The sequence below is a fragment of the Delphinapterus leucas genome, chromosome 9, assembly GCF_059928025.1.
Source record: "Delphinapterus leucas isolate spDelLeu-1000000601 "Yukka" chromosome 9, BTC_Dleu_Yukka2, whole genome shotgun sequence".
Lineage (NCBI taxonomy): Eukaryota > Metazoa > Chordata > Mammalia > Artiodactyla > Monodontidae > Delphinapterus > Delphinapterus leucas.
Genome location: NC_143137.1, coordinates 90,303,673 through 90,447,851, shown reverse-complemented (window position 1 = coordinate 90,447,851; position 144,179 = coordinate 90,303,673). Strand labels below are relative to the sequence as shown.

The 144,179-nt window shown below is 42.2% G+C and overlaps 2 protein-coding genes across 7 annotated transcripts; one reads left to right on the top strand and one right to left on the bottom strand.

The window, feature by feature from the left end:
- Positions 1–25,266: 25,266 nt before the first annotated feature.
- Positions 25,267–108,647, top strand: LAMB1 (laminin subunit beta 1). Its single transcript, XM_022593003.3, has 34 exons — positions 25,267–25,324; positions 25,454–25,576; positions 26,621–26,796; positions 29,511–29,646; positions 32,738–32,811; positions 40,361–40,549; positions 40,640–40,703; positions 44,785–44,987; positions 49,340–49,460; positions 50,965–51,153; positions 51,410–51,589; positions 51,727–51,839; positions 52,993–53,072; positions 62,796–62,931; positions 64,191–64,349; positions 65,665–65,792; positions 66,008–66,131; positions 66,568–66,772; positions 67,927–68,070; positions 68,281–68,512; positions 71,205–71,368; positions 72,788–73,012; positions 74,025–74,239; positions 74,957–75,053; positions 84,785–85,154; positions 87,847–88,031; positions 88,970–89,211; positions 91,865–92,068; positions 92,646–92,790; positions 94,208–94,415; positions 94,603–94,744; positions 96,817–96,993; positions 98,316–98,475; positions 98,613–108,647. The coding sequence occupies exons 2-34, from the start codon at positions 25,540–25,542 to the stop codon at positions 98,747–98,749; spliced, it is 5,361 nt and encodes a 1,786-aa protein (XP_022448711.1). The 5' UTR covers positions 25,267–25,324; positions 25,454–25,539; the 3' UTR covers positions 98,750–108,647.
- Positions 81,795–137,723, bottom strand: DLD (dihydrolipoamide dehydrogenase). 6 transcript variants are annotated; one of them, XR_016394386.1, is made up of 16 exons: positions 137,599–137,723; positions 136,026–136,104; positions 128,677–128,756; positions 128,121–128,189; positions 127,477–127,546; positions 125,876–125,976; positions 125,429–125,572; positions 124,869–124,970; positions 109,310–109,500; positions 108,477–108,647; positions 107,975–108,164; positions 107,417–107,554; positions 106,428–106,517; positions 91,830–106,339; positions 87,236–87,644; positions 81,795–85,539 (listed from the first exon to the last, which is right to left on the bottom strand). XR_016394386.1 is itself a non-coding variant. In XM_022593005.3 (15 exons), the coding sequence occupies exons 1-14, from the start codon at positions 137,635–137,637 to the stop codon at positions 106,274–106,276; spliced, it is 1,530 nt and encodes a 509-aa protein (XP_022448713.2). In that variant the 5' UTR covers positions 137,638–137,723; the 3' UTR covers positions 86,168–87,644; positions 106,227–106,273. The 6 variants fall into 6 exon arrangements, 2 of the variants coding, with proteins under 2 accessions (XP_022448713.2, XP_022448712.2); XR_004023185.2 differs by lacking the exon at positions 81,795–85,539 and having other exon boundaries at positions 86,168–87,644; positions 91,830–92,124; positions 106,227–106,339; XR_016394384.1 differs by lacking the exon at positions 81,795–85,539 and having other exon boundaries at positions 86,168–87,644.
- Between the last annotated feature and the right edge of the window lie 6,456 nt (positions 137,724–144,179).

The following is a 144,179-nucleotide window of genomic DNA, read 5'->3' as shown; positions in this document are numbered from 1 at the left end:
GAAAGGGTTAAAGAGGGAAGAGTTTCTGTCCTCTATCTGGGGAGGCTGTTGAGTTCCAGAGGGACCGAAAATTCCCCAGTCATGAGGAAAGCACAGTGATCTGGGGAATCAAGTGCAAGGGCAAAGGTAAACCCATCATCTCTGTGGGCCTCCAGGGATTGCAGTTTGATGAGGTTGGAAATATGTGATGTACTTTGGAAAGACTGTAACTAAAAAGGGATTATGGTTTCTAAAATTTGGTGTTGAAAATAGTAAGCTTTGGTTATCTTTTTTAAAATGTACATAGGTGGAAAATCTCATTCCTCGGTTATGTCAGATAAATCATCTTAACATCTATTACTTACTGTATCAGTTTGATGTGACCAAGACAAAGATTCAGTGAAAACAGTATCTCCTATTCACTGTGAAGTAATTTGACAATGTATAGCATGATCTATCCTGAGACCAGTTAAACCTGTACATGAAGAAAAAAAGCTTAAACACGGGGGGCTGGGGGGAGGAGCTTTGGGGATAATTCATTGCCACACTACTTATGGTAAAATGAAAAGAATCCAAATAACTAAACATAAAAAACCAACTAAATATTATGGTTTTCCCAGTCTGAGTTCTTGATGGCAAACACTGAAAACCGAGGAGAGTTTATCAAGCAGGAAGGGAATTTACAAGAAGGATATCTGAAAGCACATAAAATTGAAGAAATGGCTGGCGAAAATGTAACCAAGGACAATTAGGCATCTGGGCGTATATTCAAGATCACACCTCAGGGACACTCAGGTAAGGATGCTCATGCGGGCCCTGATAGACACTCTCCACCATCCTGTTAATTTCCAGCCGTCCCTGCTGCTAGTGTCACTTTTTTTTGATTAATTTATTTATTGGCTGTGTTGGATCTTTGTTGCTATGCGGGCTTTCTCTAGCTGCTGCGAGCGGGAGCTACTCTTCGTTGCGGTGTGTGGGCTTATTGCAGTGGCTTCTCATTGCAGAGCATGGGTCCTAGGGCGCACGGGTTTCAGTAGTTGTGGTGCGGGGGCTCAGTAGTTGTGGCTCGCGAGCTCCAGAGCGCATGCTCAGTAGTTGTGGCACATGGGCTTACTTGCTCTGTGGCATGTGGGGTCTTCCCGGGCCAGGGATCGAACCCGTGTCCCCTGCATTGGCAGGCAGATTCTTAACCATTGAGCCACCAAGAAAGTCCCCCTTGTGTCGCTTTCTCATGACTCAACATCCCTAGTAGAAATGCCCAGTGGGCTGAGCCTTCTCATGTGCCCTGGCTGCCAGGGAGTGAGAAGAGAGAATGTCTGCCCGCTTGGGCTCTGGTAGTGGGAGGGGAATTTTGCCTCCACCTAATTTGGACTCTTCCAAGGTAGGGAGGATTTTGCTTCCAGGCATCAATGAATTACAAATTTCCATTCTAGCCCACCTCTTTGACTTCCTAATATCATAATACATTCTTCATTCCATCTTTTCTTCTAAAACAAAAACAAATGTTTCCACCAAACACAGTGTTGCATTCACTCAGCCATCTGAAAGCATATCCCCGGTCTTCAGGGGAGCCAACCTAAGATCCCATCACTCACTCAGTTGCATCCAGCTCTCAGGCGGCGTCTCCAGCTGAACTCTGTTCCTTTTCTACCTGTGTTACAAGTCTGTCTTGATGTACTGAATTCATAAATCAAAATGGTAAAGTTCACTACCAACATATGCTAAGTACAGAATAGCAGTGGGGAAAGGGATTAAAAAGTTAAGTATATTTTCTATTTCATAATAAAACTATAAGTACCTATAAAATATCACATATTGAGAAACACAGATTGAGGTCGCAGACGTCTGTAACTACTCAAGAAGCTGTAGTCTGGATTTCTGATCTTTATATTCTGTCTTCAGCAAGCATCTCTTTGCCAGGTAGAGAGACCCAAACCTTCTTTCCTGAGGATTCTGAGCCTTGGAAGGTCCTGCACAAATGGAGGAGATTGCTCTTATATTTTTCCCTGGGACATGGCAAGAGCAGACTGTCCAGATTCTAGCCACTGTGCACCAGCAGCTCTATTTCCCTTTAAAAATCGAGATCAATTACCCCAGTCAAAATTATAATTCCCCCCCCCATTATTTTGTCTTGTTTATCCTTTAGCATGAGAAGCCTGAAAAACTGGGAAATGGTATGTATTCCAGTCAGTGGAACAACTGTTGTGTTGTCAGGTGACAAGAGACTTCCTTAAAGACAAGAGCCCAAAGTCATAGGTGCAGGAAGTAACATTTTGCCTGTGAGTCATTTGGATGTAAGTGTGAGCAGCCTCACACATATTTCCACCCTTCATTTTAGATCCATGTATTCTGCCTATACGATGCTTCATCAACTTTCCTGGTAGAAGGCATGGCTCTGCCTCCCATCTAAGGAAGATAATTTGATGTAAGTAGCTAAAAACGAAGAAGAATGAAATGAATTAGAGTATGTAAAGCACCTATATATGATAGTCAACAAATAATGTGATTAGAAGATAATTTTAATTCTTCCTATAAATATTACACGCATCAACATGCATCCATTTCCTTTGCCTCTATTATAATTATTCTAATAGTTTCCTAAATTTTAGTTGAGTGCAAACTACGTCAACTACCCAGCACTGGGAGGTCTGCTGAGACATGAGAGACCAACACAGAGAAGGTTAGACTGAATTCTGACATCCCAGAGCAGGGGTTGAGGGAAGGGTAGGGGCCAGGAGCCAAGGTCCCTGGGAGTAGTGACCAGGCTGGTAGAGACTGAGACTGGAAGATTCGATAGTGGGGGTGGGCAGATAGGACCTAAGACGCTGCATGTGGAAGGCAGAGCAAGATGGTGGACCTCGGGCTGGGGAGGCCACACAGCAGGTGTGCGGGCCAGTAAGTGCGAGGAAACCCTGTTACCAGAGACCAGCTAGAAACATTTGCAACTCACCCCTGAGTTCACTGTGAAGGTCGGGGTGATCATTAGAGAAATTATGAATATCGGGGGACAACTGATGATGAGGTAGCGGGTGTGGTCCATTTAGGAAACAATTCTATGTCTTCTCCTAAATTAGAAAGCAGTCCCAGGTGAAGGGCGGCTCAGGGGCAGGAGGTGAGTGCAATTAGCCAAAGCCCCAAGGGGGCAAAATGAAGTGAAGGGAAACAGAAAGTAGATCCCAGCAAGAGCAAAGGAGCCTGATGGGGCACAGGCTAGAAAGTGCTGTTCGATATCCCTCTTCTTTCTTTTGGTAATAGAACTCCTCCGTGGTTTAACCAGGCACACGGCTGCCTACTTAGACTATATTTCTCAACCTCCCTTGCGGTTCAGTATGACCACGGGACTAAATTCTGACCAACAGGATGGTCGTGGGAGTGTTGAGTGTAACTACAAGGGCACAACCTTAAAAGGAACCTGTTTAGAAATAGACTCAGACACAGAAAACAAACTTACGGTTACCACGGGGAAAAGGGAGGAGGAGGAGGGATAAGTCAGGAGTTTAGGATTAACACATGCAAACTACTATATAGAAAATAGGTAAACAACAAGGACCTACTGTATAGCACAGGGAACTGTACCCAGTGTCTTGTAATAACCTATAATGGAAAAGAATCTGAAAAAGAGTATATGTATACATATATGTATAACTGAATCACTGTGCTGTACACCTGAAATCAACACAACAGTGTAAACCAACTGTACGTCAATTAAAAAAAAAGAAAAGGGAAACTGTTTGCCCTCTGTTGTAGGCAGAATAATGGCCTCCAAAAGATGTCTTTGTCATCTCTGTAACCTGTAAGAAGAGGTTCTGTTACATGGTAAAGAGCAATTAGGATTACAGGTGGAATTATGGTGCTGATCTAATCAGCTGACCTTGCCCAGGGCGAGCAGCCTGGACTACCCAGGTGGGCCCAATGTAATTATAACGGTTTATAAACGAGGAAGGAGGCGGCAGAGAGAGACGCCAGGCTGGGAAGGGCTTGGCGGCCGCTGGTGATTTTGAAGCTGGAAGAAGCAAGGAAAAGGATTCTCCTCCGCTGGTTCCAAACAGAGAGGACAGCCATGGGACACCTTGACTTCAGCCCCGGGAGACCCGTGTCAGACGTTGAACCCACAGAACTGTAAGGTAAAGTCATGTTGTTTTAAGGCCTGTGTTTGCGGTGATTAGTTACAGCAGCTATAGGAGACGAATACACCTTCCATTTGTTTTTTCGCCCTTCAGCTGGGCCACAATATGGTGAGTCCGATGTAACCATGTACAGGGGGATAACACTGGTGAAACAAGGTAAAAGCAGTACGGGTCCCTGGAGGACTGTACCGGTGAGGGTTCCGGCAGGAGACGAGGGCATGAGCTGGACAGTTTAATAAGGAACTGTTGACAAAGATGTGGACAGGGAGAAGGAAAGCCATAAAGGACAGCACCCCAGATCCAGCACCAGGCGGGGGGCTCTTGCCACCGTTGGACAGGGGTGTGGAGAGAGGGTGAAAACAGCAGACTAAAGATGGAGTGCGTAGAAGGGGCATTCAACAGGACCTGTAGGGACTTCCCTGGTGGTGCAGTGCTTAGGACTTGGTGCTTTCACTACGGTGGTCCGGGTTCAATCCTTGGTCGGGGAACTAAGATACTGCAAACCGAGGGGACGGCCAAAAAAAACAGCAACCTGTAATCTCTGGTTGAGGGATGCAGCCAACTCTGACCACCCTGCAGAGAGTCTTGGGGCGTAAACACCCTGCGGTCTTGCTCCCCCTCCCCAAGTCTAATGTCTTGCTAGTACTTCCCATTAGCTGAACCAAGGAACTGGGTTGCTGTGTCCAAGTAGCTCCGCCTCCGGGTGCAGGGGGCGCGGGGGCACATCGATCTGCAGAGGTGCAGTGACCTTGTGGAGTAAAGCTGTCTGCACCTGACTCCCCTGGACTACCTGCCAGTCTGAACTTGTATACGGTAGAAAAGCAAACCCCTCCTATTTATGTCACTATGATTTTGGGCTGTGTCAAAGCAGCTGAACCAACGTTCTCATCAGTATCTTTGCGGTGCTAAGGGGACTCTAAACCCTCTCCAGACTGCTACAGCAGTCCCCTCTCTGCCCCGTATTAGGGGGACAGGGCACCAAGGGTCAGGTGATAAGCGCAAATCCTGGTTTGTTCCCTCCACGATCTCAGGTGATTCACAGTCTCTCTGAATCTGAAGTCCTCATTTCCTTCAGCTGTAACATGCCAGTAAATAGACCTGGCCTCCCCACCAGGATCACAGAGCCAATTCGAGTGAAAGGGCTTGAGCAGAGTGACGTGTTACTGAAATTCTTTAAGACATAATTACTATCCCGTTGTATGTGGTACATCTGTATTTCCCTTCCGCGGTCGCTCCTGTAGTGCTGTCCTCCTTGAAACCCCAATTGTTATCGCTCCTCCAAACCTGCCCTTTCCTTAAGGGAAAGCTCACTTTACCCTGCAGTCCCCTCTCTCTGGCCTGCTTCAAAGCCCTTTCTCTGAAGCTCTCTCTCCTGTTGCCAACTGGCTGATAAACCTTACCCGTCTAACCAGAGGGTAAGTTCCCTGAAGACACAATGTCTTCGGCCATATCAGTGTCCCTGTTAGAACTCGGCACAATGCAGAACACGCTCAGTATTTGTTCACTTACGCATTAGTTCTGTAAATGGACTCCAACGTGTTGGAGGTCGGGCATACTCTGGACCACTGCTGAATTAGACGTTCTTCGCTGTAATATGAACCCAGCTTACCCTATGGGTCAACTCTCTCAACCCGTATTCGAGAATCATTCAAGTCTCTACTTCCATATTTGGAGGAAACAATGCCACTTGGGGAGAATACGTAAGACAAAAGAAATCCTCTTCCGCATCTCTGTCCCCCTCGGTGACTAACCCGCTCCGGAGCAGCTATTGCAAATCCTGTCCCCTCTCTCTCTGCCTCTCTGGAAACTCCGCCCCCGCTAAGAACTCCCCCCAGGCCAAGCTCTTCACTCTCTTGTGTGGCCGCCTCTGCTTCTGAGATCTAGCGTCTTCGCTTTGCCCTTGCTCGCGCTTGCTTTTCCCCCACCACGTATGTGTGTTTACAGGACCGTTGACGTTTTCCAAGTCACACAGCATAAACGAGGGTGAGTCACTCCCTAGCCAAGGTCGTGGCCTCACCGACAGGTGACAGCGCACTTCCCAGGCAGAGCCCACTGAGCCAGGGGGAAGCGCAGCCTTTCCTCTTCACTCAGTCAGCCTTTGTCTAGAAAAAGTGACTGCGCTTAAGTGACTAAGCATACGACGCTAAACGACACGTTGGAAAACCTACTTTTATAAATATTAGATATATAAAGGTTTATATAGTTATGTATACACGTCAAGATATATGCAAAATTTATATAAATGCAACTAGAATCGGTAGGCTTCTCAGTAACCCTTAGTCATTAAACAAATCAGTTTAATCAAACCCTCCTGTGCAGGAACCCTCGCGCTGCCCTCACTACCCCTTTCCCTCAACCTCGCCCACCCCTCACAAACATGCCACACCCCTCCCCAAGCAAGCTTGAGTAGAACTTTCTTGGTTTTTTTTTTTTTGACTCACTTTATGCTTGTAACTAAAAGTTCTTTCCCAGCCCTGATTCTCGTGCTTCAGAAAAGGGAACAGTTTTGAAACGTGGATCGAAGTTCTCACTGCCTTTTTCCATTATAAGCTTTTAGTAACGAGCTGCCTGCTTACAATTTCTCAGAAGGAGTCCCCTGTTTCTTCTTTCATGTTCCGTGTCCTCAGCCCTCTGCTTCTTCTCTTGTGAGAGTGGCAGAAGGAGGATATGTTTTTCCCTCTCCAACATAAAGCAGCCAAAGCAGACCTTCTCTTAACACCTCATCCGTCAGCACCTAGCTTTGTCTCTTCTGGGGAATAACTTGAACGTACATATAATCTTTTTTTTAGTTGAAGTATAGTTGATTTTACAAAGTTTCAGGTATACAGCCAAGTGATTCAGTTATATGTATATATGTATTCTTTTTCAGATTCTTTTCCCTTACAGATTATTACAGCATATTGAATACAGTTCCCTGTGCTATATAGTAGGTCCTTGTTGTTGGCCTATTTTATATGTAGTAGCATGTATGTGTTAATCCCAAATTGCTGATCTGTCCCTGCCCGCCTTTGCCCTTTGGTAACCAGAAGTTTGTCTTCAGTGTCTGCGGGTCTATTTCTGTTTTGTAAGTTCATTCGAACCTACATATCATCTTTAACTTTACTCATCAAATTCTGGGTGCCATGGCAGAAGGCTTCTCCTGCTCTACCTACATGTCTCTGATTCAGCCTGCCACCTGAACGAACTTTGTTACACCAAGCAAGCTTACTACAATCTATATTAAACATTAATCAGAACATACAGGGTTTTTGAACAGAGACACAAAGCGTCTTCTTTACTGTCATGGAATTTGTGTTTTTTGTTTTTTTTTAAACACTCAAGTGTTTGATTTACAGTGATATATGACATAGTTCCACATGCAACCATAGCTCTGTTGATGACAAGCACCAGAGGCTAGGGTTAGAGGGTTGGTTGCATTTTATCTTACATTCACTAGGTAGTAATAGTTAAAGGATACTGCATTTCAGAGCTCTCTCTAGTCATCCCAACGTGGCACCAAGAATTAAAATCTAATCTTAATAGTACTGCTACTTTCCTGCAGTGAAGACTGAAATATTTAGCCCACAAAACGTTGCCAGTAGTGTAAAAAACCAAACAAAAAACCCAAATAATAAAATCCACCAGTGGCAGAGGTTACCTCTCAAGGGAGAAGATAGAAAATGACTATCAGAAGTACTAGATGCAGCTGGGCAAACCCTTAGACACTAGATGCAGGCATCTCCGGAGCTCTCACACGTAACATGCTCCCTGACCCTGCCTCTTGCTCAGGAAAGAGGTTTAAGAAATCCCAAATGCAAGAGATCTAAACAGTTGCCTAGTCCCATCCCCTCATTGTGTGTAGAGCACCGACGTTAATTCAGCCAGGGTCACACAGCTAGTCGGCAGAAAGGCCAAGGCAGGTGTGATAGGAAATACACCCCTTTCTCTCGCCCTCTCTTTCAAGACCACTTGCTCTTTTAACCGGTCTTAGGCTCTACTTAATGGGCCATCAAGTCCAGCAAATCCATTTTCTTAAAAGTTGAGTAACCCATTTCTTTACATAAGTGGTTTGTCTTAAAAGTTAAATATTTTTAACGTTAATATTTCACAGAAAGTCTTTCTTTCTGCTTGGGAAAAAAAGGTCAAAGTAGCTAACCAAATAGAAATACTTTATCCTTAATGTATGAACAAAAAAGTATACTCTTTTCAAACTAGTATGTCTTTTGAGAGAATATCCAACTCCATGAGCATACATTGTAGTTATTAAACACATTCAACTGAATTATTTTCAGTCCTCAAAACTCTTCATGTAGTTTAAAAAAAAAAAAGACTACAATGTAACATAAGTACAAGATAGGCCAAATTTTAGGTATGAAGCTTTATCTAAAATTTATTACAATATATATTTAACAAATTCATTTGATCATGTAGGAAAAGAAAATAAACCTAACTACTAAAAGAACTACTTGTTTGGGAGCAGTAGTTCTATACGGTATAAAAATTTCTAGGACTCTGTAATAACTAAACAGCCATCCAGATTATTACTTCCGTGAAAGTGCATATCCAGACTAGTGCACGTTTTTTTTCCTTAAAGTATAGTTGATATATAATTGTTAATTACTGCTGTATAGCAAAGTGATTGAGTTATACATATATATACTTTTATTTTTTCCATTATGGTTTATCATAGGATATTGAATGTAGTTCCCTGTGCTATACAGTAGGACCTTGTTGTTTATCCATTTTGTATATAAAAACTTATATCTGCTCACCCCAACCTCCCAATCTATCCCTCCCCCAACCCCCTCTCTGTTGGCAACTACCAGTCTGTTCCCTATGTCCGTGTTTCTGTTTCATAGATAGGTTCATTTGTGTCATATGTTAGATTGCACATGTAAGTGATATCATACAGTATTTGGCTTTCTCTTTCTGATTTACTTCACTTAGTATGATCATGTCTATCTATGTTGCTGTAAATGGCATTATTTTATTCTTTTTTATGGCTGAGTGGTATTCCATTGTGTATATGTACCATATCTTATTTATCTTTTCCTCTGTCAATGGACATTTAGGTTGTTTGCATGTCTTGGCTATTGTGAATAGTGTTGTATGAGCATAGGGGTGCATGTATCTTTTCAAATTATGGTTTTGTCTGGATATATGCCCAGGGGTGGGATTGCTGGATCATATGGCAACTCTATTTTTAGTTTTCTGAGGAATCTCTGTACTGTTTTCCATAATGACTGTACCAACTTACATTCCCACCAACAGTGTAGGAGGGTTCCCCTTTCTCCACACCCTCTCCAGCATTTGTTATTTGTAGAGTTTTTAATGGTGGCCGTTCTGACTGGTGTGAGGTGGTACCTCATTGTAATTTTGATTTGCATTTCTCTAATGAGTGATGTTGAGCATCTTGTCTTTTTTTAAATACATTGATTGATTGATTGATTGATGGCTGCGTTGGGTCTTCGTTGCTGCATGCAGGCTTTCTCTAGTTGCGGCGAGCGGGGCTACTCTTTGTTGCGGTGCGTGGGCTTCTTATTGTGGTGGCTTCTCTTGTTGCGGAGCACAGGCTCTAGGCACATGGGCTTCAGTAGTTGTGGCACATGGGCTCAGTAGTTATGGCTCACAGGCTGTAGAGCGCAGACTCAGTAGTTGTGGCACATGGGCTTAGTTGCTCTGCGGTATGTGGGATCTTCCCGGACCAGGGATCAAACCCATGTCCCCTGCGTTGGCAGGTGGATTCTTAACCACTGCGCCACCAGGGAAGTTCCTTGAGCATCTTTTCACGTGCCTACTGGCCCTGTGTATGTCTTCTTCGGAGAAATGTCTATTTAGGCCTTGTGCCCATTTTTCAGTTGGGTTGTTTTGTTGTTAAGTTGTATGAGCTTGTTGTGTATTTTGGAAATTAAAGCCTTGTCGGTCACATTGTTTCCATATAGTTTCTCTCAATCTGTAGGCTGTCTTCTCGTTTTGTTTATGGTTTCCTTTGCTGTGCAAAAGCTTGTAAGTTTGATTAGGTCCCATTTGTTTATTTTTGTTTTTATTTCTATAGCCTCGGGAGACTGACCTAAGAAAACATTGGTATGATTTATGTCAGAGAATGTTTTGTCTATGTTTTCTTCTAAGAGTTTTATGGTGTCATGTCTTAAGTCTTTAAGCCATCGTGATTTCATTTGTTTTGTACGGTGAGAGGGTGTGTTCTAACTTCATTGATTTACATGAAGCTGTCCAACTGTCCCAACACCGCTTGCTGAAGAGACTGTTATTTTCCCATTGTATATTCTTGCCTCCTTTGTCGAAGATTAATTGACTGTAGGGGTGTGGGTTTATTCATAGGCTCTCTTTTCTGTCCTGTTGATCCATATGTCTGTTTTTGTGCCAGTACCACACTGTTTTGGTTACTGTGGCTTTGTAGTGTTGTCTGAAGTCTAGGAGGGTTATGCCTCCTGCTTTGTTCTTTTTCTTCAGGATTGCTTTGGCAATTCTGGTTCTTTTATGCTTCCATGTAAATTTTAGGATTATTTGTTCTAGTTCTGTGAAAAATATCATGGGTGATTTGGTAGGGATTACATTAAATCTGTAGATTGCTTTGGGTAGTATGGCCATTGTAACAATATTAATTCTTCCAATCCAAGAGCATGGGATAGCTTTCCATTTCTTTGAATCATCTTCAGTTTCCTTTATTAATGTTTTGTAGTTCTCAGTGTATAAGTCTTTCGCCTCCTTGGTCAGGTTTATTCCTTAGTATTTTATTTTGGGAGGTGTGATTTTGAAAGATATTGTATTTTTAACATTACCTTTCTGATACTTCATTGTTGGTGTAAAGAAATGCAAATGATTTCTGTATGCTAATCCTGTATTCTGCTACCTTGCTGAATTCGGTGATCAGTTCTAGTAGTTTTTGTGTGGAGTTTTAGGATTGCTATATACAGAATCATGTCATCTGCATATAATGACAATTTTACCTCTTCACTTCCAGTTTGGATAGCTTTTATTTCTTTTTCTTGTCTGATTGCTGTGACTAGGACTTCCAATACTATGTTGAATAGGAGAGGTGAGAGTGGGCATCCTTGTCTTGTTCCAGATTTTAGCAGGAGGGCTATCAGCTTCTCCCCATTGAGTATTATATTGGCTGTGGGTTTGTGATAAATAGCATTTATTATGTTGAGATATGTTCCCTCTATACCCACTTTGGTAAGAGTTGTTTTTTTTTTTTTTTTTTATCATGAATCAATGTTGCATTTTGTCAAATACTTTTTCTGCATCTATTGAGATGATCATGTGGTTTTTGTCTTTTCTTTTGCTTATGTGATGTATCACATTGATTTTGCCTATGTTGAAGCATCCTTGTGAACTCGGGATTAATCCCACTTGGTCGTGGTCTAGGATCTTTTTTATGGGTCGTCAGATTCGGTGTGCTAAAATTTTGCTGAATTTTTGCATCTTTATTCATCAGGAATATTTGCCTTTGTCTCTTTTGGTGGTGCCTTTCTCTGGTTTTGGTATCAGGATGATGATGGCTTTCATAGAATGTCTTTGAGAGTGTTCCCTCTTTAATTTTTTGGAAAAGTTTGAGAAGAATCGGTGTAAGTTCTTCTTTGTATGTTTGGTAGTATTCACCTGTGAAGCCATCTGGTACTGGACTTTTTTGTAGTGAGTTTTTAAGTTACAGATTCTATTTCACCTCTAGTGATCAGTCTGTTCAAATTATTTCTTTTTGATTCAGTTTTGGTGAGCTGTATGTTTCTGGAAAGTTGTCTATTTCTTCTAGGTGGTCAAATTTGTTGGCATATGATTGTTCATAGTATTCCCTTATGGTTTTTTGTATTTCTGTAGTATCAGTTGTTATGTCTCCTTTTTCATTTCTTATTTTATTTGGGTTCTCTGTTTTCTTGGTGAGCCTGGCCAGAGGTTTGCTAATTGTGCTTACCCTTTCAAAGAACCAGCTCTTGGTTTTGATTTTTTCCTATTGTTTTCTTAATCTCTATTTTACTTATTTCCTCTCTGATCTTTATTTCCTTCCTTTGGCTGACTTTAAGTTTTGTTTGTTCTTTTTCTAATTCTTTTAGGTGGAAGGTTATATTTATTTGAGATTTTTCTTATTTTTGAGGAAGGTCTGTATTGCTGTGAACTTCCCTCTAAGGACTGCTTTTACTGCATCCCATAGATTTTGTATGGTTGTGTTTTCATTGTCATTTGTCTCAAGGTATTTTGTAATTTCCTCTTGGATTTCATTGCTGACCCATTGGTTTTTTAGTAGCATTTTGTTTAGTCTCCATGTAATCGTTTTATTCTCATTTCTTTTTTTTTTTTGTGGTTGATTTCTAGTTTCATGCCGTTGTGGTCAGAAAAGATGCTTGAGATAATTTCTATACTGTTAAATCTGTTGAGCCTTGTTTTGTGCCCTAGTACACGGTCAATCCTAGAGAATGGTCCATGTGCACTTGAAAAGAATGTGTATTCTGTATGTAATGCTCTGAAAATACCAATTAAGTCTAACTGTTCTATTGTATTATTTATGATCTCTGTTGCCTTATTGATTCTCTGTCTGGAAGATCTGTCCATTGATGTGAGTGGGATTTTAAAGTCTCCTACTATTATTGTATTCCCATCAATTTCTCCCTTTACATCTGTTAGTATTTATGTATTTGGGTTCTCCTATATTAGGTGCATATATGTTGACGAGTGTGAAATCCGTTTCTTGTATTGATCCTTTTATTATATAGTGTCCTTCTTTTTCTTTATGGCCTTTGTTTTAAAGTCTGTTTTGCCTGATATGAGTATTGTGACCCCTGCTTTCTTGTCATTTCCATTAGCATGAAATATCCTTTTCCATCCCCTCATTTTCAATCTATGTGTGTCCTTTGCCCTAAGGTGGGTCTCTTGTAGGCAGCATATTGTAGGCTCTTTTTTTCTAAAATCCAATCCGCCACTCTGCCTTTTTTTTTTTTTTTTGCTGTACACGGGCCTCTCACTGTTGCGGCCTCTCCCGTTGTGGAGCGCAGGCTCCGGACGCGCAGGCTCAGCGGCCATGGCTCACGGGCCCAGCCGCTCCGCGGCATGTGGGATGTTCCCGGACCGGGGCACGAACCCGCGTCTCCTGCATCGGCAGGCGGACTCTCAACCACGGCGCCACCAGGGAAGCCCCCGCCACTCTGCCTTTTGATTGGAGCATTCAGTCCATTGACACTTAAGGTAATTATTGATAGATATATATTTATTGCCATTTTAAACCTTGTCTTCCCATTGATTTTATTATATTTCTTCTTTGTCCCTTCTTCTTCTTGTTTTTCTTTTTTTGGTTTGATTTTCTTTTGTGTTATATTTGTCATCTTTTTCAATTTTGTGAATCTATTGTATGTTTCTGATTTGTGATTACCCTGTTTTTCAAGTATATTAACCCCTTCCTATCTTTACTTGCCTTCAACTGGTAGTCATATAGGATCAAACACATTCTAGAGGAAAAAAAAAAAAATCTGCATTTTCTTGCTCTCCTGATGTCCTCTTTTACATGTTCATATCCTTTTACTATTCAATGTCTTTTTTTCTTGATTCTCAGTTAATTGAGCCTATTAAAGTTATCACCATACTGTGAACATTCGTAAAAGGAGTAGAAATGGAAGTTAAATGGAGCCCAAAAAATCTAGCAACCGAACTAGTGTTTGAGGATTCCAGGGATTCATACCATGGGAAGAAGCTCAAATCTTGGAGAAGTTGTATAAACATTCCATAGCTAAAGATAAACACTTAGGATCTTATGACCTTCAGGTTTAGCTTTTTGTTGGCCGTAACTGCATTATGACTCATCTAGGAAAGGCAAGATATGAATGGGAAAAACCAAATATTCAGGATTAAGGGAACAATCGCTTTCATTTGGAAAGAGGAAGTATAATATGTCTTATGAATAAATGTAAAAACGTCAGTCTATTTAGAGATGACTGCTATGTTAAATTACAACTTTTTATTTTTAAAATCCCAGTTCCCTGGCAGTCCAGTGGTTAAGACTCCACACTGGCACTGAAGGGGGCACAGGTTTTATCCTTGGTCAGGGAGCTAAGATTCCACATGCCACATGGCCAAAAAAAAATCCCAGTTCTGTTCCTCAACTGTCTAGACCACCATCATACATGTTAAACAGCAGATACAGAAAAATATGTATACGGAATTTTCTACTTAAACTCAATTTTCTTTCAACCTACTATGGGAGGCACATTTAATAGATAATCTTCAAGATTTAAATTTTGACATAAACACACTCTCTAAGAAAAATCTACTTTTAACTGTGAACACAGCTTACCATATTTTGATTAGAACATAGGAGCAAAGGAAGTGGTTAAAAAAGTAATCATCACTGTTGTAACACTGCATTCAAACCCAGATAGACCATGACACTTCCTACAGAACTCAAACTCAAGTTTTTATGGAGTACCTGCATATTTTAAGGGATATCTGCAAGATTGATTTGTTTTTCCTCAGTCTCGGCTGATCCTTTTCTTAGAGATATGAACATTGTCCAGTATCTCTATCTAGGTTGTAAAGTCTATTAACATGACCTTCACTTCTAAACAAGGAGAATCAGTCTTTTACGCAGCCACAGGAATGCAAATACTGGAAGCTATCTTAATTTTGATTTTTTAGAACAAGGGCTATACATGTTCATTATGGAGAAGAAAGAGGAGAACTATCATCTAATATTTGGAGTTGTACACACAGATAATTCCTGGGTGACACCTCTTTTTAATCTCAAGAAATATGATACGTATACTTTTTTCATAATTGGAGCCTACTTTTTCCTTCAGTTGTATCATAGAAATAGGTCCAATCTTTTTAGGCAACAGAATATCCCATTACAGGGATCTAGCATGATTATTTAACTTATCCCCTAATGGGGACCTTTTAGGTTATTTCCAGTTTTTCTCATTACAATAGTGTAAACATCTTTATATGCCTAATTTGACATATTTTTCCAGAGTCAATTTGATGTATGTATTAAATTTTAATACATTGTTCAGATTGCCCTCCAGAAAGGCACAATTTTACCTTCCCCATAATCACTTATACTAGTGCCCTCGTGAGTTTGATTACAGGTAAGGCTTGGGGACATTGACTTAACCATGTCATCACCACCTTGCAGCTTCTCACGTGTTTGTGAAAGTGTAGTCACTTCTTGGTCATCCTTGTGTAGGTTTACATTCTCCACATAATAGTACAGAGCAAGTGTATGTTAATACTGTATATTGATTAATCCTTCATGTATCTAAATCAGAAACTGTTCCCTTTTGTTTATTTCCCATGGTATAAAATGAAATGTACTATATGCTCTTTTAAAGTACTAATATGTATTGAGTACAACTCATTTTGACTAAAGCACTACCTGGGAATGATTTCTCCCCAAAAAGCACAGTGGACATAGTGCCAGGTGTTTCCTGAACAAATGCATGCAACAGATACCTGATGAGGTTTGTGCTCAGTGCTGGGGAAATTAGGATGCTCTGAAGGCACTTGGAATTCAACCCACACAGAATCTATTCGTGCACTAACCATTTATTTCCTTAATATTCATCATACACCTACAATGTGCTCTGTGCCGTGCTGGTGTTGGGGGTACAGCAGCGAGTGGGAGAGAGGGTGTGCATGACCTCATGAGTGGCACATCTGTTCTAGAACAATCTAGCAAGGCCTTCTCCAATAGGGGTATGTGCAAGTATTGTACCTGGGCAGTGGCATTGAGAAGCTTCCACAGGCGAGGTATCATCAGAGGTAGACTTTGAACATAAGTAAAAGATGGCTTGGCAGAGAAGAGAGAGCCATTCCAGGCAGAAGGAACAGTCTGAGCCATAAAACAGGGTCTGGGTTTGGGGACTGGTGAGTATACGGAGGCTTGGTGGGGGTGGGAGACTGATATCCTGAGAATGCAGACATGAGAGAGATTGTATTGGAGCCAGATTAGAAAGAGCCTGTATGGTGTGCTAAGGCACCTGAACTTTTAAAAAATATTTTATTGAAGTATTTTTGATTTACAGTGTGTTAATTTCTGCTGTACAGCAAAATGATTCAGTTATATATATTCTTTTTCATATTCTTTTCCATTATGGTTTATTATAAGATATTGAATATAGTATACAGTAGGACCTTGTTGTTTATCCATCCTATATATACTAATTTGCATCTGCTAATCCCAAACTCCCAGTTAAGGAACCTGAACTTTGTACTCCTTTTACAGATAAGGAAACTGAGGCACACAGAAATGTGACTAACATGGTCCCAATTTAAGAGCCTTGTAATGTAATTCAGTAAACTCATTAGTGACTAGAAACAATGAATTTTAATTCTGTAGGTCTTTGAATTTATATTTCAAGTTAAGAACCCTGATTTCATCAACATTTAGAGCACACTTCATTCAAATTATAACATTTTATACTTCAAAAAAGACTTTTGGTTCAGTTTTTTGTTTTTAATTATACCAGTTGTACACAGATAGTCTCCTTACTTAAAAAAAAGTTGAAACATTACAGATAAGGCATAAGTTCCCTTTAACTCCCATCCCAAATACAATCCCTATACTTTCCTTCAAGTTACCCACTATTGTCTGTTTGCTCTGCCTCCATCTAGAACTTTATCACTGTCTACTCATGTATGTATGTTTACAAAAATAGAGAACTGTAATGTTCTTCCTTCATCTTAGACTTTATCCCTTGCTGATCTTTACTAATAGCGTGTAAAACTAAGACAATCCTGGCCTCCTCAAAATGTAGAATATACACTATTAGTACATAGCAGAGCTTGGCACACAGTAAATGCTCAAGAAATCTTAAAGAATAAGAGATATATGTCACTGCTAAGGCTTAAGGTACTAATTAGGCAGATGGGGGAGTTGCCAGAGTCAAAGGTCAACAAAGTAGTGGGGATTATCACCACCTGGATTAAAACGTCCTCAGAGTAGATGACTCGATTGTCAGCTCCATGTTCCATGATTTCCAAATAGAATCCCTGAGAAATCATGCAGTCCTCGAGGTTGATGGCAGCATTTTACTAGCCATCTTGAACAGGGCAGACACATGCTACAACTTCTTTGTCTGGCAAACAGCCCAATATATCCTGGAGTGGGACCTAGTGCTGACTTGTCTCTGATGTGATAAAAACACAGCCACTGTGCTCTGGGTGGGCTGGCCTTCCCTAATCTGATTAGCAGCCTTGGCGGCAGCAGTACAACAGCCATAATGAAATAAATGCTCTCTTTCCAGAAGAGCAGGCTTATTCTTTTAGAGGAACTGCAGTGGTGGCGTTAATGCGTCTAGAAAGCCAAGGGCGTAGTGGTTGGGGGAGATGAGGCAACACTGCATCTCTGAGAGTGGAGATGGCTTTTACTAGCATTTCCATCACTTCTGAGATGTGCTCAGAGCAAAGATCCCATTTTCCCAAGGTAACATTACTGGATTGAGAACTAGAAACTGTTCCTAGTACAAGCCATGAATATTACTGGAACATTTAACTTGCTAATCAAATCCAGTTTCCTGGGTCACTCTATGTAATAATTAACAACCCAGAACTATGAGAGAGGTTTGCAGCCAGCGAGTAGATTAGACTATCGCTTCAAGCCTCTGGTACAAAGATATTGCCTGAACCTTGCTAGGTTCAAAATATAGACTAAACAAGAAGCGCTTTTTCATTCAATAAGGACCCACTAAGTGCCAAGTATGGGAACTCACAGGGAGATGCAGCAAGGAAGGACTTCAGAGGCTCCCTAGGAGCGGAACTTGACCTTTCAAATGGAGAAAGACAGACGCTGGATTTTTTTAAAAGAGTAAAGGAGGATTTAAAAAATTAAAATATTGATATACAGAAAGTCCTTTTTTTCCTCCTGGCTAGCGCTGAATTTCAGCATCCTTAAAAAGCTGAGGACGTAACACTACCAGCTAAGATAAAATTTTCAAGATAATCTTGAAAATACAATTTTAGATGGATTGCTGTAAGAGATGAACTTCCTTTTAATTAAGGAAAGTTTTTCTAAAACTTAGTAACCATCAACTACTGAGTGTTAGTTGCCTACTCAATTTGACATTGGTGACTTTCAATAAACATTAAAAAAAAAAGTCTTAATACACTTCATTAAAAAAAATTTTTTTTTAATTTATTTATTTTTGGCTGCATTGGGTCTTCATTGCTGCATGCGGGCTTTTCTCTAGTTGTAGCAAGCGGGGACTACTCTTGGTTGCGGTGCGCGGGCTTCTCGTTGTGGTGGCTTCTCTTGTTGTGGAGCATAGGCTCTACTGTGTGGGGTTCAGTAGTTGTGGCACGTGGGCTCAGTAGTTGTGGCTTGTGGGCTCTAGAGCACAGGCTCAGTAGTTCTGGCTCATGGGCTTAGTTCCTCCACAGCATGTGGGATCTTCCCTGGCCAGGACTCGAACCTGTGTCCCCTGCATTGGCAGGTGGATTCTTAACCACTGTGCCACCAGGGAAGTCCTACACTTTAAGTTTTACATGCCAGTGTGTTTTTCTCTAAGTATCTTGTATAAAATATCTTAAGTATTTCTATAGTAAAAAGTTGTAGTCATTTCTTAAACTTCCACTTATACAAATAAAAATGTTTGAATGTAACTATTATAGGTGAGAAAAGCTAACCAGAGAAACAAAAGCCTTTACTTTTGAAGGCCTTAAACCTTACCTGTGAATTGGCAAGTATTTGTATTTTTTAAAATTCTTACTGCCCTTTAGTTAGGGCACTCATGAATGAAGGTAAAGATAGGATACACCAGAGAAATAAAACTTGGGCTCATGACTAGTATTCAAGTCTTAAGGTGTTTAACTGACTACATTTAAGTTAATCCTGCTATAAATCTGATTTTTTTTTTTAATTGTCAGAGCTTTCCTGAGGCTCCCTAGCCCAACCTCAGACATTAATCTCTCCTACTCATTTTTAAATGAGGTTAGCAACCAGAAGTTGAAACTCCACGAACAATGAACTGAGAGGGCTTGCCCCAATTAGGGTGTTTCTATGGCCTTTATGTTAAATATAGGTTAGAAATTTAAAAAAAAAAAAAAACCTTGGAATTCATGGGCATAGGTAGGGAGGCACTTTGTTTCTACCCATCTCCTGTTGGATCTAAACTATCATCTTGCTACTTACGGGGAGGTGAAATGCAATGTGTGTGCAGCCTTGCAGAAAACCTGTAAAGAGCATGGATGGGGCCTGCCTACACCTATTTTAGGACTATCTTAAAACACTCAAATATTGACTTGGGTACTCTCTCACTTGTGACATTTCTTTTGAGATATCTAAGAATAGACAGGTGACTATTTTTTAAGACCATGTTGATAAAAAAGTGCCGGAACCAGTCAGGATAAATTATGTTGCAGTTAAAACAGAAGACAAAAACCTCCCAGTCTCAGGCTAAAAACAGCAAATGTTTATAACTCTCTTATACTACATATACAGAAAAATTTATTGGCTAAGGTAATATCTGCTGGCTTCAGGCATCGCTGGATCAAGATAATCCAAGGTGATCCTTAAGGATTTGTCCTATTGCATCCCGTAGTTCTGCTTTCCTCTCTGTTGGCCCCAATCTCAAGCAGTCTCTACTAGTTCCAGGCAGACATCCATATAACTCCAAGTCTAGGGGGAGAGGTATTCTTCTCTCCCATGAAAATTCCAGTAATTCCCACAAAAATCCCACAGGTCGGGCTTCCCTGGTCGCGCAGTGGTTAAGAATCTGCCTGCCAGTGCAAGGGAAACAGGTTCGAGCCCTGGCCTGGGAAGATCCCACATGCTGTGGAGGAACCAAGCCCGTGCGCCACAACTATTGAGCCTGAGCTCTAGAGCCCGCAAGCCACAACTACTGAGCCCACGTGCCACAACTAGTGAAGACTGCACACCTAGAGCCCGTGCTCCACAACAAGAGAAGCCACGACAATGAGAAGCCCGTGCACCTCAATGAAGAGTAGCCCCGGCTCACTGCAACTAGAGAAAGCCCGCGCACAGCAAGAAAGACCCAACACAGCCAAAATGAATAAATAAATAATAATAATAATTTTATTTTTAAAAAAATCCCACAAGTCACCCTAACTGGAAATCTTAAGTTGCATAACCGTCCCTGAACCCATTACTGGGAAGAGGGAAATGGAAATGCACTGATTAGCCTGGAGCCCATGGAGGGATAAGCCTCATCCAGTGATGTGGGTTGAAAATGTGGAAGGACTAGTCACCTCAAATCTAGGAGCTGGGGCTTCCCTGGTGGCGCAGTGGTTGAGAGTCCGCCTGCCGATGCAGGGGACACGGGTTCGTGCCCCGGTCCGGGAAGATCCCACATGCCGCGGGGCGGCTGGGCCCGTGAGCCATGGCCGCTGAGCCTGCGCGTCCGGAGCCTGTGCCCCGCAATGGGAGAGGCCACAGCAGTGGGAGGGCCGCGTACCGCAAAAAAAAAAAAAAAAAAAAAAAAATGTAGGAGCTGTTTCCTGATAAAGGGATGTTAATGCAAGCCCAAGCAACAGTTTCTATTGTATGGGTCCCAGACTGAAACTGTCTGACTCAGCCCCTGATGTTTTCCATATTATATTACTGGTGACAGTAATAATCCTGTATGCTCTCTAAATGGCTGTAAGTAAGGGTTATTGAATTTTAGTTATTCATCCAACAAGTAGATATTGAGTGTACAGTATACCAGAAACTGTGCCACCTTATGGGAATACAAATTCCACTAAAATACAGTCCTCGCCCTCAAAGAGCTCCCGGGGATTGGGGCAGGGGGAGGACACTCAAAACTACAAATGAGTATCCTGCATATTATAGGTATGTAGATGGTACTGTGACCTTTGTCCTGAAATTTACTAGTCATCGAACCTACTTTTCTAGATGAATTCTGAAGCTTGCAAAGTACACTTAAATCTAATTTTCAAAACAGCAAAAACCTAGTAATTTTCATGAGAACAGTGTTAAGTAAATAGCCAGGTTTTAGGACCTAATGATCAAAGTCTAGAATGTGATGTCTTTGTTTCACTGTCAACCCAAGAATTTAAAGTGAGACACATAGGTGGCATTCCAAGATGATAAAGGTGATCTTTTTTTAAAAAATTATTTATTTTTGGCTGCATTGGGTCTTTGTTGCTGTATGGGGGCTTCCTCTAGTTGTAGAGAGCGGGGGCTGCTCTTCATTGTGGTGCGTGGGCTTCTCATTGCAGTGGCTTCTCTTTGTTGTGGAGCACCAGCTCTAGGCTCACGGGCTTAGTTGCTCTGTGGCATCTTCCCAGACCAGGGGTCAAACCCATGTCCCCTGCATTGGCAGGCAGATTCTTAACCACTGCACCACTAGGGAAGTCCTGAGAAAGGTGATCTTGAAAGCACGTCTTGGATTTTTTTTTTTTTGAACAGAAACAATGCCTCAGGGCAACAACTGTCATACATTCTTTTTAGATGGAACGGCCAACAGCTGGCAGTCCCATCTGCCATTCAGAACTGCTGTAGAACTCTCCAGTGAAGATTGCCTTAAGCTGAAGCATGTAGTGCCAAGTAAGTAAGTTCAGGGACAAGAGGCCCCTGTCAGCAGGAGTGAAGCATTGTTAGGCTTCACTAGCAAAAGGGATTCATTCCTCCTAAACTGTAACATCTTCAGAAATCAGAGGAAGTTGAATGAAATATAACAGAGAGAAAGAATTTGTTCAGGAGTGAAATTGGGAAGCACTCCTAAAGTCAACTCAAGTCTGGTGGTGATAGTCTTTTGTCTTGGACTGGAAATTTGTTAGGCGAAAGTAGATATTTAAGATTTAAGAAGGTTTTTAAAACATGGAGACAAGTCTTGATTTACGTTGTTTCCAGAAGCATTTATTGAGCACCTAAGATGTGCCCCATGCCACATGAGACAATGTTTATGCACAAAGGAATGTTACACGATGATGGTATTTGTCTCACTGTCTATTGGGGGAGATAAGGGCATAAACAAATAGTTATAAGATTATGTCATGTATGCCGTAACAGGCTTTTACAAGGTGTTGGTAGACAGAGCTGGGAGTGGAGAAGAGGGAGGAGAGAAAGTCATGTTTAAGTAGAAGCGTTGAAGATGTGCGGTAGCTCACTAAGTTGATAAGGTCAAGGAGGGTCCATGTAGCAGTGAAATGAAGGTATAATATGAGGAGTATGTCTAGGGAACTTCAGGAGGCTAACATAGGCAGGGGGAAACCATTGAAAGCTTTTGAACGAAGGAGTGATGTGATCAAAGTTGTGCCTCTGAAAAATCCTTCCGGCAATGTTATAGAGGGTTAGGCTGGACAAGGGAAGAGTTTGGCAGTAGAAACACGAGCCAGGAGGCTCCTGCTGGCTTTCAGACCAGATGTGAGCAGAGACTGAACTAAGGCAGCGTGATGAGGTTGGAGTGATGGGGGCAGGATGGCTAGTTGCCACTAGAGTAGAAGTGACGGGACCTGATGAAGGGAGGAGGTGAAGGAGACAGAAATGTCCAGCTGGCTTCAAGAGTATGTGATCCGTGCAGCCTCACAGGGCCTCCCACTCAGAAGAGTCCCTACTGGCACCATCTTGAAATCACTGATAATTTTTGAATGAGGGGCCCCACGTGCTCATTTTCCTTTTGTACTTGGTCCTGTGAATCGTATGGTCTGTCCTGTTCCCAGGTTTCTGCGTTCAGCTAAGGGTGGGGGGATCATGGTACTAGCAACTGCAACTGGAAGCAGAAGAGATGGGTGGAGGGATGAGTTCAGTTTTGCAGCCCATGTGCCTATGGGTCATCAAAGTAGTGATGGTCAATAGGCTGTTAGAAATTAGATGTAAATCGCAAGCCAGGTACATGCTAGAGTCATCCATGTGGGGCGTACCAAGGCCAAGGTGGTAGAGCCCTGGGATGTGGATGAAAGGGTGTAGAGGAGAAAGAAGCTGGAAACGGAACCTTCGGGAGCATTAATGTGTAAGGGATCAGAGAGGGAGAGAGAAAATGGGGGTGGGGGGCGGAGTCAGTCCTTTGGGAAATTTTTAGAGGGAACTGTGTCCTGGAAGCCAAGGAAAAGTCTTAAGAAGGGAAGAATTGTGAGGAACACATGCCACAGAATTATCCAATAGGGACACTGTCCATTGCATTTGGCAATTAGAGGGTTGGTGGTCATTACGGAGACCAGTGGTGGAGATGGAAGCCACATTCCAGTGGGATGGAGGAGAAACCAGGAGGAAACAAAAGTGAGTGCAGACTGTCCTTTTAAGAACCTGGGCTGTGAAGGCAAAGGGAGGAAAGGAGTAGAGGGGTGTGGAGAATAAAGCTTTTTGAATTTTTTTTTTTCCTCTTAACACGGGGGAATCGAGCAGGTTTGTGTGTGTGAGAGCATTGCTCTCAGGAGATGAGATGAGGGCACACTTTCCAGGGCAGAAGTACAAAAGATAAAGGTGGGAACGGAGACGGACACATTCATAGATGGAGTGGTCAGAATAGATGCATGCGAAAACAAACAAAAACCAACAAATCTAATTTTTTCAGTAATGGTAAGTTTACCACTGTAGGTGAAGTGTTAAGGCACACAGGGGACTTTCAGAGCGTGTTGAAGGTGCTTGCCCTCTGGGAAAGGACACTGACCTGCGACAGACAGAACTGCCGAGTAGCAGGGAGGGTTCAGCTGCTGTGAGAGCAGAGGCCGGTTTCCCCCAAAGAGGCAGAACCGAAGGCTGCCTGCAATTGGTATGGATGAAAAACTGTAATCAACTTTGGCCAAAGGGAGAATACATTTGCTTGTGAATCTTTTTTAAGTTCTGAAGAGCCTCCATCACAATATTAAGACCGTCGCAAGGGCACCCGCTCTCTCGGTGTTCAGGGCTGCGCAGATAGCACCAAGGATCCTGAGCATCGGGTAGAGGCAAAAATCTCCAGAGGCTGCAGCAGGGCAAGTCTCGATTTGGTGAATAATTAATGTATCACCAAGACGAGACCTAAGGCCTCCCTCCGTGGAAAGGATGTAGATAAACTCACAAAGCAGCTTACTCTGTGGTCTAATGATTAAACTTCCCTGGGCCCCTATTTCATTGCAACTAAGTTAAAAGCTGACCAACTGGCCACGTAAACGCTTCTCCCTGGCGTGATTAATTGGGAAACCAAATCTCCTGACTGGACTGACAACTAACTCTACTCCCCTCATTCCAGGGAGCACTTCTGCCCAGAGGACTAAAGAAAGCTCAAGCTCTGATTCCAGCCATTGCTAAGGCAGCAGAATTGGGTTAATTCACAGAAGGGGTGGCAGAATCACACCACCAGCCTCTCTTCCCTCTCCAACCCCTAGAAGGGTAAGCGTGTATTTACCCCTTATTTAACCAGACAGGTCACACGCAATGCTGCTGGAGACCCGACGTTAGAGGCTTGCTCGCACGTCTCACCATTTGTACACCATGGAATTCCTGTCTAGAATTTGCGAGGTTGTGCTTTGTGGAGGTTGTGGACAAGTGGTCTCATGAGAGACTTCCCAGCTTCGTGGCTGAGTCGACCCTTTCACGGTAAGATGGGAAAAAAGCGTCACTACCAAGAGCGGCGGTTCGAGAAGTTACCTGAATTCGAGCCATACGTCTGGATTTAGGTAAAAAGTAGATTGAAAAAAAAAAAAAAGATGGGTAATTCAATGCTGTGGCCACCTGGGTAGCAGGGACTCCAGGCAGGTCCTGAGCTGGTGCGCAAAGGCAGCGGAGCGAAGAGCACTTTCCTTCGTTCGAATGAAGACATCAGAGGTGGCGCCCAGCCCGGGCTCAGCAATACAAGGGGGCTTCCCTGCTTTCTCAGGAGCAAACCTGCCAGGTCGACCCTCTTTCTAAAGGGTTTAACCAGCCCTCCCGGAGCGCTGGGTGCCAGAGTTTATAGCCTTGGGCACCTCTTCATGACTCACTCCTTACAAATGTAAATGCACGAGCCCGTGCACCCGTAGGTCCCAACCCGCCTCCTCCGAGCACCTCCCGCCCCTGCCCTGCGCACCGCTCGGGACGCGCACCCTGCGGCCGCCCCGCAGCTCTGCGCAGGGAACGTTTAGAGCCACAGCCCCGCCGCGTCCACAGATGCGGCCTTAAAACAAAAGAGGCGCCGGGGGAGGGTTGGACCTGGCCCTCACCCCCTCCCCGCCAAGTCGGGGCCGCCCGCCCCCTCCGCCCCGGCTCCCCGTGTGCGCATGAGCAGAGGCGCCACCCTCGGTTCCTCCCAGGGCGAAACTTTCTAATTCCCTTCTTTGGGCTCCGGGGCTGCCAGGAGCCGGGAGAGCGCTCGCCCCGCTGGGTGAGGAGAACAAAGTGGCGGCGCGATTTTTCCCTCCCCATCCCCCCGCTTCCGTGGGAGCGGCAGGAAATGCGAGGGCCCCTCTCTTCTCCCTGAATATTTGCCTTTTTTTTCTCTCCCCCTCTCCAGAAAGGAAGACGGCGGAAAAGAGCCGGCGGCTCGGCGGCCGTGTCCTCCACTCCTCTGCTGTGTCCCCTCGGCTGCAGGGACTGGCCATGGGGCGGCTCCAGATGTTCGCATTCAGTTTCTTAGGTAATTCCGAGGAAACGGTGGGGGAAGGGCGTGGGCTTGGACGCGGGGAAAGAATAAACCAAGCTGTTGGTCCCAGCTTCGGGGGAGCCTGGGGGATCGAGAGAGGGGCCTGGTGGAAATTCTGCGCTGGGATTAAACGCCAGCGCCCTGGGTGGTAGCCGGGGACGGCGTGCGAGGATCGCAGGCGACTGCATCGCGGGGGGCTGTGCCAGAGCTCCGGGTGCTCCCGTGGCTGCCTCTCTGGGCTTGGCATCTCCGGCCCTTTCTCGGTGGGTGTCTCCGTCGCTGGGGTCAGGCTTCATGGGATGGAGGGCTCGCCAGAAGCCCATTTTCCGGGAAAGTGCCCCGGGCTGAGCGCAGGCTTCGTTCTGGGAACAGATTGGGGCCATGTGGCTTTAATTAAGCATCGCTGTTTGCCCCCGGATGGCGCCAGAAACAGCTGGACCGGTAGCGTCCCCGGAATGACGAATTGTTGAAGCCAATCCAAAGCCGCAGGGACTGTCCACCGGCCCCTCGCTCGGGAGAGTGGCGTCCCCCGCGAGCCCCACCATCCCCCGTCGCCCGGCGAAGCGCCCGCGTTCTCCGAGCGTGCATGCACACACACGCGCCTGCACGCTCACAGATTTCCGCGCACACACACGCGCTGTCACGCCGAGGATACACAGGCTGCCGCCTGCACGCGGGTTCACAGACACACACGTGCGCGAGTACGGGTGTGCGGCGTTTGGCCACCTGCCTCCCTGCGCCCAGGTCCAGGCGTGTCGAAGTGCCCGGAGCTGCTTCCCGGGCAGATTAGGGTGGGCGCGAGTGTAGGTGGGTTTCCTGGGAGTGATGCTCTCGGCTGCTGGACAAACTTGACGTCTCTGTTTCTGTCTGAATCCTCTCCACGTCCTGCCTTCCCGGCCTCGATCATCTCCCCATTGTGTCTCTTTTCTGTGTATCCTGCTTTTTTTCTGAATCTACTCTCTCCCCGCCCCTGCTTATTCCCTTTGCTGGGGCCCGCTCCCTGCTTGTGCCCTACCCTGTCGCCTGACCCTTCCACAGCCCTGTGCGGAGCCCAAGTGAGTGCTCAAGAACCCGAGTTCAGCTACGGCTGCGCGGAGGGCAGCTGCTACCCGGCCACCGGCGACCTTCTCATCGGCCGAGCCCAGAAGCTCTCCGTGACCTCGACCTGTGGGCTGTACAAACCCGAGCCTTACTGTATCGTCAGCCACCTCCAGGTGAGGGGAGAGATGGCTCCAGGCTCTGCGCGCGCGAGCCTCCTCCAGTCCAGACCGAAGGGGAAGGCTCAGGGGACTCCGCATCCTGCCAGCGATCCAGATAGGAAGCGCCGCAGCCAGGGAGTCCCGGGATTAGGCTGGTAGCTCTCACCCTTTTGCACTGTGGTGGCTCACAGTTTGCACAGTTGCATCCGCCAAACATTTCCTGCCGAGGCCACAGTCAGTGTGGAAAGGCAGGGCTGCAGACAGATCTGGTGGCCCCTGCCCCCAAGCCCTGACCTCTAAAAGACCCGTGTCTTTTTTTTTGTTGGTTGGTTTGGTTTGTTTTTTAATCCTCTTCTCTTTGGAAATGTATATAAAAGGTGGTTTAACCTCTTCTTTTTTATATACTGAGTGGTGATCTTGGGCTTTTCCCAAATCTTTCACTTGGATAAAGAGTATTCCAGCACTGACAGACACCTTGCAAGGTCACTCCCGTCATGGAGAAAAACACTCCAATGTTTTTGTCTCCTCATTTGGTGCTGTTCCCATCTACTTCCATTAGATAGCAGAATTAGATGCTTGCTTTTTCAGAATGCCCTGGTTGCCATGGTACCCAATAGAGGAGGACCAAAACGAAATTTCCGAGTGTTATCTGTTTCTAAAAGTAGACCCAGATCCTAGCTTTCAAAGGTCACGTTTTTAATAAAACTAATTTTAAAAGAAGGCACAGGGCTTCCCTGGTGGCGCAGTGGTTGAGAGTCCGCCTGCCGATGCGGAGGACACGGGTTTGCGCCCCGGTCCGGGAAGATCCCACATGCCGCGGAGCGGCTGGGCCCGTGAGCCATGGCCGCTGAGCCTGCACTCCGCAATGGGAGAGGCCACAACAGTGAGAGGCCGGTGTACCGCCAAAAAAACAAAAAAAAGAAGGCACAAAGCATAAACCACCCAGAATCAAAATCCCTTTCCTTGATTTTGAAAAGGGAGGCAGGTATCTCTGGCCTCTAAAGCCAGCATAAGGGTTAATCTCCTGCGCAGGGCAAGTGCCAAGCCACTTGCTCGAAACTTGGTCACTGCACCCACCTGCAGATCTGCCCTTCAGGAGTGGGACAGAATACCGTGTGGTTTGCAGGCAGATGCCTTCAAATGGAGTCACGTTTACAAAGCAGGAGGAGAGCCCATTCTGGAGACCTGATAAATTAAACCAAAGGAATGTGGTAAAGTGGATTCCACTTACTTGCTTCCAGGTTTATACGGAGATGTCTAGACTGCTTCCTCCTGATTAGAAGGGAGGCTGTAATTAAACTTTTTTTAAGTTCTGGTAATTGTTCTCCAGTATTAGTTTCCTTGGCTACAAGTTACTGAAGGCAGTTGATGTTACCTTTTCTAACATTAGCATGTAAATTTTACCTAAAATATTATGCTAACATTTACCTCCGAGGCCAGGACATCCTATAAATGAATCACCAGATCCTGAAGCCAGCTTTGACCAGAATGAGAATTGGATTATTTGCCTTAAAAGCAAGTAGAGCCAGACTCTCTGGTTTATGTGATTAGCCATGAAATTGTGGAGGACTCTTCAGAGATATTAGAGCCTAAAGAAAGGCACTGGGTGTGTACTTCTCTCAGACGTTGAACAGGTGAAAAATTGAGGCAGGAAGTGTAAGTATTTTGTCCAGGGTCCCATTGTATTCCTGACTTCTAGTTGGTACATCTTGCCAGTCTCTAAATCCTTTTGGGAGGAGGGTGATAAGTAATAGCTAGCTAAATAAATACAAACATAAAAAGTGCAGTCAGTTGATACTGTCCTTATAAGAATATCACCCTTGTTTGTAAGATGTGTGTGGGTCTCTGTAGATTTCCATCTCAGTGTCACTTTCAGACCTGAGAGTAATATGCATTTCAGAAAATCTTAGAGAGCAAAGCGTTATGTGGAAAAGGGAACTTTAAGTGATGCTGTTTATAATTCACAGTGATGCAGTGCAATGAGGGCTGTTTTGGCTGTGACCCCCATTTTAGGGAAAAGGAAAGTGAGAAGAGAGAAGTTCAAAGCTACTCTAAAACCTAAAGTATATTTTTAGTTCGGGTCCAATTTGGCGTTCTTTGAATTGGTCCCAGTTTTCAGTGCTCCCAACATGAGAGTCTGGTGTCCTCTTCCTGGATATTCTGAGCAGTTTGTAGGCTAGCCTGCTCGCTGCCACTGTGAATTCACTGCTGGGGCAGAGGAGAAGCTAAGAAATCTTTATCTGTAGTTCCCAAAGCTGCTTAAATATGTCTGCCTAATAACTGGTTTCTGCTTTATATAGGTTTTTGAAAATCAGGCCACTTGAACTGTTCTCTTTTTATTTTCAGTTTCCTTTATGTCAGCAAAAATTCTCTAAAAGCTCCTCTGCAGTTTGCTTCAAGAGTAAACTTCTCCAGCTATTGACTGAGATTAAGACTTAAGCCTAGAACTTTCATTTTGATTAAATTAATAGCTTGTGGAAACAATGCCGCCTTCTGCTTTTAACCTTGAAGTTGCAAGAGAAGAGGAAAATTTCAGGAGTATTTCATATTCAGTTAAGTTAAAAAGTGAAAGACGTATGACAGGTCATTTAAGTAATTTTGGCCCATGCATTTTTCTTGAAGCAAGTAGGTTGGGTTTTTGTATTGTGGGCTTGATTTTGGTGTGTGTGTGCGTGCGCGTGCGCGTGCGCGATTGCTTCCTAGACTCATAGAACTGACTTTGCTTTCAGGAGGACAAAAAATGCTTCATATGCAATTCACAAGATCCTTATCATGAAACCCTGAACCCTGACAGTCATCTCATTGAAAATGTGGTCACGACATTTGCTCCAAACCGTCTTAAGATCTGGTGGCAATCCGAAAATGGTATGTGGTTGGTATGGGGATAAGTTCCAAGGAGTGTGACTGGTCACCTGGAAGGGGTTTACGGACTACTGGGTGTTTGTAATTACGATTGGTTTCTCTATCCTGGAATTATGGCCTTTGACAGATTTACTGCCTGAAACACTAACTTCTCTTGGTAAAATCCGATCCTTCTTCCTGAAGTATGCACTTCCTATAAGAAAGAAGTCTTTCATGCGAGACCAAAGGAGTATTTCATAGTCTTCATACTGAGGGGGCCTTGGGGAGCGTGGGCATGGGCCGGGGGCAGTCTGGGGAGGGCGTGGGAAGGCCCTGCATCATCTCAGGCCCTTATTCCTCCACAAAACAGCATTTTTGATTTTCATCAACCCCAAAGGAAAGGGCAGAATCAACGCCCACCATCTTCTTTCCATCTAGAGAACATTTAATCATAGTACTCTGAGTATACATTAGATGTAGTTTTTCAGACTCAACGTGGATAATGACCCCAAGTCAGCTTTTCCAGTGAGTGTGTGAATCCCACCGTTTTTCCTTTCTTTGCCTCTTGGGTTTTGGTTTAATAAATTCATCAAATATGATGTTACTGTTGCGGTACAACTAAGCCCAAATCAGTTTTGCATTTGTTTCAAACTTGAATTCTGAAATTTGACGGTTAAAGGTAGAGTTAATGTGTTTGGCATTAACAATGTTACCATTAGATCTTTTGTTTTTAATTAATTTATTTTTGGCTGCGTTGGGTCTGTGTCGCTGCGCGTGACCTTTCTCTAGTTGGAACAAGCAGGGGCTACTCTTCATTGCGGTGTGCAGGCTTCTCATTGCGGTGGCTTCTCTTTTTGTGGAGCATGGGCTCTAGGTGTGCGGGCCTCAGTACTTGCGGCATGTGGGCTCAGTAGTTGTGGCTCGAGGGCTCTAGAGCGCAGGCTCAGTAGTTGTGGCACACGGGCTTAGCTGCTCTGTGGCATGTGGGATCTTCCCAGGCCAGGAATCGAACCCATGTCCCCTGCATTTGCAGGCGGATTCTTAACCACTGCGCCACCAGGGAAGTCCCGACCATTAGATCGTTTTTTACAAAACATTTATGAGAAAGGACTCTCGAAGAAGTGAATCTAAGCCTGGGCAGAGAAAGCCTGGGACTTCTTCAACCACATAGGGCTTATGACAAATGTGGGACGTTTCTGACTGTCCGCGTTTTTCCAGTGAGACCGAAAGACAATTAGAAGAAGGATGCCTCAACATCAGTATCAAGTTGATAGACAGTAAAATAGTTCATCACGTGCTATTGTTCTAGAGGAGGGTTTTTCTTGGTTACATCAGGACTTAATCAGTCTCTACAACTTTGAGTTTGTGGGACAAAAGAGGCCAAATGCCAGAAAGAAGGGATTTGCAAATAGAGGGGTTTGAGGGCGCTGTCACTCTGTCACAAGAGATCACACAGATGAGATTAGATGGATGGAACTTAGTTTTAGAAAGTCAGACTGAATGTTACTGTCCCCTCTCATCTCTCTGCTGTCTGATAGGTCACAAGTGCAGAGTTTGTTTAGGAATGTGATTTTATCTATTTATGTTTTGTCCAAGATGAGCTTTACGTGACGTGACGTGTTAAATTATCAGTGCTCAGGCCCAGAAACAGTCTTGGAATGTGCAGCTACGTTTAACTTACCCCTCATGATGCTTTACTCCTAGGTCCGACAGAAATCAAGTATACCATAGAAGAATGATCTCATTTCTTTTCTCCGTGGATTTTTCTTCCCATATTTAAAAAAAAAAAAACCTGCAGTGCTTTATCAGGTTAGGAATCTAAAATGGAATGCGCTTTTCAAGCCCACATTGCCGGATACGTTCTTATGTTACAGAACTGGTCCTAGTCTTGCTTGTACTTTACGCTATTTCGTTATCTCTTCATTTTAAACAAATAGTGCAGGTTTTTAAAAGCCTGGGAAAGGAGAGACAGATAGTTGCTTAGCTAACCTTGTCGTGGAGAGTAGGTTTGTAGTACAGTTTCTTTCTAATAAGTTAGATAAGGTTAGTTAGCACGGCTATGTTTTTCTTTAACATTCCAACTAACTCATATCCGTTCCAGTGACCACTTCCCCCCCACCCCCATCCCCAATTGACTTGGCAGTTGTCCAGTGGGAGAGTTTATTTCAAAAGTCCTACTGATTTCCCGAAAATACACCAGCCTGTGACATCATTCATCCCGACACATTCCTGTCTTCCTGCATTTAAGACTTCTTTTGCTTCAGAAGATGGACCCCCAAAAGCTCTCTCGAGCACAGGAAATGTGGAAAGGTCTCCTTCGCTAAACAGGCAGGCTTGAGGGCCCAAGGGATTGGGGAGGAGGTGCTTTCCGTCCCTGGAATTCCAGTGGATTGACCCCCAGGGCATAGTGCAGAGGCTCATTTGTTTGTTCAGGCTTTCCCCTGAAAGGGAAGATGTTAGTATTTGTTCTGGGCCAGTTTATTTATTTGACCCATTCTTTGTCTCTTTGGCATTGTTTCTCAGTTGTGGAAATGCACCCAAAGGCTTCTCCATCAGGGATAGGTTTTTCTAAATTGGAGTGTAACTCAGAAAACGTGGTGGACTCTTATTTGTTTTCTTTGCTGCTGCACAGAACAAAAGGAATATGTTTGTGTGGACTGGAAGAGGATTGTGTTCCTGGGCTTCAGACAGCAAAGCTGAACCCCTACTGTGCACAGGAAGTGCCCCCTCTTGTTTCGCCTTTGAGAGAGTCCCTTGGCTTAGTGGGTTGGGAAGACTTTTCATTTTTTTCCTAAGCAAAAGATGTCTTTCTTGACAGCAACTAAAGGCTGTCATTCTGACATTCTGCCAGATGTCTTGTTCCAGGGAACACATTCAATACGTTGAACTCCAGAATGGTTGATGAACAACTGAAGAATCATTCTGAGACGTGCTCCATCACCTGAATCAAGCCAGGGTTTTATCATTATTTATCTTATCTTCAGCTTAAGATGGACCGCAGAGAGAACTCCTATGCGGAGCCTAAGGATACTTGAAGAGAATTGTCTCAGTTGTTCACAGATGTTCCCGTTTACCTTGCTGTTTCCTTTTGTCTTTTCAAAAAAATCTCCTATAGGCGTGGAAAATGTAACCATCCAACTGGATTTGGAAGCAGAATTCCATTTCACTCATCTCATCATGACCTTCAAGGTAAGGTCTAACTTTCTCACAAATTCCCCTTTCAAAATGGATGGCTGTTGCGGGTTGGCCTCAGTGGGAACCTAAACATTATTGTTGCTATAAATTGGGATAATTGAACAGCTTTTCAACATGGGCATGAAGAACTACGCTTAACAGATACTCTCTCTTCATGGCAGTAAGTAGAGAGAGCCACTGTTCTAAGATGATTTGACTGTAAACTGTTAATTAGATATCCGTTTATTTCCCCATGGAGACAGGCAGCTTTGACCTGCTCCCAAATCATAGTAAGACATCTGGAGAGTCAGTCCCTGCTCCCTTGGGTTGATGTTTTAATGCTGACTTTGGTAACTGAAAAGGAAGTGTATTATCTTTGGTTTTCAAGGTTTTGCAAAATATGTGGGAACGGTTTTTGAGTTCCTTAAGAAATGTGCTTGCCTTCTTCAACGTGGATTTTTCCCATCCTTTTTCTTTGAGAGATGTAAAATGACTCCAGGACTAGGGAATGTCTGTGTACAAAGTCCCTTTGTTTCTTCTTAAGCAGCTGCCTGGAAATGACAGGCTTCACATGGCTTAAAGTACACGTTGGTGCACACGAAACCTATAATTTACTTATTGCTTCTCAGATTAAAATCACTTTTGAATCGTTTTCAGTTGGGGGCCTTATCTACACCTTCTCAGGTTTGGAAAAGGTGCCAGGGGTAGGTTTACAGTGTGGGCGGGTAGCCATGAAAGTCTTGCTTGTGTCCTCTGCCTAAGCCTGGGCGGCCAAGGGCCAGGGGTGGGCGTGGAAGGCACAGCGTGACTAGGAGGGATGCTGGGCTGCTGGTCCCCAGGCCTGAGCTCTTCATCCCCTTGCTCCTCCACGGGAACCTGCTGTTGCTGGTTGGGGTGGGCGGGGGGAAGGTTTACACGGTGGCACCTGGTCCCGCGAGGGATTAGGGAGGACTTTTCCTAAACCACGCCCTGTCCCTTCATTGGCCATATGCTCAACCTGGCAGTTAGAAGTGAGACTCAGCTTCGGATGTTGCCTTCACGTTATGGGACACCTAAAAATACTCAAAATCGTCTTTATGAATGTTTATGGTCCTATCTTTTACTTTGTTCATTTTCTCCTTGTAAAAGGTAAAACTACCTTTTATGGGTAGTTCGTTTATATCCAAAAGTCGGGTGGGCACATATCCTGTAGTTGAATACTCGTTCAAGTGAGTACAATGGGCCAAAGATGAAATTCTGTGCAGAAGTGCTGAAAGTCAAACAGAGGAGGTGGTGATTAAACTGAGACCTAAAGAATGGGTACAAGTTGGCACAACTCATCCTTTGGGCCCCTAGTTCACGTGTGAAAAGCAACATCTACAGGATTGCACAGATTTGGGTGTGACTCCCCATTCTGTCCCTTACTGGCACGTGTGGCCAGAGCTTCTCCTTCCTTTTTGGTAAAATGGGAAGAAAAATAACGCCTGCATTATAGGGATGATCTTACCACCGTGGCGTATAGTGGGAGCCTGATTGCTTTTATATATGCTGATGCTTGGCATGTAGTAATTGCTTTACAAATATGGCCTAAATAAGTGGATAAATGAATTCAGTCATCTTCTGTTTGTAAGAAACTGCCTTAGATTTTAAAGATAGCATGTTCCTGCTCTGCGCTGTCTGGAAGCTCCAGTCTCCTAGGGGAGAAATACGTACTTGCAAATAACTTACAGTACAAGGTAGGATGTGCTCACTGCTATAGCAGAAGTTCGGATAAAGTACGTGGGCAGGAAGGAGAGTGAGATTCATTTTTGCCTGGGATAAAGGAGAAAGCTTTACGAGGAGGGGACTGAGATTGCACTTGACCTGGGCCAGGAAGAGTGAGCGTGACTTTAGGGAGAGCAGGTAGAAGAAAAACCCTTCTTGGCAGTGTGAGAGCAAAGCTCTAGTGGTGGGACAGTTCGGGCAGAGTTTGTTCAACACTTACTATGTAGACGTGCCTTGAACTTGGGCTAGTGAAGGGAGGAGCGGGAAGTAAGGTTACAGCCAGAAGGACTTTGCTTCCTTGCTGAGGGGTGTGAACTTTATAGAAAATGGGGAGCCATCGACAGGAAATGAGACCTGTGTTTCAGGAAGGGAGCCAAGAGGAAATACAGAGGAGGGCCTGGGGCATGGAGACGAGAGGGCACAGAGGCAGGGGGCTCTAAGGTCAGCGGTAAGGGGGAGCTGGAACTGACTTAGGCAGGGGTGGTGTTAACGCAAAGGCTGCCTGTGGCTCTCAAGTAGGAGGAAGCCTCCTGCTGCAACCCGGAGTCCTGGCAGTGTGACTTGGAGAGCTTTTCCCAGTCCCACGTCGCCCCTTGCTGCCCTCTCTGCTACCCTCTGCTACTGTTGCCTTGGGGAGTCATTGCCGAGAGGAGAGCCCTTGTTTTCTAAGGGAGTCAGTCGGACCCTTTAGAATCAAAGACTCAGCCATGAATTGGAGAAGGAGCAGAAGCAGAACAGCAGAAGGCAGGGATGAATCAAAATTTACTGAGATGTCCAAGCTGGGGAACTAGGAGGGCGGTGATACCATTGAGTGGTGAGGGCAGGAAGGGGTCGAGGATGAAGAGTGTGTTTATTCCTTTTTTTTAAAAATTTATTTTATTGAAGTATAGTTGGTTTACAATGTTCTGTTAAGTTCTGCTGTACAGCAAAGTGATTCCATTCTGGAAACGAATGTATATATATATTCTTTTCCATTATGGTTTATCACAGGACATTGAATATACTTCCCTGTGCTATACAGTAGGACCTTGTTGTTTATCCGTTCTGTATATAATAGTTTGCATCTACTAATCCCAAACTCCCAGTCCATCCCAACCCCCTCCCCCTTGGCAGTCATAAGTCTGTCCTCTACGTCTGTGAGTCTGTTTCTGTTTCATAGATGTAAGCTCATTTGCGTCATATTTTAGATTCCACATAATAGGTGATAGTATATGGTATTTGTCTTTCTGTTTCTGACTTAGTGTGATAACCTCTAGGTCCATCTGTGCTGTTGCAAATGGCATTATTTCATTCACTTTTATGGCTGAGTAATATTCCATTGTATATATGTACCACATCTTCTTTATCCGTTCATCTGTCGATGGACATTGAGGTTGCTTCCACGTCTTGGCTTTTGTGAATAGTGCTGTTTTGAACACAGGGGTGCATGTATCTTTGAATTATAGTTTTGTCTGGGTGTATGCCCAGGAGTGGGATTGCTGGATCATATGAGAGTGTGTTTGTTCTAACTCGTGTTTGCGTGGACACGGCTGTTTACTAAGTGGATTAGATTTTCTTAGGGTAGCAAAACCCAGTTAGCATATCCACAGTCTGTTTTTGTTCATAGCCAAAGGTTTCCAAACTTACAGCTCTTTTGTTTAGTATAAATTCAGAGGCAGCTATGCAGCAGTGTGAGGCCTGAGAAGGTCAGTGACTCAGCAGTGAACATGGAAAGGCTTCCCTTCTGTAGGTAAAATGTGTTGTCCCAGTTTCCAGCAGCTTCCTAACTTCACAGAAAATTGGATAACTCGTCAATGGCCTTTTGGGACTTAGAAGGTTCCAGAAGGGAGAGAGAAGGAAGCATAACCAGGACTGGCTATAAGGCTTTTCCTCTCTGCTGTCTTGTGCCACAGAGACATCAGGCTAGTCTCTCTCCAAAGTGTTGCCACCCACGAGGCAGGTCCCCTGGGGAGTTTGCCTTGGTTCAGTTATTGGGTTTTTTCCCCCTTTGTTTAAAATTTTTAGTCTAATACTCTCTTGGGTTTAATAAAGTATCATTTTCTCGTATTTCTGAATAGGTTAAAAAAAAACACCTGAGCAACTAGTAAATGTATAAGTCAAGGAATCTGTCGAAATGTGACTTTTCATTTCCTTACCCTTGTCTCCTTTTATCCGTGAGAAATACCATCAGGATTATGAAGGATGGTGCAAGGAGAGCTGGGCAGGTACTAGTTTTCACCCTTAGTTGTCACCGAGATTTCTGTCAAGCATTTGTTTTATTTTTTTTTTTTATGGTCCTGTTCAAGTTCTGGTATTGGTCGTCTTGGCCCCCAACGTTTACTCTGTTTAAAATTTTTTTTTATTTTTATGTTTTTTTTTTTTTTTTTTTTTTTGCGGTGCGCGGGCCTCTCACTGCTGCGGCCTTTCCCGCCGCGGAGCACAGGCTCCGGACGCGCAGGCTCAGCGGCCACGGCTCACGGGCCCAGCCGCTCTGCGGCATGTGGGATCTTCCCGGACCGGGGCATGAACCCGCGTCCCCTGCATCGGCAGGCGGACTCTCAACCACTGCGCCACCAGGGAAGCCCTATTTTTATGTATTTTTAAAGGTTACTTTCCATTTACAGTTATTAGAAAATATTGGCCGTACTCCCTGTGTTGTACAACACAAAACATCCTGGAGCCTGTCTTCTACCAAGTAGCTTGTGCCTCCCACTTCCCCACCCCTCCATCGCCCCTCCCCCGCCCCCCACTGGTAACCCCTAGTTTGTTCTCTGTATCTGTGAGTCAAGCACTGGTTTGAATTCAGAAGTGAGTGTCTCTGTTGAGCTTCCGTTTGCTGAGTTGCCTTAACTTTCTTGATCTTTCTCCATCGTCATCTGACTGCCACTTCCCGAAAGGCACTTACCCTGTTCATCACTGTTGAAGCTTTTGCCTATTTTTAGTGCTCATTCTGCTTCATCTCTTTTTCCCCGTTGCCGCTGTTCACCACACCCTCCTAAATCTCCATCCTGCCTCAGCTTCCAGAATTCTTGTCTTTTTCTTCCTTCCTCTCTGACATCCATTTTTCAGGCTTCTATTACACCATTAGCCAGTGAGGCAAAAAAGATCTTCATTCAGCCTGGATTTGAAAGGTCTTCATTCAGTCTGGACTGAAATCTCTCTGCCAATACCTGGCGAGTTAACTAATGTCCCTGAGCCTCGATTTCCTCATCTGTCAGACAGATGTGTTGTTAAGGTATATTAGTTTGCCAGGGCTGCCATAACACAGTAGCACAGACTGGGTGGCTTGAACAACAGAAATGTATTTTCTAGGGTTCTCAAGGGACAAAGTTTGAGATCAAGGTGTCGGCAGAGTTGGTTTCTTCTGTGGCCTCTTTCTCTCCTTGACTTTTAGATGACTGTCTTCTCCTTGTGTCTTCACCTGGTCTTCTGTCTGGACCTGTCTGTGTCCTGATGTCTTCTTCTCAGAAGGATACCAGTCATATGTGATTAGGGTCCACTCCAGTGGCCTCACTTTACTTTAATTACCCCTTTAAAGACCCTATCTTCAAATACAGTTATAGTCTGAGGTACTAGGGATTAGGTCTTGAACATCAGAATTTGGGAAGGACACAGTTCAGCCCGTAATGGAAGGTTAAATGAAATAATGTGATTAAAGTTCCCAGCACCCCTCTCTTGTCTTCTACTAGCGCTTTGTTGATGTTGGAGCACTGACTTGGCTCTCTTTTATCTTGTCCTTTTCTTTTTGAGGGGAAATTAAATATTTGGAGGTTTCAAATACTGTATGTATACAGTGCCTCCCAAATCCATGTTTCAAGTTCCATTCTCATAGCTGAGTCCAAGACCACTGTTACCAGTTGTCCAGTGGGCGTCTCGATTCTGAGACCTTGCACGTAACTAGACCCAAACTACATGCCTTTGCTTCTCTTCTGTATCTTTGTTAGTAGTAGCGCACACGCCCACCTACCTAAGCTCAGGGGTTCCTGTTTCTTTCTTCTCCCTCCCTTTCCACTGGAATCAAACTGATCACCAAGTGCAATCCAGCGTATTTTACTTACAGTAAATTTTCAGAGCAGTCAGTCCCATCCCTTTATCGCAGTCCACACTGTAATGCTTGAGTTAAGACCATCTTTTTTCTGTTCACTTGGTTCCCTGGTCTCTTGTTTTGTCCATGTCCAGTAACTGCTGGAGTTGTTTTTCTGAAGTGCAGTCTAAGCATTTCATTCTGTTCACTTAAATGTTTCAGTATTCCCCTTCATTGCATAAAGATAAAGTAAACCCCTTAGCATGGCAACAAATTCCTTCCCAACCAACCCCTCCTGCCACCTGTAACCACCTCTACCCACTGTCCGGAAAACACCCAGTTACCGTTTTAAGATAAGTTTGATGCCATCTTCTCTCTGAAGCATTCCCTAGGGTGTGTGTGTGTGTGTGTGTGTGTGTGTGTGTGTGTGTGTGTGTGTGTGTGTGTGTGTACGCACGCACGCATGCTAAAATATATGTAGCACAGAATTTGCTTTTTTAACCATTTTTAAATGTGCGGTTCTGATGGCCGTAGGTGTATTCACAGAGCTGTGCGACCAACGCCACTGTCTGCAGCACGTTTTCGTCACCCCAGGTAGACACCCTGTACCCATTAAGCAATAGCTCCTCATCACTCCCTCTTCCCAGCCCCTCTTTTTTTTTTTTTTTTTTTTGGCGGTACGCGGGCCTCTCACTGCTGTGGCCTCTCCCGTTGTGGAGCACAGGCTCCGGACGCGCAGGCTCAGCGGCCATGGCTCACGGGCCCAGCCGCTCTGCGGCATGCGGGATCTTCCCGGACCGGGGCACGAACCCGTGTCCCCTGCATCGGCAGGTGTACTCTCAACCGCTGCGCCCCAGGGAAGCCCCTTCCCAGCCTCTCTTAACCTCTAACCTACTTTCTGTCTCTATGTACTTACCTATTCCATATGTTTCATATAAGTGGAATCACACGGTTATTCTTCTGTGTCTGGCTTATTTCACTTAGAGTAATGTTTCCGAGGTTCATCCATGTTGTAGGAAGTATCAGAATTTCATTCTTTTTTATTGCCGAATAGTAGTCCATTGCATGTATATATCACCTTTTGTGTGTCTGTTTATCCACTGATGGACACTTGAGTGGTTTCCACTTGTTGGGGATTGTGAGTGATGCTGCTCTGACTGTTCATGTACAAGTCTCCATTTGAGTCCCTGTTTTCAGTTCTTTGGGGTGTGTAGCTGGAATTGCAGGATTCTCTAGCTTCTTGAGTTAGTAATTCCTTCCTCTTGTTTTCCCAAAGCACACCACATGTGACTCTATTATAGTGTTTGACGAATTGTTTTGTAAATAATTTCTGCCCATTCCTGTACCTCATTGGACAGCATTAGTTACAGCATTTAGACCCCTGTCTGGTACCGAGTAGCTGTCATTACACATCTACTGAATGATTAAACGAATTAATGAAAGAAGGAACACTCAAGCTATAGCAGTCATGTCATGGGCATGGTGGCTAAATAAACCAAAACTTGTATGCTATTAAGGCCTATTTATAATCAGCTTCTAAGGAGGAACAGCTTATAAATAAATAAATAAATAAAGGGGAACAGCTTACTAGTCTCTGGTAGGGTGGGAGAAAGTGCAAAATTTAGAGGCAAGACACTTTCCTGTGAAAAGAGGCTCCATGGAACAGCTTGAAATATTTGAAATCCAGCCACAGTCTGAAATACCAACCACATGCAGTCAGGGTTTGTGGCACACAATTGAATGATATTTTCCTCTGAGATTTTAAAATACAGATTACCAATAAAAGCGTCCAATGAGTCTCTTCCACCCTGCCTTTAGACGTTCCGTCCAGCCGCTATGCTGATAGAACGATCGTCCGACTTTGGAAAAACCTGGGGTGTATACAGATACTTTGCCTATGATTGTGAGAGCTCATTTCCCGGCATTTCCACCGGTCCCATGAAAAAAGTCGATGATGTAATTTGTGATTCCCGATATTCTGACATTGAACCCTCAACGGAAGGAGAGGTTTGTTTGTTCTTTTTGTTTTCCATTCTACTTACAAATCTAGCTTTTGATCATTGCAAAAATACCAATTACTCTTATATCTATTTTTAGGTGATTTTTCGTGCTTTAGATCCTGCTTTCAGAATAGAAGATCCTTACAGTCCAAGGATACAGAGTAAGCTTGTTTTCAAATAAGAGCTTTAATGAAGAACAGCAATCATGGGAGAATGCTTACCCAGAGCACTGCTACCCAGAATCTAAATATCAAGTGCTAATTCCACCCTCTCCATTTCCTTCTTTCTTTGCAATGCTCTTGAAATTGGCAGTTATCAGTCCTCACTGAAGGGGAACACGTTTTGATAAGAGTAACAGGTTTGTGTCATAAGACCCCAAACCATTATGCTGGTCATAATACCTTATTTATTGCTCAGTATCATATATATATGACATGTGTGTATATGTATATATATCGCATATATGATATATATCATATATTATGCATACATATATATAATTATGTATATACAGGTACAGATTAGGCCATTGTAACAAGGTGTCCCCAAAAATGCAGTGTCTCAAAAAAGTTGACTTCTCTCTTACGAAATCACCGAGGGAGATTTACAGATAAAGTACCGTTCGCTTGCTGCAAGCAGGCTTACCAGTTAAAATACAGGATGACACCCGGTTCAGTATGAATTTTCAGATAAGTAACAAATCATTTTTTTAGGATAACTATATCCCATGTGATATTTGTGACTGGTTCGACGAGCCTATTGCGTGCAATATTTGTGGTTAGTATAACCATGTGATATTTGGGACATACTGCTGCTGCAATGATTGTTTATCTGAAATTCAAATTTACTGAGCATCTTGTATTATTATTGCCAAATCTGGCAACTGTAGCCATTAGGTCACCCAGGTTCCCTCTGTCTTGTAGTCTGTATCCACATGGTTAGACCTGGATCAACCCCACCCTGTCCTTGTCCCAACCTGTGGGAGGGGACAAGTAAAGAGCAAGCCACCTGAAGCCTAACATCACATCCGTTCACGCCCCATTGGCCAAAATTAGTCCCCTGGCTATACCGCAGGAGATGTGAGATGCTCTAGCTGGTGGCTGTGTGCACTCGCAAACTCTTGGCTAGAGCTCTTATTGTCAAAAGAAGAAGAGAAAAAAGAATCCTGGGGGAAATTTTGAGGTCTCAGCCACATTCAGTGTGCTCATTAAGATGAGGGTTGCAGTTGCATTTCACAGATGAGTCAACTGAGGCTCAGAGTTGGACTCACACGTATAAAGTGACGTGGCTATTTAATGAGAGATCCTGAACGCACGTGTTATGATTCTTAGAGCAGACTGCTTTCCAGCATCCAGCAACCACGCTCATGTCTTTACAGAAATACATTTTGATCTTCTTGGTAGGCAGAATGGGCTTTGGAATCCGGCACAGCTGGGTTTAAGTCCCAGCTCCAGCATATTAGAGCTCTGTGGCCTTGGGCAAGTCATTTACTTACAACTTTTTTTTAGCTTCTACTTTTTCATCTGTAAATGGAGAGTCATATTGACCTTCTGGTTGCTGTGGACGTAAAATGAGTAATGTATATAAATGACTCACCAAGGTGCCCAACGCATAGAAAATGTTGGGTCTGTGAAGCTGCTGCCGCTGTCGGTGTCGTCACTGCCACCAGCTGTCACTCAGGCCTTCTGTAGACCGGGTCCTGCACCTCAGAGTGAGGATAAGGCCCCCTCTCCAGCTACTGAGGTGCAGTCAGTTGAGCAGAGGTGGGGTGAGGTCTTGCTGGTTTTTCTCAGTGGGGCATGGCCCTCCTTTGAACCAAAGCCCCGTGGCACTTCCCGGCTCACAGCAGGGGAGAGTAGAATGGAAGGAGTCCAGGGAATATTGCCAGAAAAGTGCTGTTTCCTCACTTAATTTTACATATGGCCCAGACCGTGTCTGGTCTGTAATTTATTAAATTCATAGAATGTACATTCTGGACATTCTGTTGTCAAACAAATATTTATTTATTTTAAAGTTTTTATTTTTAAGATTTTATTGGAGTATAGTTGATTTACAATGTTGTGTTTTAGGTGTACAGCAAAGTGATTCAGTTACACATATACATATATTTGTTATTTTTCAGACTGTTTTCTCATATAGGTTATCCCAGAATATTGAGTAGAGTTCCCTGTGCTATCCAGTAGGTCCTTGCTGGTTATCTGTCTTGCATATAGTAATGTGTGTGTGTTCATCCCAAGCTCCTGATTTATCCCTCCCCCACCCGCTGCCATGTTTCCCCTTTGGTGAGCATAAGTTTGTTTTGGTTATCTGTAAGTCTTTCTGTTTTGTAAATAAGTTCATCTGTATCATTTTTTAAAATTAGATTCCACATATAAGCGATATCATGTGACATTTGTCTTTCTCTGTCTGACTTCCTTCACTTAGTGTGATATCAAACAAAAATTTAATGGTACATGCAGCCCTGTGCCATTTCTGAGTGAGCTCTGGGAGGCCTGCCCTCCCCGCTCCCAAAATCCAGTTGCGAGAAATGTCCACACAGGCTCCATGACCAACACCTCCTGGGTCCGTAAAAGGACTCACGGTCTGTTCCTTTAGGGTGAAATTTGTGGGACTTGGAGAATGTGCTGCCATTATAATTCTATTGTCTTCGGCTGTTAAATGGCATCAGAAAACCTATTCCTATATTAAAGAAGCATCCACTGTAACAGATCATGCTTTGGATTTACTTTGTAATCAAGGGAACAATATCTCTTTACTTGTCCCTATTGTTGAGGCCTCCGAAGCTCACTTCAAAAGTGATTGTGCCTCTTAAAACAGCAGTAAACACGAGGCTTAGCTGTTGTTAAATATGGCAGGAGAAAGCGAGGGAGCTTATTTGCTCTGCTGAGGGCTTCCACAGAGATCACTCAAGGGCTTCTAAATACTCCAGCTGCTCTTCACGTTTGTTGTTTGGCCTCTTGTCAGTAGGCGCTTGTGCTCTTATTGTGCAGGAGGAAATGTTGGCATTCAGAAGTTCCGTTTGGTGAAGTAGTACCACAGCTTCTCTGTTTAGTTTTTGATTTTACAAAGAGCCTAAGTTGAATGCATGGACTCATGGGCTTTCTCTTTGAACCCACAGCTATTTCTATAGTCTTCATTGTAAGCTATGCATATATTATAAGTATTTAAAATTGTATCTGGGCTTTGAAAGTATCTGATGCATTGGGCCAATGCCCCGTTGTCCCGTGTTGTAAATTTTAAGAATCTATCAGCAGAAATGAAAGTAAAGCTTAGGAGCAATTTTAGGCTACAGAGCTAAAAGGGGAGGACAGGTGGGCTAATGAATCTTTTGGGGTCCACTTCAGCAAGAGCCCACTTAGTGATTCATGAAAACACTGATAGAGAAGATTGAATGACTCTTGGTTTATCAAGTTATTAGAGAATGTAATCGACAGCCCCGCTCCTGTAATAAGCATAGGCCTATAGACCCAGAAAAAGGAAGAAAAGATCAAATAAGAGACGTTGGTCTAGAAGTAACTTCTATTTAGGAAAGAATAATTTGCCTCAGCATCCCAGTACTAAGCTCCGTTATCTTCACGCCACTGTATTACATTGGTAATTATATTGGTAAACTGTAAAACTAAGACCCAGAAAGTTGTAGATTGTAACGGTGCTTCCAAACTTGGTTGAAAAGTCAGGCCCTGGATTGTGGTTATTCTATCATGTTAAGTCGATTTTAGTAACTTGGATTTCACCTAAATGGTGGGAAATTTCAGATAGCGTTTTGCTCTCCAAAGATAAACACATGTCTCTAATTGTCTTATAATGATAATTGGAGTGCTTTGATAAGCTCTTTCCCACCCGAATGGAATTTTCTGATTTTGAGACTAATTGCTGTGGGAACCAGATGGTATTGCAATAGTTTAGATTACTGTGTGTTCAGTGGCTTCCGGCAATCGTGCAACCGCATTTTTAAATTTCTCCGCCTCCACACTTCTTCCTGAGACATCAGTCTGCCAGCAAATCCATCACAGAACAGATGTTCTTGTTAAACTGATGAGAAGGGAATAACCTTTCTTCGAGAGACTGTCACATTATGTTAACCTTTATTATTACGTGCATCTAGATCATGCGGGGGGGGTAAGCTTAAGCCATTTTTATTTGTCATGCCTTTCTATAAAGAGAAAAAAACCAAGTTCTCTAATTGCAAAGGAAGCCTTGCTTCTTTGATCACACTTTTCATATTCTTGGTGACCTTCGTAGATCTCTTAAAAATCACCAACTTGAGAATCAAGTTTGTGAAACTACATACTTTGGGAGATAACCTTTTGGATTCCAGAATGGAAATCAGAGAAAAGTACTATTACGCGGTTTACGATATGGTGATTCGAGGAAACTGCTTCTGCTATGGCCACGCCAGCGAGTGTGCCCCGGTGGATGGATTCCATGCAGAAGGAGAAGGAATGGTAAGTACATGTTCCAGGCAGCTTCCTCCTTCGTTCGGGTGATTCTGAAAAGCAGATGAAAGCTAGTATTACCTTAAGCCTTTTTATTTGGGGTCTTATTTTTCCAGACCGCTATTTAGTCCTTTGTACCATTCCAGTGGTTGATTTTTTTTTTTTTTCCTTTCCTGTTTGCTGATTTTCGTGGACTATGAGAATGTAAAGAATACTCATTTCATAGACAGCGAATTTTTGGAAATTGTCCCTGTGGGCTGCTGCCACAGTAGATATTTTAGTCAGTAAGGATTAAAAAGTTTTCTACATGACAGTCACATCTTCCTTTACTTGAGGGAATATTAAAAACCACAAGCATTCCAGCCTGCATGCCAGAAGGCATAAATTGACCTCAGAGAACCTGGAAATTTGAACCTAGAACCACGGACACCCTTTAGGAGTCAAATGGACTTTGTTTCTTGATCTTCTAGTTTCATTCTTTTCCTACTTTTATGCTGTGTTTTCAAATTATGTAATTTTAAAAATAGGGGACTTGGGTAACTTGCCAAATGGGTAACGTTAGGTTATTTTACCAGTTTCTAAGTGAATTGTTGATTCTTGTTAGAAGAGACCAGAGTTTAACTAATTTGCCAAAGGGCCCTATGTAAGTACATGGCAGATGCGAGTTGAAATCTTGCTCTCCTGACTGCACCAGGACCTCCACTGGACTGTGGGCCTCGCTTCCTTTTTTTTTAATTAAATAAATTTTTTTTTTGAATTTTATTGTATTTATTTTTTTATACAGCAGGTTCTTATTAGTTATCCATTTTATACATATTAGTGTATACATGTCAATCCCAATCTCCCAATTCATCACACCACCAGCTCACCCCCCTGCCACTTTCTCCCCTTGGTGTCCATACATTTGTTCTCTACATCTGTGTCTCTATTTCTGACCTGCAAACCGGTTCATCTGTACCATTTTTCTAGGTTCCACATATATGCGTTAATATACGATATTTGTTTTTCTCTTTCTGATTTACTTCGCTCTGTATGACAGTCTCTAGATCCATCCATGTCTCTACAAATGACTCAATTTCGTTCCTTTTTATGGCTGAGTAATATTCCATTGTATGTATGTACCACATCTTCTTTATCCATTCGTCTGTCGATGGGCATTTACGTTGCTTCCATGACCTGGCTATTGTAAATAGTGCTGCAGTGAACATTGGGGTGCATGTGTCTTTCTGAATTATGGTTTTCTCTGGGTATATGCCCAGTCATGGGATTGCTGGGTCATATGGTAATTCTGTTTTTAGTTTTTTAAGGAACCTCCATACTGTTCTCCCTAGTGGCTGTATCCACTTACATTCCCACCAACAGTGCAAGAGGGTTCCCTTTCCTCCACACCCTCTCCATCATTTGTTGTTTGTAGATTTTCTGATGATGCCCATTCTAACTGGTGTGAGGTGATACCTCATTGTAGTTTTGATTTGCATTTCTCTAATGATTAGTGATGTTGAGCAGCTTTTCATGTGCTTCTTGGCCATCTGTATGCTTTGGAGAACTGTCTATTTAGGTTTTCTGCCCATTTTTTGATTGGCTTGTCTTTTACTATTGAGCTGCATGAGCTGTTTATATATTTTGGAGATTAATCCTTTGTCCGTTGATTCATTTGCAAATGTTTTCTCCCATTCTGAGGGTTGTCTTTTCATCTTGTTTGTAGTTTCCTTTGCTTTGCAAAAGCTTTTAAGTTTCATTAGGTCCCATTTGTTTATTTGTTTTTATTTCCATTACTCTAAGAGGTGGATCAAAAAAGATCTTGCTGTAATTTATGTCAAAGAGTGTTCTTCCTGTTTTCCTCTAAGAGTTTTAGAGTGTCCAGTGTTACATTTAGGTCTGTAATCCATTTTGAGTTTATTTTTGTGTATGATGTTAGGGAGTATTCTAATTTCATTCTTTTACATGTAGCTGTCCAGTTTTCCCAGCACCACTATTGAAGAGGCTGTCTTTTCTCCATTGTATATCCTTGCCTCCTTTATCATAGATTAGTTGACCATAGGTGCGTGGGTTTATCTCTGGGCTCTCTATCCTGTTGCATTGATCTGTATTTCTGTTTTTGTGCCAGTACCGTATTGTCTTGATTACTGTAGTTTTGTAGTATAGTCTGAAGTCAGAGAGCCTGATTCCTGCAGCTCCGTTTTTTTCCCTCAAGACTGCTTTGGCTATTCGGTGTCTTTTGTGTCTCCATACAAATTTTAAGATTCTTTGTTCTAGTTCCTTAAAAAATGCCATTGGTAATTTGATAGGGATTGCATTGAATCTGTAGATTGCTCTGGGTAGTAGAGTCATTTTCACAATATTGATTCTTCCAATCCAAGAACATGGTGTATCTCCCTATCTGTTGGTATTGTCTTTAATTTCTTTCATCAGTGTCTTACAGTTTTCTGCGTATAGGTCTTTTGTCTCCCTAGGTAGGTTTATTCCTAGGTATTTTATTCTTTTTGTTGCAGTGGTAAATGACAGTGTTTCCTTAATTTCTGTTTCAGATTTTTCATCATTAGTATATAGGAATGCAAGAGATTTCTGTGCGTTAATTTTGTATCCTGCAACTTTACCAAATTCATTGATTAGCTCTAGTAGTTTTCTGGTGGCATCTTTAGGATTCTCTATGTATAGTATCATGTCATCTGCAAACAGTGACAATTTTACTTCTTCTTTTCCAATTTGTATTCCTTTTATTTTTCTTCTCTGATTGCCGTGGCTAGGACTTCCAAAACTATGTTGAATAATAGTGGTGAGCATGGACATCCTTGTCTTGTTCCTGATCTTAGAAGAAATGCTTTCAGTTTTTCACCACTGAGAATGATGTTTGCTGTGGTTTTGTCGTATATGGCCTTTATTATGTTGAGGTAGGTTCCCTCTATGCCCACTTTCTGGAGAGTTTTTATCATAAATGGGTGTTGAATTTTGTCAAAAGCTTTTTCTGCATCTATTTATCATATGGTTTTTATTCTTCAATTTGTTAGTATGGTGTGTCACATTGACTTATTTGCATATATTGAAGAATCCTTGCATCCCTGGGATAAATCCCACTTGACTCTGCACCGGGGCCTCCACTGGGCTGTGGGCCTTGCTTCTTGACGAAAGGTGTGCCTTGCTTAGTTGATGTTGGCCTTTCCAAAAATTGTTAGTCCTCATCTAAGAAAGTGAAGGTGCAGGACTGACTTGTATTCAACAGTCTAAACTTCTGACTTCCCTTTACTCTATTTAGAACCTTTATTGCACAGATAAAGTTGAATTTTTAACAGAGCCTGAAGGGAGAATATGTCCTTCTAATCTTTTTGCTCCATCTTTCAGAGAGTGCCAGGTAGATGATATTTACTTCTCAGAGTAACAGATCCTGTGTGTAGCTAACCTCATGTAGTCATGTCACTACCATGCGTCTCACAGTATGTTGTACTGTTGATTCAGATGCCATAGGGTCCTATGGTATGGGCTTTGGGACTGGTTTTAAGTCTATGTAAAACGACTTTATAATGGGAGGAATTTAGTCTTCTGCTAACTGCACTCTTGTCAAGGTGGGTTCAGGGTGGACCTGTCTGTCCTGTTTCTGAATTCCATCCTGTAGAAACTAGTGTTACGGTGAGGGATCCGTGAACGTGCATATTTGCTCGACGGAAAGAATTGATTTATCATTTATGTGCCTCAGGGGCTCAAGCGTGACTGGTGGTGTGGTGTAAAAGAGCACATCGTGGTCCCTTCCTGAAGCGAAATAATCTGTATCTTTTTCTGGCATTTTATATTTCTTTCCTTAAAAATGTAAATGTGGTAACTGATTAATTCTTAAAATCTCATTTTGGGTTGAAAAAACATTTTTAAGTGCTGAGCCGGAAGTCAAAAACCAAACAAAGCAAGCAGAGAAAACCTGTCTTTTGTATGGCATGGGGTAAAGCTTGTAGTAAATTGAGTTGGTTCCCGGTGGTGTGTACACATTTAGTTCTCCATTATAACTTTTGTTGATTTCTATTATAATAGATTTTTTTAAAGTGTTAAGTAACAGTTTGTTTTTTAAAAAAAATTTTAAGTGACTAATTTTGTTCTTCTGTGTTTTCCTCATCAATACTTCAATAAGAATATTTATCGAGTACCCATTATATAGCAGGAACTGTTCCTAGAGTTGGGAATTACGGCCATCAATAAGACAGGACTCACCGGGGGGGGGGGGAAGGGACAAAATAAAAACAAAGAAACCCTCATTGTGGTGCGCTACAGATGAGGATCAGTATCCGAAGGGGTTGATATTTTCCATTGATTGTGGGAAAGGTCTGGCCGTTAGTGTATCTCTTCCTTTGCTTTTTACTGGTTTTGTAACTTTCAAGGTTCACGGACACTGCATGTGCAGGCATAACACCAAGGGCCTAAACTGTGAACAGTGCATGGATTTCTACCATGATTTACCTTGGAGACCCGCCGAAGGTCGAAACAGCAATGCCTGTAAAAGTAAGTCTCAGGCAAAGGGACGTTCTGAATCAATTCAGAGCCCGGTATCCATTTTTGGAGTAGAGATGCTGTAACAGTACACTGGTCTGCAAAAGGAAGAAAAGTTACTACCCTTTTCCCAGCCCTCACCCTGATAATCCTAGGAAGCCACTATCCAGTCTGTTAAATTAATCAATTAGTATTTGAGCAGCACCTATGTGTTTGGCAGATTTAGTAGAAGACAGAGATGCCATCCCTGACATTGTACCTGTTTTTAAGGCAAGATGACCATGAGCGAACAGTGAATGAAAACAGCCGTGTGGTGGATCAATAGGTCTAAAAGAGATGGAGTATTTGTCAGCCTTGTTTCTGTGCCAGCCCAGCTGCAGCCTGTGGCATCTTTCCATCCACCCATCCCTCCCGGTGCTATTCTCTGGGCAGAGGGGTAGTTTGAAACACCACCACCCTGCCCCCCCCCCCCCCACACACAGTGATTCTGATAGACTATCATCCCTGCGAGGCGTGCTGTCTCTGCCCCCACTGAGGACTGTTCTAGGAGCTCAGAAAACAGCGAGGGCTGGAGTGGTCAAGGTTTTGTTAGTAAGGACGACCAGCTGGCCCTTAACAAATAGCTAGGATTGTTTAGGTAAAGAGAAGAAAGCGCAGGGGGGCGGGGAGGGGGGAGGTGGAAGGGAGTTCAGATAAGGAGAACACAAAACACAAGGCTCTAAGGGCATTCTCACACCAGGGTTTAATTCATGATTCTGGGCTTTAATTAAACCAACGTATCCAGGGCACGACGACACAGTCCCTCCCTACAGGACGGATAAGGCCAGTATGTAGAGCCCCGTGAGGGCCCCAGTGACAGAAGCTTTGCTGTGAGAAGACAAGGGTCGTCGATGGGGGTTGTTGAGCGTGAGAGAGTGATGGTTAAAGGTGGGTTGGACCAAGAGGACTCCGCCGAATGGGCTAGAGGAGGGACAGAATGACCCAAGAAGGCTGGCTGGATGGCTGTTAAGGGTCTGATTAACAGAACCTGGCCCGGTGTGGTGGTGGGAATGACGAACAAGGGAATCCGGCCTTCATACCACGTTCCTCAAAGCCGGCAGCCCAGACAGTCTTCCCCAGGAACATACCGCCTAGAAAACCCTCTGGAGGGACGTATTCCCGTCCCAACCCTGAGCATGGCCCAAGCGCTTTTCCATGCAGTGCAGCCTTCCTGTGAGTGAGCCTCCAAGGGGACTTCCCCCAGCACTTTTCAACTTTTTATAGCCCATTCTCTTCCAAAGAGGGCAAGTGAGGTTATTTCATAAAGGTCACACTCGGAAGGTTTCCAGCATGGCTTAGGATTTAAACTGATGTCGTAAGCAGATGTGTCCTTTTCACCGCCAGCGCCTTCTTGTTAATTGCCATTTCGCCTGAACTTCGTCCCCAGTTTCCAAAATGAGCTTCCTTCCCACCAACCCCATCCTCCCCCGGTAAGTAGATTGAAAAGGCTTTTCCTGCCGTCGGTCTTGTCTCGCAGAATGTAACTGCAACGAACATTCCAGCTCTTGCCACTTCGACATGGCGGTCTACTTGGCCACTGGCAACGTCAGCGGAGGGGTGTGTGATGAGTGTCAGCACAACACGATGGGGCGCAACTGTGAGCAGTGCAAACCGTTTTACTACCAGCACCCGGAGAGAGACATCCGGGATCCTAATCTCTGTGAACGTATGTGGGGAGAGGTCACGAGGGGGGACCTGTTTAGGTCAGCTTTCAGCTTGAATAGTCTGGTGGTCACGGTCCTTCTCTTGGGACTCAGACCCAGCCTTACTTTAGCTGCGGTACAGGATGCCGGGGGTAGAATTTACTTAGTAGTCCAGGCTTTTTGAGTCTATTTTTGTGACATTTGGAGGGATGAAGGGAATACGTGTATTTCTACATAAACACACACATTGTGTTACCTCATGCTTCTGATTCTTCTTAGAATGTACCTGTGACCCAGCTGGTTCTCAGAACAAGGGAGTCTGTGACAGTTACACGGATTTTTCTGCCGGTCTCATTGCTGGTCAGTGTCGGTGTAAATTACACGTGGAAGGAGAACATTGTGATATCTGCAAAGAAGGCTTCTATGGTTTAAGCACTGAAGATCCATTTGGTTGTAAATGTAAGTATATGTGTTCAAAAAGTTTGGGAGTTCTCATGTGCACGTAATTCCCGTTTTACTTTGCAATTCTTAATCCATTCGACTACTACAGACTCACTTGGTTTGTGTTTCTTTACTTCATTTTATCTTTAATGAAGCTTGTACTTGCAGTCCTCTGGGAACGATTCCTGGCAGGAATCCTTGTGATTCTGAGACTGGTTACTGCTACTGTAAGCGTCTGGTGACAGGACAGCATTGTGACCAGTGTCTGGTAGGTAAATCGTAATTACATGGGATGGGTGGTTTGTGAATATGACATTTCAATAGAGAACGATTTTCACAGTTGTAGGTTCTACCATCACGCTTTTATGTAAATATTAATATTAAAAGACACGAGTAGACCATTCACAAAAGAGGAATTACTAATTTTGACAAGATATTCACCATCGCCGTTAGAGTTGCGGAATAAAACCACAGTGAAGTACCATCTTTACAGACAAAATTAACAAAAGTTTTTTAAAAAAATAGGAATGCTGACTGTTAAGTGAGGACATAGTGAGGGCCAGGTACTCGTGTGCTACTGATGGAAATACAGACTGGTTCATACTTTGTGAAAAGTGTTTTGCGGATGTGTATCCATAGGCTGTAGAAATGTGCATCCCCTTTGACCCAGTAATCCCACTTCTGGGAATCTATCCTAATGAAATAATCAGAAAGTTGGACAAAGATGTATTCACCAGAAGACTCATTGCATCTTTTATTAATCATAACAAAAATAACTTGGAAGCAACAGTAGGGAAAATAGTTAAAATAAATTTGGGTGTTTCTATGCAGTGTGATATTTGGTTGCCATTGAAAATGATGATAACGTGAGGAAATGCTTATGCTGGTGTAAAAAATATACATAAAAGAACACAGGATGTGAGTAGTATCTTGACTAGGGAAAAAGTTCAACAAGAAAAACAAAATCTGGAAGGAAATAGACCAAAAAGTTGACTGTAGTGATTATGGGTAGAGTAATTATGAGTGTAATTTTTTTAAATTATATTTTATATCTTTTAAAACATTTTTGTGATTGCTTTCATATTACTGTCTCACTGCCAGAGTAATTCCAATGAAGAAAATTGGCATGTTTGCTGCTAGCTCATGTTAATTCTTGGATGAAGGCTATTTGCAGGGCAAAGAAACTGCTGTGATCTGGGGTTACCATGTGGGTATGTGCAACCCTCTCTGACCCCAGTGACCCACAGCTTGGGTTCTTTATGCTAGAATACTCCTACTCACACCTATTGTAGGCTTTCTCCTTCCACGGTGCAGATAAACGTTTGGTGGAACGTCCAAAACACGCCATAACTTGTGTCTTGCTGAGTCTATTGTGTAATTACAGGAACCCCCCTTCAGATGTTTAATCTTTTGTTCTGCAGCCAGAGCACTGGGGCTTAAGCAACGACTTGGATGGATGTCGACCTTGTGACTGTGACCTTGGGGGAGCCTTAAACAATAGGTGAGAGTGGAGCTGCTCTGACACTCTTGCGCTCAGTCACCCCTAGGGTCCTTGCGACCTCTAGGACGAGGGTGACTTTCGGTGTCTCCTAAGAAGATAGGCAGAGTGCATTCACCTTTGCTTTGAATGCCTGATAATCATTTTTACCTGCGCTCTCAAAGTTTTCAAAGGTTTGTTCATTCCAAGAGTTAGCTTTGAAGCCTTCTCTAGTCTTTATGTTTCTTGGGTTTTTTATTTTGTTTTTTCATGTTTCTTTAGTTTTTGTCTCTTTTTTTTAATTGAAGTATAGTTGAGTTACAATATTGTGTTATTTTCAGGTGTTCAGCACAATGATTCAGTTATATATGTATATATTCAGTTATATATGTGTATATTCAGTTGTATATATATGTTCTTCAGATTCTCTTCCCTTATAGTTTATCATAAAATATTGAGTATAGTTCCATGTGTTATATAGTTGGTCCTTGTTGGTTATTGTCTCTTGGTTTTTAATAGTGTTATTTGTTTTGTATTTTACTTTTCAGTATTTTTTAAATTATGGAAACAGTGTATGCCCGTGGTTTTAAAAAAAAAAAATTCAAACAGTTCAGACAGGTATACTGCCTTTTTTCCCCACCAAGTTCCATTGCCTTGAAGTGCCACCGTTAAGTTTCTTGTGTCTCTCTAGAAATTAATAATAGTGCTCAAAATACCTGTAAAAATGACAGTTTTTTTTTCTTCCTCTCATTTCTTTTGAAATCATCTTAGGTGTTACTTTTTAAACAAGACAAGTACAAAGGAATATAGTCCATGATTTCCTACTTAGCTTAACAGACATTTTTTATAAATCAAAGTAATGTGTGTATGTACATTACTCTGCAACTGGTTTTTTTAATCTAGAGGTTTTTCTTGTATCAGCATCTATTCATCTACCTCTTTTTGTGTGTTCCATCATGTGATAGTGCCATAACTTATTGATTTCCGTTTTTTGGGTTTTTTCTTTTCAAAAAGTTTGCAGTGAATATCCTTATTGGTAATCTCGATGAACGTTTGTAGACATATCTATAGATTGGGCTCCCAGTGATGGAAGTGCCAAGTCAAAGTACATGTGCATTTTCTATTTTACTAGAGGATGTCAGATGGTTCTCCAGACATATGGTGCTAGTCTGTTTTCCTCCCAACCAGTTACAAAGTACCTTCTTCCCCAATCCCCCACCAGCAGCTGGTATCATCAAAACTTTTATTTTTACCAGTTTAAAAGATGGAAAATGCAGTCCCATTTTCATTTGTGTAAAGGCTCTTCACTTTATTCTTCACTATTTCATTTTTTCCAGCTTGCGGGTACATTAATGAAAATTACATACAATAATTTTAGTGACTTAATTAAATATGTTGGTATTCCTTGAATTGGTGAGACATGACCCTCTCCTCAAAATGATCAAAGTACACATTTCGGCAAGATGTTCAGTTTGTGGGAGTTGGATTAATTACCTTTGAGTCGTCTCTGTGTGCTACTGGATGAGATTCAGAACATCTGGTAAAAATAGCATAAGTGACTGTTGGGAGGGTAGACAGATGTTTCCTTGTGGCCCAGGATCTTCCCCGGGAGAACGTGCTGAATTCGAGTAAGCCTCATGGGTTCAAAAACCGACTCTCTTACAGGAAGATTTCCCAACACTGTAGTAGTCTGCTTGGGCAGGAATTAGATTTTAGGCAGCAAGAACATGTTCTTTTTGGCCTCCGTATTTGGGTTTGTTCTGTTCCAGATCGTGCAGTAAACTTGGGACAGCATGTCGCCTCCGGAACTCCAGGGTGAATGCCTGTTCTTAGAAAACCTCCAGAGGGGAGGATGCAAGGATAGCTCCATAAAGGAGGAAAGCAAGACCAACTGCTCTCTCTGCTGATGAAATCATTTCCCTGACTTCCCTTGGTGACCCCCAGAACACAAGCTGATGGTTCCTTTAGTAACTGACTCCTCAATTCAAAGCTCTGGGCACTCCGAAAATGCTTCTCGATTAGAGGAAAGTGGCATACGTAACTCTCCAGATTATGTCCTAAACTCAGGAATGTCCTGTGTTCCTTTACACTAAGCGGTTGTTTTGTTGCTTACGCTCCCTTACTCTCTCTCGCTCGTCCACACGTGCTTCCTGTCTCTAAATGCACCCACGCACAGCCCCTGGCCTGCCCCTAATCTCTCCTGCAGAAAATGTGCAAAAACCAGAATGTGCTAGTCTAGAGAGTTTGTGAAACAAAACATTTTAGTGAAGCTTTTTTTTTTTCAATTTTGATTGGAGTAGAGCTGCTTTACAATGTTTTGTTAGTTTCTGCTGTACAGCAAAGTGAATCAGTTATACATGTATACGTATATCCTTTAGTGAAGATTTTAAAGTGGGTAATTTGTTCTTTCTAGCATGATGGATGAAATAGATGCCTTATCTTTTGGCATCATTGGTGGGGGAAGAAAAACTTTCAAGATGCCTCTAGTCTTGTGACTCTTCAGTATTTTATAGTCATCCTTTTCAAGGTTGTTTTTCCCCACAGGACTTTAAGAGCCCCAAAGAGGTGACAGAGGCTGTGTCTTCTAAAGCACCAGTTCTTCTAGAATGCTTGGTGCATAACAGATGCTCAGGATCATACTTGCCGAATGATTGATTTGTCGCAGACAGTCATAAATATCTTCCACCTGACAGTATTATTGTACTTTGCTTTGCCTCAGACACATGTTGAATAAATGTTGACTGAGTAAAAGAATTTGAGAAACAAAAGATTTTTATGATACAAAAATTAAACATGCCCCCCTCGGGAGAGGCAGTCTCTAAATCAATCCCAAAACATTCCTTATTTACTTTGGCTAGGGCTAGATTAAGTGTAAAGTCATTAAGTGGAAAAAGTTTTTAAATGTTTTGTTTAATGAGCTGAGTGGCTTTTGGTAGAACAATTAAAGTGTGTAATCCATGCCTGTTATATTGACAGCTAGTCTGAACTTCGGAATATTTTAAAGTAAGACCTAATTGATTTAAATAATGTGACTCAAACCAGGTTAATAACGTTTTGCCTAGTAGATAACCTGCCTTTTTTTTTTTAATTATTTATTTTGGCACATTGGGTCTTAGTTGCGGCATGCGAGATCTTCGTTGAGGCAAGCGGGATCTTTTGTTGAGGCGCCCGGGGTTCTCTCTAGTTGTGGCGTGCGGGTTTTCTCTTCTCTGGTTGTGGCACGCGGGTTCCAGAATGCTTGGGCTCTGTAGTGTGCGGCACGCAGGCTCTCTAGTTCAGGTGTGCGAGCTCAGTAGTTGTGGTCATGGCATGTGGGATCTTAGTTCTCCGACCAGGGACCAAACCCGCATCCCCTGCGTTGCAAGGCGTTTACCGCTGGACCAGTGGGGAAGTCCCCTAACCTGCTTTAATGAATAAATAAGAGTGGTTGCTAAGTAAATGCTGCTTGCAACTGTTTAAAACGTTGAAAAATAGAAGCAGTCTGATAGCATCCTTCAAAATTATTTCATCAGTTAAATTTAGGACTTTGCTATCTGGCTTGAAGCCCACCACTTTCTTCTGAGACTTTGCTATCTGGCTTGAAGCCCACCACTTTCTTCTGAAGATCTCTCCCTTCTCCTTCTTAGACTGAAGGCCCCAATCCTCCCTTAACGTGAGGACACATTGCTTCTGCATCTTTGTTAGCACTTACTCTGCTTTGTGGTATAGCTGTTTGTCTTTGAAAGGTCTGTTTGGACAGGGATTTTGTCTTAGCTGTTTTTGCATATTCTTTTGTCCCCAGCCCATTGATAGGTGCTCAGTAAATGAGCTGAAATTTATTGTACTTCGAAACCAGAGCAGAAGTTAATAGATATTTTCATCAATGTATGGGATAACTGTGGTGTATCTTAACTCGTTGTTAATTGCTATGGCAGCTGGACATAAAGAGATTATCGAACATAGCTCCTACCCTTTAAGAACCTATTCTAGTTGTAGGGGAATTGGCGGTGGAGGTTGGGTAGAGGGGTGGTGGAAAAGCTGCTCTGGATAGAAGGGATGGTGCTGACTGCTCATCACTGGGGAACCAGCTCTTATTTGTAATCAGTATTTTGGAGGAGATTTCAGCGTTGAACAGAGTAGTGGTCCTTATGAATGATGATTTTTATCCTTTAATGTTCTTCTTTTGCTTTATTTCTTAGTAGTAAAGTTGAGATTGTACAGTATTCTCCCTGCTCATCACTGTTTAAATGAAAGGGTTTTCCTTCCAAGAGTTGCCAGTTGCTACATTTATGAGAAATCTGTGTTTTTGAGAAACGATCTTTTTATAAAATTTATTTTATTGACGTATAGTTGATTTACAATGTTGTATTTCTGCTGTACAGCAAAGTGATTCAGTTATACATTTCTATACGTTCTTTTTCATGTTCTTTTCCATTATGGTTTATCACAGGAGATTGAATATAATTCCCTGTGCTATACAGTAAAACATTGTTGTTTATCCATCCTGTACATAATAGTTTGCATCTGCTCAACCTAAACTTCTAATCCATCACTCCCCCCCCCCACCCGCCCCCCGGCAACCACAAGTCTGTTCTCTGTCTGTGTGTCTGTTTCTGTTTTGTAGATAAGTTTATTTGCGTAATATTTTAGATTCCACATATAAGTGACATCATATGATTTTTGTCTTTCTCTGTCTGACTTACTTCACTTAGTATGATAATCTCTAGGTCCATCCATGTTGCTGCAGATGGCATTATTTCATTCTTTTTTTATGGCTGAGTAGTATTCCACTGTGTATATAGGTACCACATCTTCTTTATTCATTCATCTGCCAATGGACATTTAGGTTGTTTCCATGTCTTGGCTATTGTAAATAGTGCTGCTGTGAACGTGGGGGTGCATGTATCTTTTCTTTTGTTTTCTTTTTAAGAATCAATTTTATTTTTTGGCTGCGTTGGGTCTGTGTTGCTGCATGCGGGCTTTCTCTAGTTGTGACGAGCAGGGGCTACTCTTTGTTGTGGTGCGCGGGCTTCCCACTGCGGTGGCTTCTCTTGTTGTGGAGCACGGGCTCTAGGCGTGCGGGCTTCAGTAGTTGTGGCTCGCGGGCTCTAGAGCACAGGCTCAGTAGTTGTGGCACACAGGCTTAGCTGCTCCGCGGCATGTGGAATCTTCCCGGACCAGGGATCGAACTCGTGTTTCCTGCATTGGCAGGCGGATTCTTTACCACTGCATCGCCAGGGAAGTCCACATGTATCTTTTCGAATTATGGTTTTCTCTGGATATACGCCCAGGAGTGGGATTGCTTGATCATATGGCAAACTCTACTTTTAGTTTTTTAAGGAACCTCCATACTTTTCTCCATAGTGGCTGCACCAACTTACATTCCCACCAACAGTGTAGGAGGGTTCCCTTTTGAGAAATAATCTTGGCCTTTACCCTTTGAGGAAAAAAATAGGGCCTGTGTTAGGTTTCTGTTGCTGCCATAACAAATTACCACCACTTAGTGGCCTAAAACAACATAAATTTATTATCTTACAGTCCTGTATGTCAGACACGGTCTCGGGGACTAAAATCAAGGTGTCGGTAGGGCCACGTTTCCACCTGAAGGTTCTGAGGAGACTTTTTCCTGCTCATTCTTGCTGTTGGCAGATTTCGGTTCGTTTGGTCGTAGGATGCAGTTCCCATTTTCCTGCTGGCTGTCAGCTGAGGGCTGTTCCCAGCTTCTAGAAGCTGCCCACGTTCCTTGCCTCTTTCTTTCACCTTCACAACCAACAACGGTGGGTCAGATCATCCTCGTGCCACAGCTCTGACCCACTCCTCTGCTTTCCTCTGCTGCTTCTAAAAATTCATGTGATTTGCTTGGGCCCACCTGGGTAACCGAGGATAATCCCCCATCTCAAGGTCCTTAACCTTGATCTCATTAGGAAAGTCCTTTGTGCCACATGAGGTAACATATCCACAGATTCCAGGGCTGAGGATGTGGACATCTTTGGGAGTCATTATTCTGCCTGCCACGGGCCCTGATATATTGTGTTTTATGTCTTTATTCTACCTAACTGATCCAATGAATTGCATCTGTATCTAGTTACAGGGAAATTGGTGGGGGGAACATACAGCGTTGTCAGCTGTACCATTTCTATCTGGTGTCCCCTCATCTCCTCAGTCAGGTGAGCAGTGTCTTCCTCTCACCTGCCGTTCTTTGCTCTTAGCTCTGTGTGGGCACTGCCTGCATTTTGATTGGTTGTACTGGTCAGTTGCTTTATTGTTTATCCCCCTTGGTTAGATTGGAAGTGCTTTAGGGCAGGAACTATATTTTTCTCCCATTTTTCTTTCTCCATATCATTTCACTGGAAATATTGGACTTAACAAGGAAGGTAGGATTGGTTCAGAAGAGAGTTGACAGGGACTTCCCTGGCGGTCCAGTGGTTAAAACTCTGCACTTCCACTGCTGGGGTCACAGGTTCGATCCCTGGTTGGGGAACTAAGATCCCGCATGCCGCGAGGTGCAGCCAAAAAAAGAAATAAAGAGCTGACATGGACTGAAATGGGAGAGTCTGGACACCAGGAAGCACAGCTGCCAAGGCTAATATCTGCTCAGTAAATATTTGTGGAAGAGTATGAGTGTGGCTCAGCTAAAGCCAAGGGTGGACACCCAAAAGAGAAGCAGTTGTTTTCAGAGGAGGGGCTATAGAGGCTGCGGGAAACCAGGCAGAGGCTTCGTGACTTGACAGAAGAAGAAACAATTGTGGGTTTTGGGGAAGGCGGGGCTTTGGGAAGGTTGGTTTGGCCGTGGAGCTGGATGATCTGGGCAGCAGGGAGAGAGAGGAACTGGAGAGATCAGCTCGGGAGGTGTAGAACGATGACACATGGGAGTAGGGTAGCCGCAGTGACAATGAGAGGAAAAAGCCGAGTCGAGAACCGTCTTGAAATAACACGTGTTATATTGAGGATAAAGGGAAGGTTACGTCTCACCTACATCAGAGGAATTTTTTTTTAATTGAAGTATAGTTGATTTACAATGTGTTTTATATATACACACACACACACACACACACACACACATTCTTTATATTCTTTTCTGTCATGGTTTATCACAGGAGATTGCATGGAGTTCCCTGTACTCTACAGCAGGACCTGTTTATCCATTCTCTATATAATAGTTTGCATCTGCTAATGCCAACCTCCCAATCCATCCCTTCCCCCTCTCCCCCTTGGCAAGCACAGGTCTGTTCTACATCAGAGTAATTTTAAATCTGCTGACGGAAATAGCAGAGCTGAAGATAAGTCTGTGTGAGGTGGCGAACAGTTTGGGACAGGATGAATTAGAGGTGATGGCTGGGCAAACCATGGAAATATCCCATTCACGGCTGGAGGGGTACAACCAGAGCACAGTCGTGAGTCAGAAGTAAGAGCTGTAGGTGAGGGCCACCTGCATGGAGGCAGGTAAAGCCCCAAGAACGAGTTCACCAAAGGAGCGGGTGTTGAATGGGGGCCACGCCTATGGGTGACAAGCGTTCAAGTGTGTGGACACAGGCGTGTGGCGGTGGAGCTGACATAAGGGGAATTCCCTGCGCAGGGTCAGGTCCTCGTGAGTTGTTTTTTCTTTCCAACTGTGCTGCGGGTAAAAGCCTCTTGGGAGTCTGCCCGCTGTCTCTATCCTTGCCTTCCTTGGCTTGTTCTCTAGTAATGGATGGCATGGGGAAGAATCTGGGTGTTTTCTTCTTTGGTGGCTCACGTTTGAGACATCTGTTCCCTCAGTAAACATCTGCTGGGGAGGAAAGGGATTTTCTTTTGTCCCTGTGATGTCATGTGTGACGCCTGAATTTTGGGAAATGGCTTTTGGTGGATTAGCCTGAAAGAGGTCTAGGTCCTAATTGGAACAAGCTTGCCTCCTCTGGGAATTGTCTACAGGATGTCGAGTGTGTTCTTACCCCTGTAGGATAAAAACTATTTACATGACATAAAGGAAGATTTCAGCTGGACCATGACAGGGCTGTTTGGGGTGTTTTTAATAAAGCTCTGAGTGTTCAGTCTTCCTGTGAGTTGTAACTTGCCTTAGATATTTGGTTTAAAATGAACTTTGGGATGAGAAAAAAAAAAACCTCTGGGAATAGGTTTAAAGTAACAATTCCAAATCACATCTTGACTTTAATGAAGTAAAAATGGATGCATGTAATTCAGGGCTTTTTCTTTTTTGTTGTTGAAGTATAGTTGATTTACAATGTTTCAGGTGTAGAGCAAAGTTGTCAATAATCGTCCAACAAGAGAGGAAGTCATCAATGTCTTAACAATAAAGATAGCAAACAACTGAGGCCTCAGAAGGCACCATTTGAGAGGAGGAGAGGGAGGGAACCACACAAGCCTTCATGAAGGGATGACAGTTGAAAAATCAGGATTTGAAGACCCAGCGCGTCAACTTTAATGCACACCTACTTTGTGATCAGCTTAGTTGTTGATGTGTCGCGTATATCATTTCTCTTGCAAGGAGGCGGTGGCACGACGGAGAAGGTGGTTCCTTCTGTGGGTTGGGGAGTGATGGTCAGGAAACACCACAGCGGGAGGGATTTGTGAGCTGAATCTTGAAAGAACAGTGGGTAGATCTTTGCTGGGTAAATAAGGGATCAGGGCATTCCAGGCTGCAGGAGCAACACAAGCAAAGGCAAGGGGTCATGAGTCCCCCAGTGCATTGGAAAAACTCTTAAGTAGTTCAGTGTGGTTGGAGAGGCGAGGGCAGAGGCGAGGCTAGGAAGGTAGGGAAGCTGGTGGGGGCCTGGTGCGCCTCCCCAAGGCCATCGTGCCTGGAAGTGATGTGGTTAATGCATCTCATAAACGTCATTCAGGTAGCTCTGGGGGGAGGTGGAAGTTCAGGTTGAGAAGTTGGAAGATTGGCAATAAGGATACCAATTAGAGGACTGTAACTGCTTTTACTGTGAGCGAGAGAGAGAAGAAAGGCATAGCCTAGTCAGTGCAAAGCGGGGAGAGGATACACAAGATGCTAGGAGGGGGCTTCCCTGGTGGCGCAGTGGTTGAGAGTCCGCCTGCCGATGCAGGGGACAGGGGTTCGTGCCCCGGTCCGGGAAGATCCCACATGCCGCGGAGCAGCTGGGCCCGTGAGCCATGGCCGCTGAGCCTGTGCGTCCGGAGCCTGTGCTCCACAACGGGACAGGCCACAACAGTGAGAGGCCCGTGTACCGCAAAAAAAAAAAAAAAGATGCTAGGAGGGGAAATAACCAAATTTGGTTCCTGATGGGCTATGAAGAAGGGATCTAGAGAAGAATTTCTGGGTTCTGATGTGGTCGACTCTGGGTGGTGGAGTCTTCTCCCCAGCAGAGAACATGGGAGGGATTGGGTGCTGCTTTCTGGGATCTCTGATTAGCCTCTGGGACAGCTAAGTTGGGGCTGTCCTTCTGGGAGCTGGATATTTAGATGTGAGGCCCAGGAAAAGGGGTTGCATTTGCAAAAGATATATCAACGCAAGAACCTATGTGATAACTACAGAAAACCTTAACGTGGCACAGATGGGGCATAGTCAAGAGAGCAAGGGAGATAAAACCGAAAGACCAGGTCACTGAGAGCTTTCAACCTCAGGAGACTGGGATTAATTTGTAGGCGATGTTTCCTTCCATGTACTTATTTTTTGAAGGAAGTAAGAAAACCCTACCTGAATATTTCACCCCACTTACTATTTAATGGCAAACATGGATCTGCTTCCAGTGGGTTCATTATGAACGTGGTGAGCCCAACTGACCAGCCCTCCTTCCTTTCCAGTTGCTCTGCAGAGTCAGGCCAGTGCGTCTGCCAACCCCACATGATCGGACGCCAGTGCAACGGAGTGGAATCTGGTTACTACTTCCCCACCTTGGATCACTACATCTACGAAGCAGAAGAAGCCAACTTGGGGCCTGTAAGTAGGGGGGTGCTGGCCAGCTGGGTAAAGCAGAGTATGGGGGGCGGGCAGTAATGGCAATACACATTTTGTAAAGAGACCAAGTAAGAAGCATCTCGTCAGTGAGCACAAAATAAGGGCCAGGAGCAGGCCTTCTTGAGAACAGTCGTATTTAAAGTGTAAGTAAATCCGTAACGCAGAAGGAGACTTTGGAACTTTCACTAGTAAGGCTCTTGGTGTTTTCAGGCAGGTGGGTTGTTGGTTTTTTTTTCTTTTTCCATTGTTTTCCCTACTGGTTAGCGCCAGAGTTAGCTGGTATAGTAAATATTCAGAGAGGATATTGCTTCAGTTTTCTAATGCTGTGTAACAAGCCGTGCCAAAAGTTAGCGGCTTCAAATATATGTCTGGCACTTCAGCTGGGACGGCGGAAACAGCTGGAGGCCAGCTGGGTGCTGTTCTCCAAGCAGCTGTCTTGAGCTTCCTCACAGCATGGAGGTGTCTGGACAGTGAGAATTCTTACCTGGCATCTGGAGGAGGAAACAGAACCTGCCAGGTCTCTCAAGTGCCAGAATGTCATTTTCTCACACTTCGCTGGTCACAAGGCACAAGGCCAGACCAGATTCGAGGGCAGGGGAACATAGGTTCCACCTCATGATGGGTAAGGCCGCACACACATACATTACAGGGAATGAAAGACTTCACCTCTGGAGGTAGCTAATCACAGTTACTGTGTATGTAATCCTGTGAACAAACTCAATTGCACACTTGAGTTAAGCAACTCAAACTGATCCATTGTCAGCCTTGCGATCAGAATTCACTCATCGGTAGTGAACATTCATGGTCGTAACAAGTTTCCTCACTTGTACGTGGCGCCTGAAACAAATACCAATGAGAATGACAGAAATACATCCTCTAGATATCGGGCTAGCCTTGTGGAAATCTGGGACATACCTGGTCACTCCTAGGCTTGCTAGTAACAGCATTTGGGATGTTCTCTTTCCTTCCGTCGTGCTCATTTTCCTGGTTATATCATGAGAAGATATATCCTAAGCCTTAAGCCCATCTCCAATGTCCCAAGACTACCTCAACCTAAAAACTGAAAAGAAACCAATTACCTGTTTATAAAGCGAAAAATGATACAGTCTACTGGAAAATTTGACTGCAAAAAATGGGTTTAGTATCTACAGTTTTGGACCTTTGGGTGACTCCAGATTTCTTTGACTGTTACCTTGAATTCCATCTCAAGTAAAGCATCAGTCCTGTCCCCTTGTCCTCAGGGGGTCAGCATAGTGGAGCGGCAGTATATCCAGGACCGTATTCCTTCCTGGACTGGAGCAGGCTTCGTCCGAGTGCCTGAAGGGGCTTATTTGGAGTTCTTCATCGACAACATACCATATTCTATGGAGTATGACATCCTAATTCGCTATGAGCCACAGGTAACCCCTTGGTAGACTAATGCGGGGGGGTTATTGGTAGAAAAATCTTTCTTCTAATGGACGCTATGTGCTTGTGAATTGTGGAGGGCGCATTGTAATAGAGGGAACTCTCTCTGACTTTGTCTGCTCCTTGGAAGTAAAAATGTACATTTTTCTTCAGTTTCGCAAACATGTAGTGATCTCCTTGTTAGGCACTTAGCCTTGCTGAGAACTGAGGTGGTGATGAGAATGTGCCAGGTTCTCTCCTTGCCTCGATGGCCTGCCCTGCCCAGGGATGGACACATGTCCCTAACTGCCATCAAAGGTGGGAAGTCTAAGAGCAGAGACACAAACAGTGCTGCAAGGTGAGAGGTTCATACCAGCCGGACTGGCCAGGGGCTGCCGAAATGTTTACTAAAGAGTCAGTTGGAGGCCTTAAAACAGAGGTGGAATTTTGCCACAAGAGGAAGTAAGGAATAGCGTAAGCAGTGGAGAAGGGGGTGTTTTGAGCATCCTTCCACATAGCCAGGCAAGGGATATGGCTGGAGATGCTGTTAGGAGAAATGCTGGGATCAGTAAATGAACTTGGACTCTATACTAACAGGAAGCTGTCAAAGGGTTTTGGGCAAGGAATTGTCATTATCTAAGCTGTGGGGTTTTGGGTTTTTCTTTTTTTATCTTCTTTTTTGCTTTTAAGTCAGAGAAAGACGAATATCATATATCACTTACATGTGGAATCTAAAATACGATAGAAATGAACTTATCTACAAAACAGAAGTAGACTCACAGACACAGAAAACAAATTTACGGTTACCGAAAGGGAAAGTGGGGGAGGGATGCATTAGGAGTTTGGGATTAATGGATGCACACTACTGTATATAAAATAGATAACCAACAAGGACCTCCTGTATAGCGCAGGGAACTATATTCAGTATCTTGTAATAACCTATAACGGAAAAGAATCTGAAGAAGAATAGACAGATACCTATGTATAACTGAATCACTTCACTGTACACCTGAAACTAACACAACGTTGTAAGTCAACTCTACTCCAATAAAAGATAATAATAATAAGCTGTGTTTTAAGGTGGATGAAAAGGGACGTTGGGAGAGGCAGGGAGAGCAGTGGGAGGCTGTTTCAGTGTCCACGTGGGAAGGGGCTCGGGCTGGAACTGGGGTAATAGCCGAGGGAATGGTCAAGAGAGAAGGGAAACGCAAGCGAGTGTTTCCCATTTAAACTTGGCAAAAGATGGATGGATGGTTGGATCCATCCAAACAGACAGGCAGCAGTGGGCCAGCTCGGTTGGTCTTTCCGATCATCTGTTTCTTACTGTAGCTCCCCGACCACTGGGAGAAAGCTGTCATCACAGTGCAGCGACCTGGGAAGATTCCACCCAGCAGCCGATGTGGAAACACTGTTCCTGATGATGACAACCAGGTGGTGTCCCTATCGCCTGGCTCCAGGTCAGTGTGACAATGGTTTGCAGCTCAACAGAACCAGCATGCAAATTAATTCTTTTTCTCATGTCTCGCCTGGTGAGTTGCACAGTTACCATTTTGGGGCCATGAGCCAAACATGGACTGTTCCTTCCTTTGGGATGATCTACGTGGAGCTTTGATGGATTAGATACTTAAAGGCGCACCTTTGGTTGTTATTTTTCTCTTTTGTTTCGGGGCAGGTATGTGGTCCTCCCCCGCCCCGTGTGCTTGGAGAAGGGTGTGAACTACACAGTGAGGTTAGAGCTGCCCCAGTACACCTCCTCGGACAGCAATGTGGACAGCCCCTACACGCTGATCGATTCTGTAAGTGGAGGTCGTTTCTGACGAGCAGGGAGGACTGGGCAGAAAGCATGCATCACCTTCCCCAGAGGGTTTTGTGGAGGGTAATGCTGAGAGGTGAGGCAGAGTCATTCTTTCTGCCTCCGAGGCCACTTTGCTTATTTATTTTAATAAAACCCCACCCTCTGGAAAGGATCTACTCAAGAGGATCCTTCCTGAAAATAGGAAGTGTCTTAACGATGACATTTCAAAACCCATCAAACTTTGTAAGAGGTCTCTAAACTTTTGCTGGCGAGAATATTTAAGAATGAAAAGGTTTTCACTTGACTCCATGAGTCTGTTTTTTTTTTTTTTTCAAGAGTCAAAGAAGCACTTGGGGTTTTTTATGTGTTTGCTTGCGTTAATTGATGACCCGGGACAACCCCCGTAAGAACAGTGTATTGTTCTGTTTTCTTCCTAGCTTGTTCTCATGCCATTCTGTAAGTCGCTGGACATCTTCACTGTGGGAGGCTCAGGAGATGGGGTCGTCACCAACAGTGCCTGGGAAACCTTTCAGAGATACCGATGTCTGGAGAACAGCAGAAGCGTCGTGAAGACTCCGATGACCGATGTTTGCAGAAACATCATCTTTAGCATTTCCGCCCTGTTACACCAGACAGGCCTGGGTAGGTATTACTGCTGCTGCTTCTGCCCCTTCTTTCTCAAGAGGCGTGAGGACGCTTGACATCACGAGGTACGTTGGCAGGCATGTCCTATAGTTCTGTGTTAGGCAGTCAGCCCAAAGGAAATAGTGTCTCAACTATAGTTGGTGTTTGTTTCTTTAAGAGCATGTTAGTGATAGAGCACCACTGACAATGGACTCAGTCATCAAGTAACACACAAAGAATAGGGGACTAGGGAAAGGTCCCGGAGACTTTCCATACGCAGGGTGGAGAGTTGGGATGGAATGACAGCACCCCGTAACTGAAATTGATATTTTGCTCTTTGAAAGGTCACTGGGCTTTTGTTGAAGGTCTTGTGATATTTGAGCTTTGAAGGCAAGGAGAGAAAACCTTAATGACCTCCTTCCTAGAAAAACCGCTTTTATCTGTCAACTCCGGCTCCTGCCACTTCCCTGGCACCCATCCGAGGGAGGATACCGCTTTAAAGGGGAATTCTGCACAAGCTAAGGTGCTCTTGCGGGGAGGATTGGGAAGGGCCCCAGCAAAAGGACAGACCAGTGCAGAGCCAAGTGGTCCTCACTGGGCTCATCGCTGTGGGGAGCACAGCCGCCCTGGGTCACAGGCTTTTTTTTTTTTTTTTAAATTTTAAAAAAATTTTTATTGGAGTATAGTTGAAACTAATACATTAGTGTACAGCAAAGTGAATCAGTTATACGTATCCACTCTTATTTTTTTTAGATTCTTTTCCCATATAGGCCATTACAGAGTGTTGAGTACCGTTCCCTGTGCTACACAGTAGGTCCTTATATTAGTTACCTATTTTATATATAGCAGTGTGTATATGTCAATCCCAACCTCCCAGTTTATCCCTCCCCCGCTATCCCCTGGTAACCAGAAATTTGTTTGTAAGCAGAGTCACATCTGTGACTCTACTTCTGTTTTGTAAATAAGTTCATTTGTACCTTTTTTTTTTGAGATTCCACCTGTAAGCGATACCATATGATATGTGTATTTCTGCGTCTGGCTTAACTTCACCCAGTATGACAATCTCCGGGTCCATCCGTGTTGCCGCAAATGGCCTCATTTGGTTCTGTTTCATGGCTGAGTAATATTCTGTTGTATACAGGGTCACGGGCTCTTGCCTCTCTCCTCTGCAGCTTGTGAGTGTGACCCTCAGGGCTCCTTAAGTTCCGTCTGCGACCCCAACGGAGGCCAGTGTCAGTGCCGGCCAAACGTGGTTGGAAGAAGGTGTGACAGATGTGCGCCCGGCACCTTTGGCTTTGGCCCCAGCGGGTGCAAACGTAAGTTGATCGGAATTGTAACGTATTCTTTCAGATCATGAGTCATACTAGCGTGGGTTCCATAGCTTCAGAAGGCATGCTGCACTCTGGAAATTGACCACAGGGGCCCATGAGCATTCTGCACTGGGCAGGGGGGGACTGGCCTCTGTAAGGGGTGTGTTTGCATTTAATGCGTTTTTCAGCTGGTCCCTTGGTTGCCTATTTCCTCAGCTTGTGAGTGCCATCTGCAAGGATCTGTCAATGCTTTCTGTGACCCCATCACTGGCCAGTGCCACTGTTTCCAGGGGGTGTACACGCGGCAGTGTGACCGGTGCTTACCCGGGTACTGGGGCTTTCCAAGTTGCCAGCCCTGCCAGTGCAACGGCCATGCAGATGACTGCGACTCCGTGACAGGGGAATGCCTGAGCTGCCAGGACTACACCACGGGGCATAACTGTGAAAGGTACACGTGGCCTTTTGAAAGTAAAGAGAATGAGATTGTTTCTGGCTGAGCAAACAGCATCTTAGACAAGCCACAGAATGAATCTCTGCCAGTCTCCAGATGGCTCTTTCATTTCTGATCACCTCGGTATTTATTTTCTAGGAACTCATTCGTTTATACAGGACAGATTTAGCTTACACCCTCTGCGCGCCGGGCATTGTTCAAGGGCTCGGGGCGGGTGGCGGGGGGATACAGCAGAGAACAGAACTGATGTGAAGCTGCCCTCTTTGGAGAGTCTTTCTAGAGGTCACCTTGAGGCTGTATAGAAATCATCTGTCTGTCTCAGCAGATCCTGGCCTAGGATGAGTTGTGAAATGTTAATGCCTAATTTAGGTCAAAGTGGAAACCAAATGCAAATGAGGATTAGTCATTTTAGATGGTTTTGTTTTTTGGAAACATGTTATTCAGCTACAGCCCACATGAAATGTGCACAAGCAGATCTTTCTCCAGTTAGCAGATGTTAATTGTGTAATTATTATGGATATAGTGCACTGCACTGAGGGATAGTAAAAATTGGACATAAAATGTGCCTCTAATAGCATTACAGCCCAGCTCAGTAGATAAGGAACAGTCCTTATGAGAAAATTACATCCTGACCTACAGCGTTCATTACTAATTAAGAAAGGCAGCCGTGCTCTTAGAACCTGCTTTTTTTGGATTACTAGTCTCCACCTTTCCAGTCAATAAATCTTCTCTCTTCTAGCATCCATCCACATTATATGGGATTTTTGTTGTAAAAAAAATTTCAGCAAGTGCTTCAGTCAGTGCAAAAGTTGCTCATCAGATGAAAGAAGCTGTTAGTGAAAACTGCATTTGTGATTACCTTATGGCTTGAAGATACGCAAGGCAGCAAATACTGCTGGATAGTATTCAAGAATTCAGCGATTTCAGTGACTACTCCTCCGAGTAAAAGTCAGTCCTTCCAACCACAAATGGTGTTGTGAAAAGATAACAAGGAAACAGTTACACAAGATTAAAAGGAAGAAATTAATATATTAGCGTCATCTTTTGTTTTCTCCCTTTTTTCATTACTGTTCTTTCATTGAGAGATGGAGAATATATTCGAGAGAGAGAGACAAACAGATAAAATCAGATGAAAAAGGGGAAGAGATGGGTGGGGAACACAGGTCAACAGCGGTGGTTGTCCACAAGACCAACCTGAAATCAGGCCCACTGTGAATTTTATTTGTCAAGCATTTTGATTTCTTGCAGAACTCAAAAGGGTATAGGAAGAGAAAAGATTTTCAGCCCTAGTTTGGATGACAAAAGTGCATTAAAGTATTTCAGATGCTGCTGTCTAGTTTGAGCTGATTTCCTCATTCTTTTCCTCTTGCCGAGATGATCAGTTTTCAATCCTGTGAATTTAAAAAGAAGCTCTAGGCTCAGATTATTGCCGAGGGGTTAGAGAAGGGAGGAGACAGGAAATGAACACTCAGTTCTTACCATGATGTATTTGGACTTACTTCACCTAGAAAAGCCTCATAGAAAACTTTCTCACAAACTGTTGCACAAAATTGCTTCATCACTGCTGATTTTCCCAGCACATAATTGGGGCACATGTTCTTGTATTGTGTCTATGTCTAATTAAATAGAAGGTTAATGTCCTCTGAACAACTTTCCCCTTCTATTTCTTCATCCTTCCCCGCTCCCCATTTAAAAAAAATTACCTCTGCCTCAAAAAAACAACAAAAAAAACCCAACCTGAATTAGAAGTTCCAGGCCCAGTTGTGCTTGTAACCGGCTTATCTTGGGTGAGTTAGCTCACCTCTCCAAGTATCCAACTTTCTGATAGTAGAATATGTTGGATTAGACGATATCCAAACTTCCTTCAAGCTCTCATGTTATAGGAAGTAAAAAAGTAACTTAATTACCAGTCATGTTGAAAAGCAGCATGACATACTAAAAGAATTCCTTGCTAAAAGTCAGGAGGCTGAATTCAAATCATGGCTCATTTATTCACTAGTTGTGTAAGCCTTGCCAGTCGTTTAAGCTCCATGGCTGCCTTACCTGTAAGGAGAGGAGATGGAACCTGTTGGGTTTGCGAACTGATAAATAACATCTCTCATCCTTGAGAGGCAGACACAAGGGTCAGGCATCTGGAGAGCATCCCTGTTGGCTTTATTACTGGTAAAGGCTGGATTGCAGAGCAAGGCACCATGGGCTTGCTGACACAGCGTCCCTCCCAGGCATAGGCAGAGACTGACAACCACGGGCTTTCTTCCCCCCAGACCCCGCCCCCAGACTCCTTAATGCAAGGAGGGGAGCTACCAGAATGCTCAGGGCAGGCAGTAGGGTGCACTTGGGGAGATGTACCTCTTCCTCTGGGGAGGAGTGAACGAGGGTCTGGGTGAGGCCAGAGGTGTCACCCTAATGCAGGGGTCCTGCCATGGGATCCTCAGGCTAGGAGCAGCATCAGCCCCTAAATCAGAAACGGGGAGAGGGAGCCCAGCAATCTGTGTTTCAAAAGCCCTCCAGGGATTTCTGATTAGAACTAGTGTTTGAGCCACTGCTCTACTGGAAAGTGCTTCGTGTGGAAACGTGAGGAATGAGGAATGATGTTCCTAAACAGAGAACGTGGTTTCTTAGACTCCTTCTTGTAACAGATTTCATATAACTGTGGTTCATGACCTTCTCTCTTCGGCAACTGATGTAGGTGCTCGGCTGGTTACTATGGAGACGCCATCATTGGGTCAGGAGATCACTGCCGTCCTTGTCCTTGTCCAGATGGTCCCGACAGCGGACGCCAGTTTGCCAGTAGCTGTTATCAAGACCCTGTTACTTTACAGCTTGCCTGTGTCTGTAATCCTGGATACATCGGTAAGTGATGTGCAGACTTTCGGAGGAAAAGATGCGTCTTCACGAGGTTAGTTGTTAAGGAAGAAAAATGATGAAGAGTGAGCCAATTTAGTTGCTTTTTCTTTTTTTTTTTTTTACAATCTTTAATTAAAAGTGAAGGGAGGGCTTCCCTGGTGGCGCAGTGGTTGAGAGTCCGCCTGCCGATGCAGGGGACGTGGGTTCGTGCCCCGGTCCGGGAAGATCCCACATGCCGCGGATCCTGCACGTCCGGGGCCTGTGCTCCACAACGGGAGAGACCACAACAGTGAGAGGCCTGCGTACCGCAAAAAAAAAAAAGTGAAGGGAATCTGAAACGTAGAAGATGTTCTTTTCCTGTTTGGCATGTGGGGTAGAGTCAATTTTTGTGTCTCTGATAATAATGTTATAATACAGGGCACAATAGCAAGCTCATTTAATCCATAAGTCCCTGCTGACACTTTTCTGGTCTTAACCAGTAGAAAAGTTAATTTACATTTTACTTTTTCGTTTCCTTTTCCAACTCCTAGTGGAAGAGTCTCAAAGTAGTGAACTGGCCAAATAGGGGGCAGGAGGAAGAAAAGAATATCATCTGGGAGCCCCAGACAACAGAACCAGTCAAAGCCAGATATATTCTTCATTGTTTACTGTACTCACATTATCTGTCAACACTCTGAGTGTAGCTGGTTGTGCATACAAACATCATTTCATCCTTGATGCCACCGTTTCAAATACTCGTTATGCTTATCCATGGCTCAGCCAATTTGCATGTTTCAGGATTTTCTCAAATAATTTATTTTACTGAAGTATAGTTGACTTACAATGTTTTAAATTCTGTACAGCAAAGTGATTCAATTATACGTATATATATATATATATATACACATTCTTTTTCATATTCTTTTCCGTTATGGTTTATCCCAGGATACTGAATATTGTTCCCTGTGCTGTACAGTAGGACCTTGTTCATCCGTCGGGATTCCTTAAGAAGGGAAATCGGTCATCCCGAGGGGCCCCATTTTTCGGTTGCTCATGGAGGAGCAGGGATTTTTCAGTGAACATACGCCTTGGGTTAGGATGTAACATCAAGCTAAGCTTTCCGCTGTGAGACCACTATTTCACTCCTGATCTGTCCGTCCCTGTGTAATGAGGAGCTAACCTCCTGTGTGCTGGAACCTCCAAACTCTCCCTGCCCCCACCCCCCATGGCCGCGGAGCCAGGCTGAAGCAGCATCGCTGCAAAGACGCTGCTTCCCCTCACGACTAACGGCTCATTTCCCCTGAAGGCTCAGTCACCCGGCTCGGTAGCTAGCACACTGGGGGCCCAGGCGCTGCCTGGGTGGCCCCTCTGGTTGGCGGGAATGTCGGGGACCAGACCTTTCAGTGGGCAAGCCGAAGGTCCCATGCCGGTTTTATTGGACAACAGGCTCCAGATGCGACGACTGTGCCTCGGGCTTCTTTGGCAACCCCTCGGACGTGGGGGGCACGTGTCAGCCTTGCCGGTGTCACCACAACATCGACACGACGGACCCAGAAGCCTGTGACAAGGAGACCGGGAGGTGCCTCAAGTGCCTGTACCACACGGAGGGCGAGCACTGCCAGCTCTGCCGCTTCGGTTACTATGGCGACGCCCTCCAGCAGGATTGTCGCAGTAAGATGCCCGTTCCCTTTGCCCGCTCCTTTGGATGACTTCCACTCTCTTCCTCTTCCTCCTCCTTGGGGGATTTTATTCTTCAGGGGTTTGTCTCATTGGGGAAAATGCTTGTTCAGAGGGGTAAAATTTCACTGGTGACGAAAGAAAGATGAGGATGATCTTTTTTTTTTCTTTACATCCTCATTTCCTGGCAGAGCTGAAGTGTCGAGCTGTGGCTCAGTGCCTGAAAGGGAACCAAAAGCTGTGTCGCTGTCCCTGTGATAAATGCCATCCCATAGAGTATATTGATTTTTATGTTCTGCCCATGAACTTGCTGATGGGCTGGGACTTCTGCGTCCTAAATACGCACTTTGGTCCGTACCTTTTCTTACGTCATTGATGGATAGAGCCTTCCAGCTTAAGGAGAAGAAAGAAGTAACATCTCTGAAGTCTCTGTTTTGGAACACATTGTTTCTCTCTCATCACAAGATCAGCCAGCATTTCCTGCTGTGTCTGCAGGGCCCCAGGCCCCTGTCTTTGTTGATACAAACACGTGCGGAATGTTGAGGACCAGCAGGACCTTGATTGCTTTAAGCCTTCCTAGCTTACAGGGCTTGTCCCTGCCACGGCTCACACAGCCATGACTGTTCTTCCCTGCCAAGAGTTTGAAATCATTAGGTATCTCCGTTCCCACAGCATAGGTTTTATTTCCAGTTAAATCTTCAACTTTACAGTGACTCACCAGCCGCTTATTCAATCAAGTATTGTGAAAATACGGCCGGGCAGAATGTGTCACTTTGCAGGTCTGCCTGGGAAATGTCAGAACTGCATGGAACATCATAAGAAGATGGAGACCACAGTTTTAGATTTTTTTTAATCCCCTCTGTTCCTTTCTGTACTTGTTTGCATTTCCAAGTCAAAATCTGGAGAGGGAAAATGGTAGTCATTTGATGTAGCTGACTTTTGCGTGATCTGTATGTTTTCCGAGTGTGACTCTGTAAGTACATCTGACCGGTTGTTCTTTTTTCAGAGTGTGTCTGCAATTACCTGGGCACCGTGCAGGAGCGCTGTAACGGCTCTGACTGCCAGTGCGACAAAATCACCGGGCAGTGTTTGTGTCTCCCTAATGTGATGGGCCAGAACTGTGACCGCTGTGCACCCAACACCTGGCAGCTGGCCAGCGGGACAGGGTGTGACCCGTGCAACTGCGACGCTGCTCATTCCTTTGGGCCGTCTTGTAACGAGGTGAGGTGTTGTGGCCAGCGGAGGCCGTCATGGCATATGGAAAGATGACTTTGAGTCCTGGTGACAGCTATTTGGTGGCCGGGCCCCAGTTAGAGAAAGGCACCCCTCCTTGTCACAGCCTTGCACCAGGGCACACAGCTTGGCAAACACGGTGCAGACTGGATATCCACCATCACCGGTCCCCCTTGGCTGGGGCTGCGTAACTGTGCCCAGAGGCCCCATCGGATGCACCCGTAGCACCGCAGCCTAGCGCCCCAGCTGAAGGGGTACAGACTCGCTTTAGAATGGACGAGGGGGGCCGTTTTTTTTCAATACCTGGCTGCCGAATCAGGCTTTTTTTTCCTTAACCACACAGCCTGAAATGAGCCACATAGTCATACCCAACATTGTAGAAAGTTCTCCTGTTCCCTGACACACACAGAATGGTGAGTGAGTCACAGGTGGTCCAGGCTTGTGAGCGATATGAGGAAACATGTCAATAAAGGGAGACGTGCCCTGGGCCTTCCGAGCCCCAGTTGCAGAAGAGCAGTTAGGAGACCCTGGCCTGGGGCCCTCAGCATCTGGGATCAGTGTAAGATGCCCTGTTCCTGGTCAGGTGTGAGGCCTTCTCAGGCAGACAGATGGGTCCCCCTTCCCGTAACTGGCAGCCGGAAAAGGCAGTGCAGCCTGGCCGTGGCCCGGCAGCCTGTCTGACCCAGCTCTGTCTTCTGGCTGCAGTTCACGGGGCAGTGCCAGTGCATGCCTGGCTTCGGAGGCCGCACGTGCAGCGAGTGCCAGGAGCTTTTCTGGGGGGACCCCAGCGTGGAGTGCCGAGGTGAGGCGCGGGCACCGGGCTCTCGGGTGGTGTGGGGGGGCCGGGTGTCTGAGGGAGCCTTCTGTCCAGTACAGCACAAATGAACTTGTCTATAAAAACGAGGTTTGATTACAAAAGAAATGCATGCTCATGGTTTAAACACAAAAAATCCTGGAGGCATGTAAGTGGTAAAAAGTGGACCTGCTGGCTTCCAGCTCTGTTCCCCAGGGGTGAGGTTTGTCTCAGCACAGACAAGCATACATACGTACCCCAAATACACACAGAATGGCTTTATTTTTTTATTATTTTTTAAGTGGAAGTATACTTGATTTACAGTGCATCAGGTGTACATCAGAGTGATTCAGTTATATATATGTGTGTGTGTGTATGTGTATATAAACATATACTTTTTCAGATTCTGTTCGTTATACGTTATTACAAGGTATTGAGTAGAGTTCCCCGTGCTATACAGTAGGTCCTTGTTGGTTATCTATTTTACATATAATAGTGTGTATAAACGTGAATCCCAACCTCCAGTTTAGCCCTCCCCCACTCTTTCCCCCCTTGGTAACCACAAGTTTGTTTTCCATGTCTGCAAGTCTGTTTCTGTTTCGTAAGTAAGTTCATTTGTACTATTTTTTAGATTCCACCTATAAAGGGATATTATATGATATTTGTCTTTTTCTATCCGACTCCCTTCACTTAGTATAATCATCTCTAGGTCCATCCATGTTGCTGCAAATGGCATTATTTCATTCTTTTTTATGGTTGAGTAACCAGAATGGCTTTTAAAAATGCGTTCAACCAAAATGTGCTCATATTCACCATCGAGTTCTGCAAATTGACTTTCTGCCCCTCTGAGCAGTATTTTGGGGCCAGCTTTCTTGTCTGCACAAGCAGAGCTAAATGTTCTGGTAAGATTGTTTGATCCCAGTGTGAAGCAGGTGGTGCTGACAGTGAAAGCCCTCGGCAGGAGCGCACTGTCCTCATCAGAGGGGACAACGAAGGAACAGGTGACGGGAGCGCCACGTCCCACTTAGGCTCATGATTAACTAGGACTGTGAGAGAAAACGATGTTTTCTTAAGAACAGAACTTGTTACAGTCATGTGAATCAGAAGGATTGCTTAATTTTTTAGGCTGTTGCAGTTTTTTTTTGACCTGCCAGGTTATTTTTAAGATCTTCAAGTAAAAGCATTTATGGGAAAGATTTTAATAGACTGTTGCCATTCTGTATTCCTCTTCTTTCTTTCCTACTTGGGTATTCTTCCCTGTGTTTTAAGTTTATAACGATGGATAAATATCTTTTGTAGTTTCTTATTTGCTCTTTGATCCATTTTCTTCGTTACACATCTGAAATTCTAGGTCCCTGTTGGACTCTACGTTAAAAAAAATATATCTTTTTCTTTTTTGGATACAACTGTAGTGAGAAATAATACAGATCTGCTCGTTAGCGGTTTACTCAGAATATTCTGTCGAAAGTCACAAACCTAGATACTACGTGTTCTTTCAGAGTCAACTCATCTGTTCCTTAACAGCCAGAAGACTTCAAACAGTGGACACGACCAGACCCAATGGCATATGATTTGTTTTTTTTCATTCGAGGTGTAGCCAGAAGGGTCTGTACTAACATCTTACATGAGATGAAGGTTTGCTCCACAGAGGAGGTATGAAGGCTGTGTTGATAAGCGTGACTTAATTCATCATCCTTCAGTCCCGACGTTGGTTCTTCACGGGGTCTGATTTTCTCACTTCCTTTAGAAGGTCCGTGACATTCAGTGGACCACTTGATTCGAGATGTCTCCTGCAAGTAAGATCCTGCTTAAAATCTGGTTTCTCCAGAGCTCTAACCACAATTCTGTTAAATTCCTCAATCTTGTACTGCCCCAAGGGCTTGATTTTCTCCAGATAATAGTTCTATCATTGCTTATAGCTTGATTCTGTCAGCATGTGTCATTGGCAAAATAGCTTTGGCTGCCAGAGCTTTCTGACCTTTTGCTCCGTCTAAGCTTTATTAGCATGAAAAACCTGTTTCCTGGAGTCAGAGTCAATCAGAGGATTGTTCATTTAATACTCAGAACTTTACCCCTTACCCTTTAATCTTTAAACTTTCACCTCTAAATCTGCCAGAGACATTGTGGCTTATAGGAACAGTATCAACTTGTTCAGGTCAAAAGTTAGATCATGTTTTAGAAAGTTTGCAAAGAGAGAGATCCACGGCATCCACGTTCGCCAACTTCTCTGTTCGTTTTATCTAGAAGAAAGGTCAGCCTGTTACATAAGAAACTATGGGGACCCAGATGCTTTCGACACCCTGTGGAGGCAGCTCGTACTGACAAGGCACCCAGAGAGGGTGAGAACTGAGTTAACGATGGGGGAGTCCTGGCCAGCTGCGGGCCTTGTGCACACAGGATGGCAGTCGAAGCAGGACCAGTATAATATGATGAGGGCCGGGACAGAAATTCAGGAGTGGAACAGAGTCACCAGTGAAAACGGGAGGATAAGAACTTGAAGGGACAGGGTTCAGCGACCAGCAGGGACAAGAATAGGTGTCATCTGAAATTAGGCGGAACTATGGGGAAAAAAATGTGACCACTTTTCTCAAATTACATCATTCATTGCCCAAGAGTCTTCAGATTCAAATCATTTAGTTGCGCAGGGCACAAGTTTAGACTTTCTGGGGCCACCAGAAAGGCTTAGGTCATAGCTAAGTAGTCTTCTTATGGAAAAAAATGGAGTTATGTCAAGGACAAACGAGTTGAGCCTCCAGCTCATGAATTGTTGAATGTTCCCATTGTCCTGGTGGGTTGGGGCTCTTGGCCGATGGGGCCGAGTCCGAACAAGCCCATCACTGTGCTGGATGGAGAGGATCTAGCCTGCCCAGTCCCGAACGTGCCCGAGAAAGCCTCTGCCCGGAGCCCTGCCTTGTGCCCTGAGGACTGAAGGGGTCACAGGAGGAATCTTCCTGTTGATTGGTGGACAGCAGAAGCAGGGATCCTGGCTCTTGGAAAAGGCCAGTGTTTTTTAAACCCAGGCTGATTGGAAATGTGGGCCATAGGAGAGAGGCTCTGGGGAGTGGCCATTTTTTTTCATCCTGCTTGTTTCTCATTTCAAACTGTTTTTTTGTAGAAAATCGAAGTACATTTTTTGTCAGACATAATTTTTTTTTTTTTTTAATGCTTGTCATCTTTTCTCAGGCTAGGATTCATTTACAATCACCCACCTTTTTATTTCCAGGGTGGCTCAGGAAATCAGATTTAATTTGATTCTTTAGAGAACCACAGATACTTTTGTTAGTAGAGGAAAGGCTTGTCTACGGCCATGTGCCAAATCCAGCTCATAGCCTGGGCTGGTGAATAAAGTTTTAATGGAACACAGCCATGCCCATTTGTTTACATATTGTCTGGGGCTGCCTTCGTGCTGCAGTGCCCGAGTTGAGCGGTTGTGACAGAGCCCATAGGGCCTGCAAAGCCTAAATACGCACTATCTTTTTTTTTTTTTTTTTTCTGTGGTACGCGGGCCTCTCACTGTCGTGGCCTCTCCCGTTGCGGAGCACAGGCTCCGGACGCGCAGGCTCAGCGGCCGTGGCTCACGGGCCTAGCCGCTCCGCGGCATGTGGGATCTTCCCGGACCGGGGCACGAACCCGTGTCCCCTGCATCGGCAGGCGGACTCTCAACCACTGCGGCACCAGGGAAGCTCCGCGCTATCTTTTATAGCAAACGTTTGCCAACTCCTGGGCCAGACAGCCAGTTCATTTCTGCCGGTGAAGTCATAGTCATTCCCCCAACTTTCATTTCAAAACTGAAGTGACAGTACTGAGGCCAAAAGAAAAAAAGGTGGGGCTGGAAGAGGTAGAGAATTTAAAGGAAAAGAAAAACACATTTCAGAGATGAAAAATCATTTAAATTTCCCGCATTAAAGTAAAACAGAAAAGCCTAAGTAAAGTAAGAGTAAAGCTTTGGGCATGATAGCACATCCTGGGGTCCTTTATTGCTGTGAGGCAAGGTCCACGGCAAAAGCCAATAAACCCAGTCACCGGATTTTAGGATATAGCACTCTCTCGCTCCCCAGGCAGGTTCAAGTTTCAAAAGGAAAGAGGGGGGACCAACACAACCCTGAGTGACTGCCCACTGGTGCCCAGTGGGGAGTGGATGCAGCAGAGGAGAGCCACTCCCTGAGAGGGGGGCTGGGGGGGCGGAGCTTGTAGGCTGTGGGAAAGGGTAGGTAAAGTAGCAGGACGGCTGGAGGTAAGTGGTGCTGTCCTTTGCAGCATCAGAGGAGGGAAGCCCGGTAGGAACTGGAGTCACCTGGCAGGTGTCATGGAAACTGTCTTCGTGGAGACTAACGAGGAGCTTTGGTTTCACCATTGGGGATGGATTTTCTTCAATGGGCAGGGGAGGTCTGCAGACGGGGAGGGGAGGATACAAAGCAGAAAAGTTATACCTGCTGATAAAGAGGCACACGGGCCGATGTTTCCCATTCTGGCATTCACTTGCTCACGCTTTCCTCTAGATCTCAATATCTCTAAAATGGGTACAATATTTTTCATCTGCCTACCTCTTAGAGAACATGTTTTATTTACTTATTTTTTTTAATTGAAGTATCGTTGCTGTACAATATTATGTTAGAGGTGTCCAATATAACGATTCAGAATTTTTAGAGGTTATACTCCATTTATAATTATTATAAAGTATTGGCTATATTCCCTGTGTTGTACAAGATATCCTTGTAGCTTATTTTATACCTAATAGTTTGTACCTCTTGTTTTAAATGATGAGAAAACTTAGTAAAAATTGACAGAACCCGCTGCCCACATAACCGAGAATATATTTATAGGTGAAGGTAGAATTCTCATGGCTCGTTAAAATGATGACTGTCTCATTTTTAGAATGCTGTTCGTCATCTTCACAATTTGTTCAGCTTAAAAATCAGGGAACAACTTTTGCTATATACACTCTTCTTCCCAAGAGAAAGTTTTTGATCCTCTGCCAAATAATCCCATTCCTTAAAGCCACACTGAGTTCCAGGTCCCCCTGGACTCCTACGCCTTTCTCTGAAGAGAGGAGAAAGCCCACTGGCCCCCGTGAGAGACAGCCTGCACAGTTAGCTGATAATTTTTCCCATCCCAGTGAATGTGAGAGATGATTGATTGGAGAGTCTCCTTCACAGTTTTAGTGTCCTTGAAGTTTTAAATCGTCAGGTGAGAACCAACCTTTACTCTTAGGGGAGGTCTTTTTACAAGGTCCTAAGTGTGGGCCTTCTAGTTCTTGCCTCCCAGGTGACCCCATTAGAGAAGCAGTTCTGCAAACTCAGGGAAAGCAGCACATGCCCACTGGCACTTTAGCGGTTTCCCAGCTTCAGTTTGAAATGAAAACCTGACGCGTTTTAGGTAGTCATTTGGTACCCTTCCAGAGAAAGGTCAGGATTGACTTTTTCAGTGATGAAACTGCAATCCAGCCATGTATGAAATTTGACTCTACTTTTCAAATGGAGGAATGTTGTCAGCTGAGTGGGTCCTGGTCTCTGGAGGGCGCCGAAGCTCTGCCCCACCTCTGTGATGCTGGTCTTGAGGGTAAGGGTCCAGAGATCAGCTGGGACGAGAATTAGGTAGACTATGGGAAAAGAACATGACCGTTCTTCTCAAATTATGTAATTAATTGCCAAATATGCTTTCCATTGCTAATCCTTCAGTTGAAGTGGTTTGTTGGAGGGCACAGGTTTAGACTTTCTGGGACCACCTATATGCTTCTGGAAAGACTTGAGTCATAGCTAAGTATTCTCCTTATGGATAAAAAATGTAGCTGTGTGAAAGACAAACAAGGAAAGCCTTAATGGGAGGGCACTTGCCTTCTAAATCCCACAGTTTGGGGCCAATATTTTCCCCCACAAATATTCCCATGACAGAATGAGAGCAAGACATGCCTTTCCCAATGACCTAAATAAAAATTGTTAGGGAAATTAAAAATAAATTTAACATATGCACACAGCCCTTGCCCCCAGCATGCATCTAGTGAAAACCTCTTTAGGACTGAACTGCACCGTGCCTTTGCATTATCTAGGGGAAAGAAAGGTTTTCTAAGCATGTGCAACATCTGGTACCGTTGTCCCAAGCCTAAGGGGGATGGTAAAATAGGACAGATCTGCTGGGCCACTGAGGCCCCAAACAGGGCTACCTGCTGGGGCCTGCGGGACAGGAGCGGGACAGTCTGATTCACTTAACATGGCATCACGAAGGCCCCCCCACTTGCACAGGTCCTGAGGTCTGTGCATCAACTTACATGGCTTAACTTGAGGCTCATGACTGCTCACTCCACACACACATACACACTTAACAGGCAAAAGGGAGGAGAACAGCTGGGAAGATAACAGTCAGTACTCCCCAAAATGGGGTGTAGCAGCCCTCAGCGTCAGCATCTCCTGGCAACTGCTAGAAATACAAATCCTCAGACCTCACTGGTTCCAGTTCTGGGGGTGGGGTGGAAATGTGTTAAATGAGTCCTGCACGTGATTCTGATGCGTGCCGGAGTTTGAGAGGCTAGGACCTAGATGACCCAGGTAACTCACAGCTTTTTGGAAGATGGCTAAATTTTATAAGATGATATGGAAATTCATTCCTAAAGTCTGAAGTTCTTCCCATCCTCCTGATTGTAGAAACTGATGAAGGCCGTGGTTTCCCCAAGCCTTTCCCGTTCTTTTTCTGGGGTGTCATTAGGTATTCCACTAGAGAAAGATCCCACAGTCCAATGAGTCTGGGATATGACTGGGTAAAAAAAAAAAAAAAAAAAAAAAAAAGTGAAACAGGGTTTTTCCTGCAGAACTCCTATGAGTTTAATATGCTGTTTGTTTTGAACCTTCAAGAGGAGGATGTAGAATTTCCCGAACCTGCTTGATCATGGAACTCTCATTTCTGGGAACATCTCCTAGAACTAATTAATGGTCTAGGGAAGACAGTTATCCACAGCTCACCTAAGCTGCTTCCCGATTCATGAGAATGCCCCAAAGAACACAGGAAAATGAAACATGCCTGGAAAGAAACAAAATGCTTAAGGAAAAAGAAGTTTTGTTTTGAAAACCTAAGGTACCAGGAAAATGCTATAGATTTTAAATTCTAAAGGTTAAAGACTGGAGTATTCCAAACTTCAAATTGTTTAACAATCATGTTATTGGCAAATATGCAAAGACAAACGTAAGGCCATGACAGCTTTTTTCCCATGGAAATATGATCAAGCAACACTCTGGGCAGGAACCACCAGACACTTGGACATAGAATGATAAGAATAAAAACATTTATTGAGTGCTTACTCTGGACCAGACACTTCTCTGAATATTTTAGAGTTATTTCATCCTGAAAGCAATCCTAGGAGGAGCTAGGTATAATCATTACCCCTTTTACGCGGAAAGCCATGACTCAGTTTCTGTCCTCCCCAGGGCCGCATAGCTGGGTGCGGGGAAGGCAGGATTCACCACCAGGCAGCCTGCGCTCTTATTACAACGCTGTGCTACTCAAACATGCCGCTTGAGACTGTGGAGTGTAGTTGGCAAACAAAGGCCAGGAAAAGCTAAACAATACAAGGCAAGGTGTGAGGATGTTCAGGTGAACGGTCCAAGCCACAAACACGTCTTTCTGGCTTTGGAGGATAGAGGCGTTTTGTTTCTCAGGACCATCGGTGAAACTGGTTCTAGAAGATGTTTTATTAGAAAGTCTTTCAGAGGCAATCATACCTATTGACTCAAGAAGGGGTTTTTTGTTTGTTTTTGTTTGTTTTTAATTACAGTGTTGTGTTAGTTTCAGATGTACAGCACAGTGATCGTTATATATTTTTTCAGATTCTTTCCCCCTATAGGTTATTACAAAATATTGTGTAGTTCCCTATGCTGCACAGTAGGTCCTTGTTGTTTATCTATTTTATACATAGTAGTGTATATATGTTAACCCCAAACTCCTAATTTATCCCTCCCTTCCCTCACCTTTCTCCTTTGGTGACCGTAAGTTTGTTTTCTATGTCTCAGGGTTTATGTGTTCTGTAAGTAAGTTCATCAGTATCATTTTTTATTTTAGATTCCACATATAAGCAATATCATATATTTGTCTTTGACTTCCTTCACTTGGAATGATAATCTCTAGGTCCATCCATGTTGCTGCAAATGGCATTATTTCATTCTTCTTTGATGGCTGGGTAATATTGTGTGTGTGTGTGTGTGTGTGTGTGTGTGTACACGTACGTACACACCATATCTTCTTTATCCTTTTGTGTGTGTGTGTGTGTTATACACCATATCTTTATCCATTCCTCTGTTGATGGACACTAGGTTGCTTCCGTGTCTTGGCTATTGTAAATAGTGCTGCTGTGAGCACTGGGGTGCAAAGCTACCTCGGAGAGGATGATTCTGTTACGCTTTGCCACAGTTGACATTGCGTCTTAGGAGGATTATTTTCTTTTGTAGGGGTGTATGGACGTCTCTTGCATACCTGTATCAAAAGCGAGGTTAAAGGCTCGTTTGGGAAAGACGGTTGAACTCCAGTTTGCAAGTTGACCTTGTGCTCAGAGCTGAGAATGGAGAAATGGTTACAGGTGTACCTTTGCCCTTGGAGTCCACAATCTAGTTAGGGAAATAGGATCTTTTTGTTTTTGTTTTTATCCCCACCTTTTCCCAGAAAGGATTTAAGGCCAGCAATAAGATGTGTGTACAGACCTTTTGTTATTCAAACACTGTACAGATACTGTGAAATGTCAAGTGTTGATATAAAACCAAGTTAGTCACCTGAGCTTTGGGACTCTGAGCCAGGGTTCAAAGGCATAGGCATCGTGATGGGTAATCTCAGCCACAGGCCGTTGGCCAAGAACGCAGATTTCACCCTGTACCATTTGGTTCTGCCTAAGGTGCCCACCCTGTTGGGCCAGTGAGAGGTTGGGACTGAATGGCTCCCAAGGCCTTTCCTATCACTTCAGATGTTTTATGAGCCTCTGCTCTTAGGGCTAGGGGTGGTTATCACAATGGCAGACACCCACCCACGAGTTAGATGTTACTGAGTTGAAAGCCTGAGTTAGAGGATACTGAGTTGAAAGCCTTTTAAATCGGATACTTGGAATTCCTGAGACTTCTGCCCTGATTTCGTTTTCTTTTTATCAACTTTATTGCATTTCATCAAGCATTCACTGTTGTGCTTTGTGACCAGGTAGAGGGATGTTGGTGTGTTGCTCATTACTGCTGTATCTCAGGCCAGAGGCCTCATGTCACCAGGCTGTCACCTGAATTGTCTGTCCTGGGAGGATCTGCAGACGGGTCAAAAAAAGAGGGAGGCAAAGGCAGGACAGAGCTTAAGAGCACAGGCTCTGGACCCTGCCAAGTGCTGAGACAGAATCCCGGCTTGGCCATTTCCTTGCTGGAAGGCTTGGCAGTCATGGAGCCTCTCTAAACCTCAGTTTCCACACCCATAAAACTGATGATTGTAACACCTGGTTCCTGTAGGGTTATGTTGAGGCTTAAATGAGATGATGCACGTAAACCATCTGTACAATGGTGTTCACTTAAAAAAAACCATCATCACTATTATAGTTAAGACGTGATTAGCCAGGGTTGAGATAACGTGCGTTCTGGAGGAAGCAGTTGCAGTCTCTTTGCAAACCGTTGGTAAACTGTCGTGGACCATTTACAAACCTTCCCATTGTAACGGTGACTGAGGATTCTAACTGCCAAGTCGCTGAGGTTGGGGCTCTAGTAGCTCAGCCAGCACTGCCGTCTCCCTTCTAGCCTGTGACTGCGACCCCAGGGGCATCGAGACGCCGCAGTGTGACCAGTCCACCGGCCAGTGTGTCTGCGTCGAGGGTGTGGAGGGTCCACGCTGTGACAAGTGCACTCGGGGGTACTCGGGCGTCTTCCCCGACTGCATGCCCTGCCACCAGTGCTTTGCCCTTTGGGACGTGATCATCGCCGAGCTGACCAACAGGACCCGGAAGTTCCTGGAGAAAGCCAAGGCCTTGAAGATCAGTGGCGTGATTGGGCCTTACCGGGAGACCGTGGACTCGGTGGAGAAGAAAGTCAACGAGATCAGAGACATCCTGGCCCAGAGCCCAGCCGCCGAGCCGCTGAAGAACATCGGGAACCTCTTTGAGGAAGCAGAGTAAGTAGCTGACGGACCAGAGTAACCGCTCACGATGCTGTTTCCGCTCGATGAATCCACAGCGTGGCCCTTCCACCAGGAGGCGTGGTTAGTGCTGTGAGTGAAAACAGGTGACTGGGCCATTTGTTTTCCCCGCAGTCGCCGCTCTGGGCATGGGGGTGAGTGGGCGCTGGCTCACTGTTGGGGACCAGAGTTGCAGAGATTGCAGTGCAAAATGTGTGAACGTATATTCAGCACTCTTCTCTGCAAACAGTACCCTCGGGCAGTAGAATGGCAAGGATGCTGGATTCAGAGACAAAGGATCCTTAACGCAGTCACAGCTGGGTTACTTGCTAGGCTTGTGAACTTGAATGACTCACGCATTTCTAAGCCTCTCTCTTCTCTCCTGCGGGGGAGGGGAGGATAGTATTTACCTTTCCCTGACAGAGTGACAAAAGGACTGATCTATGAAATGGTAAGGTAATTGCAGAAAACAGTATGAATTGTTATTATATGTTTTGCTACTACCAGGAAAAGTCCATTACCACAAATAAGACTCCTATTTCTAGGTTATTTCCACTGCTCAGCTGTTGGTCCACTAGAGCAGTGCTTCATTCATCTAATTATAACAAGTTCTCTGTGATGAAAATTCCTCCTCTTAGCCCTTCTCTGGGTAATCATCTCTCTAATTGGAAAGTGTGTATTTTGCCAGTGGAAGCAGAGAGAATTGAGCAAAGTGATGCTGAACTTTCTCCCATTTTTTTTCTCCCATTTCTCCCAGTCAGTCATCTTTCCTGCTCTCAAACATTCCAACTCCCTTTGCCAAAAAGGACACCCCGCCCCGGCCCCAACCCAAAACAGCATAAGGTCTAGGCTAAAGGACAAAACAGGAAAAGGGTATGAAGCATTTGTGTTTCCCCAAATGCTATGGGTTTTTACTGTAGACTCACCATTTGGCATGAGCAAGGGGGTTGTTTCATGGCTAAGTCCTATACATTAAGGCGATATTATATCGTGACAGAACTACGGTAACATTTTTGTGTGATGGGACTTTTAATCAGCATCTCTAAGAAGTGAGATGGCCTTTTCATCTCAGCACTGTGTATGAGAAGCAGGAAGCTAACCGCTGACATTAGCTCAAGTACCTTCCTAGACCTAGATTTAAAGTAACTAGTCCCTGGATTTCAAGCCTCAGATCTCATGGCCAAGATCATGCGGTTGACCAGGGTGTTAGGCGATGTCTGATGTGGGGCCATAATGCACTTAGTGAGGAACTCAACCTTATTAAAAAGACCGTGGTACAGCTCAGCCTTCTTACATGTAGCGATAATGAGCCATGGAAGGCCCTGGTCTGAGTGCAAGCCCATTTAGGAAATGATGTCTTGACCTGGGTGCCATGCACCTTAAGGCAAAACAAGAGCGACTACACTTCTCAGACAGCCCTGGTCCTACCTTCACTCTTCACCTAATCAGACAGATTGTAATCACCTCAGGAACACCAATTTCATCAATCTTTTTTCAACACAGTATCCAAGGACGCAAGGTCTAGGATCCAAAGGGGCATTATTTACAAATATACAATGTGAGATTTGACTTTGTAAAAGTATAACATTGTACGAGACCTGAGGAGAAATGAAAGCCTTCTGTGAATCAACCGATTAATAAAAGCAAAGCACTGAAAAAAAAGAAACTAGCCTCAGGAAAAGAGCCATCAGGTTTACTAAATGTAATTTATCCCGCAAATCCTTTTAAGCACTTTTTCTTTGAGTTGGGCCATGGTATTCTCTCAGCCTTAAACATCATTTTTCGACTGGCCCCCAACCTTTCAGCATCTCTGCATTTTCCCCGTTTTTTGTACAATTATATTCCTGAGAAGACAATACTGAGTTAGGTGATACCCAGGGGTAAGGTCTTCTCAAATATTCCTTTCTTTGAGATACATACACACATGCCCACTGTATATACGAGTAATTTACAAATAGATGCCTAAAGTACAGCTTTGGAAACAGGAAGATACAGAACAAAATGCAGTTGGGTTTAGATTCCAAATGAAATATTGTGAAAGCTAAATGGTTATCATATTCCATTCTTACTGGTACTACCTTCTTTCTCAGGAAAAACGAAAGGGTTGCTTTGTTGGTGGAAGGAGGAGGCTCCTTTGATGAGACGTGGCTTGAAAGGGGTCGGGTATGAAAAGCTCCTTTGGGTTGCTCCCACTGGGTTGCTTCCTGGTGGCGGTGGGGCTTGCTTTCTGAATGTCCCATCTTGAAGGAGATCCCTGAGGTTCACATGAGAGCATTTTTGGTGGGTGGCTGGGAGGCATAATTGTACACTGGAGTCACTTACATCTTTCGAGTTTGTGGGATTGTATGGGCTTGAAGCTGCTTATGTACAGAGCTGGTACTCCACGCTCTGGATCTGTGCTCACGTTACATCAGACATTCGGAATCACTCCTGTAGTCCATCTGCCACAACACAGCTGAGCGGTGCTGCTGTGTTTTTCTTCAAAGTCTTGAAGAAAGAAAAATTATTAGATTTAACAGAGTCTCTTAATGATAAGAATAAAATCAGTACTTAAAGATAATTACAGACTACTGAATCGGTCTGAAATTACAGAGTAATAGATAAAGTATTAGTAGAAAATGTAAAATTGAGACTTCGAGTTTTCCCTTTGGTTTATTTTCCTTAGGTAAATGTGTCCTCCTCTTTACAGGAAACTAACCAAAGATGTTACAGAAAAGATGGCTCAAGTAGAAATAAATTTATCCGACACAGCTACGCAAAACAACAGCACGGCCAGAGAACTAGACGCTCTACAGACAGAAGCAGAAAGCCTGGATAACACAGTGAAGGAGCTTGCTGAACAACTGGAATTTATCAAAAATTCAGATATTCGGGGTGAGCATTTTTTTGTGCAAATACTTAATCCTGGGCAATGGATTTTACCACCTGTCTAACCTTTTAACAGAGCACTTTCAGAAGAAAATTAAGTGCTTTGTAATCATTTTTAAGCTTTTTCTCATTGAGACTCTGGCACAAATGAGGATTAAAGTCCCCATTTTACAAACATGGGACATGGGGCACAGAAGGGGTTGCATGGAGCGAGCAGTGGTTGTTGCATTAGAATGGCATGCGTTTTCTGATTTTTAAATTTTTTTTCCAGTTAGTGGTTTACCTCCTTGGCTTCTCTTGGAAACGGGCTCTTGTAAAAAGTTAAGAAATTAAGTTGATACTTCTGCATATCGTTTTATATTCACGAATGTTACTTGGTCAGGAAATCACATTGTCAAATCGTTTATTGGTATCGAAGGCCGTATTATAGGACCTTCCCTCCCCAAAGCAAAAGAAAGTTAAAAATGTGTCAGATCACCCTATCCATCCTGCTTTATGCATGATTGCTTATTTTTTTGGCTAGATCCTTAAAGCCAAAACACGTCAAGCTGTTTTATGTATATAATGTTAGCCATTTGAGTGGATCGAAATAGTTAAGTGAGAAAAGGGAAAAATCATCTGGACATGTAATCTACAGGCTGCCTGACACCAGCTACTTAGAGAGAACTGGAAGCTTGCCTGTGTGTAGGAACAACATCTGCATGATCGACTTAATTTTCTAATCCAGATGTTTGGCATCCTCCAGAGCCAGAGTTAGGTGCTAACGGGACAAAGTGTATTCATTGATCATGAGAGGAAAGTTACATTTCTTCATAAAGATTTTATTCCTTGAATTTTAAAACAAAACCACATAAGGTCAGTTTAGACGCGAAATACAGCCGTTGCTTGATGGGGAGATCGAGTACAAGGGGATTAACTATGGGCAATTTCATTTCATGCCCTAGGCGCCTTGGACAGCATCACCAAGTATTTCCAGATGTCTCTCGAGGCAGAGGAGCGTGTGAACGCCTCCACCACAGATTCCAGTGGCCCCGTGGAGCAGTCGGCCCGCACTCGGGACAGAGTGGAAGACTTGATGTTGGAGCGAGAGTCCCAGTTCAGGGAAAAACAGGAGGAGCAGGCCCGCCTTCTGGATGAACTGGCAGGCAAACTACAAAGTCTTGACCTTTCAGCTGCTGCCGAAATGGTAAGGTTTGAGGGTTTGGCCTCAAGGCTGCCATGCTTCAGGAGAAAAAACACCCTGCTTTGTCTTTAACATTGTCCACTTTGCAAATGAGTCAGCAGGAGGGAAAGTCCGCGGCTCAGTCTCTGGCCCACAGTCTGGGGTATCCAGTGACCAAGCCAGATTAAACACAACAGTGTGTGGGTTTCCAACCTTCCTCTCTCCTAGAGGTTTCTCTGTGGTACAACCCAGAATCAGGACTACTATCCCAAGGCTGCTGAATTGAGTCACTGCCTTCTTATCTAAACTGGATCCTTTTTATATACTGTGGACATTTTTTACTTTGTTCTGATTTGAAGTGCAAACTCCATCTCAGGGGAGCAATTGAGAATCATTCTGGGAGAGACTTCTTAAAAAAACTGAAGGGCGCTAAAGAATTTTTTTTCGTGGGTGGGTGGGTGTTAAAATGCTCCCTTGTCCCAGTAACTTTACCTAGTGAAGACCAGTCTAGGAAGTGGATTCATTTCCCGGAAGCTTTTAAAAAGTAACTCTGAAGCCAAATGAAACTGAGTAGCGAGTTCAATGAAAATCAGGCAGAAAGCCAAAAACAAAAGCCAAACTAAGTCTGTTTCTTCCTCTTGCTCCCTTATTGTTTTTCACGGAAGAGCACCCATCTGAGAGAGGAGGATGTTTTTATATACTGTACCTTTATTTTATAAGGCTTCTGCCCTCTTAGCTTAGAACAGAGGGTCAGTACAAGGGGGAAGGTGGGTTCCTAGGAAGCCGAGTTCAGGCTTCGCTACAATTTTGTCTTAGTAACAGTCCCCCGCCCTCTCAGCCTTCTCCCCCCACCCCCCAGCCCCCTCCCCGAAATAGACAAAAACACACTGTGCTTTCTAATCAATGCCTACAAGGTTATATTTTCATTATCTTAGGAAACTTGATGGCATCTAATGGAAATAGGGAGTTAGGAGATCTCCTGTCACCATTTCTCTAATAGAGAAAGAGGCCTAGATCAATGTGTAATCGCACCTGAGACAAAGCCATCACAGGCGAGCGTGAAATGCCAAATCTTTCTTCCTTTGGTATACTGGCTCTTTCCTTATAAATTCTAATTAAAAACTAGTCATCACAAACAGAATCTCTCCAAACTAAAATGAAGAGCAGACAAGCATGCTAAAGGATGTCTGCTCTGCAGCAGAGGGTGTCTCGGGAGCGGGGGGGCTGCAGCGGGTGCCTCTGGCCACAGGAGCGGGAGCCCTGCCCTGGGCCTGCTTTCCGTCAGGGGCCTGGCCTAGGAACAGCCTACGCTCCTTCCATCTCCCACTCTGTGCGTGTGTTAATGATCCTGCGAGAGTTCCCTTTATAGAGTCCATACCACCACTTATCGTGTAGAAAAATTTTTGCTCCTTTGTGTTTTTCAAGTACCTTTGGTTCTTGTCTTTGTGTATATTTAGTTAGACCCGTGCTGGGTTTTTTTTTAAGCCTGCCAGGCTGCTGAAACAAAACAGATCTTCTAGTGTGCTGCCAGATAGCTTTTAGAAAGCATCTCTTCTTGATTAAGGCTCATGTTCTTGTACAGCATGCGGAATAAATGTTATTTTCTGAAGCTTTTTATGTGCTGTAAACCAGACACATTAATGACTATTATTTTGAGATATAATGGGATTATAATTATTACAAAACTATTAGGTTAAACAGTTGACTGTATTTATTCAAAAACGACTCTTTTACTTATTAAAAGGAGTACTTGTTTGGGAGTATCCTGTTAACTGTTATTCACTGTAGTATATATAGCTTTTGCCTCTTTTCAACGTGACCATTTTCCACAAAAGGGTAGATAGCTCTAAATGTAATTTTTCTTCCTGCTCAGCCTTTTCCATCATATAGCAATCTTGTAATTTATCAATTTGCTGTGTATATTCTACAACCAAGCCCTGGTCTTTGGAAGTTTCTGGTAGATAAGAAAGGAGGAGTCTGGCAGGGCCGTTGGGAGGTTATTTGGAAAGTTATACCCGTACCTTTGTCTTCTCTCTTCCTCTCCCCTGTGGAATGTTCCCCCACTTCCCCTGCACAGATCCCACCAGCCAGTACTCCTTCCCAAACTACAGTAATACTCAGTGGTCTCTGCTTTGCCTGCTTTCCTTCGCACTTGCAGCATCTGACCTATTCTTGGCCGTTTTACCTAGAATGATCCTGTCTTCCTTACTAGATGGGAAATTACTAAAAGGCCCGATAACGGGCCTTTTATATCACCCTTCTCACCAGAACAGTTAACAAGGGTGCTAGGTCTAAAGAAGGTTCTCAATACTTTTTTTTTTTTTTTGGTAAATCCTACCAGTTAGGAGAAAGGGGACGGGACACATTCTTTGGCTTTCATATGGGCTGACTTCAGCCTGATGGAGCAGATAACATTTGCACCCTGCACAGAACCCATATAGCCTTGCAGTTCATTAGGGCAGAAGGTACTGATGCAGGGCTGTAAATCATCGTTTCCTTGGAACTAAGCGGGTTAGCTCAGCCCTGAGCTCTTTGCTCCGCTCTATCCTGAACACTGTTTTCAAGCACCCTCGCTGAGGACCACCTACACGCTCTCTGGGGCCACCCAGGCTCTGCACAGCTGTTGGCTGCAGCGGACTCACTCTGCACCCCGTGCTTGTTCCTTGGCTCGCTGCAGACGTGTGGAACACCTCCGGGAGCTTCCTGTTCCGAGACCGAATGTGGCGGCCCAAACTGCAGAACCGACGAAGGACAGAAGCAGTGTGGGGGGCCCGGCTGTGGCGGGCTGGTCGCTGTCGCACACGGCGCCTGGCAGAAAGCCATGGACTTTGACCGAGATGTCCTGAGTGCCCTGGCTGAGGTGGAACGGCTCTCCAAGACGGTAATTCAATGGATGGGCTGTTTTGTTTGTTTCCTTTCCGTTATGGACTGGAGGATCTGAATGGGACAAGTCAATTCCAAATGCTGACTAAAACGAAAAGGCCTAAGTTTTTGTGAGGTCAGGGAAAGAGAGGAGGAAGTTTTCATTCATAGATGGTTTAAGAATCTGCTTGCTTCTCACAATAATTTGAAATAACCATGTACTAACTATGGGTCCAGGGTTATGAATACCTCCAGCTGTTATTTCAATTGAGCCTTTATTCTTCTGAAGTGACATGAAGTATTAACTTCCTGTTAACTGTGAAGTATGTAGGTTGGTACCTGAGAAAAAGACTAACGGAACATCTTCTACACCACCAAATGTTTTGGAGGAATTAAAAACAACTAGAAAAACATTTTATATTGCTAGCCCTAGCTATGTAAGACTGTTGTATAGGAACTGGTATAGTGAATACTTTGTCTATACAAGAATATAGTATGGTTGAAGGGGAGATGTTTGTTTCTAAAAGCCATGACTCCAAATACTTAAGTTTTTCGACATCATCTTCTGGACCATTTATTTTATTCCCCATACATAGGTCTCTGAAGCAAAACTGAGGGCAGATGAGGCAAAACAGAATGCTCAAGCTGTTCTGTTGAAAACCAATGCTACCAAAGAAAAAGTGGACAAGAGCAATGAGGATCTGAGAAATCTGATCAAGCAAATCAGGAACTTTTTGACCCGTAAGGAACTTTTTCATTTTACTTTTAGACATTTCTTCCTGTCCAACAGTTTTTTAACAGTGTTTGAGAGGCCATAATTCAAATCTGCCTTGTAGATAAAAAATTCTTGCAGGGAATAAAATACTTCCAAATTTTTAAATGTATATGTAAATAACCTCTAATTTATGCTGATACAGACACACCCGATGTGATACCCACGTAACAAATCAAGAAGTCAGACATACACTATGAGAACTAAATTTGGAATTTGTGTTAGAGATTACATATAACGTGTCATAAGAACCTTAATTCAAAGTAGAGCTTTTTTGACATTGTCCCTAAAGCTTTGTAATCCTATTATTTATAGGCTATTATAGTTAGTTACAGAGCTCTATACCTTAAGTGTTCTGTACAGAAATCGAAAATCTCTGGGATTTGTGGTCCAGCTCACAAATGTTGCAGGTCACAGTTTGAGTGTTACCACTCAGGATAGTTTTGGCTGCAAGTTAAAGAAAACTCTCAACTGAAATGGACTTAATCAAAAAAAGGGATGTATATATTATAACACACAGTAAGTTCAATAGTAGAATAGCTCCATCGTTCTAGGATCCATGCACTTCTCATCTTTCTGTACTGTCATTTGAAGCATATCAGCTTTGTTCTCAGTTTGCTAAGGGTATCTTATGGAATATTCATATATTATCCTGTGCTTAAACCCTCAGGGCTCCATTTTTATGTTCTGTTCTTTCACAGTTTATAAGAAGGAAAAAAAAGCAATGACATATTTAAAGTTTAAACTCCGGTATTTTTTTGACCTCTTTTCACATTTGACATCACATTTGACACTCCCTGGCTTCTTTGATAAGGCAACTATCCTGATTCTCTTGCTTCTGACTGGATTTTCTCCCTTTCTGTAGTTTCCTGAATCCAGATAATTCATTAGGAATTTCAGCACTTACATCTGCATTCACAGTACTTTCCTACCTAATTTTTCAACCTCAACTGAAAGTTTTCATTGCCCTTTAGGAGCAAGACCCAGCTTTTTTACCCTGGCCTGTATCGTTTTCTACAATCAGAACCATTCGCTTCACTCAACTTCCACATAACTTGCTCTGCCCATCCTGCCTCTCCAGCCAGAGATGTTCTCTCTTCTCTCAAATCCTGTTATCCTTCAAAACCTGATCAGTTCCTCACCCTCCACAGTTTTACCTGACGACCCCAGCCTACAACCAACTCCAGTAGTACGCACTGTCTGCAATACTGTTCCTGTGTGCAGGTCTCATCTCCCCAACTTAGATTAAAAACTCTTAAATAGGAAGTACCTTTGTCTTGGTGTAACCCACCATGCTGATCACATAGTAGATGACCAGTAAGTGGTTGAATGAGTGAACCATCTATGATTTTCACCTCTTCACGGGAATATCTTTGCTTTTAACAGAGGATAGTGCTGACCTGGACAGCATTGAAGCAGTTGCTAACGAAGTACTGAAAATGGAAATGCCTAGCACCCCACAGCAGTTACAGAACTTGACAGAAGATATTCGTGAACGAGTTGAAAGCCTTTCTCAAGTAGAGGTTATTCTACAGCAGAGTGCTGCTGACATTGCCAGAGCTGAGATGTTGTTAGAAGAAGCTCAAAGAGCCAGGTATCTGAAGACAGTATTATGGCATTTAGGGGGGGCTTTGTGTATCTAGCATTGAATAAAGTTTTTCTCCACGTGAGTCTCTCAGGGTCATTTCAGGAAGGCTTTTCTTTAAAAGAAATGCTCTCTTCTGCGAGGAAGTACTTTTTTCATGTTCACATATAATACACTGTCTCATTCTTTTACTCAGCAACAGTGCAACAGATGTTAAAGTCACTGCAGACATGGTAAAGGAAGCTCTGGAAGAAGCAGAAAAGGCCCAGATTGCAGCAGAGAAGGCAATTAAACAAGCAGATGAAGACATCCAAGGAACCCAGAACCTGCTAACTTCAGTAAGAGATTGCAATCATTATTACGCGTGGGAGAAAACACAGGCGCATATACTCTTAACTGTCAAATGCACTTCTTTTCTGATATCTATGAAAATTCTTACAATTGAACACTAAAGGAGTCCTTTCAGTAAATCTAAACTACTCCCATCGCACAAGGTGCTAAAAGTGTCATTTTCAAGGAAGAAAAAGGACTCTAAAGAGAAACATTAAACCCCCTCTCATTTTCATCCCCACAGAAAGCCTAAGAAAGATAAAAAGAGTTTCCTGTTCCTTCAAGGAATCACACAGATTTTATTTAGTATGAAGCACACTCTTACTCTTATCCAGTTTTAGACCATCTCTGGCTGGAGAGAGAGGACGAACAGAGCAAGGTTTTGCAGCCCAAAAGCAACTAACTGCATGTAAGACCGGTGCCTCAAGATTTATGAGGTGATCATTCACAAAATGTCTGCTTCTAACAAACACCCAGTTTTAGAGGAACCTAGTAGAGCTCTTACAGCTAAACAATGTTTTGTTCAGAATGCATGGGAAATCTATAAGCAAAATACCCTAGAGACACTAAGAACTTTTCACGTGGATTTAGTGCTTTATTCTAAAAACTTCTCTCTTAAAAGTAATGCAAACTAATTCTGTTTTATTCTTTCATCAGTTCTAGAGGCAAATTTTTCCTTCCAATCTTAGGAAAGTTCATTTTTTATGAAACTGGGTAAAGAAAACGGATGACTCGTTTAACCCCTCCTTATGTTCTCAGAATACACTTTGAAGTTAGATGCTCTTATTACTTGCTGCTATCCCCCTTCTCAAGCCAACGACCTCTAATGTTTAAAATCTTGGGAACTGCCTTTTCAGCCTGCTTTCCCTACCAGTAGTTGATAAAAGCCCATCCTCCCGTATTCCATTACTCTCAGTAGAATGAAGCTGGACCGTTCCCAAGCCACTTTCTTACATTATGAGCAATTTAAGGCCCGCCCTTCAGGCTACGTGTTCAAGTTTAGAAAAATTATGTTTTCCCACCAGACTACATTCTAACCCTTTCAATTACTGTTTTTTCTATCTCTAGGATTTTCAAATTTGTCAGTGTGTTGTTAACATGTTAATAGGTGCGATATCCGGCTTGTTGTTGCAAGTTAATAATGGTGGGCAGAAGTGTTTCAGGTTAACAGTAAAAAAAAAAAAAAAAATTAGAGCCTTTACCTAAACCACACTAATGAAAGCTTGTCACGAACTATTCGCCTACTTAAAACCGTAAGGGTTATCTTGTAAGAATAGTCCCTAAGAATTGTTTTCTAAGTTAACTAATGGGTGAACTCTCAGATAAGAATCAAATTGTTACAAATTCTAGCATATGCATGTACTGACCCATTAGTTACGACATTGTTATTCAGAGTAATTCTGTGGAATAGACCCTGCCTTGAAGATCATTTTTCAGAAAAATTAGGTGCTCAGTGAAACTGGTTCTTCTGTTATGGTTCAGGCTTACTTTGGCTAGCTTTAAAAACAACGGTTACTAATTACTTTGAAATGAGAGCAAACGTGGACCCTCACCAGTTGCACAGATAATGCACAGATAAGATACTTTTAATTTTGAGCACTTATAGCTTCCAGTTATAACATTCCCAGACCTATGCCGTCTCACAATCCTATAGTAACTTTTCAGTGTTTTAACATCCTGATTTCCATGTCGTTTCTGAAGTACTATGCTACTAGAGTTTAACATTTACAGTTGATAGAAAAAAAACTGGAAGTTACAATTTTTCCACCCGTAACACTTCAGAAGGTTGTGTGGATATCCCTCTACTCACATCTGCTGCTTTGTGAACACTATAAAGTGCTTTCTCAACACACCAAGCTGCCTGGAGGTGGTTCAGTAACGAAAAATTTTACAAAAATTTCAGCCTAGACCAGCAGAAGTAGTGAAAGAACAGAGACTATTTTAAACTTGGGCACTTTATATAAGCTTTCTTGAAATTTCTTTTGTTCATAGCAGCTTTTTAAATCTTCCTCTACACTGTAGTCATAGCACTTGCTACCACTTCTTGAATTAATGGCTTGCTGAATGATGACGCTTTTAGATCGAGTCTGAAACAGCAGCTTCCGAGGAAACCTTGCTCAATGCCTCCCAGCGCCTCAGCGAGCTAGAGAGAAACGTGGAAGAACTTAAGCGGAAAGCTGCCCAGAACTCCGGGGAGGCAGAATATATTGAAAAAGTAGTATATACTGTGAAACAAAGTGCAGAAGATGTTAAGAAGGTAAGTAAACCTTTGGAACGTCACAGCTATGTGGATAAAGGAGCAACTGGTCTCCTCCAAGTGACCTGTTTTGAAAGAGCAGTCTTCAGAGACACAGATGGAAAAGAGTGGATATAAATGTGTCCATACACGTGATGTAGGCCCTCAAGTCCAAACTTGGATAAGCGTTTAGAAAAATGAAATTAAAACAAGCATTATTGAGCTTGTATTTCAATTAGGAAGACCTTTATGGCAAACAGTAAATTACCTGGCCCTTTGAGAAATCTTTCAAAGCAGCGTAGAACATGCTTAAAGAATTCCTAACAGACAACAAGCTAGTAGGGAACCCTTATCTCACCTCTTCCTTCTCAGTGGACAATACTATATTTTGCAGAGGAAAGTCTCAAGCTTAAATTTCTTACTACAAGCCAAGTTAATCATTGAGACACATTTAATTTCTAAATTTCTGTAAGCAAATATTTAAAGAAACCTTTTTAAACTTTTCAGAGCAGTGTTGAAACGAATAGTAGGGTGCTATAAACTGACGCAAAGTCGTGATTTTTCCTAGAAGCGACTAGCTTTTAGGCATTACATACAGGTGACTTCCCTACCCCTGTGGTTTGGGGAAGAGAACAATAAGTTTACTGCCTCATCTGTCTTTTTTCATTCTGGTCTAGGTTCCTACAGGTCTGAGAGCGTAAATCTCCCAAGTAGTCTTCTTAGAGAACACTTTGTTGCATCAATATTAAATTTCACTAGAAATAAGAAAACCCCTTGACATGAAATTCCTCACAACCATCTTTCCAAACCCCCATTAACCCCACTTGTGCTACAATCTTGCCCTCCCTTCCTTTTGTTAAATCTGCCTTTTCCCTCTGATTTTCCTGACAGCAAGTCTCTATCAACCCTAAATTAGTCACAATCAAGACGGTCTTACCATTTTTTTTTTTTTGGCTTCTTTTGATCTCTAAATTTGGATCTCGGCAAACCTACCTCTGAGAAACCCTAATTAATTCTCAAACTCTCCCTCCATGCATTCTCCTACGACATCTCCATAGAAAAAGTACTAATCCGTCCGCAAAGACCTACCACAACATGTCTTTAAGATCTTTCATTTTAAAAACTCATGTCAACGTTGTATCTTAATTCCACTGTTTGTTTCAAGTTAATGTTTTCAGTTATTTACTACTGGGGAGCTTGAAGCCTGAGTACCCTTGGTCATGGCCTTTAATTCAGACTGCTTGCCATGCAAGTGTAATCTCATCCAAGCTTGCCACCGTTTACCAGTCTTAAATATAACTGCTGATGCTATTACCTCTTTGTGCTGAAATGTGGAACTGCAGACTCTGGACGGTGAACTTGACGAAAAGTACAAGAAAGTGGAAAATATAATTGCCCAAAAAACTGAAGAGTCAGCTGATGCCAGAAGGAAGGCTGAACTGCTCCAAAACGAAGCAAAAACACTTTTGGCTCAAGCAAACAGCAAGCTGCAACTCCTGAAAGGTAGGGTTTTTTTTCTTTCACTTAAGACTCACGATTTTTTAGTTTATTAAATAGAGCCTTATAGGCAAAAAGGATCCGTATTTGATTTTGAGATCATCATAGTAGTGTAACTGCTCAGACCTTTTCATCTCCCACAGATTTAGAAAGAAAATATGAGGACAATCAAAAATATCTAGAAGACAAAGCTCAAGAATTAGTAAGACTGGAAGGAGAAGTCCGTTCACTCCTAAAAGATATAAGCCAGAAAGTGGCTGTTTACAGCACCTGCTTGTAACAGAGGAGAAGGAGCTATAAGTAAAAGATGGCTACAGTGTGTGACCAAAGCAAAATCACTACATGGTAATGTTTTTAATCGCCACATTTTGTATGGAGTTAAATAAAGTACAGTGCTTTTATATAAATGGAATAATTCTTAAACTCATTGTTACTTTCCCTGATGTAGCAAAGAGTTTATTTATTTTCACTGTAAAGTTGGATTTAAAAGCAAGCTGACTGCCTTCATAGAGATGCTAATTTTTTTCTTATGTCTATAAACAAGTATCAGTCATCTGTTTGGGTCAATATCCTCTACAAATCCACCCCTAAAATCACCTCCCAGTTGGAGATTTAAAGAGGAAGGAAGTAGCCTGAGCTACGTTCACCATTTCCCTGACTGCTCCAATCTCCAAAAACTCCTCTAAGTATTCCTTGCTCTAGGCAAGAGAACAACAAAAGCAACTTTTAGGGCATTGTGACTTTAAAGTATTGCCACCTAACAAGAGAACAGTTAGACTTAATTGATATCTTCAGGACATTACATCCCCCCAAAAAGCAAACTACACATTCAAGTGCACATGGAACATTCTCTATTCTCTATGATTGACCACGTACTAGGGCACAAAACAAGCCTCAACAAATTTAAGAGTATAGTATCTTTTCTGACCACAATGGCATGAAACTCGAAATCAACCACAGAAAAAAAAAAAGGGAGATCAAGCACCTTGCTACTGACAAACCAATGGGTCAAAGAAGAAATTTAAAAATACCTCATGGCAAATGACAATGAGAAAGCAACCATACAAAATCTATGGGATGCACCAAAGGCAGTTGGTTCTTACAGGGAAGTTCATAGCAACCCAGGCCTTTCTATCTAAGAAACAAAACTCAACCTAACCCACCACCTAAAACAATTAGGAAGAGAAGAACAACCAAAGTCAGCAGAAGGAAGGAGATAATAAAGATCAGGAAGGAAATAGAGATTAAAAGAGAAAAAAAATCAATAAAACCAAGAGCAGGTTCTTGGAAAGGGTAATTAAACAAAACTGACAAACCTCTGGCCAGGCTCACCAAGAAGAAAAGAAAGAAATCACAACTGATACCACAGAAATACAAAAAACCATAAGAGAATACTATGACCAATTATATGCCAACAAATTTGACAACCTAGAGAAATGAACAACTTCTAGAAACAGCCCACCAAAACTGAATCAAGAAGGAATAGAGGACAAAACCATACTTAGAAAAGATATATGCACCCCAATGTTCACTGCAGAGCATGGAAGCAACCTAAATGCCCACTGACAGAGGAATGGATAAAAAGATGTGGTACATACATACAATGGAATATTACTCAGCCATAAAAAAATGAAATAATGATATCTGCAGCAACATGGATGGACCTAGAGATTGTCATACTGAGGGAAGTAAGTTAGAGAAAAATATCATATGATATCACTTATATGGGGAATCTAAAAAAAAGGTACAAATGAGCTTATCTACAAAACAGAAACAGTCACAGATATAAAAAACAAACTTATGGTTACTAGGGGGGATGGGGGGAGGATAAATTGGGAGACTGGGATTGACATATACACATTACTATATATAAGATAGATAACTAATAAGGACCTACTGTATAGCACAGGGAACTCTACCTGATACTCTGTAATGACCTATATGGGAAAAGAATCTAAAATAGAGTGGATATATGTGTATGTGTAACTGATTCACTTTGCTGTACAGCAGAAACTAACAACACTGTAAGTCAACATACACCAATAAAAAAGAACAGACCAATCACTGGAAACGAAGTAGAATCTGTAATTTAAAAAAAAAAAACCTCCCTACAAACAAAAGTCCAGGAGCAGATGGCTTCACTGGGAAATTCTACCAAACATACAAAGAAGAACTTACACTGATCCTTCTCAAACACTTCCAAAAAGACTGAAGAGGAAGGAACACTCTTAAAGGCTTTCTATGAAGCCACCATCACCCTGATACCAAAACCAAAGAAACTACCAAAAAATAAAATTACAGGCCAGTATCTTTGATTATGACGTCAAAATCCTCAACAAAATATTAGCAAACCAAATCCAACAACACACAAAAAGGTCATACAACACAACCAAGTTGGATTCATCACAGGGTCACAAGGATGGTTCAACATATGCAAATCAATCAGTGTGACACCACATCAACAAAAGAAAGGTCAAAAACCACATGATCTTTCAATAGGTTCAGAAAAAGCACTTCATAAAATTCAACATCCATTCATGATTAAGAAATCCTTATAAAACTGGGCACAGAGGGAACATATCTCAACATAATAAAAGCTATTGATGACAAACCCACAGCCAGTATAATACTCAACTGTGAAAAGCTGAAAGGTTTCCGACTGAAATCTGGAACAAGACAAGGATGCCCACTCTCACCAGTTTTCTTCAACATAGTATTGAAATCCTAGCCACATCAATCGGACAAGAAAAAAATAAAAGGTATCCAAATTGGTAGGGAAGAGGTAAAATTGTTTTATATGCAGGTGACATGATACTATATATATTGGGTTGGCCAAAACGTTTGTTCAGGTTTTCCATAAGATCTTACAGAAAAACCCAAACGAACGTTTTGGCCAACCCAATAGAAAACCCTAAAGACTCCACACAAAAACTACTAGAACTGATAAACAAATTCAGTAAAGTAGGCAGATACAAGATTAACATATAGAAATCACTTGTATTTCTTTACACTAACAATGAAATATCAGAAAAGGAATGTAAACAAACTATCCTTTTAAAATCACCAAAAAAAAAAAAGAAAAGACATATGCTGAGAACTACAGAACATTAATAAAGGAAATTAAAGATGATTCAAAGAAATGGAAAGATATCCCATGCTCTTGGACTGTAAGAATATTGTTAAAATGGCAATACTACCCAAAGCAATCTACAGATTTAGTGTGATCCTGGAACAAATACTCCTAAAATTTATGTGGAACCATAAAAGCCCCAGAATTGCCAAAGCAATCCTGAAGAAAAAAGCTGGAGGCAAAACCCTCCCAGACTTCGGACAATACTACAAAGCTACAGTAATCAAAACAGTGCGGTGTTGGCACAAAAACAGACATATAGATCAATGGAACAGAATAAAGAGCCCAGAAAAAAACCCACACACCTATGGTCAATTAATCTTTGACAAAGGAGACAAAAATGTAAAATGGGAAGAAGACAGTCTCTTCAGCAAGTGGTGCTGGGAAAGCTGGACAGCTGCATATAAATCAATGAAGTTAGAACACGCCCTCACACTATGCACAAAAATAAACTCAAAATAGCTTAAGGACTTAGACATAAAATGCCATAAAACTCCTAGAAGAGATCAGAGGCAAAACATTCTCTGACATAAATCGTACCAATGTTTTCTTAGGTCAGTCTCCCAAGCCAATACAAATAAAAACAAAAATAAACAAATGGACCCAATCAAACTTACAAGCTTTTGCACAGCAAAGGAAACCATAAACAAAACGAAAAGACAAGCTACAGAACAGGAGAAAATACTTGCAAACCATGTGACTGACAAGGGCTTAATTTCCAAAATATACAAACAGCTCATATAACTCAACGACAAAAAACAACCCAATCGAAAAATGGAAGACCTAAATAGACATTTCTCCAAAGAAGACATACAGATAGCCAATGGGCAAATGAAAAGATGCTCAACATCACTAATTATTAGAGAAACGCAACTCAAAAGTACAATGAGGTACCACCTCACACCAGTCAGAATGGCCATCATTAAAAAGTTTATAAATAACAAATGCTGGATAGACTGTGGAGAAAGGGGAACCCTCTTACACTGTTGGTGGGAGTGTAAGCTGGTGCAGCCACTATGGAAAACGGTATGGAGGTTCCTCAAACAACTAAAAATAGAATTACCATGTGATCCAGCAATCCCACTCCTCGGTATATACCCAGACAAAACTATAATTTGAAAAGATACATGCACCTCAATGTTCACAGCAGCACTATTCATAATAGCCAAGACATGGAAGCAACCTAAACATCCACTGACAGATGAATGGATAAAGATGTGGTACATATGTACAATGGAATACTACTCAGCCATAAATAATAACAAAATAATGCCATTTGTAGCAACATGGATGGACCTAACGATTATCATACTAACTGAAATAAATCAGAAAGACAAGTACCACATGATACCACTTACACGTGGAATCTAAAATATGACACAAACGAACCTATCGCCGAAACATAAACAGACTCACAGATAAGGAGAACAGACCTGTAGTTGCCTTTACAACTACAAGGGGGAGGGGGCGTATGGGAGGGGAGGAATGGAAGTCTGAGATTAGCAGAGGCAAACTATTATATACAGGATGGATTAACAAGGTCATACTGTATAGCACAGGGAACTATATTCAATATTCTGTAACAAACCATAATGGAAAAGAATATAAAAAAGGAATATACTTATATGTAGAACTCAGTCACTTTGCTGTACAGAAGAAATTAACAACACTGTGTATCAACTATATTCCAATAAAATTAAAAAAAAATACGAGTATTGCCACATAAAACAGGGCTAGGGCTGCTGAGGGCAACGTTTAAATTAAGTTAAGCCAGAGTTTGGGGATATTACTGCTTGTGCACAGTGAGCAGTGCTACTCAAAGTACAGAAGGATGCTGTAATTCCTCAGATTTTACATTGAATTTTATTTGATTTCACAATCAGATAACTGGTACTCCACAGGATAAAGAAAATAGCTGGAATACAACTGCCAAGCCTTTGTCGACTTTATAGCTGAGTTAGCTGGAAACAGGCCAGGTCTTAAGTGGTTTTTGCACACATTCTTCTTAGAGAAAATGCTACTCTGTACCACATAACAACAACCCACACATCCAACACAGCTGCATTTGAAGCTGGGCCCGAACAGAAGTTACGTTAATGGCTGTAATCTCAATAATAAGGCAACTTCCCTCTGGTTCCACACAGTTGTCACTTTTATTTAGATAGGAGTTCTAATAACTAGCAAAGTGGTTGTACCTCCTCATCTACCAGGGAAACTAAGTCTTTTTTTTCCCCCTTGATCATAAGTATTTTACTTACAATTAAGCAGAGGTAGAAACCTTCACTACCCCTCATTGCTTTTCAGCTAAACAACTAAAAGTCGCACTTTAAAATTAGTAATTTCAATCAGCTCAATGAATTGGACAACTAATAGCCCCACCCTTCACAAGCCAAGGAATACTCAGAACTTAATAACACTAGGCGCACATTAAAAATTTGTCTTATACCTAGGACTTCATTCCCAACCACATATATTTCCATTCTCACAATGAAAGGGAATCCTTAAAGTTGCACTTAACTATTCTTTTGTGTCTCTATAGCTAGGACTTTGTATTAAATTACATTTCACTATTCCCTCATCAGAATCTTTGTACCTAGAGTAGAGGACATGTTTGAGGTTTAAATAAATTAGCACTTCACATAATATTGGGATTTCAGATTTTAAAAAGATGCAGAGTTCATTACCAATAATGGCAAATAGCACATATCAGACCACCACTCCTACAGACAACAACTGAAAACTCTGAATAAAATATATTTTTAAAAAGTAAAGGTACTGGACAACAACCAGAAGTAGGCAGAAGAGGGGGGTGCGCGTTGCACTCAAATAACAGCCTTGCGTGAGATTTCCATTTTTAATAGCTTTTCACTGAGGGGAGGTCCCAAGTGGCAACTTGAAGAGAGGCCAAGTTTTACTGGTTAAGGAATCGGAGGACAGAGTTTGGGGTAACCAAGAGCAACTGAAATATGAGGGGAGGAACCCCAGAAAAGAGGTATAAATTCTGCATATCCCGTGTCCAATCTCTAGCTGACCTGTGAACTTTATGTGCATGGCACAAACTTCAGATAGCCCAGGTAAAGCTAAAACAACTGCGTAGAGATTTCAGCTGTCCACCCGCCCTCCCCCTACACACGCACACACGCACGCACGCACAAAGACAACAAGAGTTTGGAGTTTAACCAAGTTAACTGCCCACTAAAAAATTCAGAATTTTTCAGAGGTATGTAACAGAATCCAGTCTTTACAATGTATCCATTTATAATGACCATAATACAATTCAAGAGCACTGGACATGTGAAGTAAAAGGAAAATGTGACCTACATATAAATCAATAAAAACCTGAAGGCTACAAAACATTTTCCTTTTATCTATGGATCAGCTGATGATCTCTTACTCCATACAGCTTTCTGCTCATAAATTACATTCTCCAAACTTTCCTTAAGACGATATATAACCTTTAAATTGCAATCAAGTGAATATCTGGTTTGCATATTTCAGTTCCTTCATTTACTTTCTTTAGAAATTTATGCTATATCAACTACGATGAATGAATCTGAAATGATTCTTAAATTTAGTTATAATAAAGTCTATTTAGTATTCAACACTTTGTTATTTAAGTGTTTTAAGAAACAGCCATTTTAAATATTTATCAATAAATATAATTTTATAGCACTCTTTAAAGAAATAGTCGATTTTACCCAGCCAGGATACACTGGCAATCCACTTCAGAAAAGACAAGAGACTAAAGATTCCTTTATGTTGTTTCTCTAAAAATAAATGCTAAACATTTAGTAGGTATCACTAGAACAGATGAAAGGATAATGACCTTTTAAATACCTTAATACTGTCCTACAATGTGGGAAAAAAAGATCTATCCAGGCCTATAAAAGCAATAATAAAGAGTAATAAACAAGAATGTACGGTAGAGGTAGTCATAAAAAATCTAGGACCATCTTGACATCCACTCAGAATAACCAGTATAATATTTAAGACATGTTTATTTCCGTATCTTAATTTCCCACTGGAATACATTGCTTCTCCACTTAATATATGAATTTCGTATATATACTACCTTACTTTGGTCAACTATATAACTATACTTCAGACTGCAGACCTCACTAGAACCTTAAAAATCTAAACACAAATTCTACCTCTAACGGCCAAGACTCTGGGGATTAAAATACCTGATAGACCATCATTTTTTATTTACATCAGTTCAGTTTATACATGTTTAACTTATTCTAATGACTGTTTCCAATGTGAAAACCAAGTTTAAAATAACTTGATCACCTTGTTTCAAACACAGCTGTTCACATACCATACTCCAGCTCCATCCATGTAAGTAAATCCTGTATCCGAGATAAAAGCTACTTAGCATAAATTCAGTGAAGTTGAGCCTTTCATAAACAGCATGAAAATATGGGTTGAAGAAAATTTTCCAGGATGCTACTATAAGTAGCTTTTTTTCTGCAGTATTAACGCAGTGAAATAAAATATTATATTTATTTAAAATATAGATATGAGATTATTCCATTCTGTCCAAACCTATTAAATACCTTCCAAAAGTTTCATAATTCAGTCCTAGAAATTCTTGGAGCTGTGAGCATTTCCTGTTCAGAAATGTTACCTCTACAAAAGCTCCCAGGAAGTTGCAGAAAAATATAATCTTCTAATTTAAAAGTTGATCGATTTCCCAAATGACGCAGCCAGGTTTGCTTCTCTAAAAGCTTCTGATAAGGTCTGCAAAGGGAAGAAATTTAGAATTAAAAACCAAGTATTTGTGAATCAGAAGAAACTTGAGATAGCCATTAATTGCGTATGTTGTTACCGGATGTGCATGACAGACTCTAGCTATATCTTCACAGGATGCTCCATATTCCAGTGCAAGAGCAGCTTCATTTATCATTTCACCAGCACCCTTTAAAATAATAAACCAAGAAGTAATTTTGTTTCTATGGCAAAAACAACTACCTTCTAATACGAGAGATTAGAACAGTTAATTGCCTCCAGTCAGAAAAACCTTAACAGAAAAAAAAGCAGTTCAGAAGTTAAGAGCCTGGGCTCTGAAGCGAGATGGCCTGGATTCAACTCCTACCACTTACTGCCCTAACCACTCAGTGACTCTGTGCTTTGGCCCATTTATTCACCTCAAAAATGGGAACACCACCACCTACCTCACAGGGTCATGGAAACTAAAGCTGATGCATGCATCTAGGAAAAACTGTTACAGAGGAAGCACTCAAATGTTCTAGTATCATTACTGATGCACCAGATACCTAGGGGAGGGCATACCTCATGTGCAGTGGCAGGAAAGGCTTCTCTTAGAAGGTAACATCTGAGCTAAGACCTGAATAATAAGCCAGTCATGCAAAGATATGAAGGCAGAGGATTCCAGAACAAAGGCTTTAAAATGGGAACAAGCTCAGCCTATGAAGAAATTGAGAGAAGGCCCATAAGACAGGGAATTAATGAGCAAAGGGGACGAGTGGAAAGAGAGGAGGTCAGAAAAGTAACCAGGGCCAAATTCAGTGGGGCCTTTTATGTAAGTCTATAGCAGAAAGGACCACTAGAGAATTTTAAGCAGGCAAATGGCCCGGTGTATGTTTTAAAGGGATAAACTTAGTTGCAGCATGGAATGCAGATGATATGATGGGCAAGAATGTCAGTGCTAGAAGCGATGCATGAAGAAGCCATATTCAAACTTTGGCTAGTAAATAATAACCGCAGAATGTAAACACCAGGTGGTTTTAAATTAATCTACTAAATAACAATGCTTTCCAGAAATCCTAGTGGGATTTCTGGTTTTACAGTACTCACTGGTCCTAGAATATGTGCTCCCAATACTCTGTCTGTTGATTTCTGCCCAAGTATCTTCACCATGCCATCTGTGTCAGCGTTTGTCTTAGCTCTGCTGTTAGCAGCAAATGGGAATTTCCCAACTTTGTACTCAATACCCTGTGAGAAGCAGAAAATGAGAACGTACATAAGCTATCAAAAAATTCATTCCCATTTGGTGAAAGCGTCTACCATTTCTTCAGAAAATAAATCCCAAGAAGGCAATTCTTCACAAAGCATATAGAAGGAAAGACCAAAAGGCTTGTTACTGAAATACAGTTTGGGTATAAACACAAGCAAATGCAAATGTCAGCCCACCTGGATATATTTCAAAGCCAAATATAAGAGCTCTGGAATTACTAGTTTTTGAATACAGGCAACCAAATGATCTCCTTTAAGATACTCACAAAGTAAAAACTATACAAACTTACCTATAATGTTCTACATAGTTATTAAAATGCATTAATGCAATAATGAAAGGATTCTCAACCACTGGTGTCAACTCAAATCACACATTAGAGGAAAACTACTCTGAATTACCTCTTCTTTCAACTGCTCTTCTGATTTGCCAACCCAAGCAACTTCAGGGTGTGTGTAAATCACCGATGGTACACAATTGTAGTCAATGTGCACAGCGCCACCAGCCATCCCTTCAACACAGATAATGCCTTCATCCTCTGCTTTGTGAGCCAGCATTGGACCAGCAACCACATCGCCGATTGCATAGATACTGCCACGGAGATCAAAAGAAACAGTCAACTTCTGAAATCACAGACACTCATCTACAGTTATACCAGGGTAACAAAATACACGTTTCTAGTTATAAAGTCACCAAAAAAATAAATACAGCTCTTCAAATATCTGTGAGTTCAGGTTCTAATCTCTGGGTAGTGAAAAAATTCAATTAATTACTTTTGCTTTTACATGTTATAAGTTTACTGTTCTTCCCCAAAGCCAAGGTACTTTTTAAGCATGACAAAAGCCTATTTTCAAAATAGTGTTTGCTTAAAATTATTGAAAATGCAGTAAGTATCCAACTTACTTTGGAATTTTAGTTTGGAATCTGGTATTTACTGGAATTCTACCTCTAGGATCCAGCTCAATTCCAAGCTCCTCTAGTCCCAAATTCTTAGTAAAGGGTCGTCGGCCAATGCAAACCAGGAGTACATCACAAGTGATAACTTCAGCTTTACCACCAGAAGCAGCTTCAATACTAGATAATGAACAGTGCATAACTGTTAAACACACATCTACATGAATAGCTGATAGACTTGGAAATTTAAGACCAGACATTTTCAAGTATCGATGACACCTCTAACAGTGTAAGTTTATTTTATTATAAATATAAACATAAGGGTCAGGCAAAGAAAAATGTACATATCCTCTAGAGGTCGATCATCAGAACCTCACAACAACAGGCTGTATAACACAGTTTAAGAACATTGTCTTAGAGTCCGACAGATCCAAGTTCAAGCACTGCTTCTGCCCCCACCAGCTATGTGACCTTAGGCAAGTTATTTCAGTGTTAAACAAACAGAATGCCAAGCACACAGTAAGCAACTGAATCAGTAATATTACTGATTTCCCCATGTATCTGCCTAAAAATACTGAATTAATTTTACTGAACGTTGAGAGTTTAAAGTTTTCTGAATGTATACTATGAAAAAGTACATTACAAATGAGAACACTGGCTTCATTTTTCTATCATCAATGCAATCGTGAATTTCAATGGACTGACTTGATAAGCAATACTGAGTTATACTACACAGTAAAATGGTATTAAGTTACAGAAGAATCTGATTCTAAAAACTGTATGTTTTTCTTAAAGAAACACACAGAAGGGTATCATAACAAAAACAAATGTAGCATACTTACAAAACATCAATTTTTCCATCTGGCTTCCTAGTAGCACCAGTAACTTTGGTATTCAATTTAAATTTAAATCCTTGTTTTTGAAGGATGCGCTGAAAGTTTTTAGATATCTCCATATCAATTCCAATTCCACCAACATGACCCAAAAACTCAACTGCTGTCATGTCTGCACCAAGTCTTTGCCAAACTGAGCCCTGCACATAATAAAAAAACAATAATCATAAAAATAAAGGCTTCTATAGCAAATGTTTAAAAAAATGATCTTCAACAGTTTATTGTAAGATATTTTCTTGTGTTAATATGTTCCTATTAGAAACGCTGAGGTTTAAAATTAACACTGTGACAAACATATATAACTTAATATTCACTAACTCAACATGTACTGAGCACGCACTATATGCTAGGGCACCATTTTAGGTGATAGACATACGTCAGTAAACAAAACACTGCCCTCAGGGACCTTAAATTCCGACAGGGGAGACAAATAAGTACAATTCATGCAGAGGACAGTAAAAGAGCTATGAGAAAAATAAAGCAGGAAGTACAGCCAGGACTACTGAAAGGAGAGGGACTGTAATTTTAAAGTGTGGCCAGGGGAAGGCCTCACTGCGAGTGCCATTTGCACAAAGACGTGGAGAAGGAATGCAATACGCTGGTAACTGGTCCAGAAAGAGGAACAGCAGTGGGAAGGAAGGTCTTGACAGGGAAGAAGTAACCTCTTATTGCTAATTACTGATGCTTGCAAAATATTAAACTGATTTCGTATTCTATTTTCTCAACAGAGAAATGTTTATATTTTCATTCAAATTATAATTTAAAGTAAATGCTGGCTTTATATTTTAACAACATTTTATCAGTTATAACTTGTGAATACTTAAATATGAAACTGGCAATATGAAGATAATTTTACAGCATTAAATAAACTATGAAAAGCTATGAATATATCCTTTGCAAGAATCTGTATTAAATTCATCTCATAATTTAAAATTCACCTTAAGAGTTTACCTTACCAACTAAATTAAGTTCATGTATTCATTTTTAAAATTTCATGAATTTTTGGGGTGAGAGCTGAGTTAACTAGAGGCAATACAATGACACTAAAAATCCAATAACAAGCATACATGAAAAGGTAACTCAAAATCATGGACCTAAATGTAAAACCCAAGGCTATAAAACTTCTAGAAGGAAATATAGGAGAGAATCTTTGTGACCTTGAGTAGGCAAAGATTTCTTAGCTACAATACCAAACGCACAATCCATAAAAGAAAAAAGATAAATTAGACTTCAACAAAATTAAAAACTTCTCTTCAAAAGACAGTATCACGAACCCAAAAAAAGAAACCACAGGCTGTGAAGAAATGTTTGCAAACCATCTACTGGGGGCTTCCCTGGTGGCACAGTGGTTAAGAATCCACCTGCCAAGGCAGGGGACACAGGTTCGAGCCCTGGTCCACGAAGATCCCACATGTGGCAGAGCAACTAAGCCCGTGCACCACAACTGCTGAGCCTGCGCTCTAGAGCCCGCGAGCCACAGCTACTGAGCCCGTGTGCCACAACTACTGAAGCCCACACGCCTAGAGCCCATGCTCCGCAACAAGAGAAGCCACGGCAATGAAAAGCCCACACACCACAATGAAGAGCAGCCCCAGCTCACTGCAACTAGAGAAAGCTTGCATGCAGCAAAGACCCAACGCAGGCAAAAACAAAATTAAAAAAAAACTATATAAAGGATTTAAATAAAGAATCTAAATCCAGATTACATAAAGAAGTCTCAAAACTCAATAACAAAACAAACGAACCTGGAAGGAAATCTGAAAAAGAGGGGCTATATGTATACATATAGCTGATTCACTTTGCTGTACAGTTCCTTTTTTTTTAAAAAACCAGTAAAACTGGTTTATTCGGGAATATCAAAGAATTGCAATTTGGGGCATACGATGCACGGTGAACCACAGGCAAGTCCAGAGAACAAAGAAGATGAATGTTTCTCTTATAGAGCAGAAGGTGGAGCTGGGAAGGCTGTTACAAATAAAAAGTCCACTGGAGTCCTGCAAATTGGAAGTTGTAGTGGTTTTTTATTGGCTGAGTAATGACAGTCTCCCATTGGTAAGGTTATTGCAAGGAGAATCTTCCTTCCTTCTGCTGTGGTAGTACAGTAGTAACCTTCTTCCTGTTGGAGATGCAAGGTATGTCTCCTCCTGTTAGATCTGCAACTGACTACTAGTAGTAGGGCGAGAGAGCTCCTCCTTCTAGCCTCCCAACTCCTTTTTTTAAAAAAATTTAATTTAATTATTTTATACAGTAGTTTCTTATTAGTTATCTACTTTATACATATTAGTGTATATATGTCAATCCCAATCTCCCAATTGCTGTACAGTTCCTTGTAAGGTTAAAAACAGAATTACTCCTAAGTATATACTCAAAATAAATGAAAACAGATGTCTACACAAAAACTTCTACACAAATGTTCACAGCAGCATTATTCATACTAGCCCCAAAGCAGAAACAACCCAATTGTTCATCAACTGATCAGTTAATTTGAAAAATGTGCTATATCCATAGAATGGAATATTATTTGGCCATAAGGAGAAATGAAGTATACCTGAACATTGAGAACATTATGCTAAGTGAAAGAAGCCAGACACAAAATGCCACATATTGCATGAATTCCATTTATATGTAATGTTCATGATAGGCAATCCATAGACACAGGAAGTAGATGAGATTCCCAAGGGCTGGAAGAAGGGAGGAACATAGAATGACTACTAATAGTCACGGGGTTTCTTTCTGGGGTGATGAAAATGTTCTGGAATTAGATACTGATGACAGATGCATAACTCTGTGCATATACTAAAAATCACTGAATTGTACACTTTAAATGGGTGAACTATATATGTGAATTTTATCTCAATAAAGATGTTTAAAAGAAAGGAATCACTCTTCTGAACCAAAATCGAAATAGTAAGAGTAGTAACGATGAGAAGTAGCATCTCGAAGTCTATAATTCAAAGTAAGGAACAATGACCATAGCCAAGTGCCCTACTCTTTAGGAAAGCTGATTTCAAAATCCTTAGAGACAGGAAAACTCCAATAAGATCTACAATTTATTTACAGCTTGTTAAATGCCAGGCACTATGTTAAGTTTCTTAAAAGTATTAACTTTATAAAATCCCAACAAAATCTTATAAGGCAATTATTCTTTTCCTCCTTTTTATAATGAATCAACTAGTTCAGAGAGGGTTATAAATTTAAGAAGGAAGAGGCAAAGCTAAAATTCAAATTTATATCTGATTCCAAAACCTATGTTCTTGAAAGCACTACATTAAACTGTAATGGAAGAAGGAACAAGAAGTATAAATAAAAAATAGAAGTCATATGACTAACTTTATGAGAAAGTAAAGAGATATGTATGACTACACAGTAAATTCTCTGATAAGCCTAAATTTTCAAAATGACACGTTAAAACTAATTCAATATGGTAACAGACACCTAAAACATTGTGGCAAGATATCTGGAATGACCCAAGGCTTGTAAAAAACCTAAAGCAAAAGTGCAGAGATGGAGGAAATAGAATTACTGCTTGGGATATTATTATACTGTTTAACAAAAGAAAGTAAATCTATTATTATTCCTTTTTTCTTGCTTTTCTTATCCATCTGTGAGAACAATTTTCAAAGTGGAGTGAACTGAAGAAATATCATTAAGCGAGAAGTGAAGCCCAAGACAACAACAAATGATTTTGGATGAATTAACTCCCTAATCAAATTAGATCACAGAGTTTGGATAACAGAGACAGTCCATCAGTAAACTCTGGGAACTTAATTAGCATAAGAGTACAGCCAAAGGTGGAAAAGAATAGATTCTAAAGAAGAATAGATTCTGGAGATTAGCTCAAGATGGTGGAGTAGAAGGACGTGAGATCACCCCCTTCTTATGGAAACACCAAAATCACAACTAACTGCTGAATGACCATCAACTAAAAAATGCTGGAACCTACCAAAAAGGATACCCTACATCAAAAGACAAAGAAGCCGCAACAAGACAGTAGGAGGGGCACAATCGAGATAAAATCAAACCCCATACCCACTGGTGGGTGACCCACAACTGGAAAACAATCATACCACAGAAGTTCTCCCACAGGAGTGAAAGTTCTGAGCCCCATGACAGGCTTCCCAGCCTGGGAGTCCGGGAGCGGGAGGAGTCATCCCCTGAGAATCCGGCTTTGGGGGCCAGTGGGGTTTGATCACAGGACTTCCACAGAACTGGGGAAAGAGAAACTCCACTCCTGGAGGGCACACACAAAATCTCATGCACACCAGGACCAAGGGGAAAAAAGCAGTGACTCCATAAGAGACTGGGCCAGACCTTCCTGCTAGTATTGAAGGGTCACCTGCAGAGGCAGGGGGTGGCTGTGGCTCACTGCGGGGACAAGGACACTGGCAGCAACAGTTCTGGGGAGTACCCATCGGCACGAGCCCTCCCGGAGGCAGCCGTCAGCCCCACCAAACATCCTGTAGGTTTCAGTGCTGGGTCACCTCAGGCCAAATAACCAACAGGACGGGAACACATCCCCACCCGTCAGGAAGCCTGCCAGCCTCTTAGACAGCCTCATCCACCAGAGGGCAGCCAACAGAAGCAAGAACCACAATACTGTAGCCTACGGAATGGAAACTGCAATCACAGAAAGTCAGTCAAAAGGAGATGGCAGAGGAATTTGTCCCAGATGAAGGAAAAAGATGAAATCCCAGAAGAACAACAAAGAGAAGTGGAGACAGCCAACCTACCAGAAAAATAATTCAGAATAATGATAGTGAAGATGATCTAAGATCTCAGAAAAAGAATGGAGGCAAGGATCAAGAAGACGCAAGAAATGTTTAACAAAGACCTAGAAAACTAAAGAACAAACAGATGAACAATAACTGAAATGAAAAATACACTAAAAGGAATCAAAAGCAGATTAAGTGAGGCAGAAGAACTGATAACTGACCTGGAAGACAGAATGGGGGAAATCACAGTGTGAACAGAATAAATAAAAAAGAATGAAAGAAATGAAAACAGTCTAAGAGACCTCTGGGACATCATTAAACGCACCAACATTCACATTATAGGGGTCCCAAAAGGAGAAGAGAGACAGAAAGGACCTGAGAAAATATTTGAAGAGATAATAGCTGAAAACTTCCCTAACATGGGAAAGGAAACAGTCACCCAAGTCCAGGAAGCGCAGGGAGTCCCAGGCAGAATAAACTGAAGGAGGAACATGCCAAGACACACAGTAATCAAACTGACAAAAATTAAACACAAAGAAAAAATATTAAAAGCAACAAGGGAAAAATGACAAATACCATACAAGGGAACTCCCATAAGGTTATCAGCTGATTTCTCAGCAAAAACTCTGCAGGCCAGAAGAAAGTCACACGATATATTTAAAGTGATGATAGGGAAGAACCTACAACCAAGAATACTCTACCCAGCAAGGCTCTCATTCAGATTTGATGGAGAAATCAAAAGCTTTACAGACAAACAAAAGCTAGGAGAACTCAGCAAAACCAGACCAGCTTTCCAATAAATCCTAAAGGAACTTCTCTAGGCAAGAAAGAGACCAGTAACTTAAAACAACCTTATACATATATAGACAGCTGTATCAAAATCTTATGGGCAGAGCAAACCCAAAACCTACAATACGTACAAACACAAAAGAGAAACAGCAACCCAAACACAACATTAAAGATGGTCATCAAACCACAAGAGAAGAAAACAAAAGAGGAAGGGAAGAAAAAACACCTAGAAAAACAAAGCCAAAACAATTAAGAAAATGGCAATAGGAACATACATACCAGTAATTACCTTAAACGTAAATGGATTAAATGCTCCAACCAAAAGACACAGGCTTGCTGAATGGATACAAAAACAAGACCTGTGTATATGCTGTCTATAAGAGACCCACTTCAGACCTAGGGACACATACAGACTGAAAGTGAGGGGATGGAAAAAGGTATTCCACACAAATGGAAATCAAAAGAAAGCTGGGGTAGCAATACTTGTATCAGACAAAATAGACCTTAAAATAAAGACTGTTATAAGAGACAAAGAAGGACACTACATAATGATCAAGGGATCAATCCAAGAAGAAGATATAACAATTGTAAATATATATGCACCTAACATAGGTGCACCTCAATACGTAAAGCAAATATTAACAGCCATAAAGGGAGAAATCGACACTAACACAATAATAGTGGAGGACTTTTAACACCCCATTTTCATAATGGACAGATCATCCAGACAGAAAATCAGCAAACAAACACAGGCCTTAAATGACACATTAGACCAGATGGACTTAATTGATAATTAGAGAGCATTCCATCCAAAAGCAGCAGAATAGGGGACTTCCCTGGTGGTGCAGTGGTTGAGAATCACCTGCCAATGCAGGGAACACGGGTTTAAGCCCTGGTCCGGGAAGATCCCACATGCCGTGGAGCAACTAAGCCCACGAGCCACAACTACAAAGCCCGCGCACCTAGAGCCCGTGCTCCGCAATAAAGAGAAGCCACCTCAATGAGAAGCCTGTGCACCGCAACAAAGAGTAGCCCCCACTCGCCGCAACTAGAGAAAGCCCGTGTGCAGCAACGAAGATCTAACGCAGCCAAAAATAAATAAATTTATTAAAAAAAAAAAAAAAAAGGCAAAAGCAGCAGAATACACATTCTTCTCAAGGGCACGTGGAATATTCTCCAGAACTGACCATGTGCTGGGTCACAAAACAAGCCTCGGTAAATTTAAGAAAACTGAAATCATACCAAGCATCTTTTCCAACCACATCACTACGAGATTAGAAATCAACTACAAGAAAAAAGCTAAAAAACACAAACACACGGAGGGTAAACAATATGCTACTGAACAACCAATGGATGGACCCCTGGTCAGGAAACTAGGATCTCACATGCTGCCCGGCTTGGCAAAAACAAAACAAAACAAAATGACAACAAAACCTAGAGACAAATGAAAACAAAAGCACAACAATCCAAAACCTATGGGATGCAGCAAAAGCAGTTCTAAGACAGAAGTTTACAGCAATACAATCTTACCCCTCAGGAAGTAAGAAAAGTCCCAAACAACCTAACCTTACACCTAAAGCAACTAGAGAAAGAACAAACAAAAGCTAAAGTTAGCAGAAGCAAAGAACTAAAGATCAGAGCAGAAATGAATGAAATAGAGACAACAGCAAAGATCAATGAAACTAAAAGCTGGTTCTTTGAAAAGGTAAAACTGATAAACCTTTAGCCAGACTTGTCAAGAAAAAAAAGGGAGAGGACTCAAATCAATAAAATTTGAAATGAAACTGGAGAAGTTACAACTGATACCACAGAAATACAAAGGATCATAAGAGACTACTACAAGCAACTATATGCCAGTAAAATGGACAACGTGGAAGAAATGGACAAATTCTTCAAAAGGTACAATCTCCCAAGACTGAACCAGGAAGAAATAGAAAATATGAACAGACCAATCACAAGCACCGAAATTGAAACTGTGACTTAAAAACTACCCAAAAACAAACATCCAGGACCAGATGGCTTCACAGACAAATTCTATCAAACATTTAGAGAAGAGGTGACACCTACACTTCTGAAACTGTTCCAAAAAACTGCAGAGGAAGGAAAACTCTGAAACTCATTCTATGAGGGTGATGACCCTTATACCAAAACCAGACAAAGATACCACAAAAGAAGAAAATTACAGGCCAGTATCACTGATGAACATAGATGCAAAAATTCTCAACAAAATACTAGCAAATCTGAATCCAACGATACATTAAAAGGATCATACACCACGATCAAGGGGGATTTATCCCAGGGATGCAAGGATTTTTCAGTATCCACAAATCAATCAGTGTGATACACCACATCAACAAACTGAGAAATAAAAACCATGTGATCATCTCAATAGATGGAGAAAAAGCTTTTGACAAAATTCAACACCCATTTATGATAAAAACTCTACAGAGAGTGGGCATAGAGGGAACATACATACCTCAACTAATAAAGGCTATATATGACAAACCTACAGCTAACATCATACTCAACAAAACAAGGATGTCCACTCTCACCACTTTTATTCAACATAGTTTTGGAAGTCTTAGCTACAGCAATCAAAGAAAAAAAAAAAAAGAAATAAAAGGAATCCAAACTGGAAAAGAAGAAGTTAAACTGTCACTGTCTGCAGATGACATGATACTATACATAGAAAATCCTGAAGACTGTACCAGAAAACTACTAGAGCCCATAATCATGAATTCAGTAAAGTTGCAGGTTACAAAATTAATACACAGAAATCTGTTGCATTTCTATACACTAACAACAAAAGATCAGAGAGAGAAATTAAAGAAACAATCCCATTTACCATCACAGCAAAAAGAATAAAATACCTAGGAATAAACCTACCTAAGGAGATAAAACACCTGTACTCTGAAAACTATACTACACTGATGAAAGAAATCGAAGACAACACAACAGATGGAGAGATATACCATGTTCTTGGATAGAATCAATATTGTCAAAATGACTATCCTACCAAAGGCAATCTACAGATTCAATGCAATCCCTAACAAAGTACCAACGGCACTGTTCAGAGAACTAGAACAAAAAATCTTAAAGTTTGTATGGAAAAACAAAAGACCCCAAATAGCCAAAGCAATCTTGAGAAAGAAAAATGGAGCTGGAGGAATCAGGCTCCCTGACTTCAGACTATACTACAAAGCTATAGTTATCAAAACAGTACGGTACTGGCACAAAAATAGAAATATAGATTAATGGAACAGGATAGAAAGCCCAGAAATAAATCCATGCACCTATGGTCAATTAATCTACAATAAAGGAGGCAAGACTATACGATGGAGGAAAGACAGTCTCTTCAATAAATGGTGCTGGGAAAACTGGACAACTACATGTAAAAATAATGAAATTAAAATACTCTAACACCGTACACAAAAATAAACTCAAAATGGATTAAAGACCTAAATATAAGACTGAACACCATAAAACTTTTAGAGGAAAACATAGGCAGAACACTCCCTGACATAAATCACAGTCATACCTTTCTCAATCCGTCTCCCAGACTAATTGAAATAAAAACAAAAACAAATGGGACCTAATTAAACTCAAAAGCTTTTACACAGCAAAGGAAACCACAAACAAAATGAAAAGGCAACCCACAGAATGGGAGAAAATATTTACAAATGATGCAACCGACAAGAGATTAGTCTCCAAACTTTACAAACAGCTCATAGGGCTTAATATCATAAAAACAAACAACCCAATCAAAAAATGGGCAGAAGACCTAAACAGACATTTCTCCAAAGAAGATATACAGAAGGCCAAGAGGCACATGAAAAGATGCTCAACATCGCTAATTATTAGAGAAACGCAAACCAAAACTACAATGAGGGGACTTCCCTGGCAGTCCAATGCAGGAGGTACAGGTTCAATCCCTGGTGGGGGAGCTAAGATCCCACACTCCTCGCAGCCAAAAAAACCAGAACATAAAACAGAAGCAATACTGTAACAAATGCAATAAAGATTTTTAAATGGTCCAAATCAAAAAAAAAAAGTCTTAAAAAAAACTACAATGAGATATCACCTTAAACCAGTCAAAATGATTATCATCAAAAAATCCACAAACAATAAATGCTGGAGAGGGCGTGTAGAGAAGGGACCCCTCCTACACTGTTGGTGGGAATGTAAATTGGTATAGCCACTGTGGAGAACAGTATGGAGGCTCCTTAAAAAACTAAAAATAAAGCTACCATATGATCCTGCAATCCCATTCCTAGGCATATATCCAGAGAAAAACATGGTCCAAAAGAATACGTGCACCCCAGTGTTCACTGCAGCACTGTTTACAATCGCCAAGACATGGAAGCAGCCTAAATGTCCACTGACAGATGAATAGATAAAGAACATGTGGTACATATATACAAAGGAGTTATTACTCAGCCAATAAAAAGAATGAAATAATGCAATTTGCAGCAACATGGATGGACCTAGAGATTGTCATACTGAATGAAGTCAGACAGAGAAAGACAAACATCATATGATATCGCTTATATGTGAGGTCGAAAAAAGAAATATACAAATGAAGTTAGGAAATTTGGGATTGATATGTACATACTAGTATATTTAAAATGGATAACCAATAAGGACCTACTGTATAGCACAAGGAACTCTGATCAATATATATCAATATAATAACAACCTAAATGGAGAAGAATTTGAAAAAGAATAAATACATATATACATATAACTGAATCACTATGCTGTACACCTGAAACTAACACAACATTGTTAATCAACTATACTCCAATATAAAATAAAAAGTTAAAAAATAAAAGAAAAAAGAATAGACTCTGAAATGTGGGGCAGAGGTCAATCTCTGCTAAATACTAGAAGAGATTTTTAAACAGCTGCTTTGACAATCATTAGACACTACCACAAGTGTTTCAAACAGGTCATTTAAACAACCCACACTTTATTTTCTAAAAGTTTTTCTGGGCTGGTTAATGTAGCATATTTTGGTATCAGCAAGGTATTCAGTTATGTTTATAACTGGTTAAAGACTGTAGTATCAGGGACTTCCATGGTGGTCCAGTGGTTAAGACTCCGTGCTTCCACTCTAGGGGGCACGGGTTCAATCCCTGGTCGGGGAACTAAGATCCCGCATGCGGCGTGGTGCAGACAAGAAAACAAAACAAAACAAAAAACAACAACAAAAAAAGAAAAGCAATGGAGATTTAAATATGAATAAAACTCAATCTCTGCCTTTAAGAAGCTTATGGTCCTATAAAAAAGACAGACATAAACAAATAGTCAATATACTATTATTAGTAGATGATGCAAAGATGCAGACACGTTATACTGAAGACTCGAAGAAGGAAAGACCTGAGCTCTCTTAAACAGAAGTCTCCACTAAAAAGGTAACTTCTAAGCTGACATTTGAAAGGTATTTATTATATCAACAAATGTTTATAGAGCAATAATAAAAGCTAATACATGAGTACTTATTATAGATCAGCCACTACGCTAGAGCCTAAAGACACACAGTAAATGAAACAGCCAGCATCTCTACCCTCATGGAGTTTATGATTTAATGAAAGAGAGACAAGTGAACAAGTAACATCAAGAAAGCAAGATAAATGCTAGAACAAGAAGTATAGCCTGCAATGGAACACTCAGCAAGAGTACCTAAGGCCACCTAGGTAGACAGGGAAGGGCTCAGAAAGTGCAGTAACTCGTAGAGGGATGAAATGTTCCAAACAGAAGGAAGGTCTACCTACAGATAAGGAATGCAGCTTGTTCAGGAACTGATATTTCACTATACCTTGAACATAGTTTGAGAGGGAAAGGGGTTAGAAATGAGGCTGGAGATTTGAGCCAGCACCAACCAACATTTAAGAGTTTGTACTTATCCTAACAGTTATAATGAGTCACTGAAGCGTTTTCAGCAGGGAAGAGACATAATTACATTTGTGTTACAGAAAGATCACTTCAGCCACTCTGGGGAAAACAGATTAGAAAAAGTTAAAGAAGTAACAGAAACCCAGGGTAAGACATGATCTTGGCATGAACTGGGATCTAAGTAGATACATGAAAAGAAGAGGGGCTCCACTGGTGGCACAGTGGTTGAGAGCCCACCTGCCGATGCAGGGAACACGGGTTCGTGCCCTCGTCTGGGAAGATCCCACATGCCGCAGAGCGGCTGGGCCCATGAGCCATGGCCGCTGAGCCTGCGCGTCCGGAGCCTGTGCTCCGCAACGGGAGAGGCCACAACAGTGAGAGGCCCGCGTACCACAAAGAAAAAAGAAAAAAAAAAAGAAGAGTATATATTCATGAGCCACCTAACAGGTAGTATCACATTACAATCCAGGGACTGACTCAATATGCGACACAAAAGCATGGGAGAGGTCACATATAGTTTCCAAACTTCTTTAGGCCTCCAGATAGATGGCAGTACCACTCAGAAATAGGAAATGTTAGAAAAGAAACAGGCTTTGTTTTATTTTGGGGAGTGAAAGAGGGAGAGAAAGGTTAAGAGGCACTTACTGAACTGAGTGCCTGTGAGACCTACAAACAGAGATGCTGGTAAGTATTCAGATATAAAAATTCAGAGGCAAGGAGAAAGGATTAGGCTGCAAATATTTATGAGTCCTTGTGTAACTGAGGTAAGAGGAAAGAGAATATTCTGTGGAAAGACAAAAAGGGTCTGGAATAGATCCGAGACAGAATCCAGAGTAAGACTAACAATTAAAGGGAAGGCTGAGAAAGGGAAGAATGAGAAGTCAGCCCAAAGGGTAGCTGGAAAACCCACAGAGTGTGTTGATCAGAGAAGTTAAGGGAAAAGTTTCAAACGCAAGAAAATCAGCAATGCTGTTTGCTACCAAATAAAGCAGTGAAGAAAACAGTCCACTGGATTGAGCAATAAATCCATTCATGCCCTGTCAAGAGCAATTTGATGGCACAAGAAGCCATGGACGAAGAAGTGAGTGGGAACTGATGAAACAGAGTGTGGGCATCTCTTTCAAGAAGTCTGGTTGTGAAGAGAAGGTGGGAGGAAAATTAGCAACTGAAGGAGGACACAGGATCAAAAAAAGGCTTACTTATGTGTACACAGCCTGTGTCTGTGAGTGCAAAGGCATCTTGGCATGTGTGAATGCACACAGGTGCCCACAGAGAAGCACGTTTAGACGTAAATAAGGAAGCAAAAATAGAGAGTTTGAAGACTAAAAAACAATACAAAAAAAAAATCACAACAAAGTCCCCAAGAAGGCAGGAGATGATGCACTACCAAGGACAGGTGAAGGGCTCAGTCTTAGGGAAAAAAGCACTTCGAGAGTTACAACAGAGATCACGAGAACAAGTGTAACAATGGGTAAAAATATTTTGAAATCTGGGGCATCAGGCTGAGGGAGTTCTCACCTGATGGTTTCTCTTATGCGGAATTAGGAGACAAGGTCATCTGCAAGCAGGGGAAGACGCTGTGCTGGCAGAGGTTTGAGATGAGTGGGAAATGAAACCACCATTGCAGGCACCAGGAGAGTGTACCAGCTAAGGAAATAATGGAGTTGTCAGCAAGGCTGAGCATCTTGTTGAGACCTGTGGCCAAAAATTTACACAGGTACTAATCTGCAGGGTGCCTGTCTTTCTCCTGGTGTAGTCAGTATCCTGGGTATAGCATAAAAAGACAGACAGCTGAATTCAACCAGGACTAGTTTCGCCAAGCAGGTATGACAGAATAGCAAGGCAAGAGACTCAAGAACACCTGTAATGAAGTGATTAAAGTGAAACATCATAGAATCTAACCTGCTCGGGAAAGCAGTCAAGATGGGATAAAGGCAGAGAGCAAAATCATAAGAGAGATCTAGGGACTAGAAAACTTGATTAAGTTACAGAACCTGTCTACCTGAGGAATAACTTAATAAGAGGAAAGGAGCTTATGGTTAGAGAATAAAATGTCTGGATTTGTGATTTCAGAAGTAGAGCCATTCTTGGCGATTACAAGGTAAAACGGCCCTGGGAAAGGACTCCTAAAATGGATAGAGGTCACTGGACAAACATGAAATCTGCCAGATGGACAAGAAAGGAGAACCAGGCAGCAAAAAGGTAGGAGACAGCACAGTATTCAGAGGACTTCAAGTAGTCTGACATTTCTAAAACTTGAGTTAAGAGGGATCGAGATGAGGATGCAGGGGCAGGGAAGAGTCAGGTCACATAAGTCATGTCTTTATCTGAAATGTAATTCACTCAGAATGAGAGCTGTCTGCTGAAGGGTCAAAGGGCTGGCAGATTTAAATACCTGAAGGGCTGGTAGATTTTTAAAAATTAGTCCAGTTCTAGGGAATAGGAAATGTGAAAGATACAGGGAAGCAGATTTCAAAACAAAAGAGAATGTCCTAATGACTAATGATTACTTAAATAGGTTGCCTTGAAAATTCTTTACTACTAGATAAGTGCCTAAGCAAAACTCCATGCTGGGACTTCCTTGGTGGTGCAGTGGTTAAGAATCCGCCTGACAATGCAGGGAACACGGGTTTGATCCCTGGTTGGGAAGATCCCACATGCTGGGGAGCAACTAAGCCCGTGCACCACAACTACTTAGCCTGCGCTCTAGAGCCCGTGAGCCACAACTACTGAGCTCGCGTGCCGCAAATACTGAAGCCCGCGCACCTAGAGCCCGTGCTCTGCAAGAAGAGAAGCCAACGTAATGAGAAGCCTGCGCACTGCCACATAGAGTAGCCCCTGCTCGCCGCATCTAGAGAAAGCCCGCATGCAACAATGAAGACGCAAAGCAGCCAAAAATTTTTCTAAAAAAATTATAAAAATAAAAAACTAATGGATGTACATAAATATTTAAAAAAGAAACAAAAAAAAACCCTCAATGCTGATCTACCTGTGATGTTATACAAAGAATCAAACAGAGCACCACTAAGTCCTGTCCAACTCCAAGTAATAAGGGGCAGAAAAAAACATCACTCACCTCAGTAACAAAAAAACAAACAACCCAATCCAAAACTGGGCAGAAGACCTAAATTGACATTTCTCCAAAGAAGATATACAGGCTGCCAACAAACACATGAAAGGATGCTCAACATCACTAATCATTAGAGTAATGCAAATCAAAACTACAATGAGGTATCATCTCACACCAGTCAGAATGGCCATCATCAAAAAATCTAGAAACAATAAATGCTGGAGAGGGTGTGGAGAAAAGGGAACACTCTTGCACTGCTGGTGGGAATGTGAATTGGTACAGCCACTATGGAGAACAGTATGGAGGTTCCTTAAAAAACTACAAATAGAACTACCATATGACCCAGCAATCCCACTACTGGGCATATACCCTGAGAAAACCATAATTCAAAAAGAGTCATGTACCAAAATGTTCATTGCAGCTCTATTTACAATAGCCCGGAGATGGAAACAACCTAAGTGTCTATCAACGGATGAATGGATAAAGATGTGGCACATATATACAATGGAATATTACTCAGCCATAAAAAGAAACGATATTGAGCTATTTGTACTGAGGTGGATAGACCTAGAGTCTGTCATACAGAGTGAAGTAAGTCAGAAAGAGAAAGACAAATACCGTATGCTAACACATATATATGGAATTCAAGAAAAAAAAAATGTCATGAAGAACCTAGGGGTAAGACAGGAATAAAGACACAGACCTACTAGAGAATGGACTTGAGGATATGGGAACGGGAAGGGTAAGCTGTGACAAAGCGAGAGAGAGGCATGGACATATATACACTATCAAACATAAGGTAGATAGCTAGTGGGAAGCAGCCGCATAGCACAGAGAGATCAGCTCGGTGCTTTGTGACCGCCTGGAGGGGTGGGATAGGGAGGGTGGGAGGGAGGGAGACGCAAGAGGGAAGAGATATGGGAACATATGTATATGTATAACTGATTCACTTCGTTATAAAGCAGAAACTAACACACCATTGTAAAGCTATTATACTCCAATGAACATGTAAAAAATAAATAAATAAAAAAACAAAACTCACCAATTCTACACCTATTACTCCTGCACCAATGACAACCATCTTTTCTGGAACTTTTTTTAAAGACAAAGCACCTGTAGATGACACTACTGTATCTTCATCAATCTGTAATTAAAAAAAAAGATACAATCAAAATTATTTGGAAAAACCTACTGATTATAAACTGTGATCTCACTCAGTATAATCACTAAAAATACTAAGTCATTTATTTGCTTTGAGCTACTTACGACTTTTATCCATAGACTCAATTTTAACAAAACCCATTAAAAATGCTCACTTAAAAAAAAAAAAAAAGCTCACTTAAAAATTTATCATTCAGCATTTCAAGACAAAACGGTCAATTTTAACTTCATATTGAATTGAAAAATATCTTAATATACAGTGTTCTATTTCTAGTCACGATCACTGCAGAATAAAGACAGGCAATTTTCCAAAGCTGAATGACTGTCAACATATAGTACTTCAGTCAGAGATCTGTCATTCAAAGTTCATAAAGAGTATAAAGTCGTTTATAAAACATATTTCTGTAGGAAGGTTGTGACAGTTGTAAAACATGTAAATACCGTAATTCCAGGAAAAGGAGTGACTTCTGAACCTGTGGCTATAAGAATGTTCTTTGTATCAATAACTTGAGTGCTGCCATCGGCTTTCGTAGCGGTGACCTGATTTTTCCCAGTTATCTTTCCATATCCATTTACATGAGCAACCTTTATAAAATAATGTTTATAAATTCACAAAGTTTAAAATAATTTTTGGAGTAACAAATATGATTAATAAGAAAAAACTATTAAATAATTTATCCAATACAAAATACTTCCCTACTTAGTAATGCTACGTATGGAACAGCAAACGTTTTGTTCTATGTATCAGGGAAATCTATTTCAGGTTAACATACTGTTTTAAATTAAATATCCTCCAGCAGCCAAGTTCTAATAACATCACTGTGAGCATAAAGCAATGTTAAGGTGTATATAAAATAAAGCAAAAATTTGAACATTAAACACACTGACCTTATTCTGTTTGAATAAGTGGGCAATTCCACCCGTTAAAGCTTTTACTGCATTACTCTTCTGCTCCATCATCTTGTCTAAATTCAAGCGAACTTCAGACACTGTAATTTGTTAAATAAATCTTTAGTCCATAGCTAAATTCCTGAAGCAATGTGTGATATTTTTCACTAATCAAGGTCTAAAAAACTGCAGCCTAATGCTTACAGAACTGTATAAAAGGCAGTATTAAAAATATTTACTCTAATAACTGATACAATAATCATAGCTGGCAAAAGGCAAACAGCATCCTATCACAATAACAGAACCTATTACACACTGTAAAAAGTCCACCTTCAGGAAAAACCAAGTCCAAAATAAAACATTATACCCATTATGACAATATATTCTCCAAACACCTTATGATAACTATCAATCTGGAAGAGATTTAAATTTAAGTATTGATAAAAATGACAAAGTAAAACATCACTGGAAATTACAAACAAAAGGGTAAATTTCATGAAACTACTAAAAATACACATTTGAAAACTTCAAATACAGAAGCTTAATATAAACGAATTTAATAAACTAGATTTTACTCACTCATTTAATTCAGAAGAAAACTCTGAAGCAACTCAGAAGATAAAGCAACTCTAACTCAACAGAACATTACATGTAAGAATACCTCAGAAATCAGCTCATGCAACCAACACATTATCTTAAAGATGAGGAAAGAGAGGCCCTGAGAGATGTGATTTACCTAAAGTCACAGAGCTAGAACATGAAGCTTTAACTACAATGCACGTCTTTGACTAGCCCTGTCTCTTCTTTCCTTTGTGGGTACAGAAAGTGAGTTTTGATTCTACTTTTCATCTAGCTTAATATATTTGCTTTAATGTATTTACATCACTCCTATACCCTCCTGCCTGCCTACACTACAGCCCAATCTCTCAGAAACCTACCGCTACAAAGAAATAAATGAAGGAAAATCAATTAACACACCCCCCCCAACCAAGGTGTGTTTTGGCCCTTCCTAGAAGGGCCAAACAATATATCAATATATCTATATCGCTATATATTTCTATATCTCTATCTCTATATATCTGTAAACAACAATAATTGGAGAAAAAGGATGAAATGAAAACAGTCCAAAAAGAATGGCAGGAGATATGACGTAACAAATTAAAACGTTATGAAATGTCCTTCTTTTCCACTATGCTGCATCCTTCCCCCTCTCCCTGCACCTCTTTCCACTACCAACAACTTAAGGAGACTTTGCTTCCTTCACCATTATTTGCCCATGGCACTCAGGAATCCAGCACCTCCCAATGATCCCTAGGTTTCAGGGAAATAAAAACTGACTCCTCCCTCCCTCCCTCTCTCTCTCTCTCTCTCTCACACACACACACACATACACACACACACACGTTAGCAAAGGAACACAAGATGTCATAGTAGGAATATGAATTTAAGCCTTCTTTCTTAAATAATTCTTCTCACGTTAAGATCTTTTTCTTACTCTTCCCTCACTGAACATATATTACACACTCATGAGACACAAGTCAAGTTAAGCCAGAAGAGTCAAGTTAAGTGATAATATTGCTAAATATGAAAGGTATACATACTTTCAATTCCTCTAGATGCAAAATCTTTTCCGTGGGCCAGATGGTAATAATGAGAGTTATTCAATAAAGCCTAAAGGAAATAGACTCAATTATCAAATTTCACAAACCATATATAATCAAAAACCACTTACAAAATGACATTCTCTACGTGAAATAGCATATAGGACTACACCAATTCAGTTTGTTCTTACATAATTAATCTAAGACAAACAATAACGACTTAAACGTTCAACAAACAAGAATGAAAAAACTACTTTCTTTAAAAGCAATGAATTAAATACACACTTCAGAAAGGCAGGTTAAAAAAGCAGTCATATTTTCATATATAAAGGGCCTAAAAGAAGAATTTACTACCTATTATCTGTTTCACTGTAAAGGAAAGCTAAAAAGAAAAAAAGTGGAACATCAGAGTCTGTCATCAGAGCCTAGCTCACAGGCTAGGCATTCTGAGACAAGGAAGTTATTTCAGGAATGTATGGCAGACTGATGACAGTACTCTTAAGTTTTAACAATGGAAAAACATGTTTTTATCATCCCTGGTTTATTTTTTAATAACTGTATTAGTTTAATATTCTAATCTCAATATATCCTTCTGGCTGGTGGCTAATGAAAAAATTTCTGCACTGCACAAAACATATGCTCACCTTAGAAGGAATACAACCAACGTTCAAGCAAGTTCCACCGAGTGTTTCATTTTTCTCAACGCAGACGGCCTACAACCAAAGAAAACATTATTTACTGCACATAACCTGCAGTGTTTCAGTTCACTAAAATTCCAAATGTATCTGTCTTAATTCTTCTACAAAACATGCTACTGAAGCTGTGTTTGTGAGAATGAAATAGACTCCTTTATAATTTATTATTTGAATAATACTAACCCAAAAGCAAATTATTCTAAAAGATATTTTTGTTTAACAACCAAATACATGTTTTTGGCTCTATTACTGTATCTTCCAAAGTGTGATTAGAAGCCAAAACAAAAAAGTATTGGGGGGAGGGGAAAAATAATGACTTCACTTTGCATTTCATGAAAATACTACAATCGAATAAACTCTCTCTTCATTAGTCTCAGGCCTAAATATAATTTATAGAATTAAGAAATTATTTACCATTATTAATTACCTGCAAAGTATTTTGTGAATGTGATCAACTCTTGCCAAATGAAAAGGAATCAACACCTAGTCTGAGCCTAAACCTTACCTTGAAGCCTAACTGGGCAGCTTTAATAGCAGCAACATATCCTCCAGGACCAGAACCTATCACTGTTACATCAGCATCAACTACAATAAAAGCAAATTGATACAAAACAATAAATTGCTTAATATTGACCAAAAACAGTACATTAAAAGAAAAATCTTACATTTTACACCTCCAAGAAAGTACAAATAATCAGCATTTTCTACACAGTACTATTCATTCCTAGGTACCTGATGTTCTTTGACATAACTGAAAATGGCACAGATTTTTAAATTTTGTTTTCTATTTATTCATTACAGCATACCAAAATATAACTGAGTTTTGTACCCACTGACCTTGCTAAATTCCATAGTTTCATAACAGACAGGCATTTACTAACACATCTGTATGAAGGAAACAGCCTGAGCTTTGGAATCTGACATACCTGGCTTCAAATCTCAGCTCCTGTCACTTATTAGTTGTGTGACTAAGTGACCTCATTTTTCTGTCATATAGGAACAATAACACTGTCTTAAATGATTGATGTTTGGATTAAATAAGATAATTTTGTATAATACTTTAGTTCTCTCAATAAATTTAAGACTGATTATATCCTTTTCAGGTACTTAACTTCTAAGATATCGGGGGAAAACTCTGCTTCCCTATAATGCATGGCAAATACGTTTTGAACTTTATTTGAATAATGATACATTTTATATAGTTTAAGATAATAGGCTAAACAGAACTCAATGAACTATTCTGGACATTTATCATATAAAGATAAGAAACTGAAAATTAACTTTGATCAGTAGCCTGAGGAATATAATAATTATGATACAAATGTAAAATTAAGTCCAATTATTCCCATTCTCCTCAATCCAACATCAAATAAAGCAACAATAACTGTTAAGAGTTAGAGACAGTCTCCCTTCTCCACCCCCCAACTGTCATTGCAACCTAGCATTTAGCAGTTTTTAACACACTTTCACATATAGTACCATGTTTTACCCAGAACTTCCTAGGAGGAAGGTGAGGATGGCATATATCCGATATATCACAGATAAAAAACACTAGGTCAATTAACTTGCCCAAGGTCATCTAGCAATCGTGTGGGAGAGACAAAATTAAGTTTTCTGTCTCTCCTTCCAGTGGTATTTCCATTATTCAAACTACTCCATTCCTCCGTTTCACCTATCCCCAAGGGCAATAATCAAGCTTTATAATAACTAGCTATCTGACCTTAGGTGAGTAATTTAACCTGCTTCAGCCTCAGTTTACTCATCTGCAAAATAAACAGTACAAGAAAATCTACCTCATAGGGCTGTAATACAGAATAAATAATGTATGCAAATAGCTTAGCATAGTACCTGGAACATACATAGTAAGTATTCACTGTATAGTAACTATATTCTGACCTAAAAAGACAGCAATTTTAATTTCTTATCATCCCTCCCCCACAAAACCCACACCTCCTAGGGGATGGGAGTGTAGTATCATTCAAAAGACCTTTGCTGGCCTGAACAGAATCAAATAACCTCTATGTTATTTGACAACTAACAAGTTAGCCAACCCAGTTATCCACAAAGTCTAAGGATCGTCCACTGAATAAATCATAGTACTGATTCTCCTTGGTTATGTCAGATGATAATTAGGATTACTCAATACATGAAAAAAATATAGCTGGTCCAATACATGATAAAAGTATTGCTTCAATTTCTACTGATCCATTTATGCTTTTTGGCCACAATGCTTGGTTCACTCATTCACGTTCAGAATTAAGTATGTAATAAAATGTATTTCTATTTTCAAATCTTGAACCAAATCAGGACCTAAACAATATCCCTTAGTTTGGGTCCTAATTTTTAATTTCACAGTAATCTAAATACAAGCTCCACATGTTTCTTTGCTGATTTTTTAAACATTTTTTTGGTTATAATATACATGTTTGTTGATTAAATTTAAACACAAAAAAGCCAAAATACTTGCATTTTATTTCCCAATTTACTGTGTCATCTTAGGTCTTTTTAAAAACTGTAGAAAATACCAAAAAACAGTTCGCCTTGCACTGAAGATACTAAGTGCACCATTCCATCAGAATCCCACTAAAGTGCTAGGAAGCACAAAGATGAAGGGAAAAAGAAGTCTTCATCTGAAGATTTGTCAACTGAAAGTATAGGAGGGTATGATCCAATGCAAAGCTTCAAAAATAAGCTATTATTTAGGGGAAGTACACCAATGTCTGCAATTTACCTTGAAACGCATCAGAAAAGTAAGAAGAATGAATGGATACGTATATGGATGAACAGATATGTGATAATGTAAGTATAGTAAAATGTGAAGAATCCATGGGTATTCACTGTAAAATTCTTGCAACTTTTCTAAATGTTTGAAATTTTTCATAATAAAATACTGGAAAAACAAACCAGCTAGCTTTCACCTTTACCAAAGGCTGCTTGTAAGTGACAGTTTACAATACCTGATTCTGACTCACCATCTCCTTGTCAAGAAGCATTTCTCAATTTTAAAGTGGTTTTAAAAATCAGGATATAGAAAAGTAGTTAAACCAAATACATTAATTTAGGGAACACTTAATATATAATTTTACAAAACTAGCATCAGCCTTTAAAAGTGAAAAAGAAAAACTGAAAAGGATATACAAATTGATAGCATAAGAGAACGATGACTAAGCCAAAACGGCAAAAGACAGCTGGATAGCAATCTTCATTTCAGGTGGCAGTAAAATACCAGGAGAAAGCTATCGGGTTGATACTTTAAGAAATACTGGGGTACAATAAGAGGTGACTGACTTAATTAGTCAACGCCATGAAATGAACCGAAAGAAAAAGCAGGAAAAAGTGCTCTACAAGTTACTCTACAAATGTTACTTATTATATCATTATGAGGAAACTAAGGATACCACATTATCAAGGCTACCACTGAAATAAAGGTGTCCGGTTACAAACCAACTGTAATCATCAACAAATTACAACACATGTTTTAAGAAGTCAGTCGGCAACATTATCTGCCACTTGGATAATTTACATGCCAGGTAGTGAGCTAAATGCTTCCTGTTGTCTTATTTAAGCCTCGGCACATCTCTGTTACACAGTTATTACTGCCATTTAACAGGGAGAAAATAAGGCTTGAGGGTAACTAAACAACCTATATAAGGTTGCACAATTAGTAACTGATCCAGCCAGGATTCAAGCCATATTCTTTAGATTCTGTAGCCTATGCTCCTACACCATTATGCCTCTCAAACACTCAGATGATCCCATAATCTGCAGGTCAATCAGGAACTCCAACTAAAATGACACGAAGCTCTTCATTATCAGAATGAAATCAAATTTCATGAATGCCTACCCTATGAGGAAATCATCACTACCTTCAAAAACCTTATGTTATAGTTAGGGGAAATAGGCACATATCAAAATGTAGATAAATCAAGATTATTTTTAAAACAAACAAAAAAAGGAATAGGAAAAGAAATATAAGGCAGTAATTATTAATTACCAATTTCACTAAATGAGTATAAGAGCTACTTGTTGTAATGTTTACTTGTTGTTTTGTTGATGGGGGTGGGGGGGTCTGTTTTAAAATCATCAATAGCCTGGGACTTCCCTGGCGGTCCAGTGGTTAAGACTCTGCACTTCCACTGCAGGGGGCACTGGTTCAATCCCTGGTCGGAGAACTAAGATCCCACATGTTGCGTGGTGCAGCCAAAAAAAAAAAAACAAAAAACCACACCCAAAAAACACAACAAAAACTACAATAAAATAATCAATAGCCTTAATCTTCAGTCTATTTCCATAGTCACATCCTCTACCTGTGATCACCCTAAACAGTTCAGCTTCAAAGAAAATCTTGAATTCTAATACTTTTACTTTCTGATGATAACCCTACAACCCTCTAGTCCATAACGAAAGAGAAACACAGTAAAAGAAGAAAGGATTTGAAGTTAAACAAACCTGAGTTCAAATATGAGCTCTACCATCTCTTAAATTCTTGGGAAAATTATTTAATCTCTCTGGGCTTCGATGCAACATAGGCATAACAGTGACAGTAATATCTACATCCCAGGGTAGAGAGGTGAGAGATAAGGTATGTCAAGATCCTGGGAGAATGCCAGGTGCACACTGGGCACTCAACACATGTTTCTTCCCTTCTCAGATCCTCCTCCCAATTTTGGTCCTGCAGCCTCCAGTCCCCATCCCCACCCTCCTCAGCTACCACAGTGTTACCTCCTGCCAAAACCCAACTAGGACTTTATTCTCTTGCTCCTCGTTGGTTTCCCTGCCTCTTGGTAGATAAAATCCAAGTTCCTATATACACATCTAAATCTCTTAGATAGCTATTTCTCCAGCCTCATCTTCCACCACATTCTGCTTATCAACCAATATCATGCAGTTTAAGCTTCAGCAATAATGAATTACTGGTACCTTACACGCACAGAATTGGGCTGGTCCACCCACATACATTCTGGCCCATCTACCTAGAAATAAATACTGACAGCAAGTATTTCACATTACAGACACAATTCTAAGCTCTTGGGCTACCAATGAATGACAGAGCCCTGGTTCTTACAGTCTAACGAGAGAAAAAGTTATTACAATAAAAACTCTGATCTGCAACCAAAACGAGCTTTAAAAACAAATCTGATTATATCATGTCCCTGCTTAAAACACTTCAATGACCTCCAATTGCCCTTAAAATAAAGAGTTAGGGTCTTCTGTAACCTGGAGAAGTCAACCGTCAACACATTTCAGCCACACTGGCCCTTTTCGGGCTCCTCAAATGCACTATGCTCCTTCTCGCATCAAAATATTCCCACATACAGGTCTTTCTACCTGGAACACCTCCTCCCATACCCACTCCCACCCCAACCCTTTTCAGATATCATCATTTCCTTAGAAAATAACTGTGGCCATTCCTGATCCATATACAGATATCATAACTCCCAATGCTCAGTTGGGAGCGCTGGGACTCAGTGGAGTCCTTATCACAATTATTTGTTGGATGTTTATATTCCCCAGTGGACTGTAAACTATACAGCTGCATCTTGTCTGTCCTGTTCACTGTTGTATCCCAGCAACTAGTCCAATAACTGGCACACAGTAGATACTCCATATCTGTTGAAATAACGAATGAATAAATTAACGTAGCAAATGTGACTGATGAAGGTCTGTAAGTCTATTCCTGTCACGAAACAGGTCATATCAACAACAACACACAATACTTTTCAAATCTTGATGAATTTGGTTCCTATTCAAACACCTCCCAGATGCTGTAACAGGGACTGTATCACAATACGCTTCAACTCCTCAAGTTGGTCAAGTAATACTCATGTAACGAGGCAAGCCAAACAGAACAAGGATAAAGAGCGTAAGCTCTAGAGTCAGAAGAATTTTCCCAGCTCTGTCATTTCCTAGCTAAGCTCTCTCGACTCAGCTCCTGCATTCACTAAATGGGGAAAATAGCAGCACACACCTGGTAGGAGAGCCACAAGGATTAAAGACTGTGCCTGAGACAGAGTAAGCCCTCAATGCATCAGTTAATATCACTGTTGCTGCTGGGTACTGTGTACCAGGCATCATACTGGATGCTTGTGATGGAGCATAACTAAAACAGACATGGCCCCAGAGTTTATTCAATAAATATGCACTGAGTACCTACTGTACCATTTTTGGTGCCGAACAGTCACAAATCAGTCCTTGCCCTAATGAAGTGTGCACTCTTGAGGAAAGTACAGACATTAAATAAACACCTCAGACAAATATAAATATGTACATAAAACACTTCTTACTTCATGCAACCAAAGACTTTATGCACGGAATCTACATGGGTACTAAGGGATTTATAATTTACTCGATGTCAAGGGATCACTAAATTATTGGATTCATGAGTGCTCAGTTATCCCCGTAACATCACAATCTAAGTTCCTGCCCAGGGACTGCCTGGCAAATAGAAGGTACTGAATAAATCCTCCTTGAATATGTAATACCAAAGGTGCAGAATGAGCCATGAAAAGTCCTTACTTGCATGCTCTGGAAGTGAAAATCTAATATTTCTCCTGCTGAGCTGAGAAGAATAAGTAATAACCCCATTTAACAAAAGAGACAAAGAGGGGCTTCCCTGGTGGCGCAGTGGTTGAGAGTCCGCCTGCCGATGCAGGGGACACGGGTTCGTGCCCCGGTCCGGGAAGATCCCACATGCCGCGGAGCGGCTGCGCCCGTGAGCCATGGCCGCTGAGCCTGCGCGTCCGGAGCCTGTGCTCCACAACGGGAGAGGTCACAACAGTGAGAGGCCCGCGTACCGCAAAAAAAGAAAAAAAAACCAGACAATTTCAAATACTCAACAGTCTTGGTAATGGGAGGCCAAAGTATCTTACTATAAACCCATTAACTCCCTGTTTTAAATACTTTAAAAGATAAAGTACATATCCTTTACAGAAACTTCAAAAATATAGAAAAGTATAAAGAAAAAAGTATTCATAGTCCATAGATTCCTTTCAGGGTACATTCTTCTAGTCTTTAAAACGTGCTTTTGATAAGCCCACCAAGATTTTCATTCAGCATGGAAAAAGATTTCTCACAATTCTAAACCGTGTTAAGCGACTAACACACTCAATCTTACCCAGTGGACAGAATTAAGTTTTTTGGGTTTTTTTTTTTTTTGACCACACAGCACAGCAGGCAGGATCTTAGTTCCCCTACCAGGGATCAAAACCCATGCTCCCTGCAGTGGAAGTGCCTAACTTTTTAAGTGTAAACATATAAAATCGCTCCTCTGCCCAACACCCTTCAGTGGTTTCCCCTCACACTTGGGAGTAAAATCCTGGCCTGGCTTATAAAACCCTCCATATCTGATCCCTGCCTAACTCTCTGATTTTACACTCTATGGGTCTCTGCTCTACCCACACCAGCCTTCTTGCAATTCCTTAAACCTCACAACTGAATTCTCACCTCAGACCCTTCTCACTGCTGTTTCCCTCTGCCTGAAATAAACTTCTCACTCCCTCACTTTACTCAGGCCCTTACACAGAAAAGCCCTGACACCCTATCTAAAATAGCCTCCTTACCTCCCAACTACCAGCTTTTGTTTTCAAAGACCTCCCAAAATATTTCCCTGTTACTTGTGTACTGTTTGTCTTTTACCCCCAGACTATAAGTTCCATAACAGTAGGGCTTTGCCTCATTCACCACCCAGAACACACTAGATGCTCAATAAACATTTAAGTGAATAAACATATGAACAAATGAATTCTATGACCGATTACTTTATTATTAGTTACTCTACCATTCACTTGCTTTTACATTTAAACACAAAGGAAATATGAGTTAATATGAGGAAAACCTGTTTTACTAAGTACTTACTTGGTTGATCTGCATAAGTTCTCAGTGGCACTGCAGAAACTCCTTGCAGACCATGAGATATTCGATTGAAATGGCCTCTCTGAAACAAAGAAAAGAAAATGTTCCTATTATGTACAATATGATTTCAAAATATAGAACTCCTGAACGTCCTTGAAAACAATGAGTTAAGGCAAATGTATCAAGCAATGATTATTAATGTATCTTCCATTGCCACAGAGGTTACACATCAATTTCTCCTCTTCTGTAAAAACAGTCAGCTTACCACACTTTTCATTATGAACAGTCAACATCCCATTTCATATTTAACCTAACTAAAACATGTTGCTCAATGGTGTTAAGTTTTATTAAATTTTCAGGAAACATGGCTAACTTTTGGTGCCAGGGATCATTTTAATGTCATAACTAAAGTGTTCAAAGTTCTAGCTTAAGTACTTGGATAATTTCATTATGCAATCCTTTTACACGTGATCCATGTACAACCTATGAAGATGTATCTGAACCGTCCCACAGGAATAGGAAATGAGACAAAATACCTTAGAAAAATGCACCAAGTAATGTACTCATATTCAAGAGCTACTACGGTTTTACAAACTGCATCATAATCTCCACAACAACCTCTAAATGTGGATGGCTACTATTTCCTAAGAACAGTGAGGCACAAAGGAACAAAGCAAATAGCTCCTATCACAGAAGGCAAATGGGAAGCAGTGACAAAACCTACACTGAGCTAGTAACGTCTATTTCAAGGCAATTCTTGCACCTGAGGTCAGGACAGCGGTCCAAAGAACAGCAGAATAAATATCAGTCCTGAGTTTTAGTCCCAGCTCTGCCTTTCACTAAAAGTACAACTCCTAGCATGTTACATTAACTTCGGAAAACATAAGCTACTCATCTTTGAAACAAAGGAGTCTGACTACTGTATTATTTTTAAGGTCTGCATCAATATTGTATCCAGGCACGATCCCACATATATACACTTTGGCTGTATTCGGTACATAAATGAAAAAGGAAAGCTTTCCTGAGAAATTAAAATACGAGCTTTACAATTAAAAATACGAGCTTCTAAGAGGGAAGTCAATGCACACTAGCTTAAAACTGCAAACACTGAAGGGACCTTCGAGGAATTCCTAGGGCTACGTGTTAGGGCTGACTCGGTCTGGGCCTTTCAAGCGGTGGCCCAAGGTTACCTGTCCACTACAGAAAGGCCACTCAGGGCCGGGCCGAGGATAGCAAAAGTTATGAAAAAGAGTCAACCGTATGGGGCAAGGTAGACTCATACTTCCTCCGCCAAGGGGGCAAGGCCTACGTGCGACCGCCAGGCTCCACGGCCCAGGCTTGGGAGGGAACTGTGTGTGACTGCTGGCCGTCATACAACCGGCGGGGCCTCTCCACCGCCCAGGCCTCTGCCTCCGAACCGCTGCCCGGGCTGAGCCGGTTCAGGGGTGGAGCCGCAGCTGGTCCCGGCCTGGCCGCCGGCCTCTCCCACCCCCACCACTTAGGCCGCGTCCCGGACCCCGTCAGCGGACCTCTCTGTGCCTCTGGCTCAGCACGACCCCACCCAGTCGGCCCTCACCTTAGCCAAAGAACAGTACACACGACTCCAGCTCTGCATCTTGCCGCTGGACTTTCCTTTCCGCCAAAAGCTTTCACCTCCACTAAGCGTCTCCGCCGGCTCGCCAAGGTCTCCCCGCTCTGCGCATGCACGAGCGCGGCCTACGTCATCGGTCGGGCGCCGCGCGATTGGCCCGCGACGTGCGGACCAGTCAGGCTCGGCGTCGTACACTGTCGTAAGGCGCGTAGTGCTTTGGGGCAGCGGGGAATGAGGGACCGTTCCAGAGGAATGAAAGTGTCGGAGTTGCAATGTGATCTTATAGAATACTTGAAAGGCGTTTGCTATCGTAAAGCTATCGTTTGCTTAAAGCACACTACAAAAAGTAAAGTTTCACCAGTTCTCGATGCTGCTAGGCTGAGGAATCTCAGCACTTTCCGGGCACTATCTCACTTTATCCCTAACTATAGGAAGGATTCCGAGTATTTCTACTTCTTGGATGAGGCCCTGAGAGGTTAAACAACACCCCCAAGGTCTCACCAAGGACAGATAGCTGCAGCACTGAAGTCAAAGCCTTTAGTCTTAATTACTGCTTTATAATCTCTCCCTCAGTTCAAATGCCATGTAAGAGATGGCGTCAAAGACTGTGGTATCACCAGCATCCTGCTCTAAGTAACTAAGCTAACTGGCAATGTTTAGAAAACACACTATCTTCTATCTCCTCAGATGGGAAACACACCTCCCTGTTGAAGCAAATTAGAATGGGTGGGGGGTGGGGGTTGATATCATACTTTTTTAAGAGACACTGAAAACCATTGTCTTCAGAACTGAGCACGGAGATCTAAGGTCTGATCCTTGCTTTGCAATAACTGTATAGCGTGGATAAAACTTAATTCTACATTTCTTGAAAGTTTACTGCCCAGGCACTGTGGATTTAGATACTAATTAGAAATTAATGGGAGTTCCCTGGCGGTCTAGTGGTTAAGACTCCGCATTCTCACTGCCAAGGGCCCAGGTTCATCCCTGGTTGGGAAACTAAGATCCCATAAGCCTAAGCCGCGCAGCATGGCCAAAAAAAAAAGAAAAGAAAAGAAAAGAAAAAAAGAAAGTACTCCTTGCTGAGGTAAGCTGTTTTAGGAGAGAAGATATGAATGATATTTAGTGTTTGTTATAGAGGCTACCGCTTTGTACTCAATATCCATTCTCCCTCTTCTTTCCTTTGTAGATAAGCATTTTGGCCATCTTAACCATTTTCCTGGCTTTAGCACCCACCTGCATACACTGATAATGATAACTCCTAGATCCTTAGCTCCTGTTTCTACTTCTCTCCTGGACTCCAATTCCATATTTTCAGCTGTCTACTGAACACATCCAACTGGGCGGTTCTGCCAGCACCTCAATGGCAATTATCTAATATCTAAAATGTTAAATACATATTGTCTCCTTTATATTTATAATTCATGATACCTCCATATAGCCAGTCAACCATAGGAAAAAATATCATAGCCATTCTCAATTCTTCCCTGTATCCCAATATCTAATTAGTCACTGTTTTACTTGACTACATCTAGAAGCAGACCTGGAGACAAGCATTTGAGTGCAACAAGTCTGTTGGAGAGATGAACCAAGAAAGCATCAGTAGGGGATGGAAAAGAGATGGAAACGATTTCAGTTACGTTAATGACTAGATTACCACTGTGGGCAATTGTGTCTCAGACTCATTGGACACCTCTGGAAGACAGCATACAGCATGCTTCAGAGTTGTCCCACCTAAAATATATCCATCAACTTCCATCAGGCTTTGGTTGAGGACTGCTCGTAGGGATTTTAACTCCCTGGCACATCTGGCCTGCCCTGTAAGTGGGCTGAGTGAGCACCAACAGCGGGAGAAATCTCTCAGGCAAAGAGACCCTGGTGCTTCCAATAAGAAGGGTTTGGGTGAACATGAAAAGAAAAAGTGAGTGCTAAAAGGATACAGGTGAGACACCAGTAAGGTTGGCAACAATCACCAAGTTCTGTCAATTCTGAAAGTGAGAATAAGAGTGAAGGAAACAATGATGATGGCTCCAAACTTTCTACCTTAGATGGCAGGGTGGGTAGTGAAAGCAATACAGAAATAGGCAGTCAATACAGAAATAGGAGAAAGAACAGCTTTGGGGAGAAGATAAGTTGGAGACAGAAGGCTCCCCTAAGAAAGCGATGCTCGAGCTAAAATCCAAGCAATTTGTAGGAGGGCTCCAGGCAGTAAGCATTATTATCATACCCATTTTACAGATGGGAAAGAATGCAGTGAGGAGAACTGGAATGACAATTAGGAGACCAAAGTTCTAGACCTGAATGCTCTTCACTTTCTGTGTAATCTAGTATAAGTCGTATCTTGGGACCTTGGTTGCCCAAATTTTCAAATGAGGGGCTACAAGCTCCCTTGCAGCTATAAAGCTATTCCACTGAGTTGCATAGAGTTGGCTTCCAGAGAACCACATAACAGTCACATCTGTAGTAGAGGTTCGTTACTTTGGCGCTGTCATCTAGTGGAAACCTCACTCCATGTTTGACAGATCTGTCACAGTGTGACATCACACTCCACTAGGAAGCCCAAGTGGCCCTCCCTGGCTCTCCTGAGAGGTAGAACAGGCACAGAACCTAAGCCAATCAGATGCTCTTCCCGGGACCAAAGTCAGGAGTGGCACAAAGAAACTGACAGCTTAGAATTCATGCCACTAGCAGCTGCTCGGTGGCCAGTGGTGACAATGGCAGTGCTCCATTCAAACCCTACCTGTGGAAAATCTCAGCTGGGGCCGCCTATCTTCCTGCCTGCTTCTCAAAACTTCACATCGGTTCTTTCGCTATCACACAGCTTGCCAATAAATTCCTTTTTGCCAAACTGAACCAGAGATGATTTCTCAGAGATTACTTGTAATCCAGAAACACGACTAGTACACTACCATTTATTAACAAGCTGCTGTGTACCAGACACCTTAAATGAACTTTAAAGAAATCTCATAAGATTGCAAGATAGGTATCATTAATCTGGTTTTCAAGAAAAGGAAACAGGCTCAGAGAGTTTAAATAACACACCTAAGCTCATGCACTCAATCAGCAGCAAACCACAGTGTGCCCCTGCCTCTTGCACAATTCTGTGCCCCACCTATTCCTGCTGGACACAGCACTAACCAGTGAGGAAGAGAATTCCTTGGCTTTCTTTCTACTACCTCGTTCTCTTCTGGGGCAAGTCCTCATCTCTGGCACTGGCCAGCCTTGATTGATTAACTCAGGTTTGGTGGGGTCGAATTTCTCCATCTATTAGGACACAAACAGCCCACATGGTCTCAGGTGTACTGCCCATAGAGCCCTCTCCCCTGGGTAGCTCGTGGTTTTACTGTAGCCAAAATTCCGCCTCTGTACATCAGTACCGAATTGAATCTCAGAGACAGAGTTTTGTGTGAAGTAGAATAGTTATTGCCTTGCCAGGTAAAGGGGGCCACAGAAGGCTAAGGCCCTCAAAACCGTGTGTCCCAGGGGCTTCCCTGGTGGCGCAGCGGTTGAGAGTCCGCCTGCTGATGCAGGAGACACGGTGTTCGTGGCCCGATCCGGGAAGATCCCACATACCGCGGAGCGGCTGGGCTCCTGAGCCATGGCCGCTGAGCCTGCGCGTCCGGAGCCTGTGCACCGCAACGGGAGACGCCACAACAGTGAGAGGCCCACGTACCGCAAAAAAACAAAACAAAACAAAACAAAACCACCGTGTGTCCCTACCCAGAGGGGATGGGGATACAGTAATGCTTCAAAGAGGAGGGCGTGGTCAACACGTGTACGTTCTTCTGATTGGTTGGTGGTGAGGTATTTGGCAGTCAGCATCATCAACCTTCTGGTTCCTACCGGTCTAGGGTCTATGTGCTTATGGGCAGCATGCAGTCAACTTCTTTCACCTGGCGCGGATTTTAGCATCTGCAAAACAGCTCAAAGATATTATACGTATCCCTTGAGGGGAACCAGGACCCTGCCCCCAGGCTTCACTATTGTATCTTTCTTTAAAAAAAGCTTTTTATTTTATTTATTTTTGGCTGCGTTGGGTCTTCATTGCTGCAGCACGGGCTTTCTCTAATTGCAGCGAGCAGGGGCTGCTCTTCATCACGGTGCGCGGGCTTCTCATTGCGGTGGCTTATCATACTGCGGTGCATGGGCTCTAAGCGCCTGGGCTTCCGTAGTTGCAGCACGAGGGCTCAGTAGTTGTGGCACCTCAGCTTAGTTGCTCCCCGACATGTGGGATCTTCCTGGACCAGGGCTCGAACCCCTGTCCCCTGCACTGGCAGGCAGGTTCTTTTTTTTCTTTTTATTTTTTTGCGGTACGCGGGCCTCTCACTGCTGTGGCCTCTCCCGTTGCGGAGCACAGGCTCCGGACTCGCAGGCTCAGCGGCCATGGCTCATGGGCCCAGCCGCTCCGCGGCATGTGGAATCTTCGCGGATCGGGGCACGAACCCGTGTTCCCTGCATCGGCAGGCGGACTCAAAACCACTGCGCCGTCAGGGAAGCCCTTCACTATTGTTTCTTGACTGCTCCTCCCTTGTCTCCATGTCTGATTAGCAACTGTTTGAACCTGCCTTTGGAACTCAGGGAAGGTCATGGAGGCTGAATGAAAACTACTTCCTACAAGCAAGAAAGAGGGGACACAAATACTTTTGTGCCCAGGAGTCTCACAGAATCCTGCTCATTACGGAGGGAATAACTATACTTTATGTCCTAATCATCTCCTTTCTTCCTGAAAATTTTCATTTTCTTAGATGATGCTTAAACAACAACAAAACTATACCAAAATGTTAATTTGAGCGTCTGTGGTTGATTGAGTTGATAATAATTACTTACAGTGTCATTATAGTATTTAAGTAAACTGAGAAAAACAGAGTCAAAAGTGTACTATAATGACACTTTTTGCAAAAGCATGGATGAACATAGACACGATCATAAAAAGTGACATAAGTCACACAGAGACTATCATGTAAAGTCACTTCTAAGTGGAATCAAAAATTGATACAAATTAACTAACATGAAACAGAGTCACAGATTTAGGGAAAAAACTTATGGCTATCAAAGGTGAAAGGCTGGGTGGGAAACATAAATTAGGAAGTTTAAATTACGATAAACACCCTTACATACAGAAAATAGGTATTCAGTAAGTACCTACTGTATAGCACACAGAACTCAATATCCTGCAATACACGACAAAGAATATGTAAGATTGGTAGAAATCAAAAGAAGAATATATAAATGTCTCTGCATAAGGGAATCAGGTGGGGGTTAACCAGAAGGAAACACAACATTGAAAATGTGCTTTATTCCAATACAAAAATAAACTAAAAAAAAAGAGGAGGTGGGGAATTGTTAGGAAAATTGTCCAGTGTCGGAGACCCAACATACTGTCACAACCCTGTAGCCAGAGCGGGCTTGGGTAACAAAGCTGCACTTTAGGGGGACTGAGAGACCTGGTGACGATGTGCACCTAATGCAGCCCCATTGGAGATGTGCTGCCTGATCCCCACTCCAGATGCCGGAATCTCCAAGTGAACGGGACCCAACCTAAAAGTAAACATGCCTGGGACACCCAAAGGATGGTAGAACCTCCTTATTCAGAAAAGTAGGGAAGATGTTTGAAACAACACCTAATATCCACATTTCCTGATGGTGTGATTCCCACCTGCAGCCTCTTTCCTTAAGGTCTCCCAACCGGGGGAAGACAACACCCCCATATCCCGTTTTGCACAGCTGAGAATTTGTCCGCTGCATGAAGGTTAAGCGGGGGAGGACTCAGACACAAGCCCTAGGGTGTTTACACAGGCACAGGCCATCTAATTTCCAAGCAGGAAGAGGACTTCCCCAGAGGTCCTGGTCGCCCCAGGTACACGAGTGGGGCTTAAAGAAATCCTGCCGCCTTGCGGCCGCTTCCCGTAACAACAACCTGAAAACCGGCCTTCAGGGACAATGCAAATTACATGGCCTGCAGTGTTGTAAAGGACGCCTGACCTCGCTCAATGTCTTGGGGCAGGTGATCGGAAAAACACGTGAAGACAAGGCGGAACTGCAGCGAATGCATTACAACAGGTAGGTCTTACTGGCACATTCAAGCACGTAAAAAGCTGCTAAATAGCACCAGTGACTCGGTTGGACCAAAGGGGCGTTCGGATTTTTCCGCGGTGTATTGTGGAAAACACCGCAGGCCCTCTTTGGGAGTCGGATATTCCGGCAATGCAAATCAACTCGACAGAGAGGAGTCATCTCTCATCATTCAGAATGACCTTCATCACCAAGTCTAACAAAAAGAAATGCTGGAGGAGGCGTGGAAAAATCTAACCCTGCCCAGCTGATGGTGGGAAGGTAAATGGCCAACAGCTACTCTGGAGAATAGTTTGGAGCTTCCTAAACACCTAAAATCTAGAGCTACAGAGGATCCGGAAATGCCACTCTGGGGCATATGCCCTGGGAAAGCCAGTAATCGAAGGACACATGCACCCCAATATTTCGTGCAGCCCTCTTTTCAAGAGCATAGACTTGCAAGCAAACTGACTGTCTTGGGAAAGAAGAATGGATAAAGAAGTTTCGGTACATATGAA

Excerpts from the sequence above, each read along its gene's own strand:
- LAMB1 (XM_022593003.3), top strand. The coding sequence starts at position 25,540 with ATGGGGCGGCTCCAGATGTTCGCATTCAGTTTCTTAG. Across the intron at positions 40,704-44,784 it reads TTACAGTCCAAGGATACAGA|ATCTCTTAAAAATCACCAAC; the intron begins GTAAGCTTGTTT and ends TGACCTTCGTAG. Across the intron at positions 88,032-88,969 it reads CAAAAATTCAGATATTCGGG|GCGCCTTGGACAGCATCACC; the intron begins GTGAGCATTTTT and ends TTCATGCCCTAG.
- DLD (XM_022593005.3), bottom strand. The coding sequence starts at position 137,637 with ATGCAGAGCTGGAGTCGTGTGTACTGTTCTTTGGCTAAG. Across the intron at positions 108,648-109,309 it reads GATGGAAAAATTGATGTTTT|TATTGAAGCTGCTTCTGGTG; the intron begins GTAAGTATGCTA and ends TTCATTATCTAG. Across the intron at positions 108,165-108,476 it reads TTCCAAACTAAAATTCCAAA|TATCTATGCAATCGGCGATG; the intron begins GTAAGTTGGATA and ends TCTCCGTGGCAG.